We start from the raw sequence: 131469 nt of genomic DNA, 5'->3' as shown, positions 1-131469 counted from the left end.
GGGACCATCAATTAAGACTTCTGAAGAGTGATTGGAGGCTCTGGATATGTTCAACCTTGAAACGACAATGGAGAGGGGTAGGTTGGCATCCTTAAATGCGGCCATTCGTTGTGGCATCAGGTTTGAAAAATTGAAGCAAAAGAGGTGGCTAAGATGCTGTGTCTAGTTCAGAGTGCCGGGGACGTAGTGGATATTCTGGCTGAACGTCAGTGGGAAAAGAGCTCCTGCAGTGGAGGAACTGGCAACTGAGAGAGGCGGTGAGCTCCTGGGGGGGCGGGGGGCGGGGGGGGGCCTTCCGTGGTGCCTGGGCCCTCACCTGCTGAGAGCTTTCATTTAGATGCCCACTGTTAGCAGGGGTTGACCTCAGGGGCCCTGCCTAAATTTTTTCTACTTGGCATTCAGCCCTCAACCACTCAGGCTGGCGATTAGAAGACAGGATGGAGCTGCTGCGTCTTCCCCGTCCCCAGCTCTGTGCTCCTCTCTTGAGGCCTGCGCAGAAAAGGGAGTGAGGGGCCCTTTAGGATTGGCTTGGTGCAAGAGATTTAGGCATAAGGAGCTTCTACAGAAATAACCCCTGAAGCTGCAGCCTGCTTATTTCAGCAGAGCTGCTTGGGTTACCCTCCGGAGCTGGTATGGTTTCACAAGTCAAGTGTGTGTGGGGTTTAGACAGGAGTCATTGGCGTGAGCTGCCCTTGCACTCGTACACCACAGTTTCGTGCAAGCGCAGGCTCCTGTGAGTGCTGCCTGACCCTGCTGCCCGTTTGCCTCCCTCATCCAGGCTGGCCAAGGCCCGCCGGGGTCACGCCAAGACGCAAACGTCCTTCTGATGGATGGGCATCCTGTGCCACGTGATCCAGCTGCTTCTGCTCGCCGGCCCTCCCCAGTGAGAATTATGTGCAGGCTCTTCCTGAGTGGGGAACTGGAGTAGGCAGCGTCTGTCTCTCTCCCCCCTCCCTCGCTTCCGTGGGCTTTTGCAGTATCCTCCAAATTCAGAGAAGCTCTTGGCAGGCCTCGCAAGGCTGCCGGGCTCCGGCTGCATCTCCCCAGCAACGGGAATGGCATTATACTGTTCCCATGGAAACCCGGGCGGCGGCGGCGGCAGCGGCAGCAGCATTTGGGAAGGCGGGCAGGGAGCTGGCGTGTGGCGCTTGGCAGCCTCGGCGTGGCTGTGGAGCTCTTTGTCTGCCTGAGCGTCCAGGGACCGGCTGGGCGAACAGCTCGGGCTTCCGGGGAGGCGCGCTGGAAGCCCCTCAGCGGAGCTCCTGCTTCAGCCCAGTCACCAGCATCCGAGGACCGGTTGGTGCAGCCTGGTAGGCAGGCCGGCCGGGCGGCCGGCACTTCCGCGGCTGGCCTGAGAGGCACTCAAGAGCCGGAGAGCTGAGGCCGGGAGGGGGCTGCAGCAGCCCCGCCGCCGCCGCCGCCGCCGCCGCCGCCGCCGCCGCCAGCAGCAGCAGCAGCAGCAGCAGCAGCAGCAGCAGGGTAAGTGGGGGGCTGCTCGCTCCCGGGAGGCCTCCGGAGTTGTCAGGGAGAGGACGGATGCCTTTGCCCACGTGAGCTGGTGCTCAGCCGGAGGGCCCCGGGGAAGCGGGTGCTGAACGCGGCTGGCCGGGCGCCTGACCGCGGCGTGGAGGGATGGGGCAGCCGCAGGCTGAGAGCCGCGGTCTCGGGAGTGAAGCGCTGCCCTTTCGGGAGACCTGTCTGCGTTGAATGCAGACGGCTGGCTGGCTGGGACTGCCCCCGGGGTGGGAGGCCTCTGGCCCCGAGCGTCCAGGGAGCTGTTCTCGGCGCTGCAGAGCAAGAGGGAACGGGGGAGGCTCAAGGAAGGGAACTCTCCTAGGCAGAGCGCGGCGTTAGGTTTTTGGACCCAACCTGGCTTGGGCCACAGCCAAAGGGAAATTCCTCCTCCTCCTCTGGGTGGTCACCCTAATCTGGCCTCCCCGAAACAAAAGGCCAACCCATTAAGAACCTTTTCTCCGGTTTAGTCCCAAAGCCCCTAGAGAACTCCCTGCTGGTTGAGACAGAGGCACCTGGGGGTGGGTGTAGACCACCCGCACAGCTGCCTAGACCTCTCCTCTGGTATCAGGGGTAGGGCAAGCTGGCCTCTGTTCATGGTGATGTTCTTGGTCAGAATCTGCACCTGGCTCCCTGCTTGGGAAACCCAGGAGCCCTGCAGCTGGATCAAGTCACTCTCCCTTCTCCCATGGCAGGGGCCAGTCCTGGGCTCTTGGGGCACTCAGCAGCAGCAGCAGGATCAGAGGACAGCCCTACCCCAATGGCTTGCTCCGGCAGCTGGCCTGCAAAGGCCTGGTGAGACCGACCTCAAAGGCAGCATCCAACAGTCATTAGTTATTACTCCCCTCTGGGTCTTCCATCCAATAGGGCAGGAGAGGCTCAAGTCCCGACAGCACCTATAACTTTCTGCTGGCATGCCAAGATCCTTGTGGTGAGGCCAGGTTACCCACCCTGGTGGGCTTGCCATCCTTCATCACAGCTGCCCCAGAGCCTTTCCACTGGGAGCCTGCAGGAGAAGCAAGGTGTCCCAAGAGGACCCCTTCGATCAAGTTTTTGGGGATTTCAGTGGGGCTTCCCTAACTTTGCCAGCCCTGAATGTTGCCTTTGGGTGCTTCCCGAGCTTGGAACAAAGAAAGACTCCAGGGGCAAATGTGGTGCTGGGTGGGGTCTCCAAAGGGCATTTTGATAGAATCCCTTTGTGTTGGGGATAGCCCAGGTCTGAGCCTTTGCATTCTTTGGGATGAGCTTTGCAAGAGCTTGTCTGCTCTAGGCTGTAGCGGTGGCTGTGGTGCGATCTGGCCTTCAGCAGATGGTTTTGATTCCATAAATTGGTTAGCTGCTTTTTAAATCCATGATCCTCCCAAGGTGACTCACTAGGTAAAATGATATAATTTAAGATGGTACCAAAGCATGTACCATGTAGCATTTTGTTTGAATTGTATGTCCACTGGGCAGATGCTACTCTAAGACCGAGAAGATCCAGAAGGCCTCTGGAGACGTCTGGTCGTGTGGTGCTACAGGCGCTAAGGTGTGTCATAGCTATGTGATGACCAGGGAACTCTGCTGCTGCTTGCTTGTACTGCGTGTCTTTCCCAGTGCATATAGCCTATTTAGAGTCAAGTTGCATGGCAGGTGGAGAAGGAATGGCCCCCACCTCCTCCCTTCCCCTCTTAGGTTTATTCGTCTAGTGCTCCACCCTGTCTCCTTGAGGGAGCCCTGGTGAATCTTTGCTTCCATGCTCTACAGAGCAGGATTGTACATCTGAGGTACATTCTGGCCTTGGGCTTTCCCACTGTGCAGCAGCTGCCAGATCCAACACTTCCCTTGGGAGTTCCCACAGCCTTCTCTACCCTGTATTTGAATGGGCTGGTGCCTCCCTAACTAGGGGTGGGAAGCGATGGAGCAGTGGTCCTGGGTCTTTCCAGCAGCTGGGAGCAGGAGCTAGCACCTTCACCTTCAGAGCCCTGAGCTTCCCGAGGGAGCTTCCCGAGGGAGAAAGCCTCAGAACGGGTGACCTCAACTGCGGGACCCCATCCTTGGAGCGACCAGTGCGGAAAGTTTTCCGTGGCACTTGGAGGAAACCTAGAGGCTTGGACTCCCTCCCCTCCCCCAGAGTTGAAGCAACGGAGCCAAGCAAGGTGAACAGACGGGATGTCACCACCTCTTCCGAGGATGAGGAGGTAGCATTTCGCCGTAACTCTTACATGTTCTTTGCATGATGCCATCAGTGATGGAATTCGGGAGTGGGGGGGAGGACCCGGCCTTGTAGCAGCTGAGTTACCTGCCAGTTCTGGTGGTTAATGCTGAGAGGGCTGGGTGTGGACCCTTTCGCCGTGATGCCAAAAAAAAAAAAAAAGGGTGGGGGAACCTGGATCCGCACACAGGGAGAAGTCTCATACGCCAGTTGCCTCCTGTTGAAAGAATCAGGAGAGGCGCTTGGCCAGGGCCAGGATCTGCCTTTAGCAGGTTTCTTTCTCCTCTTTCTCCTGATGAGCTCCAGAGGCTGAAATCTGCATCCTCCTGCTCCATGAGAGGAGGACATTTAGTCCAACATGGGTGGGAGCTGAAGATGGATCCCTGGAATCAGAAGCCCCATTCCTCAAGGTGCAGATCCTGCCCATGAGCCCAACCAGCTCTCTGGGGCTTGGTAAGGGCCTACCCCTCCCTTCTACTCTTTTCCCCACCACTGCTGGCCTCCCTTGGTTACTGGTCAGTTTCTCCAGTGCCCACCTCCTTGCGGGGGGGGGGGGGAGATGAATGCCAGGTGAACTGTTCCAGGAGCTGCCCAGCTTTCCTGTTCACAGGAGACAAAAGGTTGGTCCTTCTGCACAGCATCCAACCTGCAATTTCCCTGGGCAGGCCTCGCTTTTGGTGTCAGGAGCCAGACCTTCCATTCCTTAAGCCCATCCTCTGCGGGGGGTCTGCATCTGCGTCCCCGCCCCCACCTTCAGCAAATGGCTCAGGAGAGCCAGAGATTTCTAGGAAATGGCAGGAGTTCAAGGAAATCTGTTTCTCCCTAAGGGAAAGGAGGAAGAGGGAAAGTGAGTGCATTAATACCCAGAGCTGGATTCAGTTTTGCATTTTACAGATTGGCCAAAGATTGGTTGGCTTGAGTCGCGGAACAGGATGAGTATGTTTGGGGCTTATCATGGTTAGGTTCTTGGGGCTTCTTACTGTACTGTGCCAACCCACCTGACCCCTTGATGGTCCACTCTGTTGTGAACCCTCAGAAAGCCCTCCCTGCCTCTGGTTCCAGAGAGAGCAAGGCAGAATTCCTAGTCTTGATGATGATGCTCCCCCAAACGGTAGGACAGATCCCGTGACTAGAGACCAGCCTTCTGTGGGGGTGGGGTCAGTGGGGAGCCAAAGTGCTTTACTGAAGAAGCAGCACTCTTACCCTCCCACAACAAAGGGGGCCAGGGGGTGGAGATGGGCTCCTGATCCAGCTTCCTCTGAGCCAGCAAGTTCCCCCAAGTTTTTGAAGTGTGGTCTGGGGACCTTTGGGGGTTCCCAAGATCTTTTCAGGGGGTCCATGAAGTCAAATAAGTAAATAATTTTAAAAATTATTGAGTTTTAATTTCTGATACAGCCAATACCAATAGATATAACCCACATAAATCAAAGCTCTTTGGGGTCAAGAATATAAAGGGGTCCTGAAACCAAAATGTCTGAGAAACACTGCTCTAAGCCAAGTCCTTCTCCCTGCCAGTGATGGAGACAGTCCCAGCGAAGTGGGTGCTGTACAACTGAGAGGTCTTGGCAGCAGGGCCTGTGGGGGCTTTGCGCTGTGCTGCCCAGCTGATCTACCTGGGCTGGAGGTGGGGTGGGGGGGAATATCCTCAAAACAGTTGCTCTCTTTAAGCCAGGGCAGGTACCAAACATCACAGAACTCACAAATGTTCACCCTTTGCCAGGGCCTGTCCTATCACACGCTATCAGTGACTCTGTGTGTGTGTGTGTCTTCATGTATGCTGAGAGTTTAATCCAGGGAAGATCTTCTGAGGGTGCTTGGGAGAAAAGGCTCCCTGCCAAGCAGGGCATCTGGTGTTCCCAGCTATGCAGCTGGGGCCCATGGACTAAAGTCAGCGACCCCCCTCTCCTGCTTGAGAGGACAACTGTCGGCTTCTGCCAAGGGTGGTTGGATCACCCCCAAGAGGCCATGGGATGAGTGCCCAGGCAATTTAGCCAGACTTGTTTGGGGATGGAGGTGCCAAGGAGCTATCAGGCACGCGAAAAGGAGTTCCAGAGTTCCTCCCCAATGGTCCTGAGAAGCGCTGCAGTGGGGTCCGACCCTGGCTCTCCTCCTCTGAGCCTCACTGTGTGTATGGATCAAGGCATCCAATGGCCTTTGGGGAGCCCCAAAGGCTCCTCAACACCAGGCTGCCTGGACCTGTGTCTCTTCCAACGCGGGCCTGGGTGCAGAATCACATCCACTCTTGACTCTCAGAGGGAGAGGCCCCTAAACTCCCCCGTTTGCACTTTTGCAGTTGGGAGGGCTTCCTGCTGCACAGTTTTTGGCTTTCTCCTGCTGCCGCCAGAGAACTGTGTAGTTACCCCTGGATGCACTGCCCTGGGCAAGGGGGCAGTGGTACTTTCTCCCCTGGAGTCCTGGGCTTGGCAACCTCCAGGTGTTGCTGAACTAGAACTCCCAGGGATCTCCACAGGAAGCATAGCAACATCTTGGCTGGCTTTCCACCCCACTCGGACCCACTTTCACCCCTGCCATGCTAAGTCTTCTGTGACTTAGCATGGCAGGCAGGTCTTGGCAAATCTGGGGCATGAAAGTTTCTCCAGCAGGGTAGCCTTTGCAGATGACAGGAGTCCAGCCTGCATGTTTTACTATGTTCTTGCTTTGCCAGGGACACATCTGCTGGCTTAGCCTGAAAAAGCTGAGTGAGGCAGGCCCACTGTTTTCTGCCAAGAGGTTTGTCTGGATGCTCCAAAGGGGTAGAACCTTCTTTCCTCCACAGCAGCAGGACATCTCATCCCCATTCTCTGCTGCTACTTCGTTTTTTTAACTGGAAGCTTGAACCAAGGCCTTCTTGCTCAGTGGGGTGGGCCCCCCATTGCCTCCTGGGCTAAGCCCAGAGTGAAGGAGGGCCTGTACCCCCAAGCAAGAACTGCCACACATGCAGAAAGCAGGACCCCTGGCCCGCTTTGCGACTGATGTCCCCGTCCTATAGCCTTGGCATGTTTAGGCTCCAACTCTCCCCCACTCACCATCCCAATGCTGTGGAAGAAAGCCTGAGGCACCCTTCCCTGACACTGGCAGAGAGGCGGCCATAGTTGATCATGGTGCCATATGGCTAGGCTAGGCCCCTTGTCCAAAAATCGGTCCAGACCCCTGTAGCTATTCTGAGTGTGTTTCACTCTGCTCATTTTCTGTGGGGCCAAGGGCTATCATTCCCTGGAACACTCTGCTCCTGGCTCCCCTGCCATTCATGGAAGGAATCTCCTCCTGGTTCCTTACTTGAGGTGGAGATGGGGAAGAAGGTGTGCAGCTGGGACCCTTGTGCTTTTGGTGATAGACAGAAGCGTGGGGAAGATCTGTTGCTCACATCCTGACTTGGTGAGAGAGAATCCCTGGCTGCAGATACACCTGCTTCCTCACCTATTGGCAGCTTAAAACAGAGAGGTAGGGGTAGTGTTTTTGAAGGAGGAATGGTCACACCTGTACCTCTAGCAGCAGCTTCCATCTCCTGTAGACCCCTAGGCTGAGAACCACCATGGTTCTTTCCAACTTGATAGGCAAGGGGCTGCCTCAGGAGCGTATGGCAACCCTCGGTGGGTTCCTGCTGCTGTGTGGATCTGCATGGCATGGGCCCCCTTGGCCTCAGACATTTTGGGGCTGCCTGCATTCTGGCGGAAAGGCCGATGGGGCTGTGAGCAAAATCATGGCTTCTGTGTAGGACCAAATGGCTTAGGCTCTGGAGGGAATGCTTGCTTGGGGTGCAGCCCATGGAGAGCACCAGCCTTCTCCACCACATGCTGTAGCTCCACTTGCCCCCTTCCCCTTCCACTGGGTAGGTGTGGTTTCCTAGACCCCAGGACATCTGATGGATTGAGCCTCTTGACAGCCACAGAAAGCCTTGCCAGACACCTTTCCTTAGTCATATCCAGGGACGAGCTTTGAGGACAGGGGGGATTTTAATCCATTCCTTTTCTGCCCCTAGCAGAGGGCTGCACCAATGGTGGTGAGCACAGGTGAGGTTATGCCAGTAGCATCAATTCTCCGCCCTTTGAACTCTGCTCACAAAGGAAGGGGGGTGAGGGGGATGCACAGGCGCAGCAACCTCTCTCGGATTCCATCTCAAAAACAGCGACCACGGAATTGGCAGCATCGGTCGAAAGCGCAGGGAGCAAAAGTTGGCCGCTGCCCTGGGGCTGCACCATTTGGGAGGGAGGAAGGGAGGGGCGTCCCCTGCCCAGCGAATCCAGGCGACCGGGCTCCCATCCTCAGCAAACCCCATCGGAAAGGCCGGCCGGCCAATAAGCGGGGTCTGGCTTCGGTGCTCCGTGGGAGGCTGTAGTCTTTCCGCCCGCTCAGGCGCGGGTGCGGTACTTACGACGACTCTCCCTGCTGTTGTACCCGCCGGGGATGAGAAGAGGTGGACTGGACTCCTGGCGGCCGAGCAGCAGCAGGAGCACCAGCGACACTTTCGGGTAGACTCGCCGTGAACGGCTTCCGACGTTGCGACGAACATCCACTGGTGGTCGAACTGGCTGCAGCCAAACCGCCGCAGAAAAGAGCAAGGGAGCGCGAACCCCGCCGCGAGTGGCCACGTTCTCGGCTGCGGGCAGTTGGGGAGACCGTGGGAGCCCCGGGGGACGGAAGGCGCCCCTCCACGCTCCCTTCCGCCGGAGCGGGGGCCGCCCCTCGTCGTCCCGGCTAGGGGGACGCAGGGGGGCAGTTCCACGGCCCCCCCTTCGCCTGGCGCAAGTCGGAGGGTGGCACCAGTGTTGGGGAACCCCGCAAAGCCGGGGGCTGGCAGAGGGAAAGTGGCGCGGCGCGACGGCTACATCTCGCTCCGTGGCCGAAAGAAAGGGTCTGCCACGGAGAGGAAAAGCAGCAGCGGCGGCCGACGGTCCGGAGCAGCAGCCCTCGCTGCCCGGAGCGTTGGCGCGGGCGATGCGAATGGCCGCGCCTGGAGCGGGCACGGAACGCGGCCGATGGCTGGGGGGAGGGGCGGCAGAGCCGAGCGCCGATCTTCCCGCCGGCGACGAAGGAGTTAACACCCGCCCCTTTTCCCTTAGTCCGCTCGGCTGACCTTCAGGAGGAGGGGGGGAAAAAAGCATCGCGCTGCGCATGCGCCTCTCTTGCTCCCTGTCGACCGTGGGAGCCCGGTAACGGGGCGGGCCAATCAGAGGAGCGATGTCTGAAGAAGCCCAGTGGGTGGGGGTCAGCCGCCGCTCCCTCCCGCCCAGATTGCCTTCCGCCCCCCAATGCGTGGGCCCTCCCTAACGGGGCTTGAGCCGGACGGGGGGCGCGAAGGGGGATTCCATCCCAGCCCTCCTCGTCCCCTCCTGAGGCCCGGCCGCACTGGCCAGTAGGGGCTCGGCATCCTCGCCCGGCAAAGCAAGCCGAAAGAGGTAGAGCGCCGGAAAGCGGCTGGGGCGCCCGCCGCTTCACGATGCGTGTGACTCTCCACCCGCTGCCCCTGCCCCCGCCTCGACCGCTCCCGCCGCCATGGTAGCAGCTGGGGCTGAGCTGGACGCCGAGACCTCTCGCTTTGGGTACCCCGCCTGCCCGTTACCTGGCAACGCTGCCTCTGTTGCCAGGGCGATGCGCACCAGGAGATGCCGGCGTACGTTGCCGCGCTCCGGCCACCGGCGGCAGGGCAGGTCCGGGAGCGGACGCAGAGGGCGGCGGCGGCGGCGCCTCCTCCTCTTCCTCCTCCTCGCCGCTCAAGGCCACCGTCTCCGCTCTGGGTGGGGAGCCAGTCCTTCCTTCCGGCTCGCGCGCGACAGGCGGGCGGGGGTGACTCACGGATTTCAGCGCGGATGTTCAGCGCCTTGGCTTTCGGGATTACGGCGGCGGCGCCCGCGGGGACGGCCACTTCCTGATTTGCCTCCCCGCCCGGCTCAGCCAGGACGGAGAGCGGGAGTTCCGTCGCCTCGCCTCGCCTCGCCTCGCCGGTAGCTGGGCGGCCAGACAGTCCTGAGGGATGAGGCCCGGAAGCGACGAAGGGAGGGGCGCGACGGCGGGCGGGCGGGCGGCCAGGCGGGCGGGCAGTCCTTGTGTGTCCGAGGAAGGACGGGCAGACGGAGTGCCCGGTTAGGCAGCGGCCAGGCGCGGCGCTCGCTGCGCGGCCGCCGGTGCCTCCTCTTCCCCTGGCCTTGCCCGCCAGCGGCCGCGGCAACTGCCAGGCCCGGGGGATTGCACGCCGCCGGCCCCTCCTCTACCCGAGGCGCTCCCCGGCTCCTCGCGCGCGGCTTATCAGCGGAGGAATTTGGCCGCTGCCGTGGGCCGTCGCGGGAGCCCTGCCGGGGCCCCTTCCCCGCTCGGCCGGCGGCGCTGTTAGAAGTGCGAGCGGAGCGCCCAGCAGGGCTCGGCGGGAGCGAGTGGGAGAAACGGCAGAAGAGGAAACGGGGAAGAAAGAAAGGCGGCCAGGGACGCGAGCGCGAGCCAGGCGGGGAGGCGGAGCGGAGCGACCCCGATGGCCGCGGAGGAAGTCACTGGGGGCGCGCGGAAGGCGACGAAAAGCAAACTTTTCGAGTTTCTGGTCCATGGGGTGGTGAGTGGGGAAAGTTATGGACTCGTGCGGCGCGGCGCAGCGCAGGGAGGCGGCCTGGTTCGGAGCGGGAGGAGAGAGCAGCACGGCCGGGAGGGGGAGGGGGAGGGTCGCCGCCCCTCCCCCCAACATGTGCTTGGACGCGGGCCTGGCCCCGGGAGCAGGTGCGTCGCCGCCGGGGCGCGCCGAGGGGGTTCCGCCTGCCCCTCCCCCGGCTGAGCGCGCCGGTCTGGTTCCTCACCGGGGAGGCGGTGCGGTGGGTGACGTTTCCCGCTTCGCTGTTCGGTCTCGGCCGCGCCGGGGTTGCCGGGCGCTAGGCAAGCACTTTCTAGCAGGGGCAGACGGGGAGCGCTGGAAGATGCTGGGCGGAGAAGAGGCCGACGTAGTTAGAGCGAACTCTCCAGGGACCCTCCACTGAGGGCGCAGCGGAGAAGTAGAGCAGCGCCCTTCCTCGCGCAGTCTCCCAGAGGGCTGACTTTTCAGCCCCGGCCTGGCTGCTGAGTGGTCCCTGCCTAGTGCTGCTCCCTGAGCCCACTTGGCCCCACCGAGGCTTTCCTTTCTTTCCCAGGCCGGTCCGGTCTGTGCCACAACTGGGCCCAGACTCTCCTGCAGCCGCCAAGGGGCACTGTGTGGGGGCAAGGAGATGGGGAGTCTGGAATCCATCCCTGGTGTGTCACGATCTTTCTTTCAGGGAGGGTGCAGAGGAGCCTGTGGGGGGAGCTGGTTGGCACTGGGATGTGGACATTTTCTCTTGGCGGCTGGCCAGCAATCTAGCCACAGAGTACAGCAGCTGGTCAGTTCTGAAGACTGCCTGAAGTTCTGGAGGGTTTGTGGAGACTCACCCCCACTCCCCATGGCGTGGGCCAGCCTCTAGGCAGAGACTATTCTAATAATAGAGGGCACCTTAACGGAAGTGGAATGTGCAGGCCTCCATGCCTTGGCACAGTTCTGGGTTTGCCTTGGACCAAGTGGAAGATGAGTGCTCCTTGCCCACCCTGTTCCAGCTTTCCCGCAGGGCCATCCCTCTTTGCTGGGCTGTAGCCAGGTCTGGTGGACTGCCGCATCCCCAGCCGGGCCCAAGCTGGCAGTGGCCCTCCCTGGAGCATCGTGGGCCTTGGTGCTACAGTTCCTGAAGCCCTTCTTGGGCAAGGAGGCCCTGTAGAGGGAGGGTCTTCTATTGGATGGTACTCAGAGAGGTTAAATGCAGAGAACCTAAGTGTGCGGCATTAACACTATCAAATTAAACATACCCAAAGGGAACCCTCTGTTGCTTGGCCCTCTGAGTGGGACTCCCTTTAACCTTGCTAAGTTTGGCTGGAGCACCTCCAGAAACCACCTGAAGTGAATTTTATGAGCTGAAAGGGATGCGTGTGGAAATATAACTTCCCTAGGTAGTTGGTCCAGAGTTGCTATTGCATCCTTTTGTCCTCTGCCCTTTGATGGAGTTGGAGTTACTCTTTCCCTCCCTGATGCTTCATGCTTGGAGTCCCAGGTTCCCTGTCACAAACACGCTCTGGCAGAGCATCTGGCTCCTTTAAGAGTCGTTACTCATTTTTACCAAAAATGAAAGAGGAGGAGCTCCAATGGTAGTTTCTGAGACTCCATCCCTGCCTAAAAGTTGCAGTTGGCACTGAGTTCATGCCAATATTCTATGCATCGTGCCTGGGTAAAATTGCTTCTTGGCTCTCTCTGGTATTGTCATCTTAACATGGGACAGTTGAGGAGGAGGGGGAGGAACTATTAGAAAGTACATAGTAGACACTTTAGCTGGTGGCATTGCTTGCTTGATACACTTCCCAGAGGATAGGTTCTTAGTGCCCCCCACCCCCCCTTAAAGGAGGAGAGACGGGAGAAGAAAACAGCCAGATGCATGGAAAAGTGGGCCAAGAAGACGTCCACTCTAGGAGCTTGATGGGGAAGTGCCCTAACAAGCAGGGAAGAATGGAAATGCCTCGAGGACTTCTGGCCAGCCAAGAAACTCTGGGCTGGAGAGCCTATCTCAGGGTCCACATGACAGCTTTGAAGCCTGAGCTTCCTGGCTTGTGTCTGCCAGCTGCAAACACCTGTTATCATAGCAATTACTCCCAAACCATAAAGGTAATGCTACAATGCCAGGAATAATATTAAAAACACATCCTGGTCAATACAGACCAAGGTTTCACAAATAATTTCTGTTGTAACCTGGTGGCATTTTGTAGGTCCATGACATAGGATGCGGCATCTCTCCTCAGACCTGCAACCCCTTTACGTACCAAGGCTGAGGATATCAAAAGTACTCCTTGGTTGACAGTGAGAAACCAGGGCTTTTTACCTGATCTGCCAGGGCAGTTCTTACATTCTGTGACCTCTCATGCTTTATCCGTGTCATTTCTAAAGATGCCGGGTAACAAATCTGGCCAAAGGTAGATGCTTGGGGTAGCCTGCTTGCCACTGCTCCCCCAGCTGATGAGTGGGCTGTAGGTCCTTCCATCAACCACGTGGAAGTCAAGCGACCGTGGACTTACCTAGTCCATATTTTACCTCCTTGCCAATAAAGATAGCAGCTGACCTTGCTAAAGCTGTGCTAAAATCATGACACGCTATAGCACCAGCCATCCTCTGACCTGCCTGCCCTTAAAAAAACAGAAGATAGGATTGATCTGACATGGCTTATTCTTGGGAAGCCTTTTCTGGCTCTCTGATCACAATCTTTGTTCTCTAAGGTTCGCGACCAGAGATTCAAACCATTGTTGGTGTCTAATAATTTGTTTCCAGCTGATGGGTAGGTCTTCTTTTTTCACCTTTGGAAAGTGCTGCATCCAGTTTCATGAAACATACTTTGCTTGGTCTCTAGAATGTTTGCCAAGTATAGCCAGAGGGTGGAAATGACCCTTCCACCTCCAGGTACGATCTTAGAAAGCTGTTGGGCAAGCGGATGTTTCCAAGCCACTTCTTGGGGCTGCAGTTCACGTTTCTTTCACCCCCTTTTGCCTGATCAAGAGAGGCTGCTGTTAGGCAGAAGACTGAGCCCAAACATTTCCTTCTGTTGCCTGCTAAGGCTTCCATTTCTTTTTTCCTGCAGAAGAGTCACCCCACTTGCTGATTCTTTTTCTTGCTTAAAAAAGTGCTCCTCTTACCCCAAAGGAAGAGCTGACTTGGGGCTCCCCCCGTCATAGAATCATAGACTTCTTGAGCTGGCCATTGAGTCCAGTCCCCTCCCTAATCGGGCCAGGGATCCAAATCAAGGCACAGTGAGGGAGGACTGTCCAGGCCTTGCTTGACCATGTCCAGGGAGGGGAGCCACCTGGCTGCCTGCCTGCCTCTTGGGGTTAGAGGTCCCACTGTCAAACTGCTCTTACTGTTTGGGAATTTTTCTAATGTACAGTCAGAAACTGCTTTCCAGTAACTTAACCCATCATTCCAGTTCCTACACTCTGGAATGATGGCCAGGAAGTGAAAAACACAGGGCAGAACATGGTTTGCCCTCTCCCTCCACTGCTGCCTGGCATTTGTCTGATGTCCTGCACCCCCTGGGGTGGCCGCCCTCCTTTCCAGCTGGGTGCTCTTCTTCCTTTGAAGTTGTGGCAGGAGGCGTCCCCTTTCTCCTCAGCTCGTCAGCACTCCAAACCCTGAGTGAGACATCCACAAGGGCCTGAACTGCCCCCCTGCAGGCCATCTACTTCTTGGGGCTTGGACCATCCCGCTGCTTTCTCTCTGGCTTCCTCATGCCCGCTTGAAGCCATTTCGGACCTTATACTCAGCACGTGTCTTTTTGGGATTCTGGTTTGGGCTTTCCAAACAAAAGCCCCAAAGGGTCTGTTGGAGGGCACTGCCAATATATCCTCAGAGCAGGGCTGAAACCCAATCCGTGCATCCCCGGGAGGTTTGGAGCAGTCTCTTGATGTGATTGATGGGAGCAGCTGGTCTTCCTGGGAGGGAACCAAGGCTGCAGACGGGCAGCAACAGGCAACCTCAGTGGCAACTGCATGCATGGCCCCAGGGAGGCTGCGAGGGGAAACCTGGGCTGGTTGGTTAGGACGGGTGTCCCCATTGCCAGCAGGCAGGAGGTGTGGGTTGGTAAGGGCAATAGGTGCGCCCTCCAGGAAGAGGGTTTGTGGACTCCCCCACTGCCCTCTCCTGCTCCTTCCACCCGAGTGGTCCCCTGCACAGCCCTCATCCGTGGGGGTGGGTGTGGGTGTTGGTGAGCTCTGGTGTTCAGCTGTTGAGGATGAGGCTTTCTGAGAGCCAAACCGGCCTCGCTCATCAGGTGTGCATGATCCACCTGCCTGCAGGCAGGGTGAATACGCAGGTGTGGGAAGAACAAGGGGTGGGCGAAGGCCACCTGCACCTGCACAGCTTAGGCAGTGGTCCTTTTGAAAATGAAGAAAACACCCCTGGGGTTCTTCTAGGAGAAGGTCCCATAAGGAATCAGGGAGAAGAGGACTAGAAAACCAAGCCGAGCTAGGCGACAGTGGGGTGGCCAGGGCGGAAATAAAGGCCAAAAGCAGGAGACCTGTCCTTGTGGGGCTTGACCTGCTTCTTTGCTTGGGGTCCAGTCCTTCCTCAGGAAAGCTCCCCAAGTCCACCTGACCGTGCAGTTGTCCTGCCAGCTAATTGCCTATCCGTGCCTATCCACTGGGGAGATGGGGGTGGGCGTGGGGAGCAAACTCCTGCCATTTGGGTTGGGCTAGATGCTTTTGTTTGCAGCATCCTAAAGGCCAGGTCAGCTGCTGTCCTCTCAGAGGAAAGCAGAACAAATCAATGAATGAAATCTCACTGCAACCCAGATTTAAAAGAGGCAGTGGCCTTTTTATAGGGCTGCAAGAACCTATCAAAAGAAACATTCTCCATCCCAACCCCAAAAGGACCCCAAATACACAGCTGAGATCTGCTGCTGTGTGTTCCACAACTAAGAACTGACCGTGGGACTGTCCTGCTCTCATGCCTCTGTAGCTCCATCTCTTGACTGAACAGTGGCCAAGTTCACACATCATGCAAATCAGTGGCGGGGAGTTGGAGTGATGTGGGGAGTGCAAGGCTTGGGGGTGCTCAGTCTAGCTAGGGGCTCTGCAGGGAGACCCCCAGCAGCCTAGTGTGCTGACCTGGAGGCTGGGCTCTGGGATGTTGCCCTGTCAGAGCCTTGCCCATGTAACTAGGGGCCTGGCCTGTGTCTGCTGCCCAGTGGTGTGGGCTTTTACTTGGAGTGGGGCTGTAGTGGCTCCCCAGTAGGACCTGGTGCCTCATGCCTGCAGAACCCTAGGAGCAAAGCAGCTGGCGGAGGGCTTGAGATCTTGAGTGGGACCAGATGGACTGCAGTGTTGGTGGTGGGGGCTGTGGTGTTTTGGCTGAGGTGAGTCTGTTGCTGGGGGTTGTATGGATGGTTGGGCCTGGGACAGCAGAACCAGGGAGGGGGTGGGGGAGAAGAGAGGGCAGGTGGTGCTATTGGAACTATGACCGACAAGTTTATTTGCTGGGAATCTGAGGGCAGGCCACAGGAGTGCTGTTGAGGACAATCCCCCTGTCTTGCCCTCAGTACGCACCCTCTGGACTAGCTAACCAGGTTCTTGGTGGCCCTGGACTCTGGCTGTTGCTGTTGAATGCCAGGTCGGGGTGTAATAAGGCTGCCCCATCCATGACTTGATTGTGGAGGAGGGCACTGATCTGGGATGCATTACTGAGACTTGGGTGAGCCCAGAGTGGGTTGTTCCTTTCTGGAAATATGTCCAGTGGGTTTCAGGTTCTGCATCAGCCAAGGCACCAGGGGAGGGGAAGTGAGGTGGCTGTCATTATCCATGAGTCATTGATTACAGGATGCAAGACCCCTGGTTGAAGCTGGTCCTGTGGGAACAGTTGGGATTGCTGCTGCTATCGTTGGTTAAACTACAGGGGACTTTAATTGTCTCCCAGGGACAGTGAGTCTGGGGCAGCTCAGGCTTTCGTGGCTTCTGTGGACCTGTCATAAAGGGCTGAACACGTACGGGGTCACATGTTAGATCTGGTTTATATCTCAGAGTAGCTATGAGGTAATCTGGTGTGGGAGGATATTACCTCGATCCATAGCCATGGACTATGTTTGCTTGCCCTCCAACTTTCTGGCACCACCCGCCCACATAGGGTGACAGGGCCTGTTTGATTGGCCTGCCTCGGGTGTCTGATGGACCCATTGGACCTGTGTCTCTGCACAGGGTGATGCTTAGGGTGATCCATTCCTTGCTACCTACTGGGCCATGGGGAAGAGCATTCACATGTGGTTGAATATGCCTTATCCACTCTGGTGGATGAAGTTGCTTGGATTTTCTTGAAGTTGGACTCCAACTGGGCAGGTCCAGATAAGTTGCTTGGGACACAGACTCATGATGGATCTGGACTGAGATTGTGGACTGCAACTGATTCTGTGACTCCTGAAGAAGGGGGCAAAGTGCATGTTTGGCCACCTGTCTGCTAGAGCCAGGCCCTCCTGGGTTGTTAAAGTGGCCTGGGAGGGGATCCGTCAGGGGGTCCATGTGATGGCCTCTTTAACAATGGGGGTGATCCCCCTGGCCTTGAAAGAGGTGGTGGTGTACCCCCTTCTTATGGATGGACTCCTCTATCCTGGACAGTTACTGTCCAGTCTCCAACCTTCCTGTTGTGGGGAAGGTTGTTGAGAAGGTAGTCAGGCAGCAGTTGCAGAGGGTCTTGGAGGGGGCAGACTATCTGTACCCACTTCAGTCAGGTTTCATGCCAGGGTATAGTAAGGATACAGCCTTGATCATGCTTGCTGATGATCTTTGGTGGGAGCCAGGATTGGGGCAGTGCATCCAGCCTTGTGCTCCTTGACCTCTCAGCAGCTTTTAATACCACTGACCCCAGTATTCTTCTAGACTGGCTATGGGGGTTGAGAGTGAGAGGTACGGTGTTGCAGTGGTTCACCTCCTTCCTCAGTGGCTGGTTCTAGTTGGTGTTGACAGGAGGGGAGAGATCACACCCACAGCCACTCACTTGTGGGGTGCCTCAGGGTTCAGTGCTATCACCCCTTCTGCTTGACATTTACATGAAACATTTGGATGAGGTCATCCATTAGTTTGGGGTTTGCAGTCGTTATGCTGATGGTACCTAACTGTACACCTCAACCCCTGACTGTGTGGGCGATGCTGTCAATGTACTGAGCCAGTGTCTGGAGACTGTTTGGGTCTGGATGGGGAGGAACAGACTTCAGCTCAGTCCTGACAAGACTGAGTGGCTGTGGCCGTCTGGATTGGAGACGTTCTCACCTTTCATCTTGGATGGGGCTGCACCTCCCTGTTCAAGACTAGAGTGCAACTTGGGGGTCCTCTTGGACTCACAGCTACTGCCTAAAGAGCAGGTGTCAGCTGCAGCCAGGAAGGCCTTTGCATGGGTTCATCTTGTGTGCCAGTTGCACCTTTCCTTGACTAGAAGGCCCTTCAGATAGTCAGTCATGCCCTAATTACCTCACAGTTGGACTATTGGAATGCCCTGTACATGGGGCTGCCCTTGAAGACCATCCAGCAAGTACAGCTGGTTCAAAATGCAGTGGCATGAGTAGAAACAGGTGTTTCTTGTTATGCCCATGTGTCATCGCCACTACATAAGCTGCATTGGTTACCAGTTGGCTTCCAGGTGCAATTCAAGGTGTTTGTTGGTACCTATAAACTCCATGGTATAACACCTGGTTATTTGAGGGACTGCCCGTTTCCAGTCCTTTCTGCCATTTAGTGCATTCAGGCAGAGTGGGTGTGGCCCAGGTCCCCTCAGTCAAATGCTGAGTCTTTTTTTCTGAAAGTTGGGGAATGCTGTTTTAGTTTGGGCAGTCATGTTGTTTTAATTGTGTTTTTTAAATTTAATGCAGCCTTTCTCAACCTTTTGACCCTGGAGCAACCCTTGAAATATTTTTCAGGCCTTGGGGAACCCTGCACATTCAGGCTCAAATATAGGCCAGACGTTACAAAATTATTATATTGGTTTCATGTGTAGGACTGTCTATATGCATTAACAGTGTTCTTAAACTAAAAATAAAGAATGAAACTTGCCTCTTTAATGTGAAGTTGCCTGAATTTGAAATATTCTGTAAATAACTCATGATCCCCCAGGGAACCCCTAGTGACCTCTTGCGGAACCCTAGGATTCCATAGAACCCTAGTTGAGAAACCCTAATTTAATGTATTGGATATGCTGTAAGCCACCCAGAGTCTTTCTGGTGTTAGGTGCTTTAACAAATCTAATGAATAGATGAAAGAGCAGGGCATTATCACCCTCTGTGTGACCATCTTCAGGCATTGAGGAGGCCCACTGTATTCTTCCGTCAGTGTTTTTTCCTGAATGGTAAGCATTCTCAAACATTCCCAATTCATCCTCATTGCTGTTCTTCAAATCTGTTCCCCAGTTTCAGAGAAGACCTTTCTTAAAATGTGATTCCAAGAAAGAGATACAGTATTCAAAGTGGAGTCTGACCAATGCAAAATGAAGTGGACCAGTTACTTTGTATGCTTTATGCACTATGCTTCTGTTGATGCATCTTAAAATTGCATCTGCCCTTTTTGCAGCCACATACACTGCTGGTTCATATTCAGTTTTCAATTACCATTCCAAACACTAGTAATAGTGTTTTCAAAACAGTATTACCAACCCAGTTGTCTGTCATCCTATACCTGTGCAGGTGTTTTCCACTTTCTAAGTAAAGAGGTTTGCAGTTGTCTCTGTTAAATTTCAAACAAGCAAAAATGGGGAAGTTATGTTGGGCGGGTTGTGAACAGATCAGATTTTTGCTCTTCAGCTGAGCAAAATGTATGAGTGTGAGAAAGATGATTTTATATTTGTTCATTTAACGGTGTATAAATAAGTTTGAATTATGGAATGTTTTGCACAAATATGAAGATGAAGTTGGCTGCTCAGTGCAGTAAATCAGTATACGATGGAAGTAAAGCCGCATGAGAAAAAAAAGGATTGTGTAGGAAATGGCTCAGCCTTGATCAGGAAATAACCCAAAGAGTGCATGATGCCCCTTGATTATTTAATGTATTTATGGACAAAGGCTTAAGGAATGCTTCAGTTAAGGTTAGAAGCATGTTGCTCAGTAGTGTGAATTAACATGTACCTTGTATGCAGACGATGCTCTATTGTTGATTCAGAACCCAAATAATTTGCAATGAACATTAGATAGATATAAAGGGGGAAAAATTAGAGGAAATAGCAGGTCTCTTGGTAGAAGGTTTATTAAAGATTGGGAAATGGATGGAGAAATGCTAAGATGTGCAGAAGCTGATAGGGTATTGGGCAGTTTGTGGTCTGTTGGGAGGAATCAATTTGGAAGAAGCAAAAATGGCTGTATTTAAAAATAGGTTTCTGCCCACTTTTTTACATGGAAATGAGAGTTATGTATGTTAAGAGGCAGATGAATACAGTAGGAATGGATTACTTAATAAATGCATGTGGTAAGACAAAAAGAGTCAGGATCAAGAATGTATGGATGCTGAGTGAATATGGGTCGAATACAAGAATCAGAGGTGGTTTGGTGATTTAGAAAGAATGGATGAGGACTGGCTTGCACAGCAGATGGAGGAAGGAAGAGTGAATGGAATGGAAGACTGAAAGTTGTGCTTGGGTGGAGACGATGAGACCCTGAAAAAGGAAACAGCTGGGAAGCTGAAAGAATTAACTATGAAGCAGTGGGTGGACATGATGGGAGCGAGGGCAGAGACAACAGCAAATGGTTTGGGGTTAGAGTTCCTTTACTTTTTCTCTGGCCCATGATTTCTTTGGCATAATATTTCTTACCCATTTTCTGTGCTTTTTAAACCCTGAAAGGAAACAGCTCAATTGGTATGTATATGTGCGTGTCAGAGGAGCATACTGTTCTATGGATCTAAATTCAAAAAGATGCTTTGGAGCAGTGCCCATTGCACCTGTCAGCACCCTCTTAAAGCAGCTGCAAGGTCCCAGGGAGGTGCATGTTTGAATGAAGGAAATGCCCATGGTGTGCCCACTCCCACTCCCAACAGTGCCTCCTTAATTTCAACATGCATTTTCCTGGGGTTGCTTGGCTGCCTTGTGAGCCCAAGAACAGGTGGCACAGCTTCTTGGAGGAGGCACTGAGAATACCTTTTTGGCTTTGGGTCCTGTGCACTGCACAGCCCTAAGATGCAGTATAAGTTTTATTTGGTGGTTTTCATACCATTCCTCTAATCTGTAAGGATCCAAGTCATTAATAAAAATGTTGATGAATGGAACGGCCGGGACTGAACGCTGTCTGGATCAAACCATTGGTAAACGTTATTTGAGTTGGCAGCCTACTCCCTTGCATGGTATCCTGTCCATAGTTAACTGTCTTGCTAATCTGGGAGGAATGGGGTGTTTTGTTAAATACTTTGCTAAAAGGAAGATAAAGGATGTCTCTAGCAGTTCTTGACAAATTCAGGGTGGCTTTGGGTAATTACCGCATTGTTTTCAAGGTGCTTACAAATGAAGTGCTTCATGATCTCCTCTAGAATTTTTCCAAGGGTGATGTCAAATGGACTGGTCCATAGTTCCTGGATCCTTCTTGTTGGGGCAGGAGCTTCTCCGGGGTTTCATCTATTCTCTGAAACATAATAATGATTTTGCCAGATTGCTGTCAGTAGCCCAGGAGGCAATTCCTCTGGCCCTGAGGATTTAAGTTCTTTCAGAACAAGAAGGTATTTCCTGACCATGTGTCTGTTGTCCTCCTGTTTCAGTACTGTGTCTTCAGCCTCCTTTCACAACTGCCTGAGCCAAAGTAGGAGTTCAGTTCTGCCTTTCTCTTGTTCCTCGTTAGCACTGAGCAGATGGCCCATTTTCCTCTCTTCCTTTTTTAATGGACGTGTCTAAGGAAACCCTTTTATTGTCCTTGGCATCCTTGGCAAACTCTGGTCAGGACCTGGAGCTTTCCTGGCATGCGGCCCCTTTTTCCCACCTGGTCTTTTTTCCAGCCCCCGGGATATGTCCTTTTGTTTTCATGCCTTAATCAAGCTTCCTATGCCCCCATGGCATTCCTAGACAGTCCTTTTCCTCATGGCATTTTGAGAAGCAATGGCAGATTCACAAAAAAGGGATGGCCCAAGAGTTCCTGCTGTCGGTCTCCATCTTTTGCTGGTGAAGGAAAAGGGTCGCAGTATTGTTGCTTCTAAGCTGTCAAATCTTCAGCCCCACATGGTCTGTTGTCTTCCCCGCTTGCTTGTGGGCCTTCTCTCGCAGCAAAAGGCCCTCCTTCTTTGGCCCTTGGTTAGAGGGGGTGAACTTTGGGGGCATCATGGAATTTTGGCAGCATTTGTGGGCATCTCACAAAATGGCTGCCACAGAGAAAGATTTGTGTTCCCAAAATGGCTGCCAGAGACCACTTAGGCACAAGGCAAGCTAATGAAATTCCTCCCTGCTCTTTCAAATTCTAGGATGTTATCTGTTACCTCCGGTGATCTTTTCCTTTTTTCTGGCAAGGTGGGTGCATTTTCAAAGAAAGCACTGAGCTGCAGCCATGCACCATTTTCTTTTCCAAGAACATCCATTATGGAATCTAGAATAATCCTTTGATAAGCTATTGATGCTGAAGGCTGGTTCTTTGCTTGCACCATGCCAGCTTCTGAGCTTCCCATTTTTGAACATTATAAATGTTTACCAAAAGTCTGGAGAGACACTAACGGGCTTTCTGCGGGCCCACTGGTGCCCTCTCTGCCTAGTCCTGGCCAATGTTCTCTTGTGGGGTGGCACTTGCCCATCCCCCTGTTGGTTTTCTCCTCTGGTTGGCTGCTAGTGCTGCTCTGCAGATGACCATGGTTAGCATTATTACTCAGACCTCTGCCCTTTAGAAGGATGGTCTCTGCTCCAGGGAGGGTCTGCTTGGTAACGGTCAGGGTACAGGAGGAAAGGGAAGGCTGGGGACTAAGCAGGAGCAACAGTTTAGTTTCATACATTTACACTTCTTATATTTTTGCAGTAGGACATCAATATTCCCCACAAGTCCTACCCCTCATCCTTGTGGCAGAATGCTACTGGGTGTGATGGGGTTTGAGGATGTGAAGAAGAAGAGACAGGCAGGTCATGGCAGCTGGCTTGGGTCTGGAGGAGATGGCATTGCCTGGAGGGTGGTGGCTTGCCTTGGGAGAAGCTACAGTCTCTCGGGCCACTGTAGGGAAGGATGCCAAAGAGTCTTGTTGGGTGGTGGCAGGAGGGAGGGGGTGCTGAGGAAGCCCTTGGCTGGGAATGGGATGGAGGTGGAGAGCTTGTGGAAGACCCACAAACAGATTCTGTTGATGAAAAATGGTCACGGTTGTGTATCACAATCTGTGCATCTTGGATTTGGCCTTCTGCCCTTCAGGTGCTAAGACGGTTGGTTCAGGAGCCTTCTGCCAGGCCTCCCCTCCTGAATGCTTAATGACTGAAGGGCAGCACAGACTTTCAGGACCCAGGTTGTGGAGACAGACTGTGAGCAGGCTAGCTGAAGGGCTGCCTCACTGGCCGGGCCAGGCAGGCATCTGGACAGCAGAAAGCAAACCGGGAGGCGGGGAAGCTACTTTCCACTGCCTTCGCCAACATGCTTTCACTTTTCCAAAGGAAGCCCTTCCTTCCTTCCTTCCTTCCTTCCTTCCTTCCTTCCTTCCTTCCTTCCTTCCTTCCTTCCTTCCTTCCTTCCTTCCTTCCTTCCTTCCTTCCTTCCTTCCTCCTTTTTTGTTTTTTCGTTTTGGAGAAGCTTATTGGATTTCCAAGGGCATTCTTGTAAATCTTCCTGAAGCTGGAGGTTTGCTTTACAACATGCAAATTTCCACCTTCGGTGTATCCTTAAAATATTAGGAAGTGGGGTAAATGACCCAAAGTAATCTCCCTCTGAGCAGGGGGTCACTGAAATTGGCCAGAGATGGCCCAGTCCAGGCACCTCTTCTGAGAAGGGGGCTCTAGCTGGCCAAAAGAGGCATCGCAATGTCCTCCTCGCTCCATTCCATATTGTGAGAAGCTTCAGTGGGAAGGGAGCTCCTGGCAAAGAAGGGGGGACGGTTCCCACCCCCGCCAAATTTCTCCCAGTACATTACAGTGTTCTTTTGCTCCTGCAAGTCCCTGCTAGTAGCAGTGATGGCCCCTCCCCAGAATGTGTCCAGGTTCTGCCCTGGTGCCAGGTGGCCTGTAGGGGTGGCTGGGAGCTCAGCTTGATGAGGACCAATTTCCTGCTGTAGCACAAACTGTCTGCCAAGCTGCAGCAAGTGAGATTTGAGCTCCCCTTGGGAGACCATCCACATTCCTTTCGTTTTCAATTAGTTTATCCTGCCCCCCCAATTAATTTCCATTCAGATTTAATTTCCATTCAGATTTCCCCAACCAGTTTCCCTTAATTCACTGTGCAGATCTCCCCAAATGGAATTTTGCTTTAGTTGGGTAATTAATTCCCCCCAGACCTCCCTGGTAGAAACTCATTTCCCACTCACAGCCCAATTAATTTCACCCTCTGCTCTCATCCCAGAGAGCGGCCTCTCATTCTCCCCCTCACCAGAGCTGGGGACTAGCTCTCTGCACCAAGCTCTGGGCCTCCCTTGCTCCAGCACAAAGATGACAAAAAAGATGCTGACATTGGAAAACACCATCAACATCTGCCTGCCACCAGTGCCAAGGAGCCCACCTGCCCACAATTTCTCTCCAACATGTAGAGCCAGTGATGATTTTTTCCCCACTGCCCTTCAGAGCGTTGGGCATCCCAATTCATCCCTGGCTATGCCCGTGGACTGGCTTGGCTTTGGGTGGTTTTGCAGCCCTTGAGCCCTTAGGGCTTAAACACAGCCCCACAGCTAGCTAGCTGGCTTGCTTGCTTTCTTGCTTCTATTGAATCCCAGGAGGACGCATCTGCCACAGAGCACAGGGTGTCCAGCAGGGTCCCTTCAAATGCCCTGGTTTCCCTGGTAGAAATGTCTGTGTGAAAAACACAGGATCTCATTGGGAAGGACATTTGGAACCTCTGCATCCAGTAAAGGAAACTCTCTAGAGGAGCATTTCTGAATGGGCCACCACCGCCTCAGTCCTTCAGACCTCCGCAACTGTAGCATCTGAGGGCACAGAAAGGATCTAAGTTAAAAGACTTGTGTGCATGTGTGTGCGTGCCCAGCATCTCTGCCAGCTGGAAGGGCTCTGCTGGGTGAGTAGAGGCCCAAGGTTCTGGCCTCCCAGGCAACCCTGGTGCTGGGAGAGGCTTCCTTGACTGACTTCTCAGGAGGAGTCAGTTGTAGCAAAGAAGTGGCAGGCCCCCGGTTCAAGGCATGATGTCCGCCTTTCTCCTTGGGTCAGGACAGTTCATGCTCCCAGGGCCTGCTGCAGTAGCCCTATGCGTGCCACTTCCCTTGGTCCCGAGCCCGATGCTCCCCTTTGCCTGGCTGCCTTGCACCCACTGATGCCTCGCTCTTCTTCTTCCCCCATCCAGCGTCCTGGGATGCCATCGGGTGCTCGCATGCCCCACCAGGGGACCCCGATGGGTCCCCCAGGCCCACCCTATGTCGGAAGCCCCTCTGTACGCCCTGGGATGCCGCAGGCGGTGATGGAGCCCACACGCAAGCGGGCGGCCCCCCAGCAGCAGCCGCCGCAGCAGCAACAGCAGCAGCAGCAGCAACAGCAACAGCAGCAGCAACAGCAACAGCAGCAGCAGCAGCAGCAGCAGGGAGCTGCGACGCAGAATCGGTCCCGGAGGTGAGCATGCAGCCACAGATGTGGCTGGCACAAGGAAGGCCTGGCTTCTCCTCTGCTCAGGACCAAGGGTTTGCTGGGGGCCAGCCATGTCACGTTGCTGCACTTAGCTGCAACCTGGCCAGCCTCCTCACCATTTGAGGATGCCCGTGGCCCTTTCCTCCTGGCCAAGCTGCCTCTTCCCCCTGCCCTGTCATGGCCAGTGGGGACAGATGTGCTCTGTCCAGAGGGCTGTTCAGGGCCACGTGGGAGCCCTTCCTCTTCCCGGGCCAGTTCTCCACTGCTTGGCCTGGAGGGAGGGTCTGGCAGAGGAGCGCAGCCTTTGCAAGCCTCAACTGGAGGACGGGATGCCCCCATCCAGGACAGCTGTCCTCTCCTGCCCGGCATGCAGCTTAGGGATGGCTGTGCATGGAGCACTGAGGAGGACAGGGGCACCTGCTGAGCCAACCAGACCCGTGAACACTGCCCCGGCAATCACGCCAGGTGTGGCTTGAAGAGGGTTGCATGATCCTGCCCTCTGCGATGAATCACTGGTGGCTGTGTGCCGGACAGGACCCAGAAGTAGCTGGGGGTGTTTTGCCCCACCAGTTTCCCTGGGCTGCAGCTTCTGTGGGTTATGAGCTTGCGAAAGAGCCAATGGGACCTATGGGGAGCTTGTCCTTGGCCATGTCTCTGGGATTCTGAGCATGAGCATGCGTGGTGGGAGAGGAAGATGCCAAGAGGAACCCCGGAGGCTCTCCTTACCCCTGGGGCCCTGTGTGGTGGCTGCTCCAGCTCCAGCCTCAGGCCTGGAGGTTGAAGCCAGGGGAGGCCCTCCTCCGAGGCCATGCTTGGCAGCGGGGGCTTGCTCCTCTGATTACTAGTCGCGATGGGAATCTGCTTTTTATTTTCTCTCACACCGTACAGCGCCAAGAGGCGAAAAATGGCAGACAAAATTCTCCCTCAAAGGGTGAGTGGCTCTTTCCTTTTGTGTTTCTTCTGCTTAGGTGGGTCCTAAGGAGCTCAGGTAGAAGATGGGGAGGAGGGGGAGGAACTGCCAAGACTGTGGCTACCATCTCTCCCTCACCCACCCGGGTGCAGTTGTGATAATGCAGCTTCCCTCCTCTGAAAGCCCCCTTTCTCGAAGGGGTGAGGGTGACCCTTCCTTCCCTGCTGGAAGCCTGGGCAGCCCCCAGCCAGGTTGCAGCCCCTCAGTGGGCGACTGGGCCTGGGCCAGAGCAGCCTGCCCCTTTCCCAGTGGGCAGCTTGGCTGGTGAGCAGAAGCAGGCAGAAGAGGAGGGCGGAAGGTCCTCTGCGGAGATCTGGGCAGGGAGGAGGGCTCCCCCTTGGACTCTGCTGGGCCATGGAACCGTGGTTCCAGTTTGCTTCAGAGTTGGTGCACATCTGTTTTTGTGCTCCAGACGATGCCTGGGCCTCTGGAATGGACACAGTGGCAGGTTTGAGGTCAGGCATGTCCTGGGCTATTTCCCTGCAGAAAAGTAGTCTCTCTGGCGAGGGTGGGTGGGGTGGCAGAGGTCAGCAAGACAAAAGCCAGACTCCCTCTTTGTGTTGAATTCAGCGCTACAGACCCACAAACCATGCCTCGGCACACAGCATGGGTTAGGCCTAGAAGGCTGCTGGATACCTGCTTCCCCAGTCCTTCTCCTGGGGACCCCAGCAGTGGGCCACCCAACCCAGTGCTGCTTTGCCGTGGTTAGAAGCAATTTTCCGGACCTTCAGGGAGCCTCTTCCTGTCTGGCTCTCTCCCCACCCCCACCTTGGCGATCCCAGGGGCTGAGTCTGGGAGCTTTTCCAAAGAAGGGGGTGGGGTTGTGCCCACTCGTGTGGCAGCAGTGCTCTGCTTCCTCCCCAGATCCGAGAGCTGGTACCGGAGTCTCAGGCCTACATGGACCTCCTGGCGTTTGAGCGTAAGCTGGACCAGACCATCATGCGAAAGCGAGTGGACATCCAGGAGGCCCTGAAGAGGCCCATGAAGGTGGGAACGCTGGCCCGTGCCACCTAGGGCTGGAGTGGCAGAGGTGGATCAGCCTTCCTTCTTCCACCAGGGAAGCGTCTCCCCCCTCTCCCCTTCCCCCCTGCTTCCACCCTCACTGAACGAGTCCCTCTTTTCTGGAGAGCAAGCGGCCCCACTGCTCTTCTAGGGGCTTCTAACCCTCCCTGTCCAATTTTGTTGGAGACCCTAAGCCTGGGAGCACCCCTTCGTTGATGCTCTCCTGCCATCAACCTTGCCTGGCTGGCCCTGGAGCCCTCAGGGGCTCTGTCACGGGGGCCAGGCCTGGGCACCGCAGCAGCCGCAGAGGGGCCAGGGAAGCGGTTCCTGTCTTGAGCAGGTGGCCCCCGGGAGCAGCCCCTCACTGGCCCTAACTGGAGTCTCCTGGCCCAACAGCAAAAGCGGAAGCTGCGCCTCTACATATCCAACACCTTCAACCCCGCCAAGTCAGACGCTGATGATTCAGACGGCAGCATTGCCTCGTGGGAACTGCGTGTGGAGGGGAAGCTGCTTGATGATGTATGCCGGGGCCAGCCAGCTCCTCCCTGTGGCTGGCTGGAGGGGGTGCTTTGCTGGGCAAGCCAGATGTCCCCAGAGGTGGCAGCTGGCGGGGCGGGGCAGCGCAGAGGAGGTGCTCCACCAGGGCAGAGGCCTCTGCGCGTGCTGCGTGACTGATGGGAGGGACGTGGGGCGGACCAGGGCCGGCAGGGCCCTCTTGGGGCTCTCATCAGCCTGGGTGGGAAGAGGGCCATGGCCACGGCCATGGCTCCTCCTCTCCTGATGGAGCTGTGTCCCCCGACTCCACAGCTCAGCAAACAGAAGCGGAAGTTCTCCTCCTTCTTCAAGAGTTTGGTCATTGAGCTGGACAAGGACCTCTACGGGCCAGACAATCACCTGGTCGAGGTAAGGGGCTTGCGCTCCCCCCCCCATCAGAAGAGGAGCTGCCCTCCTTCTTCCCTCTCCCCATCCTCAGTGTGCCATACCTTTCCATGTTTGGCAGGGATCCCCGCTCCCCCCAAAACCCACGGTGGCATGGCTGCTGGTGAGAGCAGTGCTGCCCTTTCCTTACCCTCGCTCGTTTGGGAAGCGATTCCTCTGTCGCTGCCCGTCCCCTGAGAGACCACGCAGAGGGCCTGGCCCACTCTGCCCTCTCCTGGCTCCGCGTCTGCCTGCGGCAGCTCCCCCATAGCCCTCATCCCCAGCAGGACTCACCTCTGCCTTTCTCAGAAGGCACGAATGGCAGCGGCTGCGTCCCCCCAGTTGCTGAGGCAAGCGCCCCCTTCCCTGTTGTCTTCCTAAGCATAAGGTGGCCCCCCATTCTTTTTGTGGAAAAATGGTCTTCCTTCCTCTCCACCACCGCTCTTCTCTGCAATGGTGCAATGGCGTGGACAAGACCAGGTCAGGTAGGAGGCCCGGAGAGGGTTCCTCTTCACAGGAACCCTCTCTGCCTCTTGCGCTACAGCAAAAGCCCACGACTGCACGTGTGGCCAGAGAGCCGGATGAGGAGAAGCAGGGGCCAGAGTCACCAAGGATGCCACCGCAGAGGTGGCAGGACGGGGTTCTGCCCCAACCCTCCAATGTCCCTACCCAAGTGCACAGAGTGGGGGCCCTGTGGATACCTGGGTAGGGAGGAAAGGGCCTCTGGGCTCCCTTGGGTGCTCTGCGCTGTTCAGCACTTTTGTCAGTGCCTTGGGCGATGGGTTGAGGAGATGGTTATCTGGTTTATGGATGGGGCTAATGCTTCAGAGGAGAGAGAAGATGCAGAAAGATCTGACTGCTGTATGAGCTGTCAGCCAGTGCAACAGATTGTGGCGGGATGCGACGAGTTCTCTAGAGATTTTCAAACAGAGGCTGATGGTCATTTGTCAGAGATGATCTAGTGGATCTTGCACTGGGCATGGGATTGGACTAGATGCCCTCTAACGTACCTCCTGTATCCTAGGACAATGTATGTAATGCTCTGAACAAACCACAAATAGGACTTGCTTTGGCAGGATCTCAAAAGAGACGACGTATGCCTTTTAGCTTACTACGGATTACAGGAAGATGACAAGTGGGGTCCTCGTGCACAGTCTGAAGAATGAGTAAAGGCTGAAATTAGGCAGAATTTGCTAGCTTTAATGGAGAAGTGACTTCGATGTAGCACCATAAAGAAAAAAAAAAAGCACCACAATTACTAGTTAGGCTGCCCTGAGATAGAATTCTGCAGACCCAGATGCTTCAGTCTTCCTGCATTTTCCCTCTTTTCCAGGAAATTGGAAACTGTAATCTGAGGCTGAGGGGCATGACTAGCCTCACGCTCTTTCCAGCCCCCATTTTGCACTTCTGCATCCCCCCCTGCCTTTTTTTTCTTTTTTCCAGTCGAGCTGGGGTAACTGGGCTCTGTAAGTGACCAAGGGCTGGACATGCCTCAGGAATGTGGATTCTGTGCCTGGGGCTGGCTGGCTGGGAATGCCAGAGCTTGAAGCCTACCATTAATAACAGGAATATTGGAAGGCTATATTTAGAAAGCAATCCTCATAGAAAATTAGGACAGGCCATATAATAGAAAATGTTCAACGTCTGGTTTGGCTAATGGCTTTTCTTTCAGGCATGAATAAAGGATATTGCCAGAGAATGTTGATCCATAGCTCTTGTAACAATTTGACCGACATTCCTAACAGCATGTATCCTCCTACTCAATCTGCCTTTGGCCACATCCACCCAACCTCTTTGGGTGGGAGGGGAAGATGCCAACAGCTGTGATTTTCTTGCTAGTGCAAATAGGGAAGCGCAGAGGAAGTTTGCCCTACCTTGGAAAGATCTTCTTTGGGTCATTTGTAATATCATTTTCACTGGTGGAGTTCACGACAGTATGCATTTTGGGGCCTTGTGGCTTTGACCAGAGTGCTGAGGCTTGTGCAGATATTGAGCCAATTGGTCTGATGTGGAGAGAAGTAAATTGTTGGGTGACAACAATTTAAAAAGCAGAGACCTTTGGAGAAACCAATCCCAGATTCCCTTCATTGTGGAGGTCCCAGCTCTGCTACCTTAGATGCATTGAAAGGACATCATCTACTTTGCTTTCAGTTAGTTTGGTTACAGTTATACAGTAATTCCTTACTAATTTATTTGAGATTAAGCTATGTTGAAGATTGTAGGCTAAGCCTCCTGGCCTCTCTCTCTGACGTAGGAGTACTAAGGCAAAACTCCAGACTTTGTTTACTTGCAGGCTTGAGGATATGCGAAAATCTGCCCCAAGTCTGAGCTGCTGCACAGAATAATCCTAAAGTGCAGTTGAGCAGCCAATAATGGTAGACATGGTTAATGTGTGACCACCCAAGGGAGATGATCACCAGCTTCTAGGCCACACTGCAGGATCAATGGCGAGGGTTAGTGGGAGTTGTAGTCCAACATCTGGAAGGCTGCTAGCTGATTCTCATCCCTAGGATGATGGGCTTGTTTGGCCAAGTCACATGCACCAGATTGCAACCCATCAGAATTGTCAGGGCCCTCCAAATGAAGCCCCTGAGGACACAGATAGGTGCTGGGTCTAAGTTGCCTCAGGTGTTTGGGTTGATCAGCATTCGTGACTTTGGCAGAAGTGGCAATGCTACTGCTGAGCATCCAGGGGAGATGAGGGTCTTCTTCTAAGGGGTACTCTTGTTATCTCTGACAGTGGCACCGGACACCCACCACCCAGGAGACAGATGGCTTCCAGGTGAAGAGGCCAGGAGACGTCAGTGTGCGCTGCACTCTGCTGCTCATGCTGGATTACCAGGTTGAGAGTGGGTTTTGTGAGCATGATGGTCTGGTGCTTGGCAGGCATTCAGGCCCCCTGAGGCTGATCTCCCGAGTCACAGGGTTGTGTCGTTAAAATGATCTGAGCTGGGCTTTTGGGATGCCAACATTTTGTTATGGTCCTGGGTAACTTCATCAGTGCCGGAAATATGAGAAGGGAGGTTTGTTGTCACCCCAGGCTCCAGTCCAGCAACATGCCAGCCTGTCTTCTCTGCTATTCCAAAGCCTTGAGCCTGGGTGGGCAAATGCCCCACACCACTGTGGTGTCACCACTCCCCCCAAGGGCCAAGCGTTCCTAGATCCCAGTGGGCCTAAGGGATGCCAGAGAGGAATGGCAGGGCCTGTTTCAGGGGCAGCAGCTGCCTTCTGCAGCTGATGCTGAATCCCTGTGTCCAAGGCAGGTTCCAGGACCGCTGGCTCCTCCTGGGGCTGTTCCAGGGACTTCCTGCTTTGGTGGGAGGGTGGCCAGGGAATCGAGCTGTCCAGCATCCTGCATGGAATCAACCAGTCCCATGTGGCAAACATGGGTGGGGTCCAAGAGCGGGGAGAGCAAGATACCCAACCATATGGGACAATATTTGTCCTGCCTCCGACCTCCCCTTTTCAGGGATGGCTGTTGAGAGGTGGTCACACTGCAGCTTCAGAGAGCCCTGGGAGAGCGGATTGTCTGGACCCCTCTCAGCCTGGATTCAGGCCTCGGTGTGGGACTGCATTGGTTGCACATGGATGGCCTCTGGCAGTAGGGGGATGGGAGTGTGTGTCCCTCTTGGCTTTCCTGATCGCTCAACAGCTTTTGGTAACCTCAATCACGATATCCTTCTGGATTGGCTCAGTGGGAGGCACAGTGTTGTGATAGTTTCCCTCCTTCCTCCAGGGCCAGTTCTGGTCAGTATGGGGGAGAGAGATTTAGCCCAAGACCGCTTCTTTGTGGGACCTCTCAGGGCTCTCCCCATCCTGCTTAACCTCTACATGAAGCTGCTGGGGGAGATCATTCATGGCACATCTCTACCATGGGCTTGTTGTGGGGGTCTAGGTGGAGAAGGAAAGGCTTCAGCTCAACTGTAGCATGACTAAGTGGCTTTGGGTTTTGGGCCTCCTGGACCTTGTTGTCTTCCATCTTTAGTTCTTGATGGGGTAGCACTGCCCCAGGCAGAACTGGTATGCAATGTGAAGGTCCACCTGAATACATGGCTCCTGTGTGAAGAGCAGGTGGCAGCTGTGGCTAGGGGGGCGTTAGCACAAATCCATCTTGTGTGTCAATTGTGCCCCTTGGGAAACACTGCTCACTGTCGCTCATGCCTTGGTCACTCCCAAGCGGACTACAAGGTGCTGTACATGGGGCTGCTCTTGGATCTCCCTTGGAAGCTCCAGGTAGTCCAGAATGCAGTGGTGTCAGCAGTGATGGGTGATGCCCATATTTCACCACTGCTCCATGAGCTGCACTGGCTCCCAGTGGACTTCTGGGTACACTTGAAGGTTGTCACCTATAAAGCCCTGCAAGCTACAGGGCCAGGTGTTTTCAGGACCGCTTTTCCCTGGTCATTTCTGCCCATCCCACCCGATCCACAGGGTGGGTGTGCTCCTGGTCCCGTCTAATGAATAGTGCCGTCTAGCAGGGTCCAGAAAGCACAGCGTGCCTGTTGCAGGCCTGCCCTCTGGAATACCATCTCTCTGAGATTTAGGGAGCCCCAACCCCACTAGCATTTGGAAGTCCTTAAAGATGGGCATGTTCCCTCTGTGAGCTTGTCTTTTTTATTACTGGAGTTGGGGTTGTTTTCAGCCACCATTGTTCTTCTTGTATTTTTTAGTTATGTCTGGTTTTAACTCTAAACTATATGGGCTGCCCAGAATTACAACTGTGAGATGGGTGGCTGCAAGATTTGATATAACAAACAAGTGAATAAGTAAGTGCTGTCTGCATAGTGGGGAGGTGCAGGAGCCATGTTGTGCTGTCTACCCCCCACCCCCTCCAAGGGCCCCTCATGCGCAGCTTTTCTGGACTGCACTCTGCAGCTGAGCTGTTAAGCTTGAATGCGGGAGAAAGACAGCCTGAGAATGCCAAAATTAATTTTCTTCATATATGACTTTAGTTATTCTTAAAAACACTGACACATGCAAACCTTGAGTAAATCATGGAAAACATGACAGCACATGGGCAATTTGGTTAAGAGGCCATCCCAGGGCTTCCTTTGGGAGCAGCAGGTCTCCTCTCAGAGAGGCAGGGTGCCATGCATGGGTTGAACCCTGAGGGTGGTGGCACTGCTTGAAAGCCTTGCAGGGGTCCCGTTGCCTACAGCCCTCGATCCTTGTGGAGTTAAAGGAGGCCTGGGTCCCCAGCCGTCCAAGTGGATCCTTTGCATTGGCGCTCTGTCCGCAGCCTCCTCAGTTCAAGCTTGATCCTCGCCTGGCCCGCCTGCTGGGGATCCACACACAGACCCGCTCTGCCATCATCCAGGCCCTCTGGCAGTACATCAAGACCAACAAACTGCAGGACTCCCATGACAAGGAGTACATCAACTGTGACAAATACTTCCAGCAGGTGAGCAGCACTTGCAGCAGAAGCAGGAGCGAGGGGGCTGACTGGGACACGCTCCGGCACTGGGGTTGGTCTTGCCCTTGAGCTGCGTCTGTGAGCGGGGCCTGGCCACTGGTGGTGGTGGAGAGGGAGATAGCCCAAGTCCTTGCTGGCTTGTACTGGCGGGAGCACGTGGCCTTGTGTCCGGGGGGGGGGGGTCTCCAAAGATTCATGGGGAGGACAGGACCTTCTCCTGTCCCTTGGCCTCGTGGGGTGCCCCTTCTTCCTCAAGGAGGCATAGAAAGAGGGCCTTCCATTTCTCCTTTGAAGCTTCCCCATTTAACCCAGCAGGAGGGGCTTCTTCCCTTCCCCACATCACACCTGGACTTCAGGGGAGCCTCCTGCTTGGGATCAGAGGCTGTGGGGAGGTCCTGCCTTCTCCTGGGGTGGCAGAGATATGGTCCAGCAGAACCCTGGTCACCAGGCTGGTGCTGAAAGGAAGGGGTTAGCCCCACCTCTGCCAAGCCCAGGGTGGCTGAGAAACCAAGGAAGCAGGTTCTCTTTAGTGCTAGTCTGGGGCAAAAGCGGGACCTTGAAAACCAGAAAAATCTATGTCCAGCCTTGGTTCTAGTGAACCCGTTAATACGGAGTCTTTTTGGTGCTCTCCCCCCTCCCCTGCCCCGCTTGGGACTGAGTGGCCCTTTCGAGATGAGTCTGCAGGGGCTTTTCTGTGGGCTCCATCTGGGATCAAGGAAGATGGCAGGAGCGCTGTTAAGAGACATACGCATGCAGAGCCACCTCCCTTTCTCAAATGTAATGAGAGAGGTCAGCCAGCCTCCTGGTCGGACTCCGGGCTGCAGGGGTCCAAAAGGGTGAAATCAATGGTTTCACTGAACCTTTCTGGGAATCCAGGACGATGGTGGCAGCAGCGGCAGCAGATTCCTCTCCTGTGGCTCCATCTCCAGGGATCAAGGACGATCGGGGTGACCCTGACGTACCTTTCTGGTTCCCGAGATGGGCCCAGGAGCCCCACCCTATTCCGCAGGGGGAGAGACCAAGGGGCTTAGGGACAGAGAGGCAGCGGCCTGCTCTCCATTCGGTCCCCTCCCTGTCCCTTGCCAGTCGCACCTCCAGTGGCGGATGAAGGAGGAGGCAACCCCCTGGGCTGACGCCAAAGCGCTGGACTGAAGAGGGGGTTGGGGGGAAGAAAGCAGAAGCCTTCCAGCGAGAGGGAGGTGGTGGAGTGAGTGAGCGATGGGCCAGGCCAGCTCACTCTGGGGCTGGCCGCTGCCTGGCATCGGGGCCCACTTGCTCTTTTCAAGAGGGCTGGGGCTGGCAGGGCAGGGGCTAACAAGCTTCTACCCTGGCCGAGCTATTTTGCAGATGTCTCCCTTTCAAGGACAGGGGAGGAACGGCCCCAGAGCCTTCCTGAAAGCAGGGCGGGCGGGGGAGGGAAAGGCGGCGTTCTAACTCTGGGGCTGGCATATTTACTGTACATCTACACACGTCCACAGTAGGCAGATTTATTTACTTCTTTGTTTATGAGTTTCTATGACTGCCCGACGCAGACAACACGGCTAGTGCATATGCGACGTCCATGTACAGGGACTTAGCCAGCTGCACCAAACCTCTGCAGCTGGTTGCTGAACGTGGGCGGCATTTCGGTAGAGCAGGAGCTGATGGCTGCCCGGGACGAACTCTGACGTTTTCCATTGCTGTTTCAGATCTTTGACTGCTCACGGCTCAAGTTCTCCGAGATCCCGCAGAGGCTCACCAACCTGCTGCTGCCACCGGATCCCATCGTTATCAATCACATCATCAGGTCAGTGTCTTTGCTGTGCCAGGGCAGCCCCTCCCCGGAAGATTGCCCCGTCTCCTTCCTTCTGGGATTCTTAGAGGCCTGAGCTTCAGGCGTGTCCCTCCTCGCCCTTTGTGGGAGCTGCACTTTGAAACCTGGTGCTGCTGAGTGAGCTGAGGAGGAGAGAACAAGATGCTTGAGACGTCCTGCCAGGGCAGCGGGGGAAGTGGTGGTTGAGCAAGCGAGGGCACCCCTGCACACTCCTGGTGCTTGCGCTCTCCATTGCTCTTGGAGGACGGGGACCCAGAGAACATCCTTCCTTCCCTATCAGGATCTTTACCCCCAGTGGGCGTAATAAGCGCAGAAGGCAGCAGTACACAGTAGAAGGGTTGCACAGGTTCATTGAACAAGAGCTTGAAAACAGTTCTCCGTTTAGCGTATGTCTCATTTCCAGCACAACTAATTAGAAGTGCACATTGCCGAACCACACAATTTCCCCAACTCACATAAGCAGAGAAGTTATCTAAATAAGTGATCAGATAGTTACCAAAAGTTGTCTTGTAACTCCTTGATTCCAGAAATGTTTCCCGGTGTGCAAAAGTTAGTGAGAGAAGGAGCAGGAAGTCAGCAGAAAACAAAAAGAACAAGCTATAGAATGGAGAAGCTATTATGGACTAAGCGCATACATACCCTTATGTGCTTCACATGCGTACACGCTGAGCTCCTTTGCCTCGTATTTTATGAACTAAATGGATTGGATTCTGACCATCTACTTTTCATTAGTCTTGCCATAGAATATTGTGGTAATGTAGAGAGGTGTCTAGCTGTTCGTGGGCAGTTCTTGACCATGGAAGTTCATGTTCTGACTTTTGATACTTCTTTCTGTCAGCCATATTTCAATCTTCTCCTGATCTTTGGCATATCACTGAAGTTTTAGTCTACTTTAGCCTGTTGTTGCCTTTCCATACACCTCTGTGTTTGGATGGACTGTCTATACTTTATGAGACTGAGTATTCATCATACAGTTCATTAAGCTCATTACCCTTTATGATCACTAGAGAAGGTTGTTTGCTAAGCAAGCCTGCAGAGAAGTTACATTCTGCTCAAATACGGATTCACTCTAGTTCGCTAGCCCTTGGTTCCTGTACGTCCAAAGTACCCTTCCAACAACAGCAAAGGAGCAGCTGGGAGTCAGAGAAGGAGGAATGTGGACCATTGCTATGGCAACCCTGAAGCCCCGTTTGCTCAGGGGGAGGGCCACGGTTCTGGTCCTTGGGAAGCAGTCATCTACCTTGTGAGCAGATGGGCCAGTTTCTGATGACATCTCCCACATAGGTTGGGGAAGACCCTTCTCTGCCAGAGCGCATGAGGGCCCTCATATGGATGCAGCTAAGCTAGCTTTCTTGGAGGGAGGGTTATCCCTCCACCTGGAACCTCCCCAGGTTGGATACTGGGAATTTTGCTGATGCTGTGGGCTCTGAAGCTTTTGGATTTCTCCTTTAGTGTGGACCCCAATGATCAGAAGAAGACTGCCTGCTATGACATTGACGTTGAGGTAGAGGATCCCTTGAAAGGGCAAATGAGCAGCTTTCTCCTCTCAACAGCAAACCAGCAGGAGATCACAGCCCTGGACAACAAGGTGTCTGGTGGGAATTCTGGGGGCTGGGGGCTGGGTCTATAAAGCACGATGGCATAGAAGGGTGTGGATGCAAAGCATCACTTGGCTGTGTCAGTGTCTTCCTAGGAAGGTGGGAGGAAGAGCTGAAGAGCTGAAGAGGGGAAGTGTGTGTAGCTGCAGCCTGAGGACAACCCAAGTCCAGGGGTGCTTCCCCTCCATCTTCTGTTGCTCTGCTCTGCTCTGCTCTGCTCTGCTCTGCTCTGCTCTGCTCTGCTCTGCTCTGCTCTGCTCTGCTGTGGGTTGTGACATGTTGGATGGGTTGTTTCCTGCCCCCTTCTTCTTTGACTGCTGTTAGTGAAGCTGTCCCTTGTGTGAGAAAGAGCTGGGATGTAAATTGCTCCGGCTGTTGGTGGCAAATTCCAGTTCCATACCTGAATGTACTGTATGCCTGCCCAGATATGCACAAATCCTCCCTTTCTTTTTTCATATTGAGCTTGGGACATTTGCATCCATAAGATACGGTCATGGCCTTTTGAAGGCTTTCAGAAAGGCCTCCATATTTTTACAAGAAGAAGAAAAAGAAGGTCTTCTGAGGGCTGCCCAGTCCGTCACGAGCACAGAATCAAACTGAAAGACCTCCATCCAGCAACCTAGACTCTGTATGTTCTGTTCATGTGGCTTTCATCTGAACAGCAATTTCCAGCCAGGGATGGTGTTGGCAGGGTGCTAGAAAGCATTTGGCCCAGGAGAGATCAGAAAGTCACACACCAGGCATTTCTATAAAAATAAATTTATTTACAGAAAGCACAAAAACATATTTACAGGCTTCTGCATTCTCACAGGCTCTCAGAGAGGAGAGAGATCTCCCTCAGCTGCATATTCTCTACATGCCTAAAGAGAAGGAAAAACTGAAACCAAGCTAACTGCCCTTGCTTCAGGCTATTAACAGCTATTGTTGTTGTTGTTTATTCGTTTAGTCGTTTCCGACTCTTCGTGACTTCATGGACCAGCCCACGCCAGAGCTTCCTGTCGGTCGTCAACACCCCCAGCTCCCTCAGGGACGATTCCGTCACCTCCAGAATATCATCCATCCACCTTGCCCTTGGTCGGCCCCTCTTCCTTTTGCCTTCCACTCTCCCTAGCATCAGCATCTTCTCCAGGGTGTCCTGTCTTCTCATTATGTGGCCAAAGTATTTCAGTTTGGCCTTTAATATCATTCCCTCAAGTGAGCAGTCTGGCTTTATTTCCTGGAGGATGGACTGGTTTGATCTTCTTGCAGTCCAAGGCACTCTCAGAATTTTCCTCCAACACCACAGTTCAAAAGCATCTATCTTCCTTCGCTCAGCCTTCCTTATGGTCCAGCTCTCGCAGCCATATGTTACTACGGGGAACACCATTGCTTTAACTATGCGGACCTTTGTTGTCAGTGTGATGTCTCTGCTCTTAACTATTTTATCGAGATTTGTCATTGCTCTTCTCCCAAGGATTAAGCGTCTTCTGATTTCCTGACTGCAGTCAGCATCTGCAGTAATCTTCGCACCTAGGAATACAAAGTCTTTCACTGCTTCTACATTTTCTCCCTCTATTTGCCAGTTATCAATCAAGCTGGTTGCCATAATCTTGGTTTTTTTGAGGTTTAGCTGCAAGCCAGCTTTTGCACTTTCTTCTTTCACCTTCATCATAAGGCTCCTCAGTTCCTCTTTGCTTTCAGCCATCAAAGTGGTATCATCTGCATATCTGAGATTGTTAATGTTTCTTCCAGAGATTTTAACTCCAGCCTTGGATTCCTCAAGGCCAGCTTGTCGCATGATGTGTTCTGTGTACAAGTTGAATAGGTAGGGTGAGAGGATACAGCCCTGCCGTACTCCTTTCCCAATCTTAAACCAGTCTGTTGTTCCGTGGTCTGTTCTTACTGTTGCTACTTGGTCGTTATACAGATTCTTCAGGAGGCATACAAGATGACTTGGTATCCCCATACCACTAAGAACTTGCCACAATTTGTTATGGTCCACACAGTCAAAGGCTTTAGAATAGTCAATAAAACAGAAATAGATGTTTTTCTGAAACTCCCTGGCTTTTTCCATTATCCAGCGGATATTGGCAATTTGGTCTCTAGTTCCTCTGCCTTTTCTAAACCCAGCTTGTACATCTGGCAATTCTCGCTCCATGAACTGCTGAAGTCTACCTTGCAGGATCTTGAGCATTACCTTACTGGCATGTGAAATGAGTGCCACTGTTCGATAGTTTGAACATTCTTTAGTGTTTCCCTTTTTTGGTATGGGGATATAAGTTGATTTTTTCCAGTCTGATGGCCATTCTTGTGTTTTCCAAATTTGCTGGCATATAGCATGCATTACCTTGACAGCATCATCTTGCAAGATTTTGAACAGTTCAGCTGGGATGCCGTCGTCTCCTGTTGCCTTGTTATTAGCAATGCTTCTTAAGGCCCATTCAACCTCACTCTTCAGGATGTCTGGCTCTAGCTCACTGACCACACCGTCAAAGCTATCCCCGATATTGTTATCCTTCCTATACAGGTCTTCTGTATATTCTTGCCACCTTTTCTTGATCTCTTCTGTTAGGTCCTTGCCATCTTTGTTTTTGATCATACCCATTTTTGCCTGGAATTTACCTCCGATGTTTCTAATTTTCTGGAAGAGGTCTCTTGTCCTTCCTATTCTATTGTCTTCTTCCACTTCCGCACATTGCTTGTTTAAAAATAATTCCTTATCTCTTCTGGCTAACCTCTGGAATTTTGCATTTAATTGGGCATATCTCCCCCTATCACTGTTGGCTTTTGCTTTCCTTCTTTCTTGGGCTACTTCTAGTGTCTCAGCAGACAGCCATTTTGCCTTCTTGGTTTTCTCTTTCTTTGGGATGTATTTTGTTGCTGCCTCCTGAACAATGCTGCCAACTTCTGTCCAGAGTTCTTCCGGGACCCTATCTACTAAGTCCAGTCCCTTAAATCTATTCTTCACCTCCACTGCATATTCCTTAGGAATATTAGTGAGCTCATATCTAGCTGATCTGTGGGTCTTCCCTAATCTCTTTAGTCTGATCCTAAATTGTGCAAGAAGAAGTTCGTGATCTGAACTACAGTCAGCTCCAGGCCTTGTTTTTACCGACTGTACAGATGTCCGCCACCTTTGGCTGCAAAGGATGTAATCAATCTGATTTCGGTGTTGTCCATCTGGTGAAGTCCATGTATAAAGCCGTCTCTTAGGTTGTTGGAAGAGAGTGTTTGTTATGCAGAGTGAATTGTCTTGGCAAAATTCTATCAGCCTATGTCCTGCTTCATTTTGTTCTCCCAGACCATACTTACCTGTAATTCGAGGTGTCATTTGACTGCCCACCTTAGCATTCCAGTCTCCTGTGATGAAAATAACATCTCTTTTAGGCGTGTTGTCCAGTAGGTGCTGCAGATCCTCATAGAACTGCTCTACTTCAGCTTCTTCAGCATTTGTGGTTGGGGCGTATATTTGGATCACTGTGATGTTAGATGGCTTGCCCTGAATTCGAATTGAGATCATTCTGTCGTTTTTTGGGTTGTATCCAAGCACTGCTTTAGCCACTTTACTATTAATTATGAAGGCTACTCCATTTCTTCTGTGGTCCTCTTGTCCACAGTAGTAGATCTGGTGGTCATTTGATGTGAAGTGGCCCATTCCAGTCCATTTCAGTTCACTGACGCCCAGAATGTCTATCTTTAATCTTGACATCTCACCAATAACCACATCCAATTTGCCCTGGCTCATAGATCTGACATTCCAGGTTCCAATGGTGTGTTGATCCTTAGAACATCGGATTCGCCGTTCACCACCAGCACCGTCGGCCGCAAGCCGTCCTTTCGGCTTTGAGCTAGCTGCGTCATCACGTCTGGGGCTAGTTGAGCTCATCCTCTGTTCCTCCCCAGTAGCATTTTGACCATCTTCCGACCTGGGGGTCTCACCTTCCGATGGTATACCGACATATCTCTGGTTGTACTGATCCATTTAGTTTTCACGGCAAGAATACTGGGGTGGGTTGCCATTACCTTCCCCAGGGATCGCATTTAGTCTGACCTCTCTGTCATGACCTTCCCGTCTTGGGTGGCCCTTCACGGTTTAGCTCATGGCATCATTGAGGTGCTCAAGCTCCAGCACCACGACAAGGTAACGATCCTTTGCTGAAGATTAACAGCTATTAACACCTGAAAAGATGACAATTAAATTCAACCTCCTCACCTGGCCAAAATCATTTGTTACCACAGTAACCTTAACCCCAGAAAACAATATACCAATAGATGGCAACAGCAGGAGAAAGGGAAGCTTCACACCTGACTTTCGGGGCCTTCCCAGAGATTCCTGAGTAGTGTGAAAGCCATACATTTCATAACTAAATATGTAAATAACATGCAGGAAGGATCCACCTTGACCTAAAACACCCCAAACACTTGGGGCTCTCACGACCTACCACCCTCACTGTCCAAAGATGGGTCTGCTGATCCTGGCCTCTGTGAAGGCACATCTTCCGTGTCTTCTCTCAAGAGCTGCTCCAGCAACACGCTATTTCCACAACTCAGGCTAGCCGCTCTCTAGGCTGCCCAGAAATCTCTCTGCAATGTGTAGCATACTTATTTTCCTGCTAGTGTCACTGGTTGAATCTGTTCAACACATAAGGGATGAAAGGGAAAATTGTCTGCTTTTGTATCCAGTGGTAGGCAGTCACATCTTGAGCCCACTGGAGAGACGGTGCATGCACTGCCAACCTTAGATGCTAGTGGCTAAAAAGAATTCTCGAAGGAGAATGTGAGTAGCAGAAGGGAAGGTGCCGAGCGTTGCCTTCGGTTGGCTGCCAAGGAGCAGGAGAATTTGCTTGGAGGACCCTTGTTGTAAGTGGCTCGCCTGCTGAGAAACGGGCCTCTGTTTCCTTCTTGATTCAGATTCACGAGACGATTGAGTCCATCAACCAGTTGAAGATACAGCGAGATTTCATGCTGAGCTTTTCCAAAGACCCCAAAGGGTACATCCAGGACCTTCTCCGCTCCCAGAGTAGGGATCTCAAGGTAGGTGGCTCTGTGCGCTTGGGGGTTAAAGCTGGGATGAGGCCTGGAGAGCAGCTGGGGCTCGGACATTGTGGTTGGGTCTCTGGCCTTTGGGGCGAGTCTGTCTCTCTGGCCGCTCTCTCTTTCCTTGTGGCGGCTGCGGTATGTGCAGCACCGGGAGAGGGGCCTTTGAAGGGTTTGCCGTTCCATGGCACAAGCCCTGGGTGGGACGAGCATCTGTGCAGCTTTAGATAGTTAAGACCTGCTTCGCCGTATCAAAATATGCCTTGTTTGAAATGCAGTCCCTCTACTAGAGCAGAAGACATCTGGAAAGTAGTGTCTCTCAGGAAGATTGACAGGTTAGAATAGTCAAAAATGATTTCAGCTTCTATCAGCTGGTGGTGAGACATCTGCTGTAGGGCAAGAAAGATGGATGAGGAAGTACATTGTCAGAAGGAACCAGTAGCCAAGCTGGCGATTCTCCAGGTCCTGTCATCTGAATGAAGGTCAAACAAAACAGCGATTTGTGCTTGAGGAGATAAATGGGTGGGCACAGAGTTACAGCCGCAACACTGGAAAACTGTAACAGGCTCAGAGATTGCTGTAGGAATTCTGCAAGCAGCTGGAATGGCTTCAGTTAACAGTTGGGCAGGTTTTCCCATTTTCAAGGTTGCTGGGCAAAGTGTTTGTTCTGGAATAGCCGTACAGGTAGCCCTTGACTTAGGACCATTTGTTCAGCAACCGTTCAAAGTTATGGTGGCACTGAACTAAGGAACTTACAACCGGTCCCTGAAGCTATGGCCGTTGCAGCCCCCCCGCAGTCACGTGATTAAAATTTGGGTGCTTGGCAGCCTGCCCACACTTATGACCGCAGGGGTGCTTCAACTACCCCCACCTGCCTATCTCCCCCCTCATCCATGCCCTTTTGGCCTCCTACTGCTCTGCATTCTGCTGCCCCAGCTAACCTTCATTGTCTTCTTGCTCCCGCTGCTGATGAGGCATGCCTGGCATGGCCCTTTGTGAGGCAGTTGCTGGCCACCCAAGGCTTTCTTCTCCAGGTTGCACATGGTGGTTTCCTCACGAGACCTGGGGATGATGGCCTTATGTGGCCAGCAGCTGCTCGTGAAGGGCCAGGCCAGGCACGCCTCGTTAGTGGTGGGAGCAAGAAGACAATGAAGGTCAGCTGGGGCAGCGGAGCGCAGGGCAGCAGGGGCCTCAGAGTGCAGGGCGGCCAGGGCAACTGCAGCTGGGACTGGGCGGAGTCTTCCAAGGGGCAGCTGTGGCTTCACTCTGCGCTGCGGCTCAGTGGCTTCTTGCAGCCCCAGAACCATGGTGTGGCAAGCAGCCTCAGAGCTGTGCAGTTCTGGGGCTTCTTGCCACCCCGCAAGGCAGGGTGCATGGTGGCCAAAAGGGCAGAGATGGGGAGTGGAGATAGGCAGGTGAAGGGAGTTGGAGGCAGTTCCTTACTTTACTGAGGCTTGGGGCTGGGAGGCACCAGGCCTGGAATGGCTTGGATTGGGATGGGTCCTTGGCTAACAACTGGTGGAGTTAGTTAATAACAACGGGGAGTTCTGGGATTGCTGTCGCTAAGCAATGTGGTGATGTGATGTCACAGTTTACAACTGCATCACTTAGTGACAGATATTCCGGTCCCGACTGTGATTGTAAGTCAAGGACTCCCTGAACTTAGAATCACAGGATCATAGGGTTGGAAGGGACCATCAGCGCAGGGCAGCAATGTTCATACCATCCTGGTCAAATAGCTGTCCAAACTTTGCTTGAAAATCTCTCTCTCTCTCTCTCTCTCTCTCTCATCTATCTATCTATCTATCTATCTATCTATCTATCTATCTATCTATCATCTATCTATCTATCTATCTATCTATCTATCTATCTATCTATATCTATCATCATCTATCAATCAAATTTATATGGTCACCCATCTCACAAGAAGTGACTCCGGGTGGTGTACAGCATCTCCAGTGTTAAAGCACCCACTCTTTAATAGTTCTCAGTCAGGAAATGCCTCCTTGTTCACGTTTGGATTTTCCTTTGCAAAGCTCCCACCCCTGGCTCTTGTCCTACCCTCGGGCAATACAGAGATTTATTGCAGCTATTCAAGCATTGGAAGGTGGCTGTCATGTCCCCCAGTAGCTCCTCTTCTTTAGGGTAAACATACCCAGTTCTTTTCGCCTGTCTTCATAGGGTTTAACCTGCCAGCCTCTCACCTTCTTTGCTGTTCTTTCCAGTTCCTCAGCATCTTCCTTCTTGTAATGTGGAGACTGAAATGGGACATGATATTCCAGTGTAGAGCGGAACTTTCATGTCCTGTGATCTTGATGCTGTAACTCTGTTGGTGCAGCCCAAGGTTGTATTCTCTCTTTGGACTGCTGCAGCCCACTGCAGGTTCATGCTTAATCTGTGGTCTACAAGGACACTCACAACTTCTCACAAGTGGTGCTGCTGAATTAGGTACCACCTATCTTTTACATCTGATTTCTTTTTACTTAAATGCAGAAACTTACACTTCTTACCATTTTGTTGGATAGGGACCAATGTTCAAGTGTATCAAGAGCTTTTGAAACTTAGCCTGTCTTCTGAGGTGTCAGCAGTCTCCTTTCCCAACTTTCTGTCATCTGCAAATTGAAGAGCATCCTTTCCATCCTTTAATCTAAGTAGTTGATGAAAATGTTGAAGAGCGCCAGGCCCAGGACAGAATCCAGAGGTAACCCACTGCATACCTTCCTCCATTGAGACACATGTTCTGTTTTATCAAGAAGGAGGCTGTGGTCAGCTTTATCGAATGCCTTACTGAAGTCTTCTGAATTAGAATTAGGATTCCCTTCTAATCTAGTCACTTTGTCAAAAAAAAAAAGCAATAAAATTTGGCACAACCTATTTTTAAGAAACCTGCTGGCTTCTAGTAACCACCTTGTCTAAGTGCTTGATTATCTTTTCTAGGATTTCCCCAGGCACCTCTGTCAAGGCAACCAGTCCATCGTTTCTTGGCTCCCCCTTTTCCCTTCTTCAAGAGGGAGCAACATTAGCTCTTTCATGGGGCAGTTGGGGGGCATCAGACCAGCCTCCTCATCAATGTACAGCAGTTTTCCCCTTGTGCTTTCCCAGTGCTGCTTCCCTTTTTTTCTGAAGCTCAAGAGTTCCTTCCTTTTTTTAAAATAAATTTTATTAAAAGTTTTACAAAGAACATAAAACTAATAGAGAGTAAAAAGAACAAAGAAAGAAGAAAAAAGAAAGAAAAAAGCAAAAGTGCAGAAAGAGAGAATAAAAAGAAATAAAAAGAAGAAGCTACCAATTTCCTTTGCAGCAAATAAAAGTACAATTGCAAAATTATCTCTTATGATTACAAAAAAAGCTCACTTTTTTCTATTATCCAATTTTTTTTCTAATCATCAAAACCACAAGTCGTAAGTGCATTTTTTTCTGTTTCATGCAAAAAGTCTATAAGGGGTTTCCAGTGAGCCATAAATGTAGATACTGTTTTTTCTTTGATCAAAGCAGCTAATTTAGCCACCCCCACAAGCTCCATTACCTTCACCAGCCGTTCCTCCACTGTGGGCAGTGCTGTTTTTGAGCATACAATAGTCTCACTCAGTTGTCACATATAAAAACAAAGTTCCGTTAGTCCCAAAAAGAAAGTCTCTGGATTCAGTTATGCTTTAATTTTTAAAATCTTTGGAATTAATATATGTATTTGGTTCCAGAATGTTTTGGCTTTCTTACATCCTTTTTAATTCCAAGGGAGGCCAGCCGTGGAATCCCTGCTCTCCGCTCTGCTTGGAGAAGTGGGTAGGAGGGAGAGTCCCTGATGGCCCCATCTGGTATTTTCGCCCCACTCATTCCTGCTCTACAATTGGAGGAAGAGGAGAAGACCACCCCCCAGCAGCATTCACTCTTAGGACTCATTTCCCCCATACACCTTATTAGTTCCTGCCCTCAGCTAACCACCCCCCCCAAACCTTTTGCTTGACCATTTAATGCCCTTCAGTGACTTGGCGTGGTCATCATGTTGAAATATGGGGAGCCTGGAGTGCAGCATCCTGCCAGGCTGGGTGGCCAGTGCTCTCCTGGCTGCCGGGGGAGACCAACAGCAGAAGCCACTGTTGAAGTGTGTGGATGGAGGAAATGGCTGATCTTCTCTTTTATGTTTCTGTTATGCAAGAGAAGGAAGAAGGAGATCTGGGACAGGAGAGGCAAAATGGCAGACTCTGGAAGAGAGTGCTAAAACTACACAAATCTTTATGTTTAACAATATTTTCTTCCCCAATATTAAATGTATCATTGTACTAATTTTAGAAAAATTTATACTATGGCTAAGTTCTTTGCCAATGAGTGAACCAAGGGGGGAAAAATGCCCCAAGTGGCCAAGCTGGTCCTGGTTCTGCACTTCAGGTCCATTTCCTCTTCTCAGTGGCGACCTCCCAGACTTGGAAGACTCATATCTGCCCTCAGCTGTGCCTTCGGTAGGCAAAACATAGAACTAGAGACTGCTGTGGTTGGAAGGCGCCTTGGAGGTCTTCTAGTCCAACCGCCGCCCCGCGCAGGAGCCCTCATGCCATCCTGGACAAATGGCTGTCCAGTATTTTCTTGAGAGCTTCTGGTGATGAACCCCCCGTGATTCCAGGAAAGAGGCTGCTCCGTTGCTCAATAGCCTTCCCAGTCAGGAAACGGTCCAAGATGACAAATCCCCTCATTCCTTCTTTTACCTTCTGACAAATGAGGTTGTTGGCAAGCGAAGACAGAATGTCGTTGGACCTCTGGCTCTTAGAATATTTCATACCTGAAGTGCTTTCTCTATATCTCGGCAGGCTGCATATTTCCCCTAAGGTCACACGGTTTCTGTGCCATTTGAGGGGCTTAGAAATCATATTCTTTTCTTAATGTGCCTCACAAAATACGATGAATATGACAAATAGGCATTGTCTAATTAATATAGTAGTTAACTGGTGTTCCCAGTTAATGCCCCATATCCTCCTCTTTCTTGGAAAAAGTGGTGTCATGCCAAGAATGCTCAAGTAATCCAATGTCTGCTCAGGAGGGTTATTCAAGAGCTTTGGGTGGACAATGGCAAGTGCTGAGATGCAAGTCATGGTGAGTGTTTGGTCATAATTATTTGTTTCTTTTCTCCATTGATATATGAAGGGAGCCATGTTTGGGCCTGGGGCACTCTGGCTTGACTGATGCTTATGAAGTTCTCTTGACCTGCAGGTAATGACAGATGTGGTGGGGAACCCTGAAGAGGAGCGGAGGGCAGAGTTCTACCATGAGCCATGGTCCCAGGAGGCTGTGAGCAGATACTTCTACTGCAAGGCAAGGCAGTGGGCTGGCTGGTGAATCCGATTCTCCTTGGCCCCACAAGCTCCCTCAGCCTAACCCACTGCTTTCTTTCATACTTTCAGATCCAGCAGCGCCGGCAAGAGTTGGAACAGTCTCTGGGGGTGCGCAATACATAAAAGTTTGCTAGCACCAGGTTCCCCCCCCGTCCCCCACTGTTCCATCAAGCATGGACTTTTCTGTGTTCCATAACCTGACCCTTTCCACTGAGAATGGACCTGCTTCATGACTAGCCTGGGAGATCCCACCACAGCACCAGCAGCACCAGCTTTAGAGTGTGCTTTGCCCCACCCACCACTTCCTCCTCCTCCTTCTCCTGCACAAGCTGCTCAGACCGGCCCAGGAGGAGGTGAGATTTCTGTCTCCATCATTTATCCTTGTCAGTAGCTGGTGGAGACCGAGGCCTGTGTGTGGGCTGCGGAGAGGGACTGGAGAGGCAAGAGGCCAAAGTCCACAGTAGGAGGTTCCCAAATCTTTCTCAGTGTCTTGACTGATGATGCTCTGTCCTGCGGACAGCCTGCACCTTTGCAGCTCAGTGACCACGCTACTGTGTAAGATATTCCTGGTACCCATTTGCTGCAAATGGTCACAGCAATAATAAGTCCAGCTGTAGAAGGAGTTCTGGTACATACTCTATTGTAGGCTGCATGAAGCTGATGAACCTTGAAAAAGGTGGTGCAATGCTAGGGTGATACTGAGATTGCATGGAAGATTGATGAAGAGCAGCTGCTTTCTTCAGAATTGGACTGGCCTCTCTCTTGACAGGTTGCTGCCTGGGAGACCCCTTCTGCTGTGTAGTAAAGCTGAGCCTGGGGAAGGGGGTCTCTTGCGGCAGCCCTGGATCTGGTGGCTGCTGAGGGCATTTCCCTCACATGCGGGAGATCCAGGGGCAAGTGAGGAAGAAAAACCGATCAGCCAGATGTATAGTTGCATGGCAGGAGCATTGTGCTGATCCTTCCAACTGGCAGGTCTAGGAAGAGTGATTGCTGGAGCCCAGCTGTAGAGCACTGCCTGCAAGCAACAGGTGGGTTCTGCCGAGGCCAACTCATCCTGGCCCCCCAAGGCACGAGGGGATGGAAAGCTGCCCTGGCAGGCAGCGCGGACTCTCCTGGACTGGGGAGTCATAGCTTCCCTCCCTTCTCCTTCCCAACCTTACTGGTAAAGAGTCACTGCCGCCGGGGAAGGGGCCTTGGCTGTGCTTCGGAATGCCAGGCTTTAAGGAGTGCTGACACAGAGCTTGGATTGGCTCCGGGCTGGTCTGACTTGACTGCTGTCTACAGGACTGCCCTCGCCCAGGAACGTGGGGGGGAGGCCGCCACACAGCTGCCTGCCTCCCCCATGGGAGGGGGCACCTCGATGCAAGCCAGCCCATCCTGCTCCCGCCTGCCAGAGTCAATGGGAAGATGCTCAACTTGGATCCTCGGCGAGAAGCTGGCATGGAGGAAAAGCGGCCCACCCTGATCAGCGACCGCACTTTCAGTGGAGGAACTACACTGTGCAGGTTGTGGGGGCACCAGCTGGGTGCCCGCAAGAGTGTGTCGGGGAAGAGGAGTGTTGTGCTGCTAACTGGAGCCCCAGAGAGCAAGGACAGAAGAGCAGCCAAGCGGCAGCTGTGGTGAAGGGCCACTGCCTGGTTGGCAGCGCAGTTCCCATTGTGTGAGATGAAACCATTGCAGAAAAGCAATGGGCTGCACAGAAGACAAGACAAGTGTGGGTCAAATGTCTGTCTGTCTCCCAGACGTCTCTCTCAATCCCCTGGAAGCAGAAAAGGGGTGGCAGACTCTCTTCCACCTGAGGTGGGGGCTGGCTGCGTGTCCCAGCTGGGTATGGCTCGGCCTTCTGGAGTTCATCATAGCAGAAGGTGGTCAGAATTAGACCTGCCCTCTTGGTTGGCTGGCAAAGGGTTCTGGAGCACATGGAAGGAAACCCAGGGCAGCACAAGATGGACACTGACTTGTCTGCTGTTAGGACCACCCTGAATCTCCAACAAATGGGGGGGGGAGTAATCTGGAAAGCAAGGAAAAGCTCCTCCTCCTCCTCCCCCTGCCTCTGCCCCTTCCCCTCCCAACTTGTGTCCCACAGAGGCTCATGGCATCCTTCAGTGGGTGGTAAGAAAAATGCAAAGGTACCTTCAGGTTGTGTGCAACGTAGTCCCCCTCAGGCTGGGACTGAAAGGATCAAGCAACCAAGCAGATTCCGTGACTGGGTGAAAGTCTCGTCATGACTGTGCTGTTGTTTTACAGTGTTTGTTTTTAGCCCGTGATTTCACTGGCAGCAAGATTGCCCTTTGGCCCTCTTTGGGGACACACAGTCACTGGGGCCAAGAAGGAATCACAAGCCCCACATTACTCCCCACTGTGGCTGCTGTTTCTTTGTTGTTTGGTGCAGAGTGATTTGTAGAACAGCATTTCAATAAAAAAGACCTTCATTGCTTTGTATCTCTTCTATGATAGGGCCACTTCATTGGGCAGCCTGTTACCCACAGAGATGTACAAGCAGCAGAGGAAGCCCGCTGAAAACTAGAATGTAGGCCAATGGGCAGATGCCGAGCTCTGTGTTAAAGCGAAGAGGATAAGTGCATGTATTCAGGATGGAAGAGCTCTGGCTTGGCTGGAGTCAATAGGGGTCCCGTTTGCTCAAGATGCTCAAAGCAATCAACCGTGGCTGCCACCTCTTTTTACTGGTAGTTTTGGCAGCAAGCAGCTATAATTGGGTGAAATGCTGGTATTTGGGGAGCACATAGTTCTTACCCTACTTTTCCAGAAAGTGCTAGATTTCCCCTTTGAAGAATCTCAGCAAAGCATCACGATGTTACTACCCCTTCTTCTAGCAGGGCCAGGCAGGAAGTGGTACAGGCCGCTTGACTGTGCAGTGACTCTTCCTCCCCCAGGGCAGCCACAGAGGGTAGAAGGTGGGTTGCTGGGAGGCACACCACGAAGCCCCCCTCCCTTTCTCTAAAATCACCCACTGGCAGGGAAACCCAGTGGTGCCCCTGGCAAAGGAAGCAGGCCTTTAATGAGGAGAACAGTGACAGCCCTCTCTGACTGTGGAGCGTTATCTGTCCTGGTGGGGGTGGGAGGAGAAGTGCCCCCGAAGGTTTGGATATCTGTAGAACACCCTTGTCCCTGGCCCAGTTACCAGGCTCATGTGAAACCAGCCACGTAGAGAATCTCAGGCACCAACTAAGCAGGCATCTGCCATGTGATTCTGATCCTAAGTGGGGAAAAGCTGTACGTCTACTTCGTTCTCCATCTCTCAAACCTCATTTGGAGTTCCTCTCATTCTGGGCATCTCATTCCCCCAAAGCAAGCAAAGCCAGAGCTGGCTTCAGCTCCGCTCTAGGCCTCAGGCAGTGGCTGCCTCCTGCCTCTCCAGAAAACTCGCTAGGAATCAGCCAAAGGGCCATTGCTGGGCAAGGAGATGCTGTCTTGGTGTGGCTGCCTGTGTGTGCTCTTTCATTTGGCCTCCTGGTTAGCCACTGCTCCCTGCATGCCTTCCTGTGATGACTGGAGTACCTGAGCTTTCACTCAATCAAGACTCATAAGCAATTGCCTAGAAATCTATTTAATGAAGCGAAGCATCTAGTACAGGGTAAAAAGTTGTGAATGCCACTTCCCATGAAATTCTACATTTAAAATCACAGAGACTTCAAATTCCCCCCCCCCAGGTATGTGCCCCTCCTTCCCATGCTAGCAGCTGGTTGGAACAGTTTCTCTCCTGATGACCTTGGGGCAAGGAGCATCTAGCCCAAACAAAATGATTCACACTCCAACCCAGCTTCCCCTACCTGCTGGCAACTTGTGGGTTGACATGGGTTGCTAGAAGATGGATGTGAGTCCGATAAGGTGTTCTAGGAACATTTGATTGGGGCGCGTGACATACTGCCCTTCTGAAAAAAAGACTACACAACAATTAATGCAAAAGGTTAAGAAAAGAATAATATGTGGGAAGGGATGTAAGGGTGAGGGTTTATCAGGATATTTAGTATGGAATTTACGAGTTAGTGCAGGCACCTTGACATGGCGGCTGTAAACCCATTCGGGATCAGGGAAATGTTTCCATTTAATTAGGTACTGCAGAGAACCATTGGTGTCTCCCAAAAACAACGGTTCTCTTGACCTCGGCTTTGACACTTCAGACATGTCCCTCCACTCTCAACTGGGTACAACAGTCACCAGGTAAAGTCGCAGGTTTAAGGATTCACAACTCTATGTGATGACTGGAGCACTCGAGCTTTCACTCAATCAAGTCTCATAAGCAATTGCCTAGAAATCTATTTAATGAAGTGAAGTGTCCAGTACAGGGTAAAAAGTTGTAAATGCCATTTCCCATGCAATTCTACATTTAAAATCACAGAGACTTCGAATCCCCCCCCCCACTGCCCCCTTAGGGATGTGCCCCTCCTTCCCGTGCTGGCAGCTGATTAGAATGGTTTCTCTCCCGATGACCTTGGGGCAAGGAGCATCCAGCCCAAACAAAATGATTCACACGCTAGTCTGACTCCGCCTCCCTGATGGCGACTCGCGGGTTGACACGGGTTGCTGGAAGATGGATGCAAGTCCGATAAGGTGTTCTGGGAACATTTGATCAGGGAGCATGACACTACCCCTGAAATGTCTTTTTGTGGGATGGAGGGTTAGGGTTAGGGTGCTGAGTGCAGGAAGCCACTTTGCAAAGAGTTGGCTTTGGAGTGATCTGAATCCTTGCTGATGAAACTGCCACCTGCACCTCCCAAGGACTTGAGTGCACAACCCCTTTGCCTGGACTCAGTGTGAGTGGGAAGCCAAACCCTTTGTCCTGGAAAACAAATGTGTCCATCACTAGATTTGTGGCAGCTCTGCCCTCCTGACGTTTCGTTGCTGAGAGAGTCATAGCTTGTCATCCAAAGTACAGTTTCTTCAGATTGCTTTCATTGTGATGGGAAGCTGAGAGATACAGTCTTACCAGTGGTGCCCCTCCCCCCCGTCTTTTCTGTAGCTACGTTGTCAGATTATCCAGAGGATTAATGCAAAGTTCAGGATGCTAAATGTGGGTGCAAAGGGGAACAGTGGCAGTTGCAGTGCGGTCCCTGGGAAAAAGAACAACAAAGGCCATCAGAGATGCTGCAGGAGAGGATTCCTGCTCTAAGCAATGGGATTGGACTGGACAATCCGCTAGGCACCTTCCAAGTTTTAAATGCTATATTTCTATGACAGTTATGCTCAGCATGCCTCTATGGTATCAAAAGCCTCTGACAGATAAAGCAACACCAGTAGGGTCACATCTGTCCTCTCCTAGTTTCAGCCAGAAGTATGATCAATGTCATCTCCCAGCAGGCCCAGATAATCTGCTTTTTCCCGAGCCCCCTGCAACCTCACTACCTTCTCAACAGCCGTTCCAAGCAAGGGAAGGTTAGAGACCAATGAATAGTTACCCAAAGTTTCTGGGTCAAGAAATGGCTTCTTGAAAAGGGGCATTCACCATTACCTCAACCCAGCTCCCCATCCCCACTCTGGAGGGCCTGTGTCCCCTGTGGATGTGGAGTGGGGCCAGGGCTGAGACATCCTGACTCGGGGGCTGCTAGCAAGCCCTGCTGGCTGTGCATCTCTCAGCTCTCTCTTGCAAAGGACACAATAATCCCATTGTGTCTATTCCCCCTGCTCCACATTCCCCCTGCTCCTTCTTGTCCAGCATACAAAATCAAGATCCACAGTGCTAACCTGGCAGCTCCTGCTAATCTCAGGGGTTGGGGTTCAGGTGTAAGGGGCTGGGGACAGCACTGCTTAGGGGCTCTTACCTGCATTGGGAAGGCACCTGGTGGGTTGTCCTGACCAGGCCCCGTTGTCCTGGCATCTTCTGGCTGCTGAGCCCACAAGGCTGTAGCCTGGATGGCAGTGGAAGCTGAGAAGAGACCCTGCTAGGTAACGGGTTCCTTCTTTCACCCCATTAGAGGGGGCAGCCAGCCAGCCACACGAAGTCACTGGGGGAGGGGAAGAAGCAGACCAAGTGGCTTTTTGGTGAAGTTTTGGTGAACCCTAACCCTAACCCTAACCCTAACCCTGTGCCCAAATGGCCCGGGTGTGTCGATGGAGGGCCTGGCACACATGCGAAGCCTGGAGGCAGAAGTCCCATCTTCTCCCTCCCTCCCCCCCACCCCCCATGAAGGGAGCAGCTAATGCCTGGATAGCCCACCTGGGCTAGCTCAGTGTGGCCTGCCTATAGGGGTTAATGCTTCAGAAGTTGTTAAATGACAGGGTAGCAGGGCTGACTTAGGCCATGTAGTAGGATACTGTCCCATTCCTTCCTTTTTGCTCTAGAGTGCCCATGGGTGGGTGTCAAAATGGGTCCCTTTCAAAAGGCCATTCCACGCACCTGGCATTCAAGAAAGGCCAGGGCAGGCTAGAATGTTGCCTTGCAAGCAGAATAACTTAGTTTCTAGCTGAAATGTGCCTTCATTTCTAGCTAACCTTTCGTGGCTACTTAAAATTCCCCTACAGCAGCACATAAATCTCCAGAGAGATTGGGGAGGCCATTTATTTATTCGTTTATTTCAATTTAATGAATTGACTCCAACTGATTGGGGATTGCCAGGTTCTCAGCCAGAGGCAAGGCCACCTACTCAGAGGACCTTAGTTGGCACTGCAACGTGACTGGGAACACTCAGAAGCTCTTGGTGGCTGCAGGAAGCCACATTTATTGCTATGGGACTGAACTGAAGGCTGGGTTGTGAGGTCAGCCTGAACTTCACTGGGTGCAGAGTGTGTTCTTCAGATTACCTTCCTGTGCCAGATGTGAAATGCCACTGACCACAGGCAGCAGACTCAGAGATGAAGCCCCTGAGCTTAGGAATATCAGGGACAGAGGCCTAGTTACCTGGCCGTAAGTTCTCCTGCAGTTGTCTGAAATTCTGATGGGACAACTTGGTGATGTTTCCCACAGCCAAGTCTCTGGTTGTCAGGACATCAAACCTGCAGAAAGGATCTGCTTGGCAGACCAAAGCCACCTGCTGCATGAGAGTTTCATCTGAGTCTTCAGGAGGAGAAAACAGTGGCACGAAAGAAGAATGGTGCTTTGGTCCATGGGAGAAGTTATGCAACAAGTACTGGGTGTCGTAGGTGAAAAGGGATGTTTCATTTGTAATTGCCCCTAAAAAGAAGAAAGGAAGTTCAAGTCCTGAAGAAGGATTGAATACTTCAACTATAACACCGAAGCTCACAGCAATGTATATTGGCTTCCTTTTGCAACCTCTGGATTGACTTTTGCTTCTCTCCCAAATCTGCTTCCAGGAGGAAGAGTGGCTGTTTGGTTTTGCTGTGGATGCTGTTTTTTTGGTTCCTTGATACATTTGCTAAGGGCAAGAACTCCAGTTGTCTCTATCTGTGGGTCACAGACAAGTGCAGCCTTAATGCAAAACTTTTGATGCAGCTTGAAATGGCCTTTAAGAGGTTACAGAACACAGCAAGCAGTGCTAAGACATTGCTTAAGAAATGCAGATTTGGTGACTTTTCTGCCATATTCCCTCCATATGCAAGAGCCATAACTTCTAATACATGCTAGACAGGCAGCCATATAAATATGTTAAATAAATACAACACAATAAAAAAATTAAAGAAAATAAAATAAACCATAAGGAGCCATGGAGGCATCCAAAAGGTATCTTGACTGGACCACACCCAATGGGGGGTATCACAAGATTTAAAATTGCTCACAGTAAACAGCATCTTCCACACACTCTGGGTGAGTGAGTTGGGCAAAATGTCAGTGCAGGACTTTTCACCTTGACTTGTGGCTTCCTGGGTGCAGGACATATTTCTTGAGACAGAGGGGTCTCCACATACTTAGCAGCTAAAGTGCCTCTGTGTAGGTGGAGTAATATTTAATGAAGCTGTGTTTTTTAACAGGAGTGGCCTATGAAATTCTGGGAAGACACCAGACATTATTTTACTACCCAGAAGCAAATTCATCACTGCAAGCACCCCCTGATTTGCTTGCTTATTGTCGTATTTTATTCAGTTTTAAATTCTCTTGATATTACCCCTTTTGAAGATAATATGCCAAGGGAGTCTAACTATTTTGAATCACTAAGGGGACTTGGCTAGCCAAAGTTGAGCTCTGCCCATCATTTCTGCATTTGGCTCTGCATTTCCTGCTACTGTTCTTCTTTTTCTCCAGAACAGCCATACTCACAATCTGCTCCAAAAGTAAAGTGTTCTTGGGGGCCACTGCTGCTGACATCTAGGACTGTTCCATTGCGAAGGGTCAGATCATCCTGAGGTTTGCCATTCATCAACCCAAGGAGCCCTTCTGTGTGATTCTGGAATGCCTCTGGCAGCAAAATGGTCACACTTAACACCCTTCCTCCATAGCCACTCACTTCTACGCCAGCTCCGGAAGAGAACATCACAGTGACATTCTGCCCAGGGGTGGTATAGAGGAAAAGACCTGCAGAAAAGACAAAGCAAGACCCTGTGGAATTAGAAGGCACCAACATTATGCTAGAGTGACTGGAAAGAATTCAGAGTTACTCCCAAAGAAGGTTTGATACATGATCACTTGGCATGTTAATTTTATTTTTCCTGGGATCCAACTCTATGAATGCTCTCAGAACTGGCTCCCTGTAAGGAGAGGACCAATGAGCTTCTAAGCTCCAGACCACCCATCTGCAGGCCTACAGTAAGGATGAACATCCCTCTGCAGGATCCATCCACAACAGTTGGAGCTGTCTGGAGTTGTAGCTCAGAGTCACCTGGAATGTCACAGTTCCTTATTTCTGGTCTAAAGTTTTGCAGTTTCAAACCAGCCATCTTTGCCTGGGCATTAAGTAGAGGAGGAATGGTCATTCAGTTTGATTTCTTCCATGGCTTTTCTATAAATTCATAGAATCATAGAACTGGCAGGGATCTTAGAAGTCACCTAGTCCAACCCACGTCTCAGTGCAAAATTCACTAGAGCATTTCTGACAAATAAACACACAGCCTCTGTCTGAAGACCTTCAGTGAAGGAGAACACACTTCATGTGGCAGGATGATCCTCTGGTTCATAACCTGCATGATGAAGTTCCTCCTGATATATAGCCTGAACCACCTTCTTGGTAGTTTTAACACACTGGTTTTGGCCTCTCCTCTGGGACACTAGAGAATAAGTTCATTCCCTCTTTCATGTGACAACCCTTCAGATATTGGAAGACTGCTGCCTTGAGTCCCCCCAGTTGCCTCTTCTTGGGGCTAATAATACCCAGCTTTCAGCTGTTCCTTGTAAGAGCTGGTTTGTAGACCCTTCTGTTGATGCAGTCTGAGACTGCATTTGTGTTTTTCTGTAGCTGCATCACCCTGTTGGGCTGTGCTCAGCTTGTGATCCACCAAGATACCCAGATTCTTTCTGCATGTACTGCTGTCCTGTATTATCCCAACTCACTGTATATACTTACTCCTTTGATTTTTTTCTACCCAAATGTAGTACTTGCATTTCTCCCTATTGTAGTTCATTTTGCTAGGTTTTTGTCCATCGTTCCAGCTTATTAAAGTCATCCTGAATCTTGACAATGTCTTTTAAGTTGTTTGGTATCCCCCATCTTTGTGTGGTCTGCAAATTTGATGCTTGGGTGCCTGGATTGCAGTTACAATGTTGCAGCAAGCTGAGGTCATGTGATTGCCATTTTTGACCTTCCCTGCCAGCTTCTCACAAGCAAAATCAATGCTTTTTCTTCCAAGGAGCCCACTATGGAGTATGAGATCCCAGGGATCTTATACTCTGTAGCATCCCCCTGCCCATCTGCCCTCTGTAGTGCATGCCCACCCACAGCAGCTGCCCACCTGCAGCCTCCCTTGGCCCTCCCAAGGTCTCCCCCAACCCATGCGTGATTAGGGGTAGGGTTAGGGGGAGGCTGGCAGGGAAGGTTGCAAGTTGCTGGGGTAAGTCTTCCCCACCTGCGCACCTCCCCCAGCTCCTCTGTGCTCCCCCACCCACTCCCCCACCTGCACTGGCTATTTGCACACCCCCGTGCACCCTCCCTGAGCCTTGCCGTGCCTCCCTTGCACCCTTAGGCACCCCTGTGCACCCTCCCAGTGGCTCCCTTGCACCCTCATGTGCTCCCTCATATCTGTTGTAAGTTGAAAACTACCTGTATATTCTTTGCATTCTCATGGTCAACCAAACTGGCCACAGAAAGGGGCTGAGAAAGATGACATCCACACATTCCTTCAACACTCTCAAATGTAAGAAAGATATTAGTGAGATGGCAGAGCTCCTGCATCCCTCCAAAGAGAGGATTTTTGTCCATAGCATTTCATCTAGTACTTTCGAAGCAGGCCCAGATTGGTTCTCCTGAAATCTAGTGTGTGCATATATAGCTATGCTCCCATTTTTATTTTATTTATTTATTTATCATGTTTATATAGTCACCCATCTCATGAAAGTGACTCTGGGTGGTGTACAACAATCCAATTAAAACAGTAAATATATAAAACAATTATTACATAAAATCAGTATGTATAATTACTAAAAAGATTAAAACAATAAAAACAGAGCTAAAAACAGAAAGGAAACAATAGACGGAGGGATATTAAAAATAGTGGAGCCACCTCACTAGCTCACCCATCCCCAAGGGTCCCTAGGCCTGCTGGCACAACCAAGTCTTGAGAGACTTCCAAAACCATTCCCAGATAACTAGGGAAGACTCCATCCTAGGCATCTCCTTCAGACCAGCAACAAAGCCAGTGTCCAAATGCGAGTGAATTCAAGCTATTTCATTTGACAGATGCTGTGAAAATTCCTCCTCATGCCCCTGTAAGAGGTTCCCTGTGCCCCCTTTACCCAAGAGGGCTCATGTTACTTGAAAGAGGGCTGTGGGGCAGCAATCTGTGGATGCAACAAGGGCAGAGAAGTACTGTTGCTTCGCTGCCCTCACTGCCACAAGGTAGTCCTTAATAGCGGCTCTAACCTGTGTTTGGTTGAGTTTATCTATTTATTTATCATATTTTTATCACCGCCCATCTCCCCCACATCATCACTAGTTGAGCACCAATGGCACTTAAGACATCTATTCTCTCATTTCAGCCCTCTCAGCTCCTCCATAAACCACAGGGAGTGACAGGATCTCTGAGAGGGGAGAGGCTGCATGGGTGTGATCTGATCCAAAGCCTCAGCTGCCCTTTTGTTCCAGGTAGCAACCAAGGCATTGGATGGACCATGCAGCAGATCACCAGGAACAACTCCCAGCTCCCTCTGGAATTCCTCCAGGTCCATCAGTTGCCAGACCAATGGGTCCTGCCTCCCTGCAGTAGATAGCGGGTGCCAGAGAATCCCATGATAATCAGGGCTTGATCAGACCATGACAAGAAGGACACCAACAACTCCCCCAATTGCAGATCACATAGCCACTGCTACAACAGGAACACCAGATCTAGTGTCTGACCTCTGTCCCATGTCAGGCCCTGGATGACCTGGGATAGGACCATGGCTGTCTTGACGGTCATGATCTCCTGAGCCACCTCAGACCCCATTCCTAAAGAAGGCAGATTAAAGTCCACCACAATTATAAGTCTAGGAAACTCCACTGCCAACCTGGAGATAGCATCAAGGAGCTCAGGAGGCTGCTGTGCAACAGGGAGGCTGGTACTGTAGCAGCAATCCCATCTGATCCCTAGTGCCCAACTTAATGAACAAGGTCTTACATCCAGTGACCTGCAGGGCAGTGCTCCTGAAAGCCATAAGTGATTCTTGAATGACAATCACCATGCCACCACCCCGCCCCGGGTTCTCGGCTGATGCCACACCTGAAACTTGGCCGGGCACATCTCTGAAAGGGCCACCCCCACCCCTGCTCCCCAGGCTCAGCCAGGTCTCGGTAATACATGCCAGGTCAGCCTTCTCATCCACGATCAAGTCACAGATGAGGGAGGTCTTATTACAGACTGACCTAGCATTTAAGAGAAGCAGCTGGTAGCCAGGGCCTCTGAAGGTATGCTGTCTGGGTACAGGGGCTGAGACCAAGGAGCTGGAAAGCAAGACCAGTATAAAACATTGGTTCCATCTTCCCTGAGAGTGACCCATTTGTCTTTCTGTAGGAACTTGAAGCCCAAGATGACATGGTTGCATCCTCCCAAAGTTCCTAAAGCATTTATCTCTTCAACTAGCCCTTCCTGATTAGTTAGGATCAGCCCTAGGAGTGCTAATTCCCTTGTCTCTTCCTCAGCCTTCTGGAAAATGAAACAATCAGCAAAACCAGTGAGGAATTTTGGGCGCCTTGTAGTCCTGACTGAGTTGGTTTGATAAGCATTGTTCTGGGCAGTTGAAGTCTCCAATTTTTACTTTTTCTTTCCTCCCTGAGAAGTCTATAATCTGGTCCAGGAGGACCTTAATGGATATTTTGCCTGGTTTGTCAGTCTATAGTTTACCCCCACATTAATAGCTTGATTGTTTCACCTTCCTTGAATTCTTATCTAAGTTCTCTCAAATGGCCCTTGTACTCAGAGTCCTGGATTTCAAAACAAATGTGTACTTCTTTCATGGAAAATGGCACTTTCCCCTCTTTTCTCTGTCTTCTTCCTTTTGAGAACATTGCCTTTCGCACTCATTAGGTTTTGTCCCACCAGCTTTCAGTAATGCTTTTCTACACTATTTATTTATTTGATTAATAAGAGCACCCAACTCCTTGACAACTCTGACAGTGATAAAGCAGCAGAAAAAGAATAAATAAAGCAACAAGGAGACAAAAAATATCCAGACAGAACAACCATCCAACCAAAATGGAGAAAATTGCATGAGAGGCTCACCACCCACCCTAATCCAAGGCCTGGGGGAAGTCATGTTTTCAACCACTGTTTGGACAAAGCCAGGGTAGGAGCCACACCATCGGCTTTTCAAGGCAGGCCAGGTTAGGAAACAGACACCCTGGAGAGTGCAGGAATGCATCCTTATTCTTACAGGGTAGAACCACAGAACCCTGAAATTGCTGCCCCATCTTATGCCAAACAGAACAAAACCAGGGGTGTCTTGAGTTTTTTCTCACCTGCGCTTCCTTCCCAGGGCTTGGATGATGGAACCCTTAATTGTTCTTATAGTCCTTCAGGGTTAGCTCCTCTACACTGCCTCCCCTGACTTGCTTATATGTCTGCTGAAGCTGCCTCAACTAGGTCAGTAGCAAGCAATGCTCCAGTCACCCACCGTGTGCAATCGGCAGTGCTCAGGAAACCATCCTCATCAGCAATCAGTCAGCAGTCCCTCAGCTCCCTTGGCTCTTCCACTGCAGCCCTCCTCCTCCTCCTCCTCCTCCTCCACCTCCTCCTCCCCAACTCTGCCTCTTTCCTTCGTTTCATTTGCCACCAGGAGAAAAAGGGCAGTTGTGCACCAGACTTGCTGGGTCAACTGGAGCTTGGCTGATAGTGAACGTCTGAAGGAGCCTTCCTCACACACCCTAGAATGTCCTCATGGGAGGCCTTGTGCCACAGCTGATTTCATGCTGCAACACTTTAACCTGACTTTGGCCTGCCTCAGCTGGCAGTGAAATGGAAGCTGCAACGTGAGATCTGTCCTTGACAAACAGTGGCCAGTTGTCAGTTCTGCTCATCCTTTGGCTTCCTTGGTCAAGGTTGTTTGTTGTTTATTTGTTCAGTCGCTTCCGACTCTTTGTGACTTCATGGACCAGCCCACGCCAGAGCTTCCTGTCGGTCATCAACACCCCCAGCTCCCCCAGGGATGAGTCCGTCACCTCTAGAATATCATTCATCCACCTTGCCCTTGGTCGGCCCCTCTTCCTTTTGCCTTCCACTCTCCCTAGCATCAGCATCTTCTCCAGGGTGTCCTGTCTTCTCATTATGTGGCCAAAGTATTTCAGTTTTGCCTTTAATATCATTCCCTCAAGGGAGCAGTCTGGCTTTATTTCCTGGAGGATGGACTGGTTTGATCTTCTTGCAGTCCAAGGCACTCTCAGAATTTTCCTCCAACACCACAGTTCAAAAGCATCTATCTTCCTTCTCTCAGCCTTCCTCACGGTCCAGCTCTCGCAGCCATATGTTACTACGGGGAACACCATTGTTTAACTATGCGGACCTTTGTTGTCAGTGTGATGTCTCTGCTCTTAACTATTTTATCGAGATTGGTCATTGCTCTTCTCCCAAGGATTAAGCGTCTTCTGATTTCCTGACTGCAGTCAGCATCTGCAGTAATCTTTGCACCTAGAAATACAAAGTCTTTCACTGCTTCTACATTTTCTCCCTCTATCTGCCAGTTATCAATCAAGCTGGTTGCCATAATCTTGGTTTTTTTGAGGTTTATCTGCAAGCCAGCTTTTGCACTTTCTTCTTTCACCTTCATCATAAGGCTCCTCAGTTCCTCTTTGCTTTCAGCCATCAAAGTGGTATAATCTGCATATCTGAGATTGTTAATGTTTCTTCCAGCGATTTTAACTCCAGCCTTGGATTCCTCAAGCCCAGCACGTCGCATGATGTGTTCTGTGTACAAGTTGAATAGGTAGGGTGAGAGTATACAGCCCTGCCGTACTCCTTTCCCGATCTTAAACCAGTCCATTGTTCCGTGGTCTGTTCTTACTGTTGCTACTTCGTCGTTATACAGATTCTTCAGGAGGCAGACAAGATGATTTGGTATCCCCATACCACTAAGAATTTGCCACAATTTGTTATGGTCCACACAGTCAAAGGCTTTAGAATAGTCAATAAAACAGAAATAGATGTTTTTCTGAAACACCCTGGCTTTTTCCATTATCCAGCGGATATTGGAAATTTGGTCCCTAGTTCCTCTGCCTTTTCTAAACCCAGCTTGTACATCTGGCAATTCTCGCTCCATGAATTGCTGAAGTCTACCTTGCAGGATCTTGAGCATTACCTTACTGGCATGTGAAATGAGTGCCACTGTTCGATAGTTTGAACAGTCTTTAGTGTTTCCCTTTTTTGGTATGGGGATATAAGTTGATTTTTTCCAATCTGATGGCCATTCTTGTGTTTTCCAAATTTGCTGGCATATAGCATGCATCACCTTGACAGCATCATCTCGCAAGATTTTGAACAGTTCAGCTGGGATGCCATCGTCTCCTGCTGCCTTGTTGGTAGCAATGCTTCTTAAGGCCCATTCAGCCTCACTCTTCAGGATGTCTGGCTCTAGCTCACTGACCACACCGTCAAAGCTATCCCCAATATTGTTATCCTTTCTATACAGGTCTTCCGTATATTCTTGCCACCATTTCTTGATCTCTTCTTCTTTTGTTAGGTCCTTGCCATCTTTGTTTTTGATCATACCCATTTTTGCCTGGAATTTACCTCCAATGTTTCTAATTTTCTGGAAGAGGTCTCTTGTCCTTCCTATTCTGTTGTCTTCTTCCACTCCTGCGCATTGCTTGTTTAAAAATAATTCCTTATCTCTTCTGGCTAACCTCTGGAATTTTGCAATTAATTGGGCATATCTCCCCCTATCACTGTTGACTTTTGCTTTCCTTCTTTCTTGGGCTACTTCTAGTGTCTCAGCAGACAACCACGTTGCCTTCTTGGTTTTCTCTTTCTTTGGGATGTATTTTGTTGCCGCCTCCTGAACAATGCTGCGAACTTCTGTCCATAGTTCTTCCGGGACCCTAACTACTAAGTCCAGTCCCTTAAATCTATTCTTCACCTCTACTGCATATTCCTTAGGAATATTAGTGAACTCACATCTAGCTGTTCTGTGGGTCTTCCCTAATCTCTTTAGTCTGATCCTAAATTGTGCAATAAGAAGTTTGTGATCGGAATTACAGTCAGCTCCAGGTCTTGTTTTTACCGACTGTATAGATGTCCGCCACCTTTGGCTGCAAAGGATGTAGTCAATCTGATTTCGGTGTTGTCCATCTGGGGAAGTCCATGTATAAAGCCGTCTCTTAGGTTGTTGGAAGAGAGTGTTTGTTATGCAGGGTTAGTTGTCTTGGCAAAATTCTATCAGCCTATGTCCTGCTTCGTTTTGTTCTCCCAGGCCATGCTTACCTGTAATTCCAGGTGTCATTTGACCGCCCACCTTAGCATTCCAGTCTCCTGTGATGAAAATAACATCTCTTTTAGGCGTGTTTTCCAGTAGGTGCTGCAGATCCTCATAGAACTGCTCTACTCCAGCTTCTTCAGCATCTGTGGTTGAGGCATATATTTGGATCACTGTGATGTTAGATGGCTTGCCTTGAATTCGATTTGAGATCATTCTATCGTTTTTTGGATTGTATCCAAGCACTGCTTTAGCCACTTTACTATTAATTATGAAGGCTACTCCATTTCTTCTGTGGTCCTCTTGTCCACAGTAGTAGATCTGGTGGTCATTTGATGTGAGGTGGCCCATTCCAGTCCATTTCAGTTCACTGATGCCCAAAATGTCTATCTTTAATCTTGACCTCTCACCAATAACCACATCCAATTTGCCCTGGCTCATAGATCTTACGTTCCAGGTTCCAATGGTGTGTTGATCCTTAGAACATCCGATTCGCCGTTCACCACCAGCACCGTCGGCCGCTAGCCGTCCTTTCGGCTTTGAGCTAGCTGCGTCATCACGTCTGGGGCTAGTTGAACTCATCCTCTGTTCCTCCCCAGTAGCATTTTGACCATCTTCCGACCTGGGGGTCTCATCTTCCGATGGTATACCGACATATCTCTGCGTCATGAGTGCTGTTGAGCTGAAGACATCAGTGCAATGGCACACATGACAATAGCAAGGAAACAGGGGAAGGGGCTCAAGATAAGTAGCCATCAACTTACAAAGACTGAAGGACAAGAAACAATGGCTAAACGGATCGCGAGGCACACCCAAGCTGTTAACGCTAACGCAACGGAGATCGCCCAGCTGACAGCAATCACCGGAGGAATAGAGAAACCGATGATGGGCGATCCCGGAACGCCAGCAGGGCCTCGCAACCCCTCACCTACCGGCAGGACAACGTGTTGGACAAAGGGGGGTGACGTAACCGCGAGTGAGGGGGCGCTGACCGGCGCGGGGTATTTAAACCCCGCACCGGCGCGCTCCTGTCACTCTCAGCTTTTTTCCTATACTGTACCTACACCGTGAATAAATCAGAGCCTGTTCCACAGAACCAGTGTCTGAGCATTATTCAGAGGTAGGCAGCGCATGACATAAAGCTGAGAGTCATAAACTCAGCCTCGCCGAGCCCCACCGGACGACAACGAGCCGCGGGAGGAGTAGACGGCGAGAAGACCAGGAAGATGAGGCCGGCGCGACGCGGACAAGGAGGGCGAGCCGCACGGCAAGAAGCAGAGGAGGACCGACCGAGGCCAGAGGCACCGCGGACTCCCGGAGCCACGGATGCCCACCCGACCCAACCCGAGCCTCAGCTCCAACCCCAAGGGGAGATGGCAACGGAGGCAACCCGACCACGGGAAGGAGCAACATACCTTCCGAAACCAGCGGAGAACCCCGTGCCCCACATTGCACCCCAGCAACGGGCGTGGAGCGACAGCCCAACGGCGGTAAGCACGGAGGAGGACGATGGAGACACCCAGCAGACGGCGGAGGAAGCGGACCAACGGCCGAGAGAGACTGAACCCCACCGGCAACCCACCCCCGCCGACACACCGACAGAACCGGCCCCAGCGGCGGCGCGGAGCGTGGACGAGGAAGCACGAGCTGGTCTCGCGGCCATGCAGACCCAACTGGAGGAACTCCGGACCATGCTTCAGTCGCTCATGCCCCCCGCACCACCCAACGACGTCCCCGCACAGGTCCGCACCCCGAGCGAAGCGCCGAACCCCCACAGGCCAAATGAAGGTCAACAGACGGCCCAGGTGGACGACACCACAGGCCGGGAAGCGAGAGGAAGGGCCGCACAAAACGCCCGGGCCCCAAAGGACTTCCCCATCTTCTTTGATGGGAACCCCGCGAAACTGTCGTTCTTTATCACGAACGCCAGGGAGTTCATGGGGAGGCAGGGACACTCCTACGACTCCGAAGTGGACAAAATCGCTGCCGTGGCGATCAAATTACAAGACCGGGCGGCGGACTGGTACGTCCAACTGTACAAGTCCAGCTCCCCCGCCCTCGCCAACTTCCCCGCCTTCATCAAGGAGATGAGAAGCTACTTCGAAGACCCACTAGCCAAAGTGAGGGCGAAGAGCGCACTCCAAAGACTTAAACAGGGCACACGCACTGTCCCAGACTACGCCCTCGAGTTCAAAGCCCTCGCGGGGAAGGTCAGCGACTGGTCCGAGACCACCCTGCTGGAAATGTTCAAAAGGGGGCTCAACCACGACGTACTGCAATGGGCCCTCTACCGCGACGACCCAGAAACTCTACACGGGTGGATCCACCTCGCGGGGAAAGCCGAACACGCGCACCGCACCTTCCTCATGACAACTACGGAAGACGCGAACTACAGCTGCAAAAAGGTACCCGCACCACACGTGGGGACGGCCGGCCCCACATACCCAAAGAAGAAATTTAATCGGGAGCCCTGCGGGAGGTATGGAAAACTTGGGCACAAGACGGCGGATTGCTTCGCCAACCGACTGCCGACCAGTGCGCCTAAACCCACCCCGAAAGCTAGCCCCAAACCACCTAACCTGGTGCCGCCCCCTCACCGCCGAATGACCATAGCCACAGCGACACCAGAGGAAGGCTGGGACGCCTACTGGGGGGAAGAGGACAATGTAGACCCAGACCAGCCGGCGGGAAAAGCTCCCCGCCTGCCCTGAAACGCGTTGCGAGGCAGGCGGTGGGACAGCAGCGCGGACCACCTCGACGGAACGGCGAAAGCTCCGTGATAATGGCGGCAATTAAACTCTCTGCCGGCAACGGAGCCACCACGGCCGCGGCACTAGTGGACTCGGGGTGCTCAAAAAACCTCATCCACCCCGACTTAGTCGCCAAACTCGACCTCCGCTGCTTCCCCCTCCCCACGCCGCTGGCATTCCACCAGCTGGACGGCTCCACAGCGGGAGGGAAACCAGCTACGATGCAAACCGAGCCGGTCACCCTGCAAATGGGCACTCACACCGAATGCACATCGTTCGTCGTCACCCACATCGGATGGCCCATTGCAGTCCTGGGAATGCCATGGCTTGCGACAAACAACCCGCGCATCAACTGGGAGACCCGCACCTTCACATTTGGCGACGGCAAGTATCGGGCACCAGTTCCAGCGGGCAGAACCAACCCCACTGTGGGACGAGCGGAGGCGACTACACAGGACAACGCCGCTACCACAGCAGACCTACCGGAACAATACGCCGACTTCTCCGAGGTCTTCGGAGAGGCGGAAGCTGACCTACTACCCCCCCACCGCAAGACGGATTGCCGGATCGACCTGCTGCCTGACGTCCCCTTACCTAGACCGAAGATCTACTCGATGACCCCGAAGGAGATGGCAACCCTCCGGGAGTTCATCGATAAAAACCTAGACAGGGGATTCATAGAGCCAGCATGCTCACCGGTCGGAGCCCCTGTCTTATTCCGGGAGAAGAAAGACGGCACCCTACGGCTCTGCACCGACTACCGGGGCCTAAACGCGGCTTCCCTGTCCAACAAATACCCCTTACCCCTGGTGAAAGACATGCTCAGCCACCTGTCCACGGGCAAAGTCTTTTCCAAATTGGACCTTCACGAGGCGTACTACCGCATCCGAATCAGGGAGGGGGACGAATGGAAGACTGCGTTCAACTGCCCCCTAGGCGCCTTCCAGTACAAAGTGCTGCCGTTCGGACTCGTGGGGGCCCCCGGGGTGTTTATGCAGTTCATCAATGAGGTACTGCATGAACAGCTGTTCAAAGGGGTCCTTGTCTACATAGACGACGTCCTTATCTACACGAAAACGCACAAAGAACATGTGACCCTAGTCAGGCAAGTCCTCGACAAGCTCAGAAGGGCGCAGCTCTATGCCAAACCTACAAAGTGCGAATTTCATAAAGCGCGCCTAGACTACCTGGGGTACCGAATCTCCGGAGACGGCATAGAAATGGACCCCGCAAAAGTCGAGGCGGTGCTGAACTGGGAACGCCCCCGCAACAGACGCCAACTCCAGAGCTTCCTCGGCTTCGCGAATTTTTACAGGTCATTCGCCCGGGGGTTCACAGAGATAGCCCTCCCCCTAACGGACCTCTTCAAAACCAAAGGGGTGGGGGACACCCGACGCGCCAAGAACCTGGGCACAGTATTGAATTGGACTCCCGCGTGCCAGACCGCATTCAACAAACTGAAAGCGCTGTTCACCACGGAGCCAATCCTCGCACACCCGGACCCAGAACAGCCATTCGTGGTCCAAGCCGACGCCTCAGACTTCTCCCTGGGGGCCATCCTACTCCTGAAACCATGCGGCTACCTGTCGAGGAAATTTTCCGAGACAGAAAGGCGATGGCACGTCTGGGAGAAAGAAGCCTTCGCGGTAAAATCGGCGCTAGAAACATGGCGACACTTACTCGAGGGAGCCACCCAACCATTCGAGGTCTGGACCGACCACCGGAACCTCGAGGCCCTCCGAACGCCCAGACGCCTTAGCCCAAAACAGGTCCGATGGGCCCAATTCTTCAGCCGCTTTAAATTCCAGCTGAAGTTCATGCCGGGCAAAAAGAACTTCATGGCCGACGCCCTCTCCCGACTGCCCCAGGACGAAGAACCCGCCCCAGACACCATTGGGACGGTCCTATCCGCCTCGCAACTGGGGATGGCCGTGACCACCCGAAGCGGCGCTCGGAGGCAGCTCGACTCTACGGCGCAGCCGACGGCGGGACAACCTGCGACCAGACGAAGCCCACCGCAACTACCAGGGGGAATACGCACGGACCTCGCCGCCGCCCTCAAAACCGACCCCTGGTTCCTGGCAAACCCCGACAAAGTAATGATGGCACAGGACCTGGCATGGGGGGAAGGCAGAATCTATGTCCCAGACTCGCAACGCCAAGCGATCTTGCATAGGTCACACGACGCCAAGCAAGCGGGACACTTTGGGTTCCTCAAGACCCTACACCTAACAAGGCGTCAATTCTGGTGGCCCGCGCTCAGGCGAGACGTAAAAGCCTACGTAGCATCCTGCCCAACGTGCGCTAGGGCCAAACGGGCACCAGGCAAACCCGCGGGGCTATTACTACGGGTGGCAGAACCCTCCCGCCCATGGGAGGAAATCTCTATGGATTTTATAGTGGACCTCCCACCCAGCCAGAAGAAAACGGCCATTTGGGTGGTGAAGGACTACTTCTCAAAGCAGGCCCACTTCATCCCCTGCACGTCGGTCCCATCCTCACAACAGCTAGCCAAACTCTTCCTCATCCACGTGTACAGGTTACACGGATGTCCCGCACGTGTGGTGACCGACAGGGGCACACAGTTCACCTCTAAATTCTGGCCGGCCTTCCTAAAGCTGACGGGGACCCAACAGGCCCTATCCACTGCCTGGCACCCCCAGACGGACGGAGCCACAGAGGTCCTTAATGCCACCCTAGAGCAATTCATACGCTCATACACCAACTATCATCAAGACGACTGGGCCGAACTGCTCCCGTTTGCCGAAGTCGCATACAACAACGCCGTCCACACGAGCACGGGGAAAACTCCGTTCGAGGTAGTCTCGGGGCGCGACTTCGTCCCCATACTGGAGCTACCACAACCCCCGGAACCCCAGGTGGACGCTAGCGACTGGGGACGGAAGATCGCGGAATCGTGGCCAATAATCATGGCAGCGCTAAAGGATGCACAGGCGGCCTACAAAGAGCAGGCCGACAAGCACCGGCGCCAACAACCGACGTTCCAGGCGGGGGATATGGTCTACCTATCCACCAAATTTCTAAAGTCACCCCAACCCTCGAAAAAACTGGGGCCTAAGTACATCGAGCCGTTCCGAGTCACGCAAATAGTGAACCCGGTGGCAATACGCTTGGACCTGCCACACAACCTACGGAGACTCCACCTGGTGTTCCACACCAGCCTCCTGAAACCGGCAACCACCTCTCGATGGCACCCAAGCACGCCACAGCCCTCACCGGTGATGATCGACGGGCAACATCACTTTGACGTAAGGGACATACTCGACTCTCGCAGGCAACGGGGAACTTTACACTATTTGGTCAGGTGGAAACACTTCCCCCACCCAGAATGGGTCGTGGCACACAACGTTAACGCGCCTGACCTGACCCGGGCTTTTCACCGGGCATACCCCGACAAGCCAAAACCAAGGCTAGCAAGCCGTCACCTGCAAAACCCCTCCCCCGTGGGCCCCCCCCGCCTACCATGCCCCAAGGGAAAGGGCCCTCCCAAGCCCGCGACTTGGGTGGACCTCCCCCCCCGGGACTCACTCCCCCCACCCCGGGCCCACGAGGCAGTAACAAGCGTTAGCCAGCACCCTCCCCCCGCCCCGAGCCCACGGGGGAGTGGCAAGCAAGTCAACAGGGCATCCTGGGGGCAACGCCCAGGAGCACACATAACAAAGGCGACGCACTTTGAATAAAAAAGAAGGGCCCTACCTGGAGCCGATAAGCACCCGACCAGCCACGCCTCTCTCCTCGCCGAACTGAGCCAAACTAACAGGGTGTGGCCGGAGCATGCGCACGCCAGGGTGTGACCTGGGCATGCGCACTAAGGACACACCCTAGGTAGGCACGTGGTAGAGGGCGGAACAAAGGGAGGGGCGAAAAATACTCCGGCGGGAATTTCAAAAAGTTTTTTTTGACAGCTCTCCTGGAAAAAAAAAAAAAAAAAACCAGAAAACCGGGGGGGGGGGCACTATTCGGACAGGGGGCAGTATGTCATGAGTGCCGTTGAGCTGAAGACATCAGTGCAATGGCACACATGACAATAGCAAGGAAACAGGGGAAGGGGCTCAAGATAAGTAGCCATCAACTCACAAAGACTGAAGGACAAGAAACAATGGCTAAACGGATCGCGAGGCACACCCAAGCTGTTAGCGCTAACGCAACGGAGATCGCCCAGCTGACAGCAATCACCGGAGGAATAGAGAAACCGATGATGGGCGATCCCGGAACACCAGCGGGGCCTCGCAACCCCTCACCTACCGGCAGGACAACGTGTTGGACAAAGGGGGGTGACGTAACCGCGAGTGAGGGGGCGCTGACCAGCGCGGGGTATTTAAACCCCGCACCGGCGCGCTCCTGTCACTCTCAGCTTTTTTCCTATACTGTACCTACACCGTGAATAAATCAGAGCCTGTTCCACAGAACCAGTGTCTGAGCATTATTCAGAGGTAGGCAGCGCATGACACTCTGGTTGTACTGATCCATTTAGTTTTCACAGCAAGAATACTGGGGTGGGTTGCCATTACCTTCCCCGGGGATCGCATTTAGTCTGACCTCTCTGTTACGACCTTCCCATCTTGGGTGGGCCTTCACGGTTTAGCTCATGGCATCATTGAGGTGCTCAGGCTCCAGCACCACGACAAGGTAACGATCCTTTGCTGAAGAGGTGGTGTATACATTTGATTAAATAAATTGTTGTTTATTCGTTTAGTCGCTTCCGACTCTTCGTGACTTCATGGACCAGCCCACGCCAGAGCTTCCTGTCGGTCGTCAACACCCCCAGCTCCCCCAGGGACGAGTCCGTCACCTCTAGAATATGATTAAATAAATACATAAATATAAATGACAGCTGTCATCAAACATCTGAAGGGATGACACAGTTCAGACTTATTCTGACTTCTTCCTAAGTGTAAGACTAGGATGAATGGGATGAAACCAAGGATGTAGATATAGATTAGACATTAGGAAGAACTTCTTGAGAGTAAGAGCTGTCCATAAGTGGAAAGGTTACCGTATGGAGTGGTTTCTTTCCCTTCCCTGGAGATTTTCAAACAGAGGCTGGATAATATCTCTTGGGGTTGTGTAGTGAATCTTGCAGTGTGCAGGGGATTGGACTTGACGACCTCTTAGGTTCCTTCCAACTCTATGATTCTATGATTCTATGACAGCACCTAATTGATGGCGTTTTTAAAGGTTAATAAAAGAACTCCAAGCAGCTAACAACAATCTTGCAAAGTAGAAGCATGAACCAAAAAGAAACCTGCACATTAAGCTTAATTACATTCAGAAAAGAATTCAGCCTTCACACAGTAGTTAGATGAAGAGGGAAAAAAAAGTAGCTTCCTTTTATTCAGTAGACCTGGAAAGAAGTAGCTTCGTAGTAGAAAGCACTTATTCATCACTGGTTCTTTGTAGACACTTTCTATGAAAACAGAAAGTCTGCGTGCAAGCAAGATGAGAGGACGAGAGCTGCGCTCTGCAGCACCTCCTGCTTGCAGGTGTGCCAAAAGAGTGATGGAGATCGTTACTGCCCAAACCCAAGAAGAAGAAGGAAGTGGAAACCAGGTGTCATGAGTGCCGTTGAGCTGAAGTCATCAGCGCAATGGCACACATGACAATAGCAAGGAAATAGGTGAAGGGGCTCAAGATAAGTAGCCATCAACCCACAACGACTAACGGCCAACAAACAATAACTAAACGGATCACGGAGCACACCCAAGCCATCAGCGCCAATACAACGGAGATCGCCCAGCTGACAGCAATCACCAGAGGAATAGAAAACCTGATGATGGGCGATCCCGGAACCCCTCACCCACCGGCAGGGCAACATATTGGACACAGGGGGGTGACGTGACCGCGAGTGAGGGGGCGCTGACCGGCGCGGGGTATTTAAACCCCGCACCGGCGCGCTCCTGTCACTCTCAGCTTTTTTCTTCCGACGCTGTAACTGCGCTGTGAATAAATCAGAGCCTGATCCACGAACCAGTGTCTGAGTATTATTCAGAGGCAGGCAGCGCATGACATAAAGCTGAGAGTCATAAACTCAGCCTCGCCGAGCCCCACCGGACGACAACGAGCCGCGGGAGGAGTAGACGGCGAGAAGACCAGCAAGATGAGGCCGGAGCGGCGCGGGCAAGGAGGGCGAGCCACGCGGCAAGAGACAGAGGAGGACCGACCAAGGCCAGAGGCACCGCGGACTCCCGGAGCCATGGACGCCCACCCCACCCGACCCGAGCCTCAGCTCCAACCCCAAGGGGAGATGGCGACGGAGGCAACCCGACCACGGGAGGGAGCAGCACGACTTCCGAAACCAGCGGAGGACCCCGCGCCCCACATCGCACCCCAGCAACGGGCGTGGAGCGACAGCCCAACGGCGGTCAACACGGAGGAGGACGACGGAGACACCCAGCAGATGGCAGAGGAAGCGGACCCGCGGCAGAGGGACGATGAACCCCGCCGGCAACCCACCCCCGAGGACGCGCCAACGGAACCGGCCCCAGCGGCGGCGCGGGCTGTGGACGAGGAGGCACGAGCTGAACTCGCGGCCATGCGGGCTCAACTGATGGAACTCCGGACCATGCTCCAGTCGCTTATGCCCCCCGCGCCACCCAACGACGTCCCCGCACAGGCCCACACCCCGAGCGAAGCACCGAACCCCCACGGGCCAGCGGAGGGTCAGCAGACGGCACAGGTGGACGACACCACAGACCGGGAAGCGAGAGGCAGGGCCGCGCAAAACGCCCGGGCCCCAAAGGACTTCCCCATCTTCTTCGATGGGACCCCCACGAAACTCTCGTTCTTCGTCACGAATGCTAGGGAGTTCATGGGGAGGCACGGACACACCTACGACTCCGAGGCCGACAAGATCGCTGCCGTGGCGATCAAACTCCAAGACAGGGCGGCGGACTGGTACATCCAACTGTACGAGTCCAGCTCCCCCGCCCTCGCCACCTTCCCTGCTTTCATCAATGAGATGAAAAACTACTTCGAAGACCCCCTAGCCAAAGTAAGGGCGAAAAGCACACTCCAAAGACTTAAACAGGGCACACGCACGGTCCCTGACTACGCCCTGGAGTTCAAAGCCCTCGCGGGGAAGGTCAGCGACTGGTCCGAGACAACCCTGCTGGAAATGTTCAAAAGGGGGCTCAACTGCGACGTTCTCCAATGGGCCCTCTACCGCGATGACCCAGAAATGCTACACGGGTGGATCCACCTCGCGGGGAAAGCCGAACACGCGCACCGCACCTTCCTCATGACAACCACGGAAGACACAAACTATGCCGGAAAAAAGGTACCCGCACCACACGTGGGGATGGCCGGCCAATCCTCGCGCACCCGGACCCAGAACGGCCGTTCGTGGTCCAAGCCGACGCCTCAGACTTCTCCCTGGGAGCCATCCTGCTACAGAAAGACCCCACGGGACTCCTGAAACCATGCGCCTACCTGTCAAGGAAGTTCTCCGAGACAGAAAGGCGATGGCACGTCTGGGAGAAAGAAGCCTTCGCGGTGAAATCAGCGCTAGAGACATGGCGACACCTACTCGAGGGAGCCACCCAACCATTCGAGGTCTGGACTGACCACCGGAACCTCGAGGCCCTACGAACGCCTAGACGCCTTAGCCCAAAACAGGTCCGATGGGCCCAATTCTTCAGCCGCTTTAATTTCCAGCTGAAGTTCATGCCGGGCAAAAAGAACTTCCTGGCCGACGCCCTCTCCCGACTGCCCCAAGACGAAGAGCCCGCCCCAGACACCATTGGGACGGTCCTATCCGCCTCGCAACTGGGGATGGCCGTGACCACCCGAAGCGGCGCGCGGAGGCAGCTCAACTCTACGGCGCAGCCGATGGCGGGACAACCGGCGACCGGAAGAAGCCAACCGCAACTACCAGGGGGAATGCGCACGGACCTCGCCGCCGCCCTCAAAACCTGATCCACGAACCAGTGTCTGAGTATTATTCAGAGGCAGGCAGCGCATGACACCAGGTGACCCACGTGACATCCCACAAGCACAATAGAGATGTGTTTCTAGAGCGACCCCCTTATCCTTATGAGGCAATGCTGAGTTGACCCCCTGATAATTCCAACATTGATCACCTATGTACTTGAAGTGAGAGGAATTTCTTGCAAGGTTTTCTGGTATGTCCCTTTTTAAACCCCATTCTTCTTATCTCACCTTTTAAATCCATCCAGGTTTGTTCAGAAAAATTGAGTGCCCTTTGATTCAGCAGGACTTCCAGCTCATGGGAATTTTCTGGAATGCGTACTTCAACGACATCTGAGTTATTCTCCTGCATGGCGATGGCTGAAAAGCCCGTCACCTTTGCTTCTACTCCTGCTAGACAGGTACAAACAGATCAGTGTCACGCACCCAGGCCAGCAGGTGCTTAGCTTGGCCCATCGGCATTAACATCTGGCCCCTTGCTTTAGAATAATGTACAGTAAGATCAGGTGAGCATGTTTTAAAAATCAGTCTGGTCTAGGGAGATGGATCTCTGTGTGTCTTCAGAATTTGCTTGGTGGTTTCCCTGGATCTCACCCCTGAAAGCACTACTCATGGAGGAAAACAGCAATGGGACCACAATCACCCTGATGTCTAGGGCAGAGAGGGGGTCAGGGTTAGGGTCACTTAACACAAAGGTTTTAAGGCTCGTCCTCTTGCTCCCCAACTATGGCACCAATGCTGCCCAGAAGGGAGTGTGCCAGGAGGGAGAGCCAGGCACTGCTGGTTCTGCCATTACAGATTATCTGCTGTGTTTGCTGACACTGGTTTCTCGTGGCTGCACTTTCTACTGGTTTATTACTTGGTGGGTGGGAGGCGGATAAGGCAGGAGGGTCATCAGTCCTGAGAACTTGCCCTCAGTATGTAGGCCCTGTCTAATACAAACTGCACACAAACACCTCACCCTCTGTAGAAGTGGGAGGTATCAAAGGGCTTAAACAGAAATGTAGTAAAGTTAGAAGATTTTTAGATGCTGCTTGGAAAAGCAGTGTGAACCTATTGCAGCATGGTACAGTGTGCGTGATGTAGTTGTCAAAAGAATGGTGGTTTCAGAAGAAGATGAAGAAGAAGAAGAGGAGGAAGAAGAAGAGGAAGAGGAAGAAGAAGCTGTTACTGTACATTTGTATAATGAGGAAAAGTGCAGAGCTTGAAGTGAAGATCCAAGGCTTTCAGAGATGCAGCTGTTCAGTGAATGGACGTCTGTGATCCTGATATCCCAGAGAGACAGAACAAGAAAAACACAGAGCCATGGGTCACTGATGGTGGGGTGGGGGGAGAGAAGCAACTGCAAATTGTGCTGTACATGGGGCTGCCCTTGAAGAGCATTCAGAAGCTTCAGCTGGTGCAGAATGCGGCTGTACGGGTAGTAAATGGAGTTGGGTATTTGACGCACTTAACACCACTGCTGCGTGAGCTGCATTGGTTGCCGGTGTGCTTCCGGGTGCAATTCAAGGTGCTGGTTGCCAGCTTTAAAGCCCCTCATGGCTTGGGACCAGGTTACCTGAGGGACCCTCTTTTCCCAGTTGTTTCTACCCATCCAGTCTGGCCTGGCAGGATGGGCCTGCTCTGAGTCCTGTCAGCCAAGGAACGTCGGCTGGCGGGGACCAGGAGAATCGCCTTTTCTGCTGGGGTGCCTGCCCTCTGGAACATCTTCCCTTCAGAGAGCAGGATGTCCCTGACCCTGTTGGCCTTTCGTAAGGCCGTGAAGATTGACTTTGTGCCTGGGTCTGGGGCCCTGAGTGTGCGAAGGGCCCAGTTTCATGGTTGTGCTGATGCTGACGGAGTTTAAGATCTCTTGGCTGTATTAATGTTTAATGTTCTGTATTGTTTTAATTTTTATTTTTTTTTAATTACTATTGTTAGCCATCCAGGCTCACTGGTTTGCAATGGGCGGTTATATAAATTAAACAAACACACACACGCACATATACATTGTCCAACTTTTGTGGCCCTACAGCCCCAAGAACTTTCGTTTTAATTGAAATTTAAGATAACTTTTCCATATAAGTGGGAGGGAATTACACAAAATCATCACCTTGTAAGGCATTAGCATAGGCAGAGAAAAAAAGGAATGCAAGCAGTGAAAAAAACCCAGACACTCCCATTCTTAGTATCAGAAGAACAACTTAGGAAAATAGAAGGGTTTTTGCAATATAAACTCACTATAACACCTCATGCTGTACCTCCATTTGTCCTCCATTGCAGTTCCCTCCTCCTGCACCCTGCCCATCCTTCCACCCCTGCGACCAGCTGGACTTTGCCCGACTGACAGGTAACAGACAGAAGCCCCTCTATGCTTGCATGTTGTTAGTCAAGCACTTGGCTGGTGGCTAAGTCCACTTCTATAAAAACTGGTTGCTCTAGTGCGGCCCCACACAGCCAACACACTAAGGAGAGTGACTGGGGCTTTGACTCCCACTGGCAGGTCATGCTTGGCGGGAGGGGAAAGGAAGCTGGGAAATCCACCAGTCACAGTTCTGAATGTGTCCCATGTTAGACCTGTTAGGACTTCAGCCTTGTTCCGGGGCAGAACAGGGATTTTATGCCACCGTAGTCCTCTGCTGAGCCCAGGGCTGGTGATGGCTTAATGCAGCCTTCCATCTGTGCCCTCAGATGAATCCCTGGGACCTGGGACATGGCTAACAAGGGAGAAGAGGCGAAAGGCAAAAGAAGTATCCAGCACCTTCATCTCCTTTTGGCAGCTTAGCTGGACGGGTTCTCCCTTGGACTCTCAAGGATGTTAGCTTTGATCCCAGCACCAAATATTCACCGAGGCCCTTGAATGTGAAATTGACACCATCAAAAGTGATAAAATGAGGATCTCCAAAAGCTGAAGCTGTTGAAAAAATACAAACCAAAATAGAGAGTAGGAAATGTGACATGTTACATGATGGTAGCTATATATCTGAGAGAGCTAAGTCACCTCCCTTTCTAGGGAGCAATGGTGCACACGTCCACCTTGAGTTGGACATTCTCAGCCATCAAACATGTGCTGGCTAAGAAAAGACTAGTTCTGCCCTGCTGAATGTGCTCACCAACTCAGTACAAGCCTAACTTTGCTGGGTCCTGTGGCCCAAACCAACATGGCTTTTGAAAGTAAGTTGCGTCTTTTGGGCAGTGTTCCCTGGAAATGCCCCACTACATCTTTGGTTTCAGCCAGAAGTGAAAACAACCCCAAACAATCTATTTATTTATTCATTTCTGTGCTATCACAACCAAAACAACTTTTGGCAGATTACACAGAAAAATACAATTTAAAATATACCCATTACAAAAGATAAAAACACAACAGCAATACAACAGAAAGAATAAAGATGGCAACATCAGATATGTCATATGATTATATGGTGAAGAACAGTGTTAATAGATTACATTACCATCCCCTTGAGGTTGTTGGTATGTGTGCATGGTTGTGTGAGAGGATGGAGGGATCCCTATTTCAAACCAGGAACTTTAGAGGTCCAGGACTGGAGGCAGCTGGACTAGAAGATCCTGTGGGAGGTAGGGCGGGGCACTTTATTGAGGTGGTGACCGGCAGGGGATGTTATGATGGAAGCTGGAGGGTGAGTCATCATAGCGGAAGATGCCCCAGGTGTTTGCTACCTGTAGTGTGTTCTGACACTTCATGCTTAAACCTAGATCCTGGGCAGCAGTCCTGTGGGGGCCCTGGCCTCCGGCTGCTGTTTCTTAATGCCAGGTCAGTTAACAACAAGGCTCCCCTCATATGAGACTTGATCACAAAAGAGGGGGCAGACCTGGTGTGTATTACTGAAACCTGGCTGGGCCCTGAAGGGTGGCTTTGTCAGAGATGTGCCCAGTTGGGTTTCGGGTGTGGCACCAGCCGAGATGCCAGGTCAGGGGAGGAGGGGTGGCAGTTGTCATCAGAGAATCTCTAGTGGCCTTCAAGGGCCCTGCTCCACAGGTAGCTGGTTGTGAGACCCTGTTCTTCAACTTAGGTGTCTGAGAGCAGTTGGGAGTGTTGCTGCTATATCAGCCTCCCTGCTGTGTGGCAACCTCCCTGCCTGAGCTTCTGGAGGCAGTCTCGGGGTTGGCAGTGGAGTTCCCCAGACTTATGGTTCTGGGGGACTTCAATTTGCTGTCCCTGGGGCGGGCCTCGGAGGCAGCCCGGGAGTTCATGGCCACCATGGCGGCCATGGGCCTGACTCAGATGATAGGGGACCCAACTCGAAGCAGTGGCCTCACTCCAGACTTAGTTTTCTTGTTGGAGCAGCGGCAATGCGATCTGAGGGGAGAGTTACATCTTTCCCCTTTGTCATGGTCAGATCACGCGCTGGTGACCCTGAGATTCTCATATGCCACCCCCCTCCTCAGGGAGGCAGGACCCATTCGATCGGCCCACCCTGGCAACTAATGGAGCCAGTGTGGTTTCAGAGGGAGCTGGGGGTTATCCCCAAGGGTCTGCTGCACAGTCCAGCGGAGGCCCTGGCTGCGGCCTGGAATAGGGAGACGGCCAGGGCCTTGGACAGGATCGCGCCTGTGCGGCCTCTCTTATCCCATCGAACCTGACACTCCCCATGGTTCACGGAGGAGCTGAGAGTCCTGAAGAGGGTTAAGAGACGCCTGGAGCGCCGCTGGAGGAAGACGAAGGCCGAACCCGACCGGACACAAGCTAGAGCCGTGATTAAGGCCTACCTTGTGGCGGTAAGAGCGGCGAAACGGCAGTATTTCTCTGCTCTTGTTGCATCTGCAGATTGCTGCCCGGTGGCCCTGTTTAGGATCACCCGATCCTTGTTGGGGAAAGGGGGTCTGGAAAATCATCTACAGGGCCGTGCGGAGGAATTTTCGGAGCATCTGCAGGATAAAATTGCTTGGATTCGCTCTAAGTCGGACTCCAAGCGTGAGACAGGGTCTGTGGAGATGCCTGGGGAATGTATTTACCCAGTTATCTGGGAACAGTTTGATCCTGTTGGACCTGAGGAAGTGGACAAGATCCTCCAGACTGTAAATGCCACCACCTGTCAGTTAGATCCATGTCCGTTCTGGCTGGTGAAGGCAGCTCGGGAGGTGATGTGTGGTTGGGCCCAGTCAATGGTAAATACATCCTTGCAGGAGGGGGTGTTTCCAGCGGCCATTAAGGAGGCACTGGTGTGCCCCCTCAGCAAGAAAACATCACTGGACCCTACTATACTGGATAATTTTTATCTAGTCTCCCACCTCCCCTTCATGGGGAAGGTGGTTGAGAAGATGGTGGCATTGCAGCTCCAGAGGATCCTGGATGAAGCTGATTATCTGGACTCCTTTCAGTCAGGTTTCAGGCCTGGATATGGGACAGAAACGGCATTGGTCGCACTTATGGATGACCTCTGGTGGGAGTGGGATGGTGGCAGTGCATCCCTCCTAGCTGTCCTTGACCTCTCAGTGGCCTTTGATACCATCAACCATGGTATCCTGTTGGGTCGGCTCAGGGAGTTGAGGGTGGGTGGCGTAGTTTTATGCTGGTTCACCTCCTTTCTCCAGGGCCAGTCCTGGTCGGTGTTAGTAGGGGAGGAGAGGTCGGGCCCACGGCCCCTCCTCTGTGGGGTGCCGCGGGGCTCGGTTCTCTCTCCCCTCCTATTTAACATCCACATGAAACCGCTGGGCGAGATCCTCCGTCCCTTTGGGGTGAGGTATCATCAGTATGCGGATGATACTCAGTTATACATCTCCATCCCGGGTGAAGTAAGTGATGCTGTGGCTGCCCTTTCCAGGTGCCTAGGGGCTGTTGGGGTCTGGAAGGGGAACAACAGGCTTCAACTGAGCCCTGGTAAGACTGAGTGGCTGTGGGTTAACGGCCCCTCTGCTCTGAGGAATTTGCCACCTTCAGTCTTGGATGGGGTTGCACTGCCCCAGACAGACCCGGTGCGTAACTTGGGGGTCCTCCTGGACTCACGACTCTTGCTCGAAGAGCAGGTGGCAGTCGTGGCCAGAAGGGCCTTTGCACAACTTCGTGTTGTACGCCAGTTACGCCCCTTCCTGGAGCGAGCGGCCCTTTGAACGGTCACTCACGCCCTGGTCATCTCCCGTATAGACTACTGCAATGCGCTCTACATGGGGCTACCCTTGAAGAGTATCCGGAAGCTACAGCTGGTCCAAAATGCAGCTGCGCAGGTGATTTTAGGTGCTTCAAGATCAGCACACGTAACTCCTTTGCTCCACGGGTTGCATTGGTTGCCAGTTTGCTTCTGGGTCCAATTCAAGGTGTTGGTTATCACCTTTAAAGCCCTGCATGGCATGGGGCCAGGTTACCTACGGGACCATCTCACCCCCATTACATCAGCCCATCCCACCTGATTGTGCAGAGAGGGCATGTTGCGGACCCCGTCTGCAAGAGAACTCCATCTGGCGGGGACCAGGAGGTGGGCCTTCTCTGCAGTAGCTCCCGCCCTTTGGAACATCCTTCCCCCAGAAGTGAGGTTAGCCCCCTCCCTCCTGGACTTCAGAAAACAGCTGAAGACCTTGTTTTGCCACCTTGCCTGGAATAAGGAGGGGAAGAGCCATTCTTGGGGCTGGCTGATTCCCTAGTGCTGCGGGGACCAGTTTCATGCCCTTATGGTTTGAATTAGATCCGCCATGGCTTGGATTTTACTGCATTTTATTCTGATTGATTAATGGCTGTATTTATGATTTTATGGAAAATTTAATTGTTTTTATTGTGAACCGCCCAGGGTCCCCTGTCTGGGGGAGATGGGCAGTGATAAAAATTTGATAAATAAAATAAATAAATAAAATTACCTTTAATACATAGAGTGCCTGAATAATTCTGGACCAAAATTCATTAAAGATGAAGCTAACAAAAATATCCCCCAAAGCAAAAAGCCAGTTTGGTCTAGTGGTTAAGGTGCTGGACTAGAAACTAGGAGGCTGTGAATTCTAGTCCAGCCTTAGGCATGAAAGCCAGCTGGGTGACCTTGGGCCAGTCACTCTCTCTCAGCCCAACTCACCTCACAGGGTTGTTGTTGTGGGGAAAAGAGGATGAGGAAGGAGTATTAGGTATGTTCACCGCCTTGAGTTAGTTATAAAAATAATAAAGGTGGGATAAAAAATTAAAATTTAAAAAAAGCACAAGAAGGCACATGGCTGGTTGCTAATATGTAGAAAATAACTTGAGAAGGCAGAAAGCAAAAGGAAGGAAGATTTGTTCAACTAAACACTGAGTTCCAGAGAAGGGCAAAAAGAGACCAGGAATTCTATCTAAACAGCCATGCAGAGAATCTGATGATAATAGTCAAATGGGAAGGAAAAGAAATGTATTGAAGTACCTTTAGGCAAAGATGGGCCCAATGAAAGACAAAGAAGACAAAGATCTATTGGAAAAAGAGGAGATGCTGTGAATATTTGAAGAACTTCACACACACACACAAAAGAGCCCAGAACTGATGACATATTTGCAAGTTTGATCCAGACATTCTGGAAACTGAAGTTAAGTGTGCCCTAGAATTATTGCCCATAACAAACTGCAGGAGTTGGTAAAATACTGTTAACAGCAGAGCTGTTTAAAAATCTTACCAGCTGATGCTTTTAAAGTGCTACACTGGTTTATAAGCAGCAGTGCAGCAGCCAAGGAACTAGAAAAGATCAATTTATATCCCAATACCAAAAAAAAGGACCATGCTGAAAAATGCTCAGACTACTGAAAATCACACTTATCTCATGCTATTAAGATAATGCTTAAGATTTGTAAATCAAAACTTGAATAATACATTGAATGAGAACTTCCTGGATGTACAAGCAGGGCAACTAAAGGACAATGGAAAGGCAAGAGTGTTCCAAACAGGCATCTATTTTTGCTTTATTGATTGTACAAAGGTGATGGGCTAACCACAGCAAATTGTCAACAGCCTTTAAAAACATGGGTGTATCATCTGCTTATTGCAGAAAAACAGTATGGATCAACTAAATGGTTCAAAACAGGAATGAATGGACCAAGATTGTATACTGTCATCTTATTTATTAATGTATATGAATAACATATTGAGAGAAATGCTGGACTAGAAGACTCTGAACTTGGAATTAAAATTGCTGGGAGAAACATCAGCAACCTCAGATATACTGATGATACTACTTTGATTACTTGGTGCAAAGAAGACTTAAGGATCTCTTGCTTGAAGGTGACAGAATAGAGTGCAATAGCTGATCTGCTGCTCAATATTAAAAAAGAAACAGGATTGCAAATAGATTGAGAAGTAGTTGACAAAGTATCAATTTTTACCTTCCTAGGCTGAAAAATTCACAGGAATAGTGACTGTAGCCAGAAAGCCTGTGAGAATATAAGACAAAATATTGAAGTACAGAGACATCACACTGGCAACAGACATATGTACTGCCAAGGCTTTGGTTTTCCCAGTTGTAACATCTGGCTGTGTTGTGGTGCTGGAGAAAATTGTTGAGAAAAGCTTGGATTGCAAGAAGAACAAAACATTCACCACTAGATGAAATAAAACCAGATTGCTCACTGGAAACACTGAGGCTTAAAGAAATCGGAGGCATATGGTGGCACTGGAGTTTCCAGGTATGAAGAAGCCGCTTGGAAGATCGCGGAGTTTCAAGACTGGAAGCAAAATCAAGACTGCTGGGCTTGGCAAACAAAGGATCCTTGATGGCAGCAGAGGCAGGATTGAAGTCCTCTTCAGAGCTGAGTGAAGGCGTTGATTCCTCTTCAGCAACAGACGCTGTCTCCGCATGCAGGTAAGGACTCTTCCATGAATGCTGGAGTCTTGGAGGATCGGTTCTCTCCGGCAGCTCACTCTTTGCACGTCTGCCTTTTATTCCGATCTTTCGCGTGCCTGGACCCTTCTGCAGCCAATCGGGCTGCCTTCTCCTTTGTGTGCTTTTCTGCCCATCGTTGGCGCGCACTGATTGGAGGATTCAAATCCTCCTCCAAATCCTGGCCAATCAGTGCCTTGGACTCTTCCCACACTGCTGACTCATCCTGGAGTTTCGTTTTCCCTGTTTCAGCCCGGTAAGTTTCTAATTCCTCCTCTGACTCTGAAAGAGTTTCACTTTCTGAGTCAGAGGCAGGCTTGACTCTGACAAACAGTCTCCCTGGGGAGGCCATGGGTTATCCATCTTGGATAAAATAGCTTTTTTACCAGGATTTGATCATCTTCCATTGAAGAGCAGCCTTGAAGGTTCACCTTTACTTTCTCTCTCCTTAGTTGATTACTTTCTGTAATTCCTTAGTTAATTAATTTCCTTAGACTGCAACCACTTGATTGTCTTCCAGTAAAGTATGTAAAAAATGACTATATCTGTATGGACATTCATAACCCCTGTGATGATGTCTGGGTGAATATCAAGTGGAAAAGAAACAAAAATGACATTGTTCTGGATGTGTACTACAGGCCACCTAACCAAACAGAAGATATAGATGAAGTTCTTGCAAACCAGATGGTCAAAGTATCCAGGAAATAGACCACTAGACTGTATTTATCCTGACATCATCTGGGAATCAAACTCTGTAGCATGCAAGAGATCCAACAGGTTCTTGACGTGCCTTGCAGATTACATTATTGTCCCAAAGATGGAGAAGGGAACTAGAAGATCAGCTCAATTGGACTCAATGCTTACTAACAGTAGTCAAAGAAGTGGAAGTGGGTAGGGGCATTGGGAGAGAGTAACCATGTAATCCTAGAATTCACCATATTTATTTATTTATTTATTTATTTATTATTCAAATTTAATTACCGCCCATCTCCCCCAAGAGAGGGACTCTGGGCAGGGAGGGAGAATAATGTTAAGGTTTCCCTACGAACAGATTAAGCTACTATTATACCTAATCATTTGGCCGGGTGAAAAGGTTGCAAGTGATTGTCTCCTCTCACGTGCTTCATGCAAAATAGCCTGGGGGGAGGACCTGCCCGGACTTGTCTTCTCACTTCCTCTTTTTCTCTCTGCTGGAAATGTAGCTCAGCAAGGCTTGCTCCAAAAAGGGAGCTAGGTCCTTTAAATGTTTTGCTTTTGTTTTTGTTTTCTGTAAATAAATTATTTTTATAGAAATGCTTGGTGTGTGACTTTTTTGACCTCTCCTGGGCTAAAGGCTTTCCCAGCATTCTGCAACAGGTTATGGGCCCAGTAAACAACCCAGTAAAACCCAGAGAGAAAAGAGAGATCAACTCCACACCTCATGCACAATTTAAAGGCAGGTAGCAAAGACCTGTGAAGATTTTCTTTGGAGCCACCTGGAGATTTTCCAGCAACTGCCGGTCTGCAGGACAAAGAAGCTAGCTGAGGTGACTTGCAAAAGAAGGAAGAAGCCATGGCTACCTCCCAGCCCTCAGCGATGCCTCTGGAGCGCCTATCAGAGACCAACTATTTGAATTGGGCCCTGAAGATGGAAATGTATCTTCGCAGAGAGGATCTTTGGCTGCCAATTGGTGAGCAAACCCCCCAAAATCCCAGTGCTGAATGGCTGAGACAGGATGAGCGGGCTAGAGCCACCATTATCTTGGGAGTTGAGGACAATCAGCTAGTCCACGTGCGAGGCATGCAGTCTGCAAAGCAACTTTGGGACGCTTTGAGAGACTTATATGTAAAGGCAACAGCAGGGAGTAAAGTTACTCTGACGAAAAAGCTGTACAGAGCCTACCTTGCAGAAGGAGAAAGCCTTCCTGAGCACCTGCATTATATTCAGCAGCTGTTTGTTGAGTTGCAGGAGAGAGGAATGGAATTTACACCTCTCACAAAATCCTATATCCTCCTGTCCTCACTAAATGAAACGTGGGACACGCTGATTTGTACCCTGGAGGCTATGCCTGAAGCAGACCTCACCCCATCGTATGTTACACAGCGCTTACTCGCTGAATGGGAGAAGAGAGAGGAAAGATCCCCCCCCATCTCTTCTGGAAAGCTGCAAGACCAGAAAATGAGGGAAAAGAAGGGAAAGGAACCTGAGGGCACAGCGCTAGCAAGCCAGAGATGCTTCACTTGTGGTTCAGCTGGACATTTGCAAAGAGACTGTGCCATGAGACCCAAGAGTAGAAAGACAGAGCAGAAGAACACAAGGGCAACACAGAAGAAGGCTCTTCAGACAACCCAAATTGCACAGGTTGCTGAGAAGGGTAATTCTGATGTATGGGTGTTAGATTCTGGGGCCAGTTGTCATTTATGTAATTGTAAAAGCTCTTTTGTGTCACTGTCTAAAACTGAAAGACAAAGTGTATCTTTGGCTGATGGATCTGTCACCAAAATTATGGGACAAGGTGACTTGTATTTATCCTGCTTAGGAGAAACTGTAAAAGGTGTGTTGTATGTGCCAAATTTACAATCAAACCTTTTATCTGTGGCACAATTGGCTGCAACAGGGTATATCATAACATTTAAGAAAAATGGTTGTGAGATACGTAAAAATGGGAAATTGTGTGCTACTGGTATGTTAAAAGACTCCTTGTACATTGTGCAAAATGCAAGGAAGCCAAGCTGCAAGGCTGCAGTTGGCAACACACCATATCATGACCAATGTGTACACCTGATGCACAGGAGACTTGGTCATGCTAATTACAAGTATATAGCACAAATGCCACAGCTGTGTGCTGACCTAAAGATAAAACCCTGTGATAAATACTTAGATTGTGTAGTTTGCAAAGAATGCAAAACACTAAAAGCTCCTGTGAGTAAGCACAGTGACAGAGTTACAACTAGACCTTTGGAAATTGTACACTCTGACATTATTGGTCCTTTTGCTCCAAGTCTTGGACAAGCAAGGTATGCAATGACCATCATTGATGATTTCTCAAGATACACATTTATCTACATCTTAAAACATAAAGATGAGGCATTTGAGAAATTTAAAAGTTTTGTGACATGGGCAAATGGAAAATTCCCTAGGCCTGTATCTGCACTCCAATGTGATAGAGGAGGAGAATACCTTTCTCACAAATTCAGAAGGTTCCTAGTGGAAAAGGGGATAGAACAAATTCTTTCTAACCCGTACACCCCTCAGCAAAATGGTGTTGCTGAAAGAAAGGGCAGAACCTTGCAAAATGCGATGGAATGCATGTTAAAAGATTCACGATTATGTTTTAAGTTCTGGGGAGAAGCTTTATCAACTGCTTGTTATGTTCAGAACAGGTTGTATAACTCTATGATTCAGGACACTCCATTCCATTTGTTTTATGGTGTGAAACCAAAGGTAAGCCATCTTAGAGTGTTTGGTAGCACTGCATGGGTTCACATTCCAAAACAGCAGAGAAGGAAAGGAGGCCCCACAACAAAGAAAGCCATCTTTGTTGGCTATGAACAAAGCAAGAGGAGCTACAGGTTCATAATGGGAGAGAAATTAATAATTAGCAAAAGTGCTTCTTTTGCTGAACAAAACTGGGGGAGATTAAATTCTAGCTCTCCAGTTGAACTGACCACCACAAGAGAACAGCAAGGACTTGCTGATGGTGATCTTTTGCCTGATGAGGACATTAAACCAGAAAAGCAAATTGAAGATCTGTCTGATGAGACAGATGCTTCTCAGGAAAGTGATAGGAGTCAAAATTTAAGCCCTGTATTACCTCGCAGATCTCAGAGGAGTAATAAAGGCGTTCCTCCATCACGTTTTCAGGCTGAAACAGTAAAGGCTTTTCACATATTCACAGAACCTGAGTCTTTAGAACAAGTGAATGCTTTACCACCTGAGATTGCACAAAATTGGCATTCTGCCATGCAACAGGAATTAGCATCCTTGAAAGAAAATAAAACATGGAAACTGGTAAATCTACCTCCCAATGAACGCTGTCTGGGTTGTAGGTGGGTTTTCAAACTGAAAAGGGATGCTGATGGCAAAATCCAAAAATATAAAGCAAGGTTGGTTGCAAAAGGGTTCACTCAAAGGAAAGATTTAGACTTTGACAAGACTTTTGCACCAGTTACTAAAGGTGAATCAATTAGATTACTGTTAAAAGTTGCTGCACTCAAGGGAATGTCAGTTAACCACTATGACATTCAAACTGCATTTCTTTATGGTGATTTAGACCACAGATTATACATGCAGCAACCCCCTGGCTATGAAAAAGGGGAGAATCTAGTCTGTGAACTGCAGAAGTCAGTCTATGGGTTAAAACAAGCTGCTAGATCCTGGAACCAAAAAGTAGATGAAAAACTGCAGAATTTTGGTTTTGAAAAAGGAAAAGCAGATCCCTGTGTATATATGAAGAAGGACAAACAAGGCTGTATGTATCTGTGCATTTATGTTGATGATTTGCTGCTATTCACATCAACAGAAAAACAAAGGCTTGATTTTGAAGCCTGCATAAAAAGCCATTTCATATTAAAAAGCCTTGGAGTTGTGACCAATTACCTAGGTTTGGAAAAACACAGGAAGAAGAATGGTAGCTTTCTGTTAAACCAAAGGGGAGATAATGGTAATGTGAATGGAAAGACATATAAAGTCAGAGAAGATTGGTTTGCATCTTAATCTGTAGTGTAAAAAGGGGAGTGTTAAGGTTTCCCTACGAACAGATTAAGCTACTATTATACCTAATCATTTGGCCGGGTGAAAAGGTTGCAAGTGATTGTCTCCTCTCACGTGCTTCATGCAAAATAGCCTGGGGGGAGGACCTGCCCGGACTTGTCTTCTCACTTCCTCTTTTTCTCTCTGCTGGAAATGTAGCTCAGCAAGGCTTGCTCCAAAAAGGGAGCTAGGTCCTTTAAATGTTTTGCTTTTGTTTTTGTTTTCTGTAAATAAATTATTTTTATAGAAATGCTTGGTGTGTGACTTTTTTGACCTCTCCTGGGCTAAAGGCTTTCCCAGCATTCTGCAACAAATAAAAGGTAACCAGATTAGTGTCCTAGATCTGCCAATCTTTTCCAAGCATCAGGGTCTTCTGAAATGACTTTATGGGGGAAGGAGGAGGAAGAGGAAGTGTTTAAGATTTAAATATTTTGGGTCCAAAATATTTAAGCTTTAACTTAAGTTCAGTCCTGTCCAGGTGTTTTACACCTATCTTGTTCAGGATCTGGTGTCCAGCCCAGTCCAGGGCTTCTAGCAGATTCCAGTCATGTTCTGAATTCCCAGCCTTGCTCCAAGTCTTCAGTCCAGAGGATCCAGCCTAGTCTGGGGCTTTCAGCCGAGTCCAGTCATGTTCCAAGTTTCCAGCCTTGCCCCAAGTCTCCAGTTCAGAGGATTCAGCCTAGTCTGGGCTTCCAGCCGAATCCAATCTTGTTCCTAGTTTCCAGTCGTGTTCCAAGTCTCCAGTCCAGATAATTCAGCCAAGCTGTATAAACAGCCATTTATATGGGATGGTGAAGGTTCCTGCCCTAGCCTGAGGGTTGGACTAGAAGGCCTCCAAGATCCCTCCCAACCCTATGATTCTATGATGCAATGCTTCTAATCAGTTCAGAACTGGGTTAGCCCTCTAATAGCTGCCTCACCCTACTGACTCCTGTATATCTTCTTATTGTTATATTTTTATCTCGCCTTTTTAATATATACTCTGTGTGTGTATGTATATATATCGTCAACTCAAGGTGACAAGCATAACTAATCCTCCTGCCTCCTGCTTTCCCCCAACAACAACCCTGTGAAGTGAGTTGGGCTGAGAGAGAGGGACTGACCCAGTCACCCAGCCGTCTTTCAAGCTTAAGGGAAGCCTTGAAATCCCTGTCCCCCAGTTTCCAGGCCAGCACCTTCCCCACCACACCAGACTGGCTCTCTTGCCATCACTGATGGCACCTGCACCCAAGTCCAAAAAGGGGATGGCTTGTCTTTGGGCCTTTCCTCATGGGTACCTAACCATGGCTTGGACCTGTCCTGTCAGCCTCTTTTTTCTGTCCTCCCCCACGATACTCCCATCATCTCATCCCCAACCAGTTTAAAGTTTTCTGTAGCCATTCCAGTGTTAAAATAATGTTTTCTGCTTTAGGCCAGGAACAAGTCATGGCAGTTTAGCCAGAGCACAATCTGATGTGCTATCCAACCATTTACCAGGTTACTCATTGGAGGGGGATCAGCCTGGTTCCTTGTTAAGCTCATGTGAAGTCTGTCAACTGTGGTTTAGGTTGCTTTTGACCAGGTTTACAACTGTTTCAGAAGAGCACTAAGCCTGGGGTTACCAGATGCTTGGCAAAAGGAGGACATGTCTTTTTTTGTCCTCATGTCCTCCATCTGGCAGGCATAGCCTTAAAATCATATATATTGTCTGGCTTTTTTGAGTATCTAACAAGCTACCTGAGCAGCACTTCCCAGCAAGTTAACAAGCTGAGCTCTGTGACCTTAATTGGTTGATTAGTACCCTCCGGCAGGCTTGTGCTGCTGCTTGAGATTGACAAGACTTTAATCAGTTATATGCCATTCTAGCACATTCCTGCGATTGAAAAACCAGTCTTTCTGATGCTTGAAAAAGTAATTTCATATACAGTATGTGTAGGCCTAAGTACAATTTATTTTTTGAAGTTTTTCTCTGTAATTTTTGTGGCAGATGCCAAGAAAGTTAGTGTGACTTCTGTTTGTCCTTCTTTCCAATTGTCCATGTCCTCCTTTGCCTGTTCTGATATCTGGCAACCCTAACTAAGCCCATCTTTAAAAAATACCCCCCACCCCAAAGACCTGACTGATGGGGAACAGGAGTAATGAGGTCAGGTGGTATAGAGAGATTAGGTAAGGTAGATGACTTTGATGGAGATACACAGGCTCTGTTGCCTGGTGAAAAGGGGCTGAGGCATTTTTTAAGCCTAGAAGCAGTTCAGACAGATGCTTCCCTAACTCACTGGACTGTAAGAAGGAGGAAGAGGAGGAAGCCAAGCACAGGGAGACTTGCAAGATTAAGTTGCTACAGTAAATCTCAATAAAAACAGTTTTAGCCTTCCTGTGGAGTTGATTTCACGGTCTGGTCTACCTAGTGGGGCTGACAAGTGAGCAGAGCTTTCCCCCTGCACTGAGCACCTTCTGCACATATGCCTTCTTTTGAACATGGGTTTTCTATATGTTCAGAAATATAGAAAACTCACGTTCAAAAGCAGTCATGTGTGGATTTACATTTTTTTCCCCAGAAGACACTAAATCTGTTTCAAACGTAGCCTGAAAGACAGGAGACGGGCACTGGGGTTACATGTGGTAGAGCATCATGCAGCCCTCTAGCTCCACCTGCTGTTCTGGAGCAGGCTTTTCCTTCCCAGCCCTGCCAGCCTGTGGATTGATTGTCAGGGCTGGGTGGAAGGATAGGAGAAGTGGGAGAAGGACACCTTTATGGTCACCTACTTTCCCACTTTTCCTGCCACCTTCCAAGGCTGGGAACCCTGACCCTGACCCTAACCCTAACCTGGCATTCTGTCTACCAAGGTCCCAGGCTAAGTACACATACAGGAGTGCCAAACTGCTTGAAGTAAGATCCATCTAAATATACAGTAAAGGAACAGCTAAAACTAGGGAACGTACCAGCACGAGGTGGGTGGTATCTGTTGCAGCCACTTGAGGGACGATGCTTGAAATAAAAGGGACAGTTGTCAGACCAGAGGCAGCAGTAGTAAAAGCTGATGACGTCATACAACCAGTGGGAGAAGCCTGGGATGCGGGGGGGCTTCTTGTAAGGAGGAGCTCCCCAGTCATGGCCTCGGTCTGGTGTGCTCCCCCCCATGGAGTCCCCCGTGAGGACTTGGGTGCCAGAAGCATCGTAGCAGCATTGTTGCCCTGCACCATACCGTGGGCTGTTGGAGAAGAGGAAGGGAAATGGTTCAGAGATCATCCATGTTTCCCAAAGAAATTCTAAGGCATTTGGAGGACAAACATGGCTGAGCCTGCAAGACACAGCCTGGCCTTTGGTAGGCTCTGAAAACCTGGTTTCCCCCCAGGCCTTGGGTCAGGAGATTTTGCCCAACTCAGTTGTCTTTAGATGATTGTTTGGGTTGGATGAAGTTGCCTCAGGTGCAACATGTTTACTTTTTCTTTTTAATGTTTTGGGGATTTTTCTGGTTTTTTTTTTTTAATTTTTGTACAAAGCCCTGAATCACTGCCAGTTGGGCAGTGATGCACATTGATTTAATGAATAAGTAAACAGACTTACCTGCCTTGAATGCTCCTCACACAGTGCACTGCACCAGGGTGATACGTGCAGACACTTCCGTTTTCTATGTCACACCCATAATCCGTCTGAAATGGGAAGGTGCAAATTGGTCAAAATCACTGGACTGTGATCTGAACCTTGACTCTGTTAGTTGTCTGACTTGTTTAAGAAATTAAACATGAAAAAAGGTGTAAGATTTATTTATTTATTTACTAGAATTTTGAAATACCATAAAAGTATAAAGTGTAAAGAATCAAAGTAAAGATAAGAAAAAGAAGTAAAAAGATGGAAAAAGAAGGAAAAAAAAGAAAAAGAAAATATATAATGATGACATCTGTCCTTCTTTCTGTCGAGTAGTTACCATCTCACTCTTTCCACTCCCTTTTTTTCTTACTTTGTAATTCCTTTCTCTTTCCCTTTTAACCCTTAGTCCCCAAATCCATAAATCAGTCTTCTTCTTTCAACCAAGAGTCCATATATGAGGGGCAGAGAGGGCATGTTATGGACCCTGTCCATGAGAGATTGTCGATTGTCAGGGTCCAGGAGGAGGACCTTCTCTGCCATAGCTCCTGCCCTCTGAAATAAGCTACCCCCAGAAATAAGGCAAGCCCCCACTCTCCCAGCCTTCCGAAAGGGGCTCAAGACGTGGCTGTGCCACCTTGCTTGGGGTGGGAGGAGGGATAGTTTGTCGTGGGGGTGGCTGGTGCCTTGACGTGGCCCTGGGAAATTTTAACAAGACTGTGATTTCACCATCTTGGGTTTTAGAATTCATAATTTATATTTTAGAGCATTTATTGTATTTGTATATTTGTATATTTATATTTTATAATGTATCTTTTTAATTGATATTAATTTCTATTGTTTTAATTCATTTGTAAACCACCCAGAGTCATTTTCAAGATAGGTGGTGGAAAAATACAAACAAACAAATAAATAAATATGGTTTCCAGTTTTTCAAAAAGTTCTTTATCACTTTTTCTCTGGCCAAACCGCTTTGCTAGTTCTGTCAAAAAGGTGTAAGAGTCACAAAATAGCTTACCCCACTAAATCTTTAAAACATTTATCATTAGCAACAATTATCTAATAAACGGCAGACCCGGTGTCTGGGGGAGATGTCTAGAATTTTGGCAGGGTGCTTTGCAGTGCAAAGCTTATGTGTCCATGATTGTAAGGATCGTCTTATCATAAACAGCACGCAGACGCTGAACTTGGAAAGCAGGTTCTGAGTTTATTTAGATAGCTACCATCCAGGAAAAAGCCGAGAGTAGCGTAGCGTTGTCACAGATTCAAATATATTACCTTGTTCCCGCCAATGTTCCTCCCCCCCACCATTGCTCCGCCCTCTTCCCGGATTTCCTTATTTGGGTATGGTTGAGCCATGACTGCGCATGTCTCGACCTCGCCCTACTTGTTCCTGCGTTGCTCGTTGTCGGGACAATGGTGTTGATGGTCAAGTGCCGGCTCAGCCCAGCTAAGGTAATTCCAGGCTATTGCTTTCTTTTGTCCTGCTAACTACTTCTCCCTTTTTTCTTTGTCACTGAGGCTTCCTTTTGTCATGTGGGCGCTGCCATGCTTTGCCCCATGGCAGTGCACTCGTGACAATGATGTTCAGGGGCATTTCAGCTTCACTTACTCTCAGGATTTCTCTAGGGCATCCTCAGAGTCTGAAGAAGAAAAGGGAAGTGTTCACAACAGGGCAGGTGAGGAGCTGCCTTCTCTCTTAAGCAAGCCATCAGTCTATCTCTTTGGGCATCTGAGAAAGAAGTCCAAACTACTCACAGAGATATCACCTTAATGAGCTTGCTACTAAATGTGGACTGAAGCTTTCCAAAAGTCCTGTGAGCTGCCCCCTTTTCCCTGGCTCTGAACCTGATGATAAGAGCCATTTGACTCGTCATTTGTCCTGCACTACTGTTGGAGGCTTGGCAACATGGCAGCCTAAACGATATTAAATCTGGCACAAGGAGCATGAAAAGGGAAGATTTCAAAAATCCAGTGTAGGTCATTAAAGGCTTTCAAAGTTAAAACCAACACTTTTACTGGCACATAGAAATGGGCTGGCAGAAAATCCTCCTCCTCTGGCAAGGAAGGAAACTTTTCACGCTTTGGGTTGCATTAAGCAGCCTTGCAGGATATCGGAACAACCTTCCAAGGCATAACCTGCACAACCTGCATTACCTACTCATCTCCACAGTAACAGCACTCTGACCAGTGGAGGGTCCCAGGATTTACCGGAGGAGTTTGTTCTCCACCCTCTCTTAGAAGCTACGTTGTTAAATCTTTCTGGTAGGAATGGGTTAGTTACAACTCAGGAACAGGATGGATGAGAAGAGAAAATAAGCCCCACCTTACTTTCCAAGGCAGGCAGATGAGCTGCAATGCCACAAAACAATTTGCTCCTGACTTCACAGCAGGCTGGGAACAGGACGCTCTCTGGGGCCAGCAGGCACACAAGTGTCCAAACTCACCGTCTGGAGGGTGATAAGCAAGCCCGTGGGCCTTCAAGAGTCTTTCCTCGCTTGCTTCTCCCTGTGATTCGCACCCTTTCCCCCCCTGCAGAACGTCCTTAGGACATAGCTTCTACTGATCCCTCAGGCCTGAGGCAGCCTTTGGTTGTCCTGAGCAATGCAATACTGACGTTAAAGCTGCTTTTCCCCCATTACCCAACAGAGGCTTGGGTATAATTTGATGCAGGTCATCAATCATTCTGCTGCTAGTGCAATCATTTGGAATCAGGCCCAACACCTATTGACCATTCTAAGCTGATGTGATGATACCTGCCCCCACCCCCCGTCTCCTGGCACCATCTTCCAGGGCCAATCTGCTTTGTGCAGTGGGAGAGTCTGGTTGAACGGACCCTTGGATATGGTTTCAGAATATTTCAGCCCCAACTCCCGGAAGGCAACACACCTGAAGAAAAACCAGAGTGAGTTTTGACGATTGCTAAACCCATCAATCTAGTGATCTATGAAACATATCTTCTCCCTGATCTCACATTAAAGAGAGCTACTGGCCAATGTTTCCCTTCCAGCTGATTAGGCTGGGGGAGAGAGGGGGAAGGAAAACAAAGACAGGTGACCTACCCTACCAAGCACTCTGTTCACCAAAGGTAAAGGCAGTGCCATTTGCTGGCCTCTGGCCTGTAGCAGGATAAGACAGCAAATTTTATGCCAGTCAGGTTTTCTGCCAGCTCAGGGATTGGTGGAGAGCATTCTAGCTCAGCTGTGAGGAGGAGATTGTGTATGCTGCCCAGAGCCACTGTGAGATGGGCGGCTATATAAATATGATTGATAGATAAATAAATAAATAAATAAATGATAAGCGATCCAGGATAAGTGAACTAGTCTTTTCTGCTGAAAACCTCTTCTGGCCTTTTGGTGGTCCTGACTTGGTCTGTGGAGGATGAGAGGAACCACCATTCCAGGTATCCACACAACCACATGCTGACTCCTCTTTAGACATTCCTCTCCTTACATTTTTCTCTCAGTTCATTGGCTCCTCTGGCAGTCAGTCAGTGGGGCAACATTGTGGACTGCAATTATCTTGCCTGACTTGCACTTAAAACCAGCCACCAATATTCCTTTGAGGAGGATCTTGCCAGGGGAGGATAAACGAGTCAAAGACATATAGGAAAAGCCATAAAGCCATATAGGAAAAGTCACTTGTTGGGATGGGCAGCTATAGAAATCAAATCAAATAATCAAATCAAATCAAATCAAATCAAATCAAATCAAATCATGAATAATATTAGCAAATCTCCTTCATTACAGTTGCATGCAGTTCAAGAGTGTGAAGATCAGACTGTTCTGCCTTACTATGTGCAATTCTAGACTGTCATTATCTCTTATATAATGCTTCAAAACTGTGAGTGGGTGAAGGGAAGGGAACTGCAGAGGCTTAGCCGCATGTGGCTTGTGCCAAGAGGAAATGGAAGGCCAGGTGATTAGTAACCAGCCTAACAAGTTGGATACTGTCATGACCTCGTTGAAAGGCACAAAGAGCCTCACAACGTAGATCATGATCATAAAGGAATAGAGGAAGGAGATAATTTAATCAGAGATTAAAACAAGCACCCAAAGCACCCACACCCATGGACTCATATACAGCTGAAAAGAAGGGCTTCCGATAAGCAGAGATAAACCGCACCTGGTGGCCTGGACGACACACCGGAATCAAGAGGACAAGGGAAGACACCGGGAAAACGCCCACGCAACCATCAAGGCACCCATCAAGAGGGATTAGGGACAATGAAGGGTGGAGAAGCACAGGACCCCGAAAGAGGGTATAAACAGGGCGCCTCACCACCACACCCCCATTCCCGTTTTTCGTTCTGTCAGCTACCATTCCAATAAACTGGAAATCCTTAATACCCATTAAGTCCGTGTCTTATTGCGAAGCGAGCCTGACCCTGACATAAAAATGGGAACCGACAAAAATTTTTTGCCTAGCACCTATCCAACCAGCTTGTGAGGGACTCAGCTAGGTATTGTCATGTTCCCGTTCCGATGTTTATGGTTCCTCGTAACGTTTCACATGTCATATCTGCAGTTGCGTGCCTGCCTGGCCACGCTGGTAAATTTCCTTTGTGCTGACTTGTGATCTTCTGGAATGTATGTTTGGGTTATCTCTGCTGTTCAAGGTTACTTCCTCAGGCCGATTCTAACGGTTGCTAGCATCTGGGGTGGGTGGTTGCTATGCTAGCCTGAGGGGAGGGTTCGCAACGGGAGCAAGGCTTTTTAAGTTTGCATTTGGCGCGCTTTTGCTCATTCTCAGCTTTCTTCATACTTTGCATACTATTCATTCAATAAATTAGTTTTCTCTAGTAATTACTGATGAGACTCCTTTTATTGGAATAGGCAATCATTACATAAAGCTGGTAAATTCTCTGAGACAGAGAGACACTGGCATGTTTGGGAGAAGGAGGCTTTTGCGGTGAAAGCCGCTTTGGAGAATTGGAGGCATCTATTGGAGGGGGCGGCACACCCTTTTGAAGTGTGGACTGATCATAAAAACTTGGAGTCCCTTACTGCCTCTCGTAAGCTCAGCCCTACGCAAGTGCGATGGGCTCAGTACTTCAGCCGCTTTGATTTTAAACTCAGATTCATTCCGGGAAAGAAAAACTTTTTAGCTGATGCACTGTCGCGCCAACCCCAGGATTCAGGAACAGCCCCAGATGTGGTGGGAACCCTCTGGACAGATTCCCAAATGGCACTAGCAGCAGTCACTCGCAGTCAGACGCGAGCGCAGCAACCTGACACCCCTGCCGGTCCTAGCGCGATACATGTATCCGTTCCTGCAGATTTGCAACAAAGGTTTCTGGCAGAGTTGAAATCGGATACTTGGTTGCAAAACAATCAGGGCGAGGTTACTTTGAAGCAAGGTTTGGCATGGAAAGATGATCGCCTCTATGTGCCTGTAACCTTGCGCAAAACCGTGCTATTCAGGTCTCATGACGATAAAACAGCTGGGCATTTTGGCTTTACAAAAACTATTCATCTAGTGCGCCGACGGTTCTGGTGGCCAACCCTCCGGCGAGATGTAAAAGCCTATGTCAAGTCTTGCCCTGTCTGTGCTACTGCAAAACGAGAAGGGGGGAAACCCCAGGGCTTTGTGCAGCCAGTGGCCAATCCCTCCCACCCCTGGGAGGAAATCTCTATGGATTTTATTGTGGATCTACCTCCTAGCCAGAGAAAGACTGTCATTTGGGTTGTTAAGGATTTTTTCTCGAAGCAAGCTCATTTCGTCCCTTGTGCGTCTCTACCATCTGCACAACAGCTGGCACGCCTCTTTCTAGTTCACGTGTACAGATTACACGGTAGCCCCGCCCGCTTGGTGACCGACAGAGGAACACAATTTACTTCACACTTTTGGCGGGAATTTATGAAACTATTGGGCACTAAACAGGCGCTATCCACGGCTTTTCATCCCCAAACGGATGGGAATACTGAGGCGGTTAATGCCACGTTGGAGCAATATTTACGTGCTTTTGTTAATTATCAACAAGACAACTGGGTAGACCTCCTGCCATTTGCTGAAGTTGCTTACAATAATGCTGTGCATCAAAGTATTGGGGCGGTGCCCTTTCGTACTGTATTCGGCCATGACTTTGTCCCTATTCCTGAATTGCCTCCACCGTCTACTTCGCCCACCTCCCCGACCGATTGGGCCTCACAACTGGCAGATTCCTGGCCAAAACTACAGCAAGCTTTAGCCGATGCTCAAGCCACTTATCAACGACATGCCAACGAAAAAAGGGCACCACAACCTCTTTTTCAAATAGGGGATAGGGTATACCTTTCCACCAAATACATCAAATCCCCTCAACCATCCAAAAAACTGGCGCCCAAGTGCATAGGTCCATTTCCTATTGTTGCTCAGATTAATCCTGTTACCTTTAAATTGGACTTACCTCACAATCTCAAGCGCTTACACCCTGTTTTTCATTGCAGTTTGCTTAAACCATTCGTGGAGTCTACCCATTGGCATCCTGAGCCGCCTGCACCTCCCCCCATAATGATTGATGGTCAACAACATTTCGAAGTCAAGGAAATACTAGACTCTAGACGTTTCCATTCCACTCTGCAATATCTGATTCGCTGGAAGCATTTCTCTCATCCAGAGTGGGTCCCTGCACAACATGTGCGCTCTCCCCACTTGGTTGCTCAGTTTCATGCTGCTTACCCTGATAAACCTGCACCTTAACAATTAAGTTTTTTCTTTGTGGGGGGGCAGTATGTCATGTTCCCGTTCCGATGTTTATGGTTCCTCGTAACGTTTCACATGTCATATCTGCAGTTGCGTGCCTGCCTGGCCACGCTGGTAAATTTCCTTTGTGCTGACTTGTGATCTTCTGGAATGTATGTTTGGGTTATCTCTGCTGTTCAAGGTTACTTTCTCAGGCCGATTCTAACGGTTGCTAGCATCTGGGGTGGGTGGTTGCTATGCTAGCCTGAGGGGAGGGTTCGCAACGGGAGCAAGGCTTTTTAAGTTTGCATTTGGCGCGCTTTTGCTCATTCTCAGCTTTCTTCGTACTTTGCATACTATTCATTCAATAAATTAGTTTTCTCTAGTAATTACTGATGAGACTCCTTTTATTGGAATAGGCAATCATTACAGGTATGAGCAACCACTCAGCACCCGGCGGAGAAGCTCCCCTTTCCTCGGGCGGGATGCGGCTGAGGTCCGGGCGGCGCCATGCCCGGGTAAGTATGGGATCCAGCTCGGGGGAAGAGGAGTGGGAGGGAACCACCCCGGCACCCCGGGGCCCGCAGGCCACCGGGTGCGAGACGAGGGGGTCCTCTCCAGGTTCGCCCGGCACCCCGGAGGAAGCGCAAGCCGAGCCAACACCCACGGCGGACGGAGTCGAGGGATCACCCGGCACCCCGGAGGGACCGAGGGAAGGTCTGTCCTCCACAACGGCCGCCCGAAGAGAGGGTGAGTGGAGTGGCAAGTGCACTGGCGGGAATCTGCAGGCGGCGGCAAGGCTGGATGCATTGGAGGAAGGGATGCAGGCAATGCGGCTGCTGCTCCAACAGCTGACGGCGGCGCAGAAACCCCACGGTGGCAGCATTGTGGAGGCGCACCTGGACGAGAGACGGCGGGACGACCTCGTGGGAGGCGGCGGCTACGAAGGAGCACGGTCCAAGGAGCCCACCCGACGACCGGAGGCGCACCCAGATGAGAGGCGGTGGGACGACCTCGGCGGCGGCCGCAGATACGGCGGAGCCCAGTCCCAGGAGCCCACCCGACGACTGGAGGTGCACCCGGATGAAAGACAGAGTGGCTACCCAGCGGATGGCAGCTGCTACAGTGGAGCCTGATCCCAGGAGCCCACCCGATGACCGGAGATGCACCCGGACGAAAGGCGGAGCGAGGACCCGGAGTACGGCGGCGGCGATGGCAGGGGCCGGTCCCAAGAGCCCACCCGATGGAGGACATCCCGCCCTCCCACCCTGCCTATGGGCCGGCTTACTTGCGAGGAGACCCAGAGAGAGACAAGGCTATCGCAAGAGGACTGGAGACAATCCGACCCGCACCAGCCCCCGCGGAGCACGCTGCATGGCCCAGAGATGACCTGGAGCCAAACCAGAATGGCTGCCAAGGACTTTGGCATAAAGTTTGACAGGGACCCCTCAAAACTCTCCTTTTTCCTAACAAATGCGAGGTACTACCTCGAAGAATGGGGTCCCTGCTTCGGGACGGAAAGGGGCAAAGTCAATGCCCTGGCCATAAAACTAAAAGGACGGGCCGCCGATTGGTACGTCCAGCTGTGCCAATCAGGAACCCGGGCGCTGCAGGACAGCACAGAATTCCTGCGGGCGCTGGAGCTGCACTTCAGGGACCCCCTGGAGCAAGAAAGAGCTAAAAGGGTGCTGAAAACACTCAGGCAAGGCCAGCGCCCCGTGGCAGAGTATGCCATGGAGTTTCAAGCCCTAGCCAGAAAAGTGGACACCTGGTCTCAATCGACCCTGATTGAGAAATTCAAACAAGGACTTAACTTAAATGTCCTCCGGTGGGCACTCTGCCGCAACAATCCCAACTCCATGACCAAATGGATCCGGCTGGCGGGGGAAGCAGAAGACGCCCACGACACGTTCCTCCATGCCAAGAAGGAGGCGCAGCAGATGGAGGCAACGAGACCCCCACGAACAGCTGCGAGGCCGGGGAAGGTGAGACCCCAATCGTGGAAGGAGGAACGGGACCGGCACTTTGCAAAAGGGCAGTGCTTCACGTGCGGCAAGGATGACCATAAGGCAGCAGCATGCCCCAAACCGACACCCAGAGAGAGCACGAGGAGGGCACCAACCGCACCAACCCCAGCGCCAAGAAAGCGACCAGCAGCGAAGGGGGAGTATCGAGCCAGACACTTCCCCTACAGCTCAGAGGAGGAGGGAAGCAATCCTGACGAGCCGACGGGAAACGACAGCCACCTGGCCTAAGGGGTGCCGAAGGACAGGTGGAGAAGAGTAACAGGCGCAACGACAAAGGGGTGAGTGAGGAATGCCCCACCCTCTATGTCTGTGTCACCCTCACCCATGGGGATAAAACTGAAAAGGTCTGGGCACTGATTGACTCTGGCTGCTCCAAAAGTCTAATGCACCCAGACCTGGTAGCCGCGCTTAACCTCCGCTGCTATCCACTTCAGCACCATTTGGTGTTCACGCAGCTTGACGGATCAGCAGTGGGAGGGGGCCCGGTCACCCAATACACCGGAGAAACCGCGCTAAGGCTCGGCAGCCACGAGGAAAAATTGGCTTTCATCGTGGCACCGGTGGGGCAACCCCTACTCATACTAGGGATCCCATGGCTCGTGCAGCAAAACCCAGTCATCAACTGGAAAACCAGAGAGATTAAGTTTGCTGACGGGTGTTATCAAGCACCTGCAGGGAACAGGGTCCCCCGAGCGGCCATGGGGGGGGGGCAATGACGACTGCAGAGCACAGAGAGGCGGGGCTGCCAGAGGGACTGCCAATTAAATACGTGGACTTTGCAGACGTTTTTGGTGAGAAAGAGGTGGACAAACTCCCCCCCCCACAGGAAAACGGACTGTGCCATTGAACTGGTCCCAGGGGTACCCCTACCCAAACCCAAAATATATGCCATGACCCAGCGGGAGCTGGCAGCATTGAGGGACTTTGTGGACAAAAACTTGGCAAGAGGTTTTATCGAGTATTATACTGCAAACTCTCCAGTAGGAGCGCCAGTCCTCTTTCGAGAGAAAAAGGATGGGTCACTGTGGCTCTGTACAGATTACCGTGGATTAAATGCAGCATGCATATCAAATAAATACCCCTTACCCTTAATAAAGGACATCTTGTCCCACCGGGCAAAGGGAAAGGTATTCTCCAAACTTGACATAAGGGAAGCCTATTACCGTATACAGATACGGGAGGGGGATGAGTGGAAAACTGCCTTCAACTGCCCATTGGGGGCATTTCAATATAAGGTGCTCCCATTCGGACTGGCAGGAGCACCAGGGGTTTTCATGCAATTAATTAATGAGGCCCTGCATGACCACCTTTTTAAGGGGGTGTTGGTTTACCTCGACGATGTATTAATCTACACGGAAATGGAACGTGAACACGAACGCTTGTTAAAAGAAGTGCTCAGGAAACTCTGCAAGGCAGAGCTGTTTGCCAAACTCTCCAAGTGCAAGTTTCACAAGAAACAAATTGACTATCTAGGGTATAGGATTTCAGCTAAAGGAATAGAAATGGACCCAAGCAAGGTCCAAGCCATACTGGCATGGGAGCGCCCACGCACGAGGAGACAACTCCAAAGTCTCCTCGGATTCACGAATTTTTACAGGGGGTTTACCCCGAGGCTGGCGGAGATTATATTACCCCTAACTGACCTACTTAAGACAAAGGGCTTGGGGGACACGCGCAAATCAAGAAACCCAGGGGCGTTACTAAACTGGACAGCTGATTGTCAAACGGCATTTGAGAGACGAAAAAACCTCTTTACAGCTGAGCCAGTGCTACAACACCCCGACCCCACCAAGCCTTTTGTGGTGCAAGCAGATGCCTCCGACTTTTCCATCGGAGCTATCCTACTCCAAAGGGACTCCGACAACCACCTAAAACCCTGCGCCTACCTTTCCTGCAAATTCTCTGAAACAGAGCGGAGATGGCATGTATGGGAAAAGGAGGCGTTTGCAGTGAAAACAGCTCTGGAAACGTGGAGGCACCTGCTGGAAGGGGCCACCTGCCCCTTCGAGGTCTGGACGGACCACAAGAACTTGGAGGCACTCAGCACGCCAAAACGGCTCAGCCCGAAGCAGGTGCGTTGGGCTCAGTTCTTCAGCCGGTTCAATTTCACGCTGAAATTTATACCGGGCAGGAAGAACTTCCTGGCGGATGCCCTCTCCCAACGGCCACAGGACGACACGCAAGCCTCCAACATCGTGGGGACAGTATGGACGGAGAAACAGCTGGGCTGCCCAGCTGTCACGCGCAGCCAGACAAGGAATCAGCGCACGCCAGCACGAATGGCAGGGAATGAACGGAGCCACCGTTCAATTTCACCGAACTGGCAACAAAAACTCACACAAGCACTACAAACAGATACATGGTTCCAAACCAACCAACACCATGTATCTATCAAGGACAGCCTCGCCTGGAAAGAGAAAGTCTTGTACGTCCCAGAATCTCTGCGGGGGGAAATCTTACAAAGATCACACAATGACAAAACTGCGGGACATTTTGGGTTTGTAAAAACCCTTCATCTAACGAGGAGGCAATTTTGGTGGCCAAACCTGAGAAAAGACGTTAAAGACTACATTGCCACCTGCCCCACAAGTGCCACCTCCAAACGGAAATGGGGGAAACCCCAAGGGCTGCTGCAGCCAGTAGCCAGCCCCTCCCACCCATGGGAAGAAATTTCCATGGACTTTATTGTGGACCTCCCACCCAGCCAAAGAAAAACAGTGATATGGGTGGTAAAAGACTATTTCTCAAAGCAGGCACACTTCATCCCATGTGCAACCATCCCCTCCGCACAACAACTGGCACGCCTGTTCCTGACACACATATACAGGATACATGGCGCCCCCTGCAGGTTGGTAACCGATAGGGGCACACAGTTCAAGTCAAAATTTTGGCGGGAATTTTTAAAACTAATCGGGACTAAGCAAGCACTGTCCACGGCATGGCATCCACACACGGATGGATCTACAGAGATCCTAAACTCAACACTTGAACAGTTCCTGAGGGCATTCATAAATTACCAACAAGTCAACTGGGTGGACCTACTACCTTTTGCAGAGGTAGCCTATAACAATGCGGTACATCAGAGCACTGGCCACACCCCATTTAAGGTGGTCTACGGAAGGGACTTTGTACCGATACCAGAACTGCCGCAACCAGAGACCCCGCCCTGCTCACCAGACGACTGGGCGGCACAGCTGGCAACAACCTGGCCAATCATCCAAACGGCCCTAGCAGATGCACAAACTATGTATAAAAAATATGCGGACAACCACAGGGCGGAGGCACCGAACTACAAAGTGGGAGATAGGGTCTACCTCTCCACTAAGTTCATAAAAACCTTGCAACCCTCGAAGAAACTGGCACCGAAATTCATCAGACCTTTCAAAATCACAGAGGTAATCAATCCAGTTACATTCAAACTGGAACTGCCCCACAACTTGAGACGGGTCCACCCGGTATTCCACTGTGCCCTATTAAAACCGACAAGCACATCACAATGGCATACGGAAGAACCCCCGCCCCCACCCATAATGATAGACAACCAACAGCATTTTGAAGTACAAGAAATACTGGACTCAAGAAAGCAAAGAGGAAAGCTGCAATACCTCATTAAATGGAAACATTTCCCACACCCAGAGTGGGTGCAGGCACAACATGGCAAGACAACTAGCTAGACGGTTCCACGAGGCATACCCAGAGAAACCAGCACCCTAAAGACATCTTTGGGGGGCAGCATGTCATGACCTCGTTGAAAGGCACAAAGAGCCTCACAACATAGATCATGATCATAAAGGAATAGAGGAAGGAGATAATTTAATTCCTTTGAGGAGGATCTTGCCAGGGGAGGATAAACGAGTCAAAGACATATAGGAAAAGCCATAAAGCCATATAGGAAAAGTCACTTGTTGGGATGGGCAGCTATAGAAATCAAATCAAATAATCAAATCAAATCAAATCAAATCAAATCAAATCAAATCATGAATAATATTAGCAAATCTCCTTCATTACAGTTGCATGCAGTTCAAGAGTGTGAAGATCAGACTGTTCTGCCTTACTATGTGCAATTCTAGACTGTCATTATCTCTTATATAATGCTTCAAAACTGTGAGTGGGTGAAGGGAAGGGAACTGCAGAGGCTTAGCCGCATGTGGCTTGTGCCAAGAGGAAATGGAAGGCCAGGTGATTAGTAACCAGCCTAACAAGTTGGATACTGTCATGACCTCGTTGAAAGGCACAAAGAGCCTCACAACGTAGATCATGATCATAAAGGAATAGAGGAAGGAGATAATTTAATCAGAGATTAAAACAAGCACCCAAAGCACCCACACCCATGGACTCATATACAGCTGAAAAGAAGGGCTTCCGATAAGCAGAGATAAGCCGCACCTGGTGGCCTGGACGACACACCGGAATCAAGAGGACAAGGGAAGACACCGGGAAAACGCCCACGCAACCATCAAGGCACCCATCAAGAGGGATTAGGGACAATGAAGGGTGGAGAAGCACGGGACCCCGAAAGAGGGTATAAACAGGGCGCCTCACCACCGCACCCCCGTTCCCGTTTTTCGTTCTGTCAGCTACCATTCCAATAAACTGGAAATCCTTAATACCCATTAAGTGAGTCCATATCTTATTGCAAAGTGAGCCTGACCCTGACAGATACCCAACCTGTCAGTGCGTATCAAACAACATTCAGGTCATGTGGGTAGCCTGCTTTGCATGCAGAAGACCAGAGGCTCAGCTCCAGGCAACATCTCTGGCCCAAAGGATTCCCAGATGGGGATACATGTAGGAGAGCACCCTGTGAGCCTGTCCCATCTCCCCTTCAGCCTGAGTGAGAATAGAGGAACAGATATGATTTGCAGGGGGAAGCAGCAGTCACCCATAAGGTTAGGCAGCTTCTCAATCACTGCTTTTGCTAAGATGTCCCACCTTGGGCTATATTGCTGAGATTGTGTGGTTCTGCCCTCAAGAGCAACATTAGGAACCCTCCCTTCTCTTTACTCCCTGCAAACAGTTGCCTGGTTTGATCACTAGGGCTTTGGGAGTGGAGTCCAGAAAGGGAGGGGAAGATCATCCCATAGAATTTCTGCTTTGATCTGGAGCCCTTCAAGGCATTACTGTAGGCTTCATGTTCAGGGCTTGTGACTCTAACTAAAATAGCCCAGATGCCATGTTCATGGCCAGCACTAAAAGAGCATTCCTTAAGAAGTATGCCAATCCCCCAATCTCTTTGGGCCAGGCACTGGGGACCTACATGAAAGCGGCCTGAGTCAGCACGGGCTTGGGCCAAAGTACAGGGACAATCCAGAATCTCCTCCAGAAAATTGGGCAGGTCCACCTCTTTCCTGTCCCACTGGTGGCACTTGGCTTCAGCCCAGGCAGCAGAATCCTTCTGGAAGGTCTCCTCCAAGTGCCAGGCCATTGCATGCTCTGTGCTCCAGATGGCAGCCACATTTCTGACATTGGGGACAATCAGAGGAAAAAGAATGTGTTGGAAAAGTTACAAGGAAACAGGGTGGGCAACCTGATGCTACAAAATCTGGTTTGGATTACATTCACAGGAACATCATTACTACGAAAGGGCCTTTTTGAGTTTCCATGATCAGTTTTATCCTGCAAAATAATACAAGTAATGTCTCCTTTGAGTCAAACTGAACTTGTAGGAACTTCAGAGACATATTCATGTAATTTTCTGGACAAGAAGGAGTGGTTTGCCAATGGCACTGCCTTCATCCCAGATTTTTTTTTTAAACTTCCCAGTCTACTGACAGCTCTGGCATTTCCTGGAGGTCTCCAATCCAAATACTAATTAGGTCTGTCCCAGTTTAACCCTTGGGGATCAATCAAGATCAGAAAACCATTAAAAAAGGGCAAACATTTGATGATACAAGGATGAGGAGCAATGGGTGGAAGGTGTGTTGAAGGAAGCTTAGTTGCTTCACCAGGAAGAACTGGGAGAGGGGACAGATTCATGGCCATCTTATTGGGATCAGCTGTTCAAGAAGCAATCAAATTCAATGGAGATCTGCTTGACGGAGACAGAAAGTGGGCTTTTTGTGCCAGAGGTCTGTTGCAACTGACTACTTGTAGCCACCCTCACTGTTCTCCCATGTTTGCCTGTCAGGGTTTACAGTACATTGATGTGTCTTCTGCAATGGTAGAAAAGCCTGGAATACTCACTGCTGGCCTTCAGAAGAATCATTGGAAGAAATCCTTAGCACACCCACTTCCCAGCCACTGTACTGAGCAGAAGGAACAGGCAAAAATGTGAACTGTCCTGTGTTTGGGTAGTTCCGCTTCAGAGTGTAAAGGTACTTCCACTCAGCTGCCCAGTTGTTGGAATAAGGCTTGCCTGGACATGGAAGGAAGGAGAGAATTGAAAGACCTCACCAGCTGCACCCCCAACCCATTGCAGAAGAACCCTGCTGGATCTGGCCCCTCCAGTGCAGGTTCCCAATGTTACCTTGTAGGAAAGGAAAGCAGCAGCTGAAACAGAGGGTGCTCTGGAAAACCACGTGCCCTGAACCTAAGGAGTTGCATGTTACACACAGGCAGGCCAGGCCACTGGTCCCAAGGTTGGTACAGGTTGCTCTGACTGGCAGTGGTCCAGGTCCTCTTCAACAGGAGGGCTTTTTCCAACCCCACTCTCACCAGCGCTGATGATGTTCCCTACTTCGGTAGTGAAACATCTGCAAGCCAACAACCAAGCTCAGAGAGCACCAAGGACTCCACAGTTCAACCCTGAACTACATATTCTCTCTTATATTAAAGCCTTTCATTGCATGGGCCAGCTTATTTGTGGAACTGCCTATCTCTCATTATAACTTCCCATCCCATGAGATTTGACAGAGTGGGCGTGGAAAAATGCCATCTAAGTGATACGTTTTCTCTGTCGTGGCATCTGATCTTTGGAAAACCAAGCCCCTCAAGATTTGGATGAATCCAACTGTGCTGGTCTTAAAAACTTTTTCTCTCAAGCACTCTCAAGATAGAATTTCAGATGAACCCATCTGAAACAATCAATGTGTTTTGGGTTTCTATACTGAAAACCAGTTTTTCCTTTCTGCCAGAGATCTAGCAAAATGCCATTACTATTCCAATGTGTAGGATTGCCCTCAATACTTCCTCAGAGATTTTGTGGTTTTTTTGTTTTGTTTTTAATCTTCCCATGACTTTTGTTCTGAAGCTGTGGGGGTTCTCCTGGACTCACGACTCTTGCTCGAAGAGCAGGTGGCAGTCATGGCCAGGGGAGCCTTTGTACAACTTTGTGTTGTGTGCCAGCTATGCCCTTTCCAGGATCAGGAGTCCCTCTGAACAGTCACTCATGACCTGGTCATCTTCCGCATAGACTACTGCAATGAGCCCTACATGGGGCTACCCTTGAAGAGTATCCAGAAGCTACAACTGGTGCAAAATGCAGCCACACGAACAGTCTTAGGAGCCCCTAGAAGGGCACATATAACACTGTTGCTGCGTGAGCTGCAATCTTTTCACCCCTCTCAGCTGAGCATAGAATTCCTGAGAGCAAACAACTTCTCTAGTCACTTGGTTTCTTCCTCCAGTTGAACTCCACTGGTAGACTCCTGCTTGCTCTCCCTGTTTGCTCACTCACTCAATTTTTAATTCTTTGCCTCCTTTCCCCACCCTCTATCCCGGCCTTATAGTACTGGCTCAGATCTCCTTCGCTGATAGATCCAGGAGCATGTTTTGCACTAATGTGCAGACTGTTGTGCTGGCTTTGGCAGAAAATGCTAGCCCCAACAGAAGAGAATATATGTAGTTAGGGTTATATATATGTAGTTCAGGGTTGAACTGTAGGGTCCTTGGTGCTCTTTGAACTTGGTTGTTGGCTTGCAGAAGTTCCATTGCCTAACTAGGTAACATCATCAGTGCATGCTAGCACTGCTAGCAAATGCCAGCTCTCATTTGTCCTCTATTAGCTGTCCAGCTTTCTGTAGCCCTAGCTTTGGGAGCTCACAAGTAGCTTTTGGGAGCTCACAAGCAAGGTCAAAAGGTAATAGATTTCCTCTATGGATGCTCCATTACTTCAGCTACAATTGTGAACATCAGATCATAGTTACCATATAGTTAATTTATACTGTCTTCTTTCCATCCAAGCTGCTTTCCTTGCATTGTGAAAATTGCATGCAGGAATGATGTGGATGTACCTGTTTCATTATATCCCCAAGCTTCTATATTAACATGGCTGGATTGAAGCACGTAGTGGTTCCATGTGATGGTCAGGTGTCCCCCAGTCCCTGGAGTGCCATAGTATTGCCACTTGGTTTCATTCACCAACGTGCTTTTTTCCAAAGAGGAAACTTTATTATGATGAACTACAGTATGGAACAAAAGAGGAATCGAGTTAGTTGCTTTGTGTATTACCAAGCAGATGGCAATTAGCTTATTACTGATTGCCACTAATCATATCATGCCTTTTTTTAAAAAAAGGGATGTAAAGTACCTGACCTATTCTGCTCAGAAAAAAACTGGGCAGGCAGTATCCCACCTGTGCTACTGCAGAAGCAGTAAAAGCCAGGGGAAAACCCAGGTTGGCTAGTCTTTCCCCAATTGTATCTTTGCCACCCACATTGCATTGCAGAACAGCTTCATTTGGTTATTTTGTGATTTAAGAGCAGAAAGAAGTGCTTTTAACAATTGCTCTGGCAACCTGTCACTTGGAGAAAACAGCTGCTTAGTTTTGGTTCTGTGACTGAGAACATGTCAGTTAGAAAAATAAGGGAAGCTAGTCACCTGAAATCCAAGAACCTGACCAAGGAAATGTCTGTCCACCATCAAGAGAAATTTCCAGGCTAACAATGCCAATCTCATAGAGCAAAGGGGAGATGCAATGTATCTGTCCATGACTGTCAATATAGCCTTGGGTCTCTGTTGCCCTGGCGAACCTGCCAGTGTTAAGAAGAAATTTCATAGTAGCACAAAGGGACATAACTTGCATGCAAGCCCACCCCCTAACCCCCTATCTCTTGCTGGAGAGGCATTGCGTTGCCACGATCAGATCATCTGACTTGTCTGGGCCCCTGATTACCATCCCCACTCTCTGTTTACTCATTTTACCATGGCAGAATCACTCTCCTTCCCCCGCTCTTCACTAAGGACATTTCTCTGGGGGGTCCTGCTGGCTTTATTCTGTTTCTTTAAATAAATGTTGACCAAGCTTGTTTGGCTTCTGGCTTGTTGCCTATTTATCCTTTAACTCTTTTTCTTTATTTATGCTTTATTTCTGAATTTATAGACCATTTCAGACAATCAACTCCCAGTGGTGTAAAAGAACAACAGCTGAAGCTATCACAATAATAAAATATACTAATACACAATAGAAACCAGTATGATATATCAGTACAGTTGAAACATACAATCACCATAGAAACAATCACAGTGCTCTGTTCCACAGGCCTTCTAGAATACCCTTGGGGGCAATCCACCCCAAAGGAGCCCCTCCAAAGAATATCTGCTTTTGAGTCCCTCCTATCACACTTCTTTATAGTGTTGGAGAGCTTCCGCCTTTTAGGATTGGCTTTCAACAGTAAAGGAGCTACCAATCAAGAAATACACTTCACACTAACACATGGCAGGGCTGGGATGATATTCAGATGCCATGATGTTCCTATACCTACAGAGATCAGAACTGTGTAGGCAGTGATTTCCCTGAGACACTCTTTGGATGTGAAAGTCGGAGTTCAAAGACTCAGGATAGAAAGAGTATTGATACTTTTGAGTGTTGGTGTTGGTTGGAATACCACGGATAGCCAGGGAAACAAATAAATGGATCATAGAACAAATCAATCTAGTGTTCTCAGTGGAGGCACAAATGACCAGGCTCAGTCCATCATGTGGGAAAAGGGGGAAAAAACAGGTGATCTATAGGTGGTCTGACTTGATTACACCACCAACGATTGCACCATTGAGAGACAGGCCAGACTGAGGATAGATCATCCTGAAGAAAGTTTGCCTGTGTGGCGGCTAAGAGTGTACACTGACTTGACAGCACTTGATCAATCATCAATCAATCAATCAATCCTGCTATTATTCTCCAAAAATTAGGATCTCTAACCTAAGAACTACCTTGCACGTTGTCACGAGTGCACTGCCATGGGGCAAATGCATGGCAGTGCACACATGACAATAGATAGCCTCAAGCAGAGAGAGGAAAAGGAGAAGTAGTTAGAAAACAAAAGAAAGCAATAGCCTGGAAATATCCTACCTGAGAAGAGCCGGCACTCGACCATCAACGCCATGGTCCCGACAACGAGCAGGGCAGGAACAGGTAGGGTGTGGTTGAGACATGCGCAGTCATGGCTCGATCACAACCAAATAAGGAAATCTGGTGAAGGGGTGGAGCAAGGGTGGGGGGGGAGGAACTCTGGCGGGAACGAGGGGATATATTTGAACTCTGTAACAGGCTACGCTACTCTCGGCTTTTTACTGGACAAGTACCTATCTAAATAAACCCTGAACCTGTTTGCTCGAAGCAGCGTCTGCGCGTTATTTATAATAGGACGATCCTTACATAAAGCCGAGAGTCACCTCCAAACCCGCTAGCCTCTACCAAGAATTTTTTTTTGTGAGAGAAAAAGCTAGCCACACCAGTGGTCCCTGACTGCAACGGCACAATGCCACAACGAAGAAGACTCCATACAGCTGGGGGACCTAGAAGTAGTCCTGGATGAGCCGGACACACCGGAATGGGACGGCGCCTCCGAGCCCCAACCAAAGTCGCCCTGCGAAGCGGAACAACTCCACTCCGTCGGAGCATCAGCGAAAGTACTAACCAAATGACAGACGGAGCAGCAGGTGGCAGAAGTGCAAAGAGACTGGTGCCAAGGGATCGAGGCCCGAATACGGTCGATCGAGGTCACGATGCAATCCATGGCGCAGGCACTCCGAGACATCGCGATGAACGTAGCGGCAGCAAGACCAAGGGGGCCCAACGGCAACTCACCTCACCAACCGCCGGCCCCAAGGGATGGAGACTGGGTGCAAGACTTCGTAGCCAACCGGCGCGCGAATCTTCCGGCTGCATCTACCCCGACTCAAGCGCCCCCGAAAAGCAACCCAAGGGGCGAAGTCGCAAAAGACTTTGGCGTGAAGTTTGATGGTGAGCCGGCAAACCCCTCCTTCTTTCTGGCAAACGCGACTGATTATGTACTACAACAGGGCCATAACTTTACCTCTGAGAGGGCAACAGTCTCGGCCATAGCCTCCAAACTGCGGGGCAGAGCCGCGGATTGGTATGTGCAGATGCTGGACTCCAGGGACCCAGCCCTGGCTACCTGTGATGCATTCCTAACGGCACTGAGAGACTACTTTGAAGACCCGCTAGTTAAGGACAAAGCCAAGGTCGCCCTTACAGGACTCAAACAGGGACAGAAATCCATAGCGGAATACGCGCTGCAATTTAAAGTCCTAGCCGTGAAAGTCCCGGAATGGGGGGAAGCTACACTGACTGACTTATTTAAACGGGGCCTTAACCACGACATCCTGCAATGGGTGGTGTACCAGGACAACCTGGACTCGCTAAACGAATGGATAAGTTTAGCCGGGAAGACCGAGCATGCGAAGGACATCTTCCGTATGGCGACCCGGAGCGACAAGATGGCCACCTGAGACAGAAGACTGACACCACCACTGAGAACGCCATGGGACGAAGAAAGGCAATGGTGGCTGACCCGAGGGCTATGCCTTAAATGCGGCAGAGAGGGCCACAGAGTGGCAGACTGCAGCGAACCTCGGATGAGGAACCAACTGCCCAAGATGATGCCAAAACCGGTCCCCAGACCCCAACCACGGCCGCGAATACTGACCGGGAAAGTCGCTGCCACAATGGAGACGGAGGACTTCTACTCCGACTCACCAATGCGACTTCCACCTGTTCTGAACAGGTGGTAGAGGAGACGTGCAGGGCTAGCAACGTGAGTAAATACGCCCCGATCCTCAGGATCATCATCGAACTGACTTTTGAGGGCCAAACCATCGCAGCAGGGCCCATTATAGACTCTGGTTGTTCCAGAAATCTAATCCACCCCTCCATAGTCACGGCCTTGAAGTCACCTTGCATTCCCCTCCCGGAACCACTGGAATTCCAGCAACTAGACGGTTCCACAGCGGGAGGGGGACCGGCAACTCTGGGGACGGGGGTAGTCACCCTTCGACTCGGCACACATTGAGAAGCCATACAATTTGTGGTCGCCCCGGTAAGCCGGCCCATGGTCGTGCTGGGCATCACATGGCTAACCCGCAACAACCCCCGTATCGATTGGAAGGCCCGATCGATCGAACTTGCCGACGGGACCTACCAAGTGCCGACCAACATCAAAGACTCTGCCGTGTTAGTAGGGAGGGGAGAAATCGCTCAACCTCCCGGAGAGGACTACCCACTGGAAGGATTGCCGGCACAATATGCCGACCTGACAGACGTATTCGGGGAGGAAGAAGCCGACGAACTACCCCCCCCACAGGAAAACGGACTGTCGCATTGAATTCCTCCCCAATGTCCACCTCCCAAGGCCAAAAACATATGCGATGTCGCGGCAGGAAATGATGGCATTGCGGGAATTCATTGACAAAAATCTCGCGCGGGGGTTCATCGAGCCGGCAAACTCCCCGGTCAGTGCGCCTGTACTTTTCCGCGAAAAGAAGGATGGGACTCTACGACTTTGCACAGACTATCGAAATTTGAACGCTGTATCTATTTGTAACAAGTATGCAACGCCTCTAGCTAAGCAACTATTGGCACACCTGTGCACGGGGAAGGTTTTCTCCAAGTTGGATGTGAGGGAGGCATACTACTGGGTACGAATTAGAGCGGGCGACAAATGGAAAACGGCTTTTAACTGCCCATTGGGCTCTTTCCAATACAATGTCCTGTCATTCGGCCTAGCGGGAGCCCCGGGAGTCTTTATGCAACTCATTAACGAAGTGTTACATGAGTTTCTGTTTAAAGGCGTGCTGGTGTATTTTGACGACATCTTAATCTACTCAGAAAATGAAAAAGATCACGTGGAACTAGTGCGACGAGTACTTGCTAAACTCAGAGACGCCAAACTGTACATTAAACTCTCGAAATGCGAGTTCCACAAATCTAGCTTAGATTACTTGGGCTACAGGATATCTGTACAGGGGGTGGAAATGGACCCGGGCAAGGTCCAGGCCGTCCTCGAATGGGAAAGGCCCCAAAAGTGCAGACAACTACAATCCTTCTTAGGATTCGCCAACCACTACAGAAATTTCATACCGGGGTTTTCTGAAATTGCACTGCCACTCACGGACTTGTTACGCACGCGAGGCACGGGGGAGACCTGCAGAGTGAAAAACCCGGGGGCGGTGCTCAACTGGACACCCAAATGTCAGGCAGCATTTGACCGGTTGAAAACCCTATTCACTTCCGAACCCATCTTAGCCCACCCGGATCCTGAAAAGGAATTTGTAGTGCAGATAGATGCCTCCGACTTCTCCATCAGAGCCATCCTACTACAAAGAGACGCCGCTGGAGCCCTTAAACCCTGTGCATATTTGTCTAAAAAATTTTCCAAAACGGAGCGGCGTTGGCACATTTGGGAGAAGGAAGCTTTCGCCATGAAAACAGCCCTAGACCACTGGTGGCATTTCCTAGAGGGGGCAACCCACCCCTTCGAAGTATGGACAGACCATAGGAATTTGGAAGCCCTTCGAACACATCGACGCCTAAACCCAAAGCAAATCCCCTGGGCACAATTCTTCAGCCGGTTCAACTTTGCATTGAAATACATCCCGGGGAAGAGGAACTTCCTAGCAGATGCACTCTCTCGACTGCCCCAGGATGACGAACCGGCCCCCGAGGTTATGGGAACAGTCTTTTCCACATCCCAACTGGGCCTGACAGCGACTACCAGAAGCCACACCGCGGATTCTGTTTCCCTCACTTCCTTTGGAGACTTCAGGCCCTGCTGTAGAAACACCTGTGCAGCACGTGCTTTTCCAGATAGTACTTTGAAATGCCAAATGCTGCTGGCAGGAGCCTTTCTCGTGGCTGCTTTGTTTCCTTCTCATCTTCTCACTGTGATATCCATCCACGAGCCCCCTTCCAACACTGGCCCTGCTTCCGACAGCAGGGATTCTCAAACTGTGGATTGCAACCCCTTGGAGGCTTCGAGCAAAAGTGAGGAGGGTTGCAACCACCAGAGCCAAGACCCTGGTGTGTGTCAGCCTTCTTCAGCTCTTGGCAGGCTGCCACCATCTCTGGGCATGCTGAGGGGTCTGGGCTGTTTCACTGGCTGTGGGTCCTTCTTCCTTTTGACTCAGCTTGCCTAAAATAGCTCTGTCAACAGGGTTAGAGTCCAGCAACAGTTGTCAGGAATGTTGGCCCTGCCCTGCCTTGATTTGAGAATGAAGTTATGTGTCCCCCCCTGGCGCTGCACTGCTTGGGTAGATGCATTATGATCACACCTGGGGGAACCTAACAAGCTAAACTGTGGAAGGTGACCCAGAGAGGAAGGGAATGTTTCTCAAGGAAGAGATGCTACACTTACCTGGAACAGTTTTCCTTTGATGCTCCAACTTTCCCAGCCCTCATCCCAACCAGTTTCCAGAAAGGACATTGTTGTTGTTATTGTTGATGATAATAATAATAACAACAATGTCCTTTCTGGAAGGGATAATAATAGAGGACTAACAAGACAGCCAAATCTCAATAAAATAGTTAAGAGCAGAGACATCACACTGACAACAAAGGTCCACATAGTTAAAGCAATGGTATTCCCTGTAGTGAAGAAACATTAACGATCTCAGATATGCAGATGATACCACTTTGATGGCTGAAAGCGAAGAGGAACTGAGGAGCCTTATGATGAAGGTGAAAGAAGAAAGTGCAAAAGCTGGCTTGCAGCTAAACCTCAAAAAAACCAAGATTATGGCAACCAGCTTGATTGACAACTGGCAAATAGAGGGAGAAAATGTAGAGGCAGTGGAAGACTTTGTATTTCTAGGTGCAAAGATTACTGCAGATGCTGACTGCAGTCAGGAAATCAGAAGACACTTAATCCTTGGGAGAAGAGCAATGACCAATCTCGATAAAATAGTTAAGAGCAGAGACATCACACTGACAACAAAGGTCCGCATAGTTAAAGCAATGGTGTTCCCCGTAGTAACATATGGCTGCGAGAGTTGGACCATAAGGAAGGCTGAGAGAAGGAAGATAGATCCTTGTGAACTGTGGTGTTGGAGGAAAATTCTGAGAGTGCCTTGGACTGCAGGAAGATCAAACCAGTCTATACTCCAGGAAATAAAGCCAGACTGCTCACTTAAGGGAATGATATTAAAGGCAAAACTGAAGTACTTTGGCCACATAATGAGAAGACAGGACACCCTGGAGAAGATGCTGATGCTAGGGAGAGTGGAGGGCAAAAGGAAGAGGGGCCGACCAAGGGCAAGATGGATGGATGACATTCTAGAGGTGACGGACTCATCCCTGGGGGAGCTGGGGGTGTTGACGACCGACAGGAAGCTCTGGCGTGGGCTGGTCCATGAAGTCACGAAGAGTCAGAAGAGATTGAACAAATAAACAACAATTCCCTGTAGTAACATATGGCTGTGAGAGCTGGACCATAAGGAAGGATGAACGAAGGAAGAATTGCTTCCCTAACCCCAATACAGCAAGAATTCACAAGCAGAACATCCCTTGGGAGAGGCTTGCTTCCCTCCATCCCCTGACAATCCATCATTTGGTTTCTATGTAGCTACTTTCATGATGCAGATGGTATCCTCTTGCTCAGAAATAGTTGTTTTTAAAAAAAAGTATTTGCAAGCAATAGCACCATATATCCACGAGGAGGGAACATTCAATCAATTGCAAGAGACATTAATGCAAGCTCTATGTCATATTGGTCTACAACACGTACCACACAGAAATAGTGATGAAGGCATAGCTGCAGAACAAAAGTCATGGAAAAAACACCCCTGCCCAAACTTCTGAGGAAGCATTATGGGCAATCCCACATGTTGGAATAGTAATGCCATTGTGCTAGATCTCTGGCAGACCAGAAAAACTGGTTTGCAGTATAGAAAATCATAGCCCAGTGATTGGTTTGTTTTCTTAATTTTGTTTTGTTATTGCGAGATGGCAACAGGTTGCTTCCTTGTTTATTGTTGTTTATTGGTTCAGTCACTTCTGACTCTTTGTGACTTCATGGACCAGCCCACGCCAGAGCTTCCCATTGGTCGTTGCCACCCCCAGTTCCCCCAAGGACGTGTCTGTCACCTCCAGAATATCATCCATCCATCTTGCCCTTGGTCGGCCCCTCTTCCTTCTGCCTTCCACTCTCCCTAGCATCAGCATCTTCTCCAGGGTCCGCAGCATGCCCTCTCTGCATGATCAGGTGGGATGGGCTGATGATACAGGGAAGAGGCGGTCCCTCAAGTAACCTGGTCCCATGCCATGTAGGGCTTTAAAGGTGATAACCAACACCTTGAATTGGACCTGGAAGCAAACTGGTATCCAATGTAGCTCGCGTAGCAAAGGTGTTATGTGCGCCCTTCTAGGGGCACCAAAAATAGCCCACGTGGCCGCATTCTGGACCAGCTGAAACTTCCGGATACTCTTCAAAGGTAGCCCCATGTAGAGTGCATTGCAGTAGTCTATATGGGAGATAACAAGGGCATGAGTGACTGTCCGAAGGGCTTCCCGATCCAGGAAAGGGCGCAACTGGTGCACAACATGAAGCTGTGCAAAGGCCCGTCCAGCCACGGCTGCCACCTGCTCTTTGAGCAGGAGCCGTGAGTCCATGAGGACCCCCAGATTATGAACCGGGTCTGTCTGGGGCAGTGCAACCCCATCCAGAACTAAAGATGACAAAGTCCCGGATATGGAGGAACACTTAACCCCGGCCACTTGGTCTTACCAGGGTTCAGCTGAAGCCTGTTGTTCCCCATCCAGACCCCTACAGCCCCCAGGCACCAAGAGAGGGCAGTCACAGCATCACTTACCTCACCCGGGATGGAGATATAGAATTGAGTATCATCGGTATATTGATGATATCTCATCCCATGGTGATGGATGATCTCACCCAGTGGTTTCATGTAGATGTTAAATAGGAGAGGAGAGAGAACCAAACCCTGCGGCACCCCACAAAGGAGAGGTCGAGGGTTGGATCTCTCCCCCCCTATCACCACTGACTCGGACCGGCCCTGGAGGAAGGAGGTGAACCAGCGCAAAACTACGCTGCCCACCCCCAACTCCCTGAGCTGAGTCAAAAGGATACCATGGTCGATGGTATTGAAAGTTGCTGAGAGGTCAAGAAGAGCAAGGATGGATGCACTACCCCCATCTGTCATGAGTGCCGTTGAGCTGAAGACATCAGCGCAATGGCACACATGACAATAACAAAGAAACAGGGGAAGGGGCTCAAGATAAGTAGCCATCAACTTACAAAGACTGAAGGACAAGAGACAATGGCTAAACGGATCGCGAGGCACACCCAAGCTGTTAACGCTAACGCAACGGAGATCGCCCAGCTGACAGCAATCACCGGAGGGATAGGGAAACCGATGATGGGCGATCCCGGAACGCCAGCAGGGCCTCGCAACCCCTCACCTACCGGCAGGACAACGTGTTGGACAAAGGGGGGTGACGTAACCGCGAGTGAGGGGGCGCTGACCGGCGCGGGGTATTTAAACCCCGCACCGGCGCGCTCCTGTCACTCTCAGCTTTTTTCCTATACTGCATCTACACTGCGAATAAACCAGAGCCTGTTCCACGGAATCAGTGTCTGTGTATTACTCGAAGGTAGGCAGCGCATGACATAAAGCTGAGAGTCATAAACTCAGCCTCGCCGAGCCCCACCGGACGACAACGAGCCGCGGGAGGAGTAGACGGCGAGAAGACCAGGAAGATGAGGCCGGCGCGACGCGGGCAAGGAGGGCGAGCCGCACGGCAAGAAGCAGAGGAGGACCGATCGAGGCCAGAGGCACCGCGGACTCCCGGAGCCATGGACGCCCACCCGACCCAACCCGAGCCTCAGCTCCAACCCCAAGGGGAGATGGCGACGGAGGCAACCCGACCACGGGAGGGAGCAACATACCTCCCGAGACCAGCGGAGAACCCTGCGCCCCATATCGCACCCCAGCAACGGACGGGGAGTGGCAGCCCAATGGCGGCAAACACGGGGGAGGACGACGAAGCGACCCAGCAGACGGCGGAGGAAGGGGACCAATGCCCGGGAGAGACTGAACCCCACCGGCAACACACCCCCGCCAACGCACCGACGGAACCGGCCCCAGTGGCGGCGCGGATCACGGACGAGGACGCACAAGCTAGACTCGCGGCCATGGAGACCCAACTGAAGGAACTCCGGACCATGCTTCAGTCGCTCATGCCCCCCGCGCCACCCAACGACGTCCCCGCACAGGTCCACATCCCGAGCGAAGCGCCGAACCCCCACGGGCCAAATGAAGGTCAACAGACGGCCCAGGCGGACGACACCACAGGCCGGGAAGCAAGAGGAAGGGGCGCACAAAACGCCCGGGCCCCAAAAGACTTCCCCATCTTCTTTGATGGGAACCCCGCGAAACTGTCGTTCTTTATCACGAACGCCAGGGAGTTCATGGGGAGGCACGGACGCTCCTACGACTCCGAAGCGGACAAGATCGCTGCCGTGGCGATCAAACTACAAGACCGGGTGGCGGACTGGTACGTCCAACTGTACGAGTCCAGCTCCCCCGCCCTTGCCAACTTCCCCGCCTTCATCAATGAGATGAAAAGCTACTTCGAGGACCCACTAGCCAAAGTGAGGGCGAAAAGCGCACTCCAAAGACTTAAACAGGGCACACGCACTGTCCCAGACTACGCCCTCGAGTTCAAAGCCCTCGCGGGGAAGGTCAACGACTGGTCTGAGACCACCCTGCTGGAAATGTTCAAAAGGGGGCTCAACCGCGACGTACTTCAATGGGCCCTCTACCGCGACGACCCAGAAACTCTACACGGGTGGATCCACCTCGCGGGGAAAGCAGAACACGCGCACCACACCTTCCTCATGACAACGACGGAAGACACGAACTACACCTGCAAAAAGGTACCCGCATCACACGTGGGGACGGCCGGCCCCACATACCCAACAAAGAAACTTAATCGGGGGCCCTGCGGGAGGTGTGGTAAACTAGGGCACAAGACGGCAGATTGCTTCGCCAACCGACCGCCGACCAGTGTGCCTAAACCCACCCCGAAAACTAGCCCCAAACCACCTAACCCGCCGCTGCCCCCTCACCACCGAATGACCGGAGCCACAGCGACACCAGAGGAAGGCTGGGACGCCTACCGGGGGGAAGAGGACGACGTAGACCCAGACCAGCCGGCGGGAAACGCTCCCCGCCTGCCCTGAAACGCGTTGTGAGGCAGGCGGTGGGACAGCAGCGCGGACCACCTCGACGGAACAGCGAAAGCTCCGTGATAATGGCGGCAATCAAACTCTCTGCCGGCAACGGAGCCACTACGGCTGCGGCACTAGTGGACTCGGGTTGCTCAAAAAACCTCATCCACCCCGACTTAGTCGCCAAACTCGACCTCCGCTGCTTCCCCCTCCCCACGCCGTTGGCATTTCACCAGCTGGACGGCTCTACAGCGGGAGGGAAACCAGCCATGATGCAAACCGAGCCGGTCACCCTGCAAATGGGCACTCACACCGAACGCACATCGTTCGTTGTCACCCACATCGGACGGCCCATTGCAGTCCTGGGAATGCCATGGCTCGCGACAAACAACCCGCGCATCAACTGGGTGACCCACACCTTCACATTTGGCGACGGCGAGTATCGGGCACCAGTGCCGGCGGGCAGAACCAACCCCACTGTGGGACGAGAAGAGGCGACTACACAGGACAACACCGCTACCACAGCAGACCTACCGGAACAATACGCCGACTTCTCCGAGGTCTTCGGAGAGGCGGAAGCTGACCAACTACCCCCCCACCGCAAGACGGACTGCCGGATCGACCTGCTGCCCGACGTCCCCTTACCTAGACCGAAGATCTACTCGATGACCCCAAAGGAGATGGCAACCCTCCGGGAATTCATCAATAAAAACCTAGAGAGGGGATTCATAGAGCCAGCATGCTCACCGGTCGGAGCCCCCGTCTTATTCCGGGAGAAGAAAGACGGCACCCTACGGCTCTGCACCGACTACCGGGGCCTAAACGCGGCTTCCCTGTCCAACAAATACCCCTTACCCCTGGTGAAAGACATGCTCGCCCACCTGTCCACGGGCAAAGTCTTCTCCAAACTGGACCTTCGCGAGGCGTACTACCGCATCCAAATCAGGGAGGGGGACGAATGGAAGACTGCGTTCAACTGCCCCCTAGGCGCCTTCCAGTACAAAGTGCTGCCGTTTGGACTCGCGGGGGCCCCCGGGGTGTTTATGCAGCTCATCAATGAGGTCCTGCATGAACACCTGTTCAAAGGGGTCCTTGTCTACATAGACGACGTCCTTATCTACACTAAAACGCACAAGGAACATGTGACCCTAGTCAGGCAAGTCCTCGACAAACTCAGAAGGGCGCAGCTCTATGCCAAACCCACAAAGTGCGAATTCCATAAAGCGCGCCTAGACTACCTGGGGTACCGAATCTCTGGAGATGGCATAGAAATGGACCCTGCAAAAGTCGAGGCGGTGCTGAACTGGGAACGCCCCCGCAACAGACGCCAACTCCAGAGCTTCCTCGGCTTCACGAACTTTTACAGGTCATTCGCCCGGGGGTTCGCAGAGATAGCCCTCCCCCTAACGGACCTCCTCAAAACCAAGGGGGTGGGGGACACCCGATGCGCCAAGAACCCGGGCACAGTATTGAATTGGACTCCCGCGTGCCAGACCGCATTCAACAAGCTGAAAGCGCTGTTCACCACGGAGCCAATCCTCGCGCACCCGGACCCAGAACGGCCATTCGTGGTCCAAGCCGATGCCTCAGACTTCTCCCTAGGAGCCATCCTACTCCAAAAGGACCCCACAGGACTCCTGAAACCATGCGCCTACCTGTCGAGGAAATTTTCCGAGACAGAAAGGCGATGGCATGTCTGGGAGAAAGAAGCCTTCACGGTAAAATCGGCGCTAGAAACATGGCGACACCTACTCGAGGGAGCCACCCAACCATTCGAGGTCTGGACCGACCACCAGAACCTCGAGGCCCTCCGAACGCCCAGACGCCTCAGCCCAAAACAGGTCCGATGGGCCCAATTCTTCAGCCGCTTCAACTTCCAGCTGAAGTTCATGCCGGGTAAAAAGAACTTCCTGGCCGACGCCCTTTCCCGACTGCCCCAAGACGAAGAGCCCGCCCCAGACACCATTGGGACGGTCCTATCCGCCTCGCAACTGGGGATGGCCGTGACCACCCGAAGCGGTGCTTGGAGGCAGCTCGACTCTACGGTGCAACCGACGGCGGGACAACCTGTGACCAGACGACGCCAACCGCAACTACCAGGGGGGATACGCACGGACCTCGCAGCCGCCCTCAAAACCGACCCCTGGTTCCTGGCAAACCCCGACAAGGTAACGATGGCACAGGACCTGGCATGGGGGGAAGGCAGAATCTATGTCCCGGACTCGCAATGCCAAGCGATCTTGCATAGATCACACGACGCCAAGCAAGCGGGACACTTTGGGTTCCTCAAGACCCTACACCTAACAAGGCGTCAATTCTGGTGGCCCGCGCTAAGACGAGACATGAAAGCATACGTAGCGTCCTGCCCAACGTGCGCTAGGGCCAAATGGGCACCAGGCAAACCCGCGGGGCTTTTACAACAGGTGGCAGAACTCTCCCGTCCATGGGAGGAAATCTCTATGGATTTTATAGTGGACCTCCCACCCAGCCAGAAGAAAACGGCCATTTGGGTGGTGAAGGATTATTTCTCAAAACAGGCCCACTTCATCCCCTGCACGTCGGTCCCGTCCGCACAACAACTAGCCAAACTCTTCCTCATCCACGTGTACAGGTTACACGGATGTCCCACCCGTGTGGTGACCGACAGGGGCACACAGTTCACTTCCAAATTCTGGCGGGCCTTCCTAAAGCTGACGGGGACCCAACAGGCCCTATCCACTGCCTGGCACCCCCAGACGGACGGAGCCACAGAGGTCCTCAATGCCACCCTAGAGCAATTCATACGCTCATATACCAACTATCATCAAGACGACTGGGCCGAACTGCTCCCGTTCGCCGAAGTCGCATACAACAACGCCGTCCACACGAGCACGGGGAAAACTCCGTTCGAGGTAGTCTCGGGACGCGACTTCGTCCCCATACCGGAGCTACCACAACCCCCGGAACCCCAGGTGGATGCTAGCGACTGGAGACGGAAGATCGCGGAATCGTGGCCAATAATCACGGCAGCGCTGAAGGATGCACAGGCGGCCTACAAAGAGCAGGCCGACAAGCACTGGCGCCAACAACCGACGTTCCAGGCGGGGGATATGGTCTACCTATCCACCAAATTCCTAAAGTCATCCCAACCCTGGAAAAAACTGGGGCCTAAGTACATCAGGCTGTTCCGAGTCACGCAGATAGTAAACCCGGTGGCAATACGCTTGGACCTGCCACACAACCTACGGAAACTCCACCCGGTGTTCCACACCAGCCTCCTGAAACTGGCAACCACCTCTCGATGGCACCCAAGCACGCCACAGCCCTCACCGGTGATGATCGACGGGCAACATCACTTTGACGTAAGGGACATACTCGACTCTCGCAGGCAACGGGGAACTTTACACTATTTGGTCAGGTGGAAACAATTCCCCCACCCAGAATGGGTGGCGGCGCACAACGTTAACGCGCCTGACCTGACCCGGGCTTTTCACCGGGCATACCCCGACAAGCCAAAACCAAGGCTAGCAAGCCGTCACCTGCATAACCCCTCCCCCACGCTCCCCCCGCCTACCCTGCCCCAAGGGAAAGGGCCCCCCCAAGCCCGCGACTTGGGTGGACCTCCCCCCCCGGGACTCCCCCCCCCGCCCCGGGCCCACGAGGCAGTAACAAGCGGTCGCCAGCACCCTCCCCCCGCCCCGGGCCCATGGGGGAGTGACAAGCAAGTCAACAGTGCATCCTGGGGGCAACGCCCAGGAGCACACATAACAAAGGCGACGCACTTCGAATAAAAAAGAAGGGCTCTACCTGGAGCTGATAAGCACCCGACCAGCCACGCCTCTCTCCTCGTCGAACTGAGCCAAACAAACAGGGTATGGCCAGAGCATGCGCACGCCCAGGGTGTGACCTGGGCATGCGCACTGAGAACACACCCTAGAAAGGCACGTGGTAGAGGGCGGAACAAAGGGAGGGGCGAAAAATACTCCGGCGGGAAATTCAAAAAAAAAAAAAAAAAACCATTTTGACAGCTCTCCTGGTAAAAAACCAGAAAACCGGGGGGGGGGGGCACTATTCGGACAGGGGGCATTATGTCATGAGTGCCGTTGAGCTGAAGACATCAGCGCAATGGCACACATGACAATAACAAAGAAACAGGGGAAGGGGCTCAAGATAAGTAGCCATCAACTTACAAAGACTGAAGGACAAGAGACAATGGCTAAACGGATCGCGAGGCACACCCAAGCTGTTAACGCTAACGCAACGGAGATCGCCCAGCTGACAGCAATCACCGGAGGAATAGGGAAACCGATGATGGGCGATCCCGGAACGCCAGCGGGGCCTCGCAACCCCTCACCTACCGGCAGGACAACGTGTTGGACAAAGGGGGGTGACGTAACCGCGAGTGAGGGGGCGCTGACCGGCGCGGGGTATTTAAACCCCGCACCGGCGTGCTCCTGTCACTCTCAGCTTTTTTCCTATACTGCATCTACACTGCGAATAAACCAGAGCCTGTTCCACGGAATCAGTGTCTGTGTATTACTCGAAGGTAGGCAGTGCATGACACCATCCCTTTCCCACCAGAGATCATCCATAAGTGAGACCAATGTCATTTCTGTCCAATATCCAGGCCTGAAACCTGACTGAAAGGGGTCTAGACAATCTGTTTCCTCCAGAATCCTCTGGAGTTGTAACGCCACCACTTTCTCAACCACTTTCCCCAAAAAGGGGAGGTGGGAGATTGGATGAAAATTATCCAGTACAGTAGGGTCCAATGATGGTTTCTTGAGGAGGGGTTGTACCAGCGCCTCCTTAAAGGCAGCTGGAAACACCCCCTCCCTCAAGGATGTATTAACCATTGTCTGGACCCAACCACATGCCCCTCTAGCTGGAGGGACGTGGATCTAATAGGCAAGTGGTGGCATTTACTGTCTGGAGGATTCTGTCCACTTCCTCAGGTCCAACAGGATCAAACTGTTCCCAGATAACTTGGTAAGTATGATCCCTTGGTATCTTCACAGACCCTGCCTCACGCTTGGAGTCTAGCATGGATTGGATCCTAGTGATTTTGTCAAGTGAGCAGTCTGGCTTTATTTCCTGGAGTATGGACTGGTTTGATCTTCTTGCAGTCCAAGGCACTCTCAGAATTTTCCTCCAGCACCACAATTCAAAAGCATCTATCTTCCTTCTCTCAGCCTTCCTTATGGTCCAGCTCTCGCAGCCATATGTTACTACTGGGAATATCATTGCTTTAACTACTAACGTGGACCTTTGTTGTCAGTGTGATGCCTCTGCTCTTAACTATTTTATCGAGATTTGTCATTGCTCTTCTCCCAAGGATTAAGCGTCTTCTGATTTCCTGACTGCAGTCAGCATCTGCAGTAATCTTTGCACCTAGAAATACAAAGTCTTCCACTGCCTCTACATTTTCTCCCTCTATTTGCCGGTTATCGATCAAGCTGGTTGCCATAATCTTGGTTTTTTTGAGGTTTATCTGCAAGCCAGCTTTTGCACTTCCTTCTTTCACCTTCATCATAAAGCTCCTCAGTTCCTCCTCGCTTTCAGCCATCAAAGTGGTATAATCTGCACATCTGAGATTGTTAATGTTTCTTCCAGCGATTTTAACTCCAGCCTTGGATTCCTCAAGCCCAGCACGTTGCATGATGTGTTCTGCGTACAAGTTGAATAGGTAGGGTGAGAGGATACAGCCCTGCCGTACTCCTTTCCCAATCTTAAACCAGTCCGTTGTTCCGTGGTCTGTTCTTACCGTTGCTACTTGGTTATTAATACAGATTCCTCAGGAGGCAGACAAGATGACTTGGTATCCCCATACCACTAAGAACTTGCCACAATTTGTTATGGTCCACACAGTCCAAGGCCTTAGAATAGTCAATAAAACAGAAATAGATGTTTTTCTGAAACACCCTGGCTTTTTCCATTATCCAGCGGATATTGGAAATTTGGTCCCTAGTTCCTCTGCCTTTTCTAAACCCAGCTTATACATCTGGCAATTCTTGCTCCATGAATTGCTGAAGTCTACCTTGCAGGATCTTGAGCATCACCTTACTGGCATGTGAAATGAGTGCCATTATTCGATAGTTTGAACATTCTTTAGTGTTTCCCTTTTTTGGTATGGGGATATAAGTTGATTTTTTCCAGTCTGATGGCCATTCTTGTGTTTCCCAAATTTGCTGGCATATAGCATGCATTACCTTGACAGCATCATCTCGCAAGATTTTGAACAGTTCAGCTGGGATGCCGTCGTCTCCTGCTGCCTTGTTATTAGCAATGCTTCTTAAGGCCCATTCAACCTCACTCTTCAGGATGTCTGGCTCTAGCTCACTGACCACACCGTCAAAGCTATCCCTGATATTGTTATCTTTCCTATACGGGTCTTCTGTATATTCTTTTCTTGAGCTCTTCTTCTGTTAGGTCCTTGCCATCTTTGTTTTTGCTTCCTTGTAGGTATGAGCAATTATGAGTGTGTTAATATTTATTAGAATATGGAGGAAGATAAAAAAGTTGAATTGGGGATCTTGAATATTGTGATTTTAGAGTGTGGTGGGTGCTGGAATGCCATGGAAGGATTGAAATATAGACCATGAGATCAGTTGAGGGAATCAAAGGATACAGAAGGATTTGGATGAGGACCTCAAGATCAACTGGTGGGGGAGGACAAAGAACAATCTGTGTCTGTCCCTGACAAAGTCCACCCTTCACTTAGCAGAATTTTCAGAACTCTAACATTGGCACAGAAGCAGATCTGGTGATGCACAAAGTAAGACAGTCTTGGCCTCTGGGACTGTTGTGGTCAACATGGCAACCAGAGGAGTTCCCAATGAACTTGCCATCAGAGAACAGAGTCAGGACTAGCATGTCAGATAAAGAGAGAGGATTTTGACTCTTCTGGTTGGCTCCTTCCCCTGCAGACAACACAAAACTAGGAAAGGACTATTATGTAAGCTGGACAGTGAGATAAGACATGATTCTGCCTGGAAGGAGTACTCCAGTGCAGTGACACAGCTGCCTGACTTGGCCCTTCTAGACCTGACATAGGATGAGGGTGAAGCTAGGGGTGGAGGTGGTAGTAGGAGGGTGCCTGGGTGCTGTGAGGGTTCTCTCTTTGCAGGGGGAGATATTGGACAGTTGGATAATAAGGGGTTGAATGAGGAAGAGTAGGCATTTTTTTTGTGAAATCAAAGGGAAGGTAGGTCAGATCCACTAGCTTCAAGTCTGTAAAGAGAACAATGGATGGATGAAATTCCTATGGAACAAGATTCCTATGAAACAAGATACAAGATTTGTGAAGACACAAATGCAAACTATCTCAACAAAAAAAAAGGGAGGAATCTAAAAGGACAGTGTGGATAATGCAAAGCTCTCTAAAATGAAGAAGAGAAAAGGGGACATGCACAGGAAATGGAAGGAGGGAAACGTTACTGAAGAATACAAGGCAGTCTCCAGAAACTGTTGGAATACTGCCAGAAAGGCTATAGTTAGTAAGAGATGCCAAAAACCACACACAGATACACAAAAAGGATCTTTGGGTACAGTAGAAACAAAGGTAAAGCCAAAGAGACTGTAAATCCATTGCAAGGAGGAAATGGTGATGAGGTAATGGTTGAATCCCTTTGTGTGAACTTGGGCTATAAGGACAAGTAGGGATCCTGCTGGTGTCCTGCCTACCTGGCTGCTCATAATTCTTTCCTGAGTTTCTGGAGATGGTTTCTGAGACGATGGTGGAGACTTTTCATGTACTGATGCTGGGGAACTTCAGCCTCCATGTATTGGGAGCCATGTCCACGAGGCCTAGGGATTCATCGTCACCATGGCAATTATGGGCTTGTCCCAAGCTCTGGCCTGATATGCTCAGGCAAATACATACCAGATCTTGCTGTTGCTTTGGAGCTATTGCTTTGTGACCTGGGTTGGAAGGGATTACCATAATCTCAGATCACTTCCTGGTCTGCATGAGACTGGCTGCCAATCATGAATGGTCTCATGATTGAGACTTCATCCCAGGTACCATAAGGGTTTCTGACAGTGGTTTCCCAGCGACTGGGCATGTAGCTCTATGGAACTCCTGGTTAGTCAGTGGCAACAGACTGCTCTGGAATGGTCTCTCTCTTTCAGCCAATTCTGCATGGCTCCTTGGTTTACTGGTGAAGGAGGATGAAAGTCAAATATGACCAAGCACATTATAAACCAATATTAAAATCTCCCCCCTGGCCACTGTGATCAATTTGCATAGCACTTTGCCAGTAAAATAATTTAACTTGCTGGAGTCTTGACCCTTCAAGGGAGGAGTCCAATGTGGTGATGGGGGTGATCTGGCCATGTTACCTGGTGCTTCTTTGGGTAAAGTGGATAGGGTGCTTGCTGGAATGACATCTCCACTTGGGAGTTCATGTCCCACCTGGCTGCTCTGGGGACCTTCTTAGCTGGATTTGGTAAATTATTAATGGCTCATTGCAGGAGGGATTTTGCCAGCATGTGCCCCTCCTCATAAAAAGGCCCTTCCTGGATTTCATTTGTTTGGACAACAGTCAGCTGGGGAGTGGTCCAACCTCTGTGCAGCTTTTAATATCATTAACCACGGTGTCCTTCTGGACTATCTGTAAGGGTTGGGGATTGACAGCACTTTGCAGTGATTTCGTGCCTTCCTTAGCTGGCAGTTCCAGCCAATAGTTGTCAGGGAGGAGTTTCTGGTGGCTTATGGAATGCCATGGGAAGGGATCAGTTCTCCCCCTGCTCCTTTTTAATGCATACATGAAGCTGCTTGCAGAGGTCATTTATTAGTTTGGGATGCCACATTATCAATAGGTTGATGATGTCTATCTATCTTGCACTTCAGGCTGTTCTAGAGAAGCTGTGGAGGTCTTGTCCCAGTCTGGGGGCTGTAAAAGTTTGGAGGGGAGGAAAGAGGCTACAGCTGAACTCAGGCAAGACTAAGTTGCTATTTGTACATCTTGGTTCTTTGTGCTGTGTCTTGGTGGAGAGGCCCAACCTGTGAAGGAACAAGCGTGGACTAATGGTTCTCACCATTTATTGTTTTATTAGGCTTATCTGTTGCTCCAGTCACAACCAACTCTGAACAGCTTAGATACCTGAGTACAACAGTACAATTAAAAACAAGAGTAACATTAAAAAAAAAAACTCCCAAGCCCTGAGGAGCAAATAAAGGGAGAACCTTGCTCAGAGCTCGAGTCATTATCTCTGCTCTTCTGAACCACCACCATGGACTCCACATGGGGCTGCCTTTAAAGAACATGCAGAAACTGCAACTGGTCCAGAATGCAGCAGTTCATGTGTTAATTGGCACACATTACCAGCAGTACTTTACGTCTGTGCTTTGGGCATAGTCTTAAGCTGGAAAGATGCCCACAAGAGGTAAAGAAAGGCCATCCAAGATCTTAACATCCAAGGGTAAGACAAGAACCAGTGAGTGGAAACTTTACAAAGGGAGAACCAAACCTGAAGTAAGGAGTAACTTCCTGACCATGACTGCTACCATGCAAAGGAATAATTGCCTCCTGGAATCATGGGTGCTCCATCACTAGAAGTTTTCAAGAAAAGATGGGACAGCCATTTGTCAGGGTGGGTCTGAGGGTTCCTGCACTAGGCTCCAGGTTTGGAGACCTGAAAGATTTCCAAGGTCCCTTCCAACCCCTTGAGACTATGGTTCTAAGACAGGTTGAACTGTTCTTCTATCTGCTAGATTAAACTTTAATTAATTGCCCTCATCCATTATCAACATCACTTTAGTATAGCTGAACTGGATTTAGATGGAAAAGAAAACTACATTTGCATAACATTGCATTTGCATAACATCTTAAGTTAATTACTGAACTGGTTTCCAACTTTCCCCTATGATGCCACAGAGCCAAATGCTTTTTCTTGGCTCACCTGCATGTCACAGGAACGCGTGCCTTAATGGTCACATTTAGGAGAGTGAAATCTTTTCCACCAAGCAGGGTACCCGAGGATGGTGAGATGTTCACACAGAATTCCCAGTAATCAGGGCAGCAAATTCCCAGGCTGTCACAGGTTGCATGACATGAGCAGGTCGTTAGGAATCTCCCACAATGATTTGAGCAAAAGGTTTGGGTTCCTAGTTAGAAAACAGAAATAGATTGGCTGGGAAAAGGGAATATCTTCTTTTTGCTCATATAATCATTCTGAAACCTATATTTACATCTAGGGATTTCAGTTGGTTATTTCTGAGAAACATTTCCAGGAAATCTTTCTGTGCTCCTTGTATCCTTTTAGTGATATACACCTCCACCTTTGAACTGGAATAAGATACCATGCATTTCTTTTTTACACGTGTAAAAAAGACAATGCATGAGCATGCAATTCTTTAATATCTCCTAGGATTTGGCTAAACTTCCAGGCAGAAAGTGGGAGGAATTTACAGTCAGCTTGGGCTGCTCTTTAATCTCTGGGAACAATTAGCATCTGCTCAAATTCCAGTTCACTACTCTTTACATGGGAAAAAAAAAGAACACAAACTTTCTTCTGTGGAAGATTTGCCCCATTTAATTGATGTGCCGGAAAAAATAAACTTAACAAACAAAATGGAGGCTGCACCTCCTTCCTCCCTGTCTTGTACATGTGACCAGCTCCCCTCTTTGTCTAACCCTATCAGACCCAAATTGACCCTCCCTGCCCCAGAGAAAGCCCCCATGCAATCCCATCTAAACCAAAGAATAGAAGCCTCCTCCTCACCCGCTCATAGCACAGCCCAAGGGCAACCCTCAGAAGAAAACTGCAGCCTAAAGAAACCCCAACCTTCCATCGTTATCAGCTGATGACTTCAGTGTTCCACCTTCTTAACAAGGGGCTTCCCCAGCTCTGCTGCCCTCCTGACAGACCCATTTTGCCTAACAGTAGAACCTGCCCCAGGTACAGGGGCAAGGACCTGCCCAGCTTCCCCAAACTGGCCAGCCAATCAGATCCTCAGGATCTCCCACCTTGTAGCACTCAACCTCTATAAAAAGCTTTGCTTTCCTATTGTTCAGGGTCCCTCTTCCTTGTAAAGCAGGCACCGAATGATCCTTGCAATGAACATGGGTCTTCTCCTCAGTGTTGTGCTCCTTACTTTGGCAAAATTCCATGACAATTGACAATGTTTTTGCTTAGTTACAGTGAATCAAAAGAAAAAACAGGTAAACAATACTCATACATAGTGAACAATGTATTGAGCAACTATTGGCAAAAACTGCTCGACTAGGGCTATAAAGTTATAAGAGCAAGAGCTGGTGTTTTCTTTATCCCTCTTGGCATCTGGATTTTTGCAGACCAGATCTGGTACCCTTATTACTCAGGGACATTGGATGGTCTGCCAAATGTATCCAAGTCCAGATTTTGTACATTTCCTCTTTCTTTCATTCCATGTAAAGTTTCTATGGCGAATTCTTCCATATTGTAGCAAACATCCATTAAGGTCCTTTCAGTAGATACAGTACAACTGCACTTTTCTTGCTTTTGCCACACAGAAAATGTTTTGGATTGAGAAGCAACAGGTGTGGCCTGCTCCTCTAGAGAGGGTGCTTTTGAATGGCTGAGTGGGGGTCTCTTGACAGCCTGCTCAGCCCTGTGCCCCTCTTCTCCCCTTCTCCTTCCCCATGTGAGGTCTCTTGTTTTGTCATGCCAGCTTCTCTTGCTGGCCCTTGATCAGCAGCACCCATTCTGCTAGCAGCAAAGGCCCAGCATGACCTAAGGAGTCCAGCCAATGGCCCCTCTTGAGAGTCTCCATGATCCTTCAGATCAGTCTTCCCAGCAGTTCTCTCCCTTTTTGCCCGGGGAGCCTGGGAAGGCTGCAGGATAGCAAAAGGGTGGGTGGGAGGGCCATATATCTGATTCCTCTCTCTTTGGGTGAAGAGCATTGGGGTCCAACTACGCAGTCAGGCAATTCAGTCTGAAGTTTAATCAGAGGGGCTGTGCAATAAGCCTATCTCATTTCACCTCCGCTTTAAGACTTTTCCTTTCCAAAGGAAGATGGAAAATTAGACCTACCTGCTTTGGGCAGCACAATGACACAGAGAAGAAAGAAGTAAAAGGTGTTGCTGGTACAAGAAAGCTTCATACTTGGTGGTAGAAGTTCTCTTCCACTGGCATTCTGATCCTGAAGGGGAAAAAGGTTTTGTCTGTCTCCAGGCAGTACTGGGACCTTGGAACTGGGAAATGCTGACTTGACACAGAACAGCCTCCTCCTCCTCCTCCTCCTCCTCCTCCTGAGGTCCCACCCACTGCTGGCAGACTCACTTTTCATCAGATGCCAGGGACCAATAGCAGGCATTTGCTCTGCTGGTTTTGCTCCTGGGCTGCCAAAACAGACATTCTTTTCTGGCTGAGTTTGGTTGCAAGGTGCAGCATTAAATCCATTCCATGTTAGGGTTGATAGGGCTCAGCGGGATCATCCAGTCTGGACCCTGCGGAGGGCAGGAATCCTTGCACACACCTAGATAAACGGAAGGCAGGTCTTGGCAGGTAGGGGTGCCTCCCACGCTCTGTATGAGAGCAGAAGCGTCTCTCTCTTATGCAGTCCTTTCTCTGTGGTGTTCTTCTCTGGTGTGGCACTCTCACCGACAGCTCATTGCAGCTGTTAAGCAAAGTCTTTTTAATTGGCTGACTTGTCAATTCATCAATGTACGAACTCGGCACTGAAGACACATCCAAGAAATTGCTACAGTATATTTCTTCAAAACAAACACAAACCAATGAGGAATTGCTGTTACTACTTCTCTGCCACAGTGGTTCAGAAAGGCAGCTGTTAGATCTTTATCC

General features: G+C 50.8%; 2 protein-coding genes across 4 annotated transcripts; one reads left to right on the top strand and one right to left on the bottom strand.

Annotated features, from left to right (window-relative positions):
- Positions 1-9780: 9780 nt before the first annotated feature.
- SMARCD3 (SWI/SNF related, matrix associated, actin dependent regulator of chromatin, subfamily d, member 3) lies at positions 9781-49395 on the top strand. Of its 2 annotated transcripts, XM_063303150.1 has the most exons (13): positions 9781-10247; positions 24628-24890; positions 25794-25836; positions 26740-26862; positions 27274-27396; positions 27685-27780; positions 30536-30637; positions 33035-33196; positions 34897-34994; positions 36474-36609; positions 41510-41632; positions 46838-46939; positions 47029-49395. In XM_063303150.1, the coding sequence occupies exons 1-13, from the start codon at positions 10170-10172 to the stop codon at positions 47080-47082; spliced, it is 1503 nt and encodes a 500-aa protein (XP_063159220.1). In that variant the 5' UTR covers positions 9781-10169; the 3' UTR covers positions 47083-49395. The 2 variants fall into 2 exon arrangements, with proteins under 2 accessions (XP_063159220.1, XP_063159218.1); XM_063303148.1 differs by lacking the exon at positions 9781-10247 and having other exon boundaries at positions 24311-24890.
- Positions 49396-51781: 2386 nt separating this feature from the next.
- SUSD2 (sushi domain containing 2) lies at positions 51782-130854 on the bottom strand. Of its 2 annotated transcripts, none has more exons than XM_063303146.1 (14): positions 130699-130854; positions 128587-128791; positions 108101-108252; positions 107515-107682; positions 105527-105698; positions 104601-104802; positions 90633-90718; positions 90008-90276; positions 76334-76486; positions 73825-73986; positions 55130-55384; positions 53816-54088; positions 52740-52922; positions 51782-52031 (listed from the first exon to the last, which is right to left on the bottom strand). In XM_063303146.1, the coding sequence occupies exons 1-14, from the start codon at positions 130766-130768 to the stop codon at positions 51949-51951; spliced, it is 2433 nt and encodes an 810-aa protein (XP_063159216.1). In that variant the 5' UTR covers positions 130769-130854; the 3' UTR covers positions 51782-51948. The 2 variants fall into 2 exon arrangements, with proteins under 2 accessions (XP_063159216.1, XP_063159217.1); XM_063303147.1 differs by having other exon boundaries at positions 73825-73983.
- Between the last annotated feature and the right edge of the window lie 615 nt (positions 130855-131469).

The sequence above is a fragment of the Candoia aspera genome, chromosome 4, assembly GCF_035149785.1.
Source record: "Candoia aspera isolate rCanAsp1 chromosome 4, rCanAsp1.hap2, whole genome shotgun sequence".
Classification (NCBI taxonomy): Eukaryota; Metazoa; Chordata; class Lepidosauria; order Squamata; family Boidae; genus Candoia; species Candoia aspera.
Note: the sequence above shows the minus strand (reverse complement) of the source record. Positions and strands in the feature narration are given on the sequence as shown.

Bases quoted from the DNA above. Each gene is read 5' to 3' on its own strand.
- SMARCD3 (XM_063303148.1), top strand. From the start codon at position 24,532: ATGCGTGCCACTTCCCTTGGTCCCGAGCCCGATGCTCCCCTTTGCCTG. The intron at 27,397-27,684 runs GTATGCCGGGGC...CCGACTCCACAG, and splicing joins AGGGGAAGCTGCTTGATGAT to CTCAGCAAACAGAAGCGGAA. The intron at 41,633-46,837 runs GTAGGTGGCTCT...CTTGACCTGCAG, and splicing joins CCCAGAGTAGGGATCTCAAG to GTAATGACAGATGTGGTGGG.
- SUSD2 (XM_063303146.1), bottom strand. From the start codon at position 130,768: ATGAAGCTTTCTTGTACCAGCAACACCTTTTACTTCTTTCTTCTCTGT. The intron at 90,277-90,632 runs GTAAGTCTGTTT...CTTCTCCAACAG, and splicing joins GTGAGGAGCATTCAAGGCAG to CCCACGGTATGGTGCAGGGC. The intron at 73,987-76,333 runs GTGCTGGATACT...GTACCTGTCTAG, and splicing joins GCTGCCAAAAGGAGATGAAG to CAGGAGTAGAAGCAAAGGTG.